The sequence below is a fragment of the Lynx rufus genome, unplaced genomic scaffold (assembly GCF_022079265.1).
Source record: "Lynx rufus isolate CCGP_SWC_20201006 ecotype Redwood Valley unplaced genomic scaffold, mLynRuf1.p SCAF_3, whole genome shotgun sequence".
NCBI lineage: Eukaryota > Metazoa > Chordata > Mammalia > Carnivora > Felidae > Lynx > Lynx rufus.
The window spans coordinates 8,507,612-8,611,268 of NW_025814845.1; the positions used below are offsets into that span (position 1 = coordinate 8,507,612).

Genomic DNA, 103,657 nt, shown 5'->3' on the forward strand with positions numbered 1-103,657 from the left:
CTGTGCGTACGAAAATCTCAATCAATGTTTTTAAGTGTAGTAAAAATAATTTATATGCCACTTGAGAAGAGCCAGAGTTTATCTGAGGAAAGCAGCACAAATTTGGATGAGATGAGACTCACTGGCCCTAAATCCACAACTACACAGAAATTCTGGCATTTCAGGAAAAAACAAAAACAAAGATCGTGGGCTCTCAGCTGAGATGCATTTGACTGTTGCCAGGACTCTGGGGACTACAGGATAAAATGCAGGGATGTTCTCCAAAGCACCCCTCCAAAGGAATCTGGGTCACAAGTGAAGTGCGCAAGACCACACGCCAAACCCTTCGGCTGAAGCAAGGGGAAGCTGATTCAGTTTTCTTGTGACCTACTGGAGACCGGATTGCAAGCGCCTATTGACACACTCTTTCTAGAAAGACCATTTATCCGGCAGTGATGACCTCCCCACGAGAACATGACCCTTGCAAAGGGTCCTCCACTCCTCCCTGGAAGAGAAGAGGAAGCACAGAAGAAGTGCCTGGGGCAGAGCCCCACCTCCTACTTCACGGGCGTGAAATGCCAAAATGACCATCATCTTTAGCCATGCACAAACAGTAGTTCTGTGTGTTGGCCACTCCACTGTCCTCTGCCAGCCTGCAGAAAGAAAAACAAGGCTTACAGAAGGATGCTCCTTCAGACGGAAGCAGCACTGAAAGCATCCCGAATCAAGATGAGTGGGAAAATATCCCAATAAGCACAATTTGGATTGGAAAAAAAAAAAAAGAGAGACCATTTAGTTATCTTGTTCATGTAATGCAAATCTTTTAGATTGACTTGACTTTTCAGATTCTAAATATATGAGGTATTTGTTGTTGGTTTTATTTTTATGAAACTGGAGCCTATTAAACATTAGGTATCAATGGAGAAAACTCACCCAAACTGCTAACTGGATCAGAGTTTTCAAACATTGGTTGTGTTTTCAGTTCACTGGTATTAATTAAGATTCATTTAAAAAGAAATTACCAGTTGTTGAATACGTTCCAGTTTAATGTGAAAAATTATAAACTGTATTATAGTACTATTACAAATTGCAACTATTAATCATGAAATTTCAAAAAAAGTCATGAAATTTTATCCCATGCTTAATGATTTGAATCATGGTAGGTGTAAAGGACACTTGAATACGTGTCACAGTACTTAGGTTCTATTCTTTGGTTCTTGCACTAAATAACCATATGCTAATGGACAAGATCTTTAACCTTTATAGCAATCCCTGAGAAAACACAGTAAAAGTGCCTAGCATAACACGACATATTCTACAGAAATTCGACATTTGGTTTTTTTTTTATTTTTATTATTTTTTAGAGAGAGAGAGAGAAAGTGTGAGCGGGAGGGGAAGGGGCAGAGAGAAAGGGTGACACAGAATCTGAAGCAGGCTCCCAGCTGTCAGCACAGAGCCCGATGTGGGCCTTGAACTTATGAACCGTGATATCATGACCTGAGCTGAAGTCGGACGCTTAACCAACAGAGCTACCCAGGTGCCCAGGAATTCAATATTTGTAAAGATGGAAGTTGTATCACATATTAAACAACTTGTATTCTTTATGAGTTACATACTAAGTAGGAATATTCTCCTATCTGACACATAAATCTGGAAAGACTCATGATTGCATTCAAATGAGACTAAGCAATGTTTCATATTGCCTCTAAATGCAAATTAAATGGCATAGTATAGTGCTTTCTTAAACAACAGGTCACAAGCTAATTGTGAATTGAAACCAGCAAACCTTTTTAACAGAAAATGCCAGAGCAACTTGCTTAAAGTCTGAGCAAGGACTATTGCCTGTTGCCACAAATACCATCATCAGTCGTAGCAACTGTCATAAGAAACAATCAGGTAGGGGCGCCTGGGTGGCTCGGTCGGTTGAGCGTCCGACTTCCGGCTCGGGTCATGATCTCATGGTCTGTGAGTTCCAGCCCCGCGTCGGGCTCTGTGCTGACAACTCAGAGCCTGGAGCCTGCTTCGGATTCTGTCTCTCTCTCTCTCTGTCCCTCCCCCACTCATGCTCTGTCTTTCTCTCTGTCAAAAATAAATAAACATAAAAAAAAAATAAGAAACAACCAATGGAAAGGATGTAATAAAACATGAGTCACTAGGATGGTTTGATTGCTGACTTCTCATTTGCTTTCCTGGTATAAGATGGTCACCTTAACTATTGCTTTACTGGGAAAGCTCATAATTGTACAAATTATGTTTGGCTAATATAATCCAATTATTTGTGGCTTAATGTGTGAAGGAATTTCATCTGCTACAAGACAGGAAGTATCAAGATTTTCAGCTACAGATGTTCAGTCCATTTGTCAGAAACTATGTAGTAGGACATTTTCAACTTTGTAAATTGTAACATTTTAATCAAACTAATACAAATTGCACATAAATACAAACTGCATATAAACTACATTTAAAAAATAATAAAAAAGTATGAAGTGAAGGAATGTCTGACTGGCTCAGTTGGTAGAGTGTGTGACTCTTGATCTTGGGGTCGTGAGTTCGAGCCCCATGTTGGATGTAGAGATTATTTTTTGTTTTTTGAGATTACTTTGTAAAAAGTTCATATTTTTTTTTTTAAGTGTGAAGTGAAAACAGTATTCGAACTCAACTTGAACGCTGAGTTGAACATTCAACTGAACATTGGCTGAACCTGGAATGTAAGGTAATGACTATATGGAGAAAAGTGTTTATTTTTTAAATTTTTTAACAGAGCTTATTTGTTTTTGAGAGAGGGTGTGTGTGCGAGTGCAAGCAGGGAAGGGCACTGAGGAAGAGAGAGAGAGAGCGATAGAGAGAGAATTTCAAGCAGGCTCTGCACTGATACACAAGACTCAAACCTACGAACTGTGAGATCATAACCTGAGCTGAAACAAAGAGTTGGATGTTCAACCGACTGAGCCACTCAGACACCACCAAAAATGTTTAAACAGCAAAGCTTTACTTCATCGAAGTTACATTCTTCTTCTTCCTTTTTTAAATTTTTTTATTTTTAAGCAGTGTTTATACCCAGTGTGGGGCTCAAACTCATAACCCTGGCATGAAGAGTAACATGCCCCACCAACTGAGCCAGCCAGGTGCCGTCATTCAAGCTGCATTCTAAAAAGAAAAAAAAGTACAGAAAATTATAATAAAGATAATTTAATTTGTGGGCTTATCAAATAATTGCTACCATAAAAATGAAAGCATAAGATCTTTACAATCAAAAAGCTACTTGGAAACAAGCTAAAATTATTGATGAAGAAAAGGAGAAAAATACATTCAAGTCCCCAGTCTAATTTCTTAGTCCACCATTGTTACTGATGTAACTTTACTATCATCATGAAAGCATATTGTGAGACAAAAGAAACTCACATGCTTTCTTTGATCATATTTGGATACAGTATGTATACCTTTAAGTCTCAGCTAATTAATTAAAATCTCTGCAGACAGTACAGCTTATTTATTTACTATCTTATGGCAATTAGAAGCAATAGTTCTTACTGTAGTCTGTAGATTTCAAAATCCAATTTGATGAGAACAAATTGCATAACACTTTGATATATGTAGCAAGATCAGTTAGTACAGATCTATGTCATTTAAATATTACATTGCACAATACCACCTCACACTTGTCAGAATGGCTAACATTAACAACTCAGGCAACAACAGATGTTGGCGAGGATGCGGAGAAAGAGGATCTCTCTTGCATTGCTGGTGGGAATGAAATCTGGTGCAGCCACTCTGGAAAACAGTATGGTGGTTCCTCAAAAAACTAAAAATAGAACTACCCTACCACCCAGCAATTGCACTACTAGGCATTTATCCAAGGGATACAGGTGTGCTGTTTTGAAGGGACATATGCACCCCCATGTTTATAGCAGCACTATCAACAATAGGCAAAGTATGGAAGGAGCCCAAATGTCCATCGATGGATGAATGGATAAAGATGTGGTATATATGTACAATGGAGTATAACTCAGCAATCAAAAAGGGTGAAATGTCGCCATTTGCAACTACGTGGATGGAGGGTATTATGCTAAGTGAAATTAGAGAAAAACAAATATCATATGACTTCACTCATATGAGGACTTTAAGACACAAAAACAAATGAACACAAGGGAAGGAAGCAAAAATAATATAAAAACAGGGAGGGGGACAAAACATAAGAGACTCTTACAGCAGAACAGAGGGTTACTGGAAGGGTTGTGGGAGAGGGAGGGGCTAAATGGGTAAGGGCCATTAAGTAATCTAGTCTTGAAAACATTGTTGTACTATATGCTAACTAACTTGGATGCAAATTAAAAAAATAAATTTTAAAAATGCCAAATAAAATAAAATAAAATAAAATGAGGAACAAAGGCACTAAATAAATAAATAAATAAAACACTGTACAAAACTGAATTGGATTTATTTACAGGAGATAATAGATTGTTGGGTAATGTAAATTAAAAAAAAACAAAAAAACTTGTGGAAAATCCAACATAAGAATAGACAATAGTATAATGAACACCCTCATGTACCTAATACCAGGCTCCAATAATTGTCACCATACTGGGGCGCTTAAAAAATGTGCAATCCATTCTAAGCTTAAAGCTTAAATAACAAGCCGCAGATCAGTTTTTTGGTCTCCAGTGTATATCCATCTGCCTGAAAGACTTGACTTCCTTTAACATTTCTTGTCTAATAGATCTGCTAGTGATGAATTCTTTCAGCTTTAGTCTGGAAAAGTATTTTGCCTTTGTTTTAAAGATATTTTATTTTTATTTTTATTTATTTATTTATTTTTAAATGTTTATTTATCTTTGAGACAGAGAGAGACAGAGCACGAGCAGGGTAGGGACAGAGAGAGAGGGAGACACAGAATCCAAAGCAGGCTCCAGGCTCTGAGTTGTCAGCACAGGGCCCAACGCAGGGCTCGAACTCATGGACCATGAGATCATGACCTGAGCCGAAGTCAGACGCTTAACCGACTCAGCCACCCAGGCGCCCCTGTTTTAAAGATATTTTAAATAAATCTTATGTTTTACCTAAACACTTAAATACTTATCTTTAAATATTCTTTCTCTGGGCATAGAATTGTAGGTTGACAGGGCTTTTTCTAATACATCATGTATACTGACTTTTACAATTTGTTTCCTGAAAGAAATCTGATTTCATCCTCGTCTTTTAACTGTTTCCAAGTTACTTGCAAATAGTGCCTTTATCCTCGTCTCTCTCTTTTTTTTTTTTAATCTCTCATTGGTATTAAACAATTATGATGTGCCTCAGTGAACATTTTTGCATACTTCTTGTCCTTGGGATTCATTGTTCTTGAATCTGTGGGTTTATAGTTTTCATCAAAATTTAAATACTTTTTAGCTATCATTTCTTCAAATAGGTTCTTCAAATTCCTTCCCCACACCTTAGTCTATTCAACATATTGGACGCTTTTAAAAATTTGTTACCTTGCATGGTTTCCATTGACAGGTCTTTAAACTCATTAATTTTTTTCTGCTGCAATATCAAATCTGCCATTTATTCCAACCGGTGTTTTATATTTCACATATTATACTTTCTTTCTAGAAGTTTGGTTGGTGTCTTCCCATCTTCCATGTCTCTACTTGATTTTTGAACAAATGGAATAGTTACAATATAATGTCTGCAAATTCTAACATACTTGTCAGTTTCAATTGATTTGACTTATCATGGGTCCTATTTTCCTACTTATTTACATCTTTGGTAGTTTTTGACTGGATGCTAAACATTAGGAATTTTATCTTTCTGGGTACTAGATATTTTTTTATTTCTACAAATCTTTGCTCTGGTACAGTTCCTTGGAAATAATTTGATGCTTTCAGGTCCTGCTTTAAACGCAAGGCAAGACAGAACAGTGCTCAGCCTAGGACTAATGACTCCCCACAACGGAGGTGAAACCTTTCTGTGTACTCTACCCAATGCCCTGAGAATGATGAGGTTTTCTTTTCCAGTCTGTCTTGTAGGAACAGACATTATTCCCAGACCTTTGAGCTGCTCTATTACTTTCGGGTGGTTTTTTCCTCAGCTGCATATGCTGATTAGTACTCACCTAAAAACTCAAGAAGAGTCCTTCCAGATTTCTAGAGCTGTTTCTGTGCAGCTCTCTTCCCTCTAATGGTCTCTGCTGCAAACTCTGCAAGGACTCTCAGCTCTGTCTCCTAAGATTTCACCAGACTGTCTCCGTTTCCCCCCTCCCTGTGCAGTGGCCTAGAAACTCTCCCAAGGCAGTAAGCTGGAGCAATCATAGAACTCACCTTGCTTCCTCTCCACGAGGGCTCACATCCTTCGTTGCCTCATATCTTGAAAAACAGCGTTTTGAATATTTTGTCTATTTTTTACTGTTAGTGTCCTGTCTCAAACTTTTAACCATCATGCCTCAGAAACAAACAAATATACACACAAACCTTTGATACATTCAAGAAAAATATCTGGATAGATTCACTCGCTTTCTAAAACTCTGAATCAGAAAATCAATTATACTCGAGAAGAACATAAAACATTAACACTTTTCATAAACACTGAACAATGATTATGAGACATTGGCTTTATCATTCTTTTGCATGAAGACTGCCCATTAAAAAAACAGAATTACTATAGCACTACTTATTAATACTTTTAAATAGTTAATCCAATTAAAAAAAGAAACAGGGTTAATAGTGTATCAGGCATGTGAGAATTACCTTTGTGTATCCGACTGGAACGAACTCCTAAAGACAGCACACTCATCACATTAAATAAAATGTCGCCCAGTTTTTATTTGCATTGTGTTTATTTGGGATTATTTCTCTGTTGTATTTACACATTAGTGAAATTGCATGGGATATTTTTTTCTTACAAAGGGATCATTGCATGAAACTTTTCAGTGATATAACCTTCTGTTCTACCTATCAGCTTACATATTTCTATTGTGTTAGGAAATAATCAAGGTAATGGTGTTTAGTGATGAATTAATTTGTCATATACCTACAACCATTGTTTTTGCAAATTCCCATCAGTTCACTGGGAGTTACTAAAAAAGAAAACAGTGAGTCTGCCACTGCAGGCTACTTTTACATATCAGACAGATGAAGCAACTCTAAGATAGTTCAGTGAAGTGTAACCAGGCTTATAGAAGATTTTTTCACATCACTGATTTCAAAGCATCTGTTCAGTTATATAAGCTGTAGAAGAATGTGACTTCCCTCTAGTTTTCTTATATTTTGTTACATAACTCATTTTCTTCAAATTAGTATTAACTACACCTAATATTTATAGGACAAAGAAAGTAAAATGGGAAACAAAACATACTAGTACAAAAAGAAATAAGAGGAGGGACGCCCGAGTGGCTCAGTCGGTTAAGGGTCCAACTCGATTTCGGCTCAGGTCATGATCTCACGGTTCTTGAGTTTGAGCCCCTCATTGGGCTCTGCGCTGACAGTGCAGAGCCTTCTTGGGATTCTCCCTCTCTCTCTCTCTCTCTCTCTCTCCCTATCTGCCTTTCCCCAACTTGTGCTCTCTCTCTCTCTCAAAATAAACAAACTTAAAAAGAAAAACAGAATTCTGACAGTAGGATTGCAAATTGGTCCAATTACTTCAGAAAAACACATGAGTACCACTGGTTAAGCTGCACACCGACATACTCCCATCTAGCAATTCTACCTGCATTTGTTTACCAGAATTGCCATAACAAAGTAGTACAGACGAGATGGCTTAAACAGAAATTTATTTTCTTGGTTTTGGAGGCTGGACTTCTGAGGATCAAACTGTCAGCAGGTCCGGGTTCTCCTGAGGGCCCTTTTCTTGGCTTGTACGTGTCTTCTTCCAGAGTCCTCACACGGCCATTCCTCTCTCCATGAGTTCTCTGTATGTTCTAACTGCCTTCTGTTATCAAAACACAAGTCAGACTGGATTAGGGCCCCCTCTCAAAGGCCTTATTTTAACTTAATTATTTCTTTAAAGACCCTGTCTCCACATACAGTCCCATTCTTAGATATCGGGAGTTAGGGCTTCAACATATGAATTTGGGAGACACACAGTTCAGTCCCTAACACTACCTCTAGGCATTATTAGCCAGAGAACTTTTAGCACATGTTTGAGCATGCTGATGGCAGTTTAGTTCATAATACTAAACAGACTGGATAATTCAAGTGTGCTGTCTTTCTAAATTTTTTTTTAATGTTTATTTTTTAGAGAGAGAGAGACAGAGTGTGAGTGGGGGAGGGGCAGAGAGAGACACACAATCTGAAGCAGGCTCCAGGCTTTGAGCTGTCAGCACAGAGCCCGATGTGGGACTTGAACCCACGAACCACGAGATCATGACCAGAGCCGAAGTCAGACACTTAACTGACTGAGCCACCCAGGCGCCCCAAGTGTGCCCTCTTTCTAAAACGAAATGCTGTACCATCTAGTAGTGAACAAGAATGAGCTATAGCTACATGCATAAATTTGCACTTCAGATTCTTACAAAGAGTATTAAGTGGAAAAAAAAGCAGTTACAAAAGTGTATATGTAATATAACTCCATTTATATTAAGGTGAAAAAAGGCAAAGATAAGTACTTATTTGGGGGATACATCTACGTAGCCTTAAAACTATAATAAAGTAAACTCTAAAGAAAAGAAAGCCAATCAACAATAGCCAAAGTATGGAAAGAGCCCAGATGTCCATCAATGGATGGATGGATGAAGATGTGGTATACATACAATGGAGTATTACTCAGCAATCAAAAAGAATGAAATCTTGCCATTTGCAACTACATGGATGGCACTAGAGGGTATTATGTTAAGCAAAATTAGTCAGAGAAAGACAAATATATGACTTCACTCATATGAGGACTTTAAGAGACAAAACAGATGACCATAAGGGAAGGGAAGCAAAAATAATATAAAAACGGGGGGGGGGGGACACATAAGAGACTCTTAAATATGGAGAACAAACAGAGGGTTACTGGAGGGGTTGTGGGAGGGGGAGGGGCTAAATGGGTAAGGAGTAGTAAGGAATCTACTCCTAAAATCATTGTTGCACTATATGCTAACTGGGATGTAAATTAAAAAAATAAATTAAATAAAAATTAAAATAAAGAGAAAGTCCCACCAAAAAAAAAAGAAAGGTAGTGAGTAACACAAAATTCACGATAGGGTTTCCCCTGGGAAGGAAAGAAGGGGGAATACATTCAGAAAAAGGCATAAGAAACTTAACAAAGGTACCTCAGCATTCCATTTAACTTAGATGTTAGGTATATGTGTTCATTTTATTATTCTTTCATGGAGTAATAAAAAATGTATCTGATCTTAATTCCTGGTTTGGAGCTCAAAAAACCTTGGCATTTCCTGAGAGATAGGAATGTCTTGTTATTCTGGAGTCCCTTTCAACTTTATGTGAGTTTATGGTAATGAGGGGACTCGAGCAGGGGTTGGGCATATGAGGACCTTAGATTCAGGATGGAAACTGGTCAGCTGAGAAACAATCAGGTGATTACAGGGCAGGAACTTTCAGGCCCATCACCCTTTTTCCAAGTAGGGGAGAGGAACTAGAGATTGAGTTCAAATAGTCAATTATTTAATCAAACATATCTACTCAATGAAATCTCATAAAAAACCCTGAAACAACTAGGCTCAAGCTTCCAGGTTGGTGGATACACAGATAGGCCGGGACAGTGGCATACCCAGACAGGTCATGGGGGCTCTGCACCCCCATGCCTCCCTTACTTTGCCCTATAGATCTCTTCCATTTGGCTGTTTCACTGCATCCTTTACAATAAAACTGTAATAGTAAGTACATCACTTTCCCAAATTCTGTCAGTCATTCTAGAGAATTTTCATACCTGGGGAAGGGGTGTGGTGGTCATGGGCATCCCCAAAATTTGCAGTTAGCTCCATAGAAGTGGAAGCAGTTTGGGGATACCAGAGACTTGTGGCTGGTGTCCTAAGTCAGGGCAGTCTTGTGGGACTGAGCCCTTGCTTGACCTGTGGCTCTGCTCTAGTTATACTTACATTATAGGATACCAAGTTGGTATCAAAGGATTGCAACTGACTTTAAAAATAAAGGAGAGGGGACGCCTTGATCTTGGGGTAGTGAGTTTGAGCCCCATGTTGGGTGTAGAGATTAAATAAATAAACGTTAAAAAAATTTTTCAATATTGCTATTGAAATAATGTATCTTTATTTTTTTTTTAATTTTTTTCAAGTTTTTTATTTATTTTTGAGAGAGAGAGCATGAGTTGGGGAGAGGCAGAGAGGGAGACACAGAATCTGAAGCAGGCTCCAGGCTCTGAGCTGTCAGCACAGAGCCTGATGCAGGGCTCGAACTCACAGACCTTGAGATCATGACCTGAGCTGAAGTCAGACACTTAACAGACTAAGCCACCCAGGTGCCCCTGTATCTTTATTTTTTTAATGCTTATTTATTTTTGAGACAGAGAGAGACAGACAGACAGTGCAAGCCAGGGTGGGGCAGAGAGAGAGAGAGAGAGAGAGAGAGAGAGAGAGAGAGAGAAGACACAGAATCCAAAACAGGCTCCAGGCTCTGAGCTGTCAGCACAGAGCCCAATGAGGGTCTCAAACTCAGGAACCATGAGATCATGACCTGAGCCGAAGTCAGATGCTTAACTGACTGAACCACCCAGGTGCCGCTGAAACAATGTATCTTTAAATGAGGTATATGCATGTATCACACACTCTCTTCTTTCACTTATATGTTATATATTTAATAAGGAAAAATTCAACTACGTGCATTTAATATCAATAAGACACCGTGAAGTAGCACATACCTTTTAACCATGGGGCAATCGTTACCCAAATGTTCTAAGTCTTGAAAGAGCTGGGATTGCCTGTATCCTCACATCTAATCTTTTAGCCTAATAAGAGCTTCATTCTTTTTATGCACAAAACATTACCAATCTGGCCTTTTTCCAGCTTATTTCCCAAAATCCCAAGAATTTACTTAGAATCTGGCACACTAAAAACCCAACTTCATTGCTATTTGCCTCAGTCCTAAAAAAAAAATACATAAATCAAATTATTCCCAGGTGGCATTATAATGACAACCATTTGATCCCCAGGTTCAGAATTCCAGAATTCAATAATTCATAAGGAAGCCATAATTCATGCAAAAAAAGTTATGTTAATTTCATGCATAGGTTTACTAAATATATATTTAATAGAGTCTCAAAATAACCTTTACCTGAAATAATATTTGCCAAATAACAAGAATGCAATAATTTTTGGATCAAAAAAAAGTCTTTGATCTTCTTAAGTACTCATTTAAATATATCTGCCTCAAACTGGTTCCTAAGTTTTTTAAATTAAAGCTAGCATTACAGGGGTGCTTGGGTGGCTCAGTCAGTTGTGCATTGAGCAGCTGACTCTTGCTGTCAGCACATGATCTCATGGTTCATGAATCAGGCTCTGTGCTCTAGGAGATTGAGCGACCCCCTACTCCTCCCACACTCACACTTTCTCTCTCTCTCAAAATAAATAAACTTAAAAAAATAAGGTAGCATTAGAAAAGTAAACAAAATAAATTAAACCTAGTATTATACAATAAATTGGCTTTTGATTATAATATTTTATCATAGAAAATATTTATAAGGTGACTTTCATAGGACATAAATATGTGTGTATATACATATACCATGAACTTACTTATCATCACATATAAATTTAGACCCCTGGGAGCTGTCTTTTCTCTAAATTATGCAAGCTCTTGGGGTGCCTGGGTGGCTCAGTTAGTTAAGTGTCCCACTTTGGCTCAGGTCATGATCTCGTGGTTTCGTAACTTTGAGCCCCACATCGGGCTTGCTGCTGTCATTGCGGAACCTGCCTTGGATCCTCTGTCTCCCTCTCTCTCTGCCCCTCCGCGGTTTGTCCTCTCTCTCAATAATAGAATAAACACCGAAAAATAAATAAATTTTATAAGCTCTTAAAGCTTTAAACCCATTAATTTTTTTAAGTTTATTTATTTTGAGAGAGAGCAATCCATGGAGGGGCAGACAGAGAGGGAGAGAAAAATCCCAGGTAGGCTCAGCGTCGTCAGGGAGGAGCCCAACACGGGGCCGAACTCATGAACCTGAGCTGAAATCAAGAGTTGGACATGGGGCACCTGGGTGGTTCAGTCGGTTAAGCAGCCGACTTCGGCTCAGGTCATGATCTCGTGGTCTGTGAGTTCTATCCCCGCGTCGGTCTCTGTGCTGACAGCTCAAAGCCTGGAGCCTGTTTCAGATTCTGTGTCTCCCTCTCTCTGACCTCCCCTGTTCATGCTCTGTCTCTCTCTGTCTCAAAAATAAATAAACGTTAAAAAAAAAAAAAATTAAAAAAAAAAGGAAAGAAAAAACCCACTGGTGTCAATTCAACACTGCCTTTTACAATTACGCCTTCCTATAATACAGCAATTTCTTTTCTTTTTGATGAATTGTTTATCATTGTAACTCATATTCCCACACTGTTCAGGATTTCACTTACAATTTTCTTTTCTATCATAAAACATCCTCTCAGTTATATTCCAGTGGTTCCCAAACCTCCTTCTCCTCCTCAAAACAAACAAACAAAAAAAAGCAATACCTCTCATCCTTGGCTGCTGGGAGTGTAGAATGGACCACTCTATGAAGGGCAGCTGTCAGTACTTATCACATTTACAAATCCCTTTCCTATAAGGGGCGCCTGGGTGGCTCAGTCAGTTAAGCTTCTGTCTCTCGATTTCAGCTCACGTCAGGATCTCAAGGTTTCCTGAGCTCCAGCCACCAGTTGGGCTCTGCACTGGCAAAGAGGAGCCTGCTTGGGATTCTCTCCTTCTTCTCTCTCTCTGCCCTTACCCCACTTATGCTGCTTCTGTCTCTTTCAAAATAAATAAACTTAAAAAAAAAATGCATTTCCTACTTGACCCAGTTCTCTTCAGACAATCTGACAGTTACCTGTGCAAATGTAGGATACGACATGTATTCATTAAAATATTGTTTCTAGGGGACCTGGCTGGCTCAGTCCGCAGAGCACGGGCTCTTGATCTCAGGGTTGTGAGTTTGAGCCCCACCTTGGGTGTAAAGGTTAAAAAAAATTGTTTTGAATATGTAAAGGCTGGAAACAAGTGTGTACATATAGTGGATTGGCTATAAATTGGAGTATGTCCACAAAATGGAATATGTCACAGCTAAAAAAAGAAAAAAAAAAACAAAAAAAAAGAGAGGAAATGTAACTAGACAGTGATAAGGAATATCCAGAATATACTATTAAGTGAAAAAAGCAAAGTGCAAAACAATGCAGAAAATATTGAAGAAAGAATGGAGGGAAATAAGCATGCATAGTCATATTTGCTTGTATTTGCATGAAGACTGGAAGGATAAACAAGAAACTGATTAAAAATGGTTACCTTTAGGGGCGCCTGGGTCGCTCAGTCGGTTGAGCCACCGACTTCCGCTCAGGTCATGATCTCACAGCTTGCGAGTTCAAGCCCTGCGTCGGGCTCTGTGCTGACAGCTCAGAGCCTGGAGCCTGCTTCTGCGTCTGTGTCTCCCTCTCTCTCTGCCCCTAACCCACTCGCATTGTCTCTGTCTCTCTCAAAAATAAAGAAACATTAAAAAAAAATTTTTTTTTCTTTTAAATGGTTACCTGTAGAAGACTATGAGGGACAGTACTGGTGGGGACTAGGAAGGAGCATTTCTTCTGTGTAGTTAGTGCTTGTAAAAAATTTACTGATTCATGTCGTGTGAAGTCTGAGTTAAAATAAAAACTCCTGCACCTAACATTTTTTTCTATTTCTTAAAATCATAATAAAAGGCAATAAATATTCGGGCGCCTGGGTGGCTCGGTTGGTTAAGCGGCAGACTCTTGATCTCAGCCCGGGTCTTGATCTCAGGGTTGTGAGTTCAAGCCCAGAGCTGAGTCATCACCACCACCACCCCCCCCCACCCAACCCCCCCCACCCTCCGCCCCCCCATCCTCCACCCCCCCATCCTCCGCCCCCCCATCCTCCGCCCCCCCATCCTCCACCCCCCCATCCCCCTAACCTCCCCACCACCCCCACCACCCGTACTGGGTATCGTTTACAAAAAAAAAAAAAGGCGATAACTATATCAACCTGAAAAGTCGCTGGTTTGTAACAAAGATGCACTTATTTGCACTGATTTTGTCAAGAATTTAAAAGTGTGTTTTGTTAAAATCATTACAGGGCAGAAACATAAATATGTACTTATATATGTATTTTAAACCTAGTTTAATGAAATGAAGATGTATGTTAAAAGTCCGTGAGCTGTTAACCTAAAGAGACACAAGACTATGATCATTAAATACAACATGGGTCTCTAAACAAGTAAACCAGGTAAAACGGTAATAAAATTCAAAATTCCCTACAATCGTCTTACGAAGACCGTCAGGGGTAGCGTGCGCTCAAGGGCCACTCGAGGGTCCCGGGAGCGCGGGGGGACGGCGGCCGAGGCTGGGGCCGCGCTGACCTTGCAGTAGGTGCGGCTCAGCGCCACCTCGAACTTCGCCTGGTTCTGGTGCGGCTGCTGCGCCAGTTGAAAGGCCTCCTTAACCGACAGCAGCTTCTACTCCGCACCCATGGCGCCGTGACTTGGCTGGGACGAGCTTCGTCCGCACAGGGGTACTGCGGCCCCGACAGACGGCGGGACCAGACAAACTGCGGGACCAGACTCCAAATCCGCCTCCGCCTCCGGTCCGCCCGCAGCGGAGCACCCAGGGCGGGGTTACCGCCAGAGCGTTCAAAAGAACTCCCGCGGGACAAGCAAATACCGCGAGACTACCGCGACACTGCCGGGAGGCGAAAATTTCGGCCCTGTCCGCCGTTTTGCGCGTGCGCAAAGCGTCGAGCCAGTGTTGTTTTTTGTTTTTTGTTTTTTTTTTCCCGGCTGGAAGTGAGACGTTTGTGAGTGGTGAGGTTAGGCCGGAAGTGGTGTTGCGTAGGGAATGGGGGGAGGGGACGAGCTGAACCGCCGCTCGTCGGGCGTAGCGGGAGGCTTGTGGCGCTGGCTGGAGGTGAGAAGAAAGACAGCCTCTGATAGGGATGGACCAGAGTCTGCTAACGGGAGATATCCCGGGTTTCATTGGGGGAGGCACCTTCTGGTTTCGCACAGGGGACGAATTGAGGCCTCCCGGGGCGAGAGGGACAGCAATCCGGGGTCTGAGCGGAGCTATTCTAGGGTCGGTTGGAAGAGGCAAGCTGAAATTCTTAGAAGGCCTAGTTGGGCCCGAGAGGACTGGAGAGAAGTCAGGAATCCGCTGGAAAGAGGAAAACATGTGAATATACCTGAAGGTGATACCTGCAAGTTCCTACCCTTAGGATCGAGTGTCCTACCTAATGAGTGCATCGAGGCAATACGGTAAACGAGAGTACAAGAGACAGAAGGTAATTTTAGGTTACGGGTTATGAGACAGATCTGCAGTGTCTTCAGGAGGGAATCAAGCCTTACATATCCTTTACAAATGTAGACTATTTTATACAGACAAAAGTATAAATCATACATTGTGTACTCGCCACCTAACTGCAGAAATAAATTACATAAATTCCTTGATAATATAAATTGAAGTCCTTTGTCTGACCCACGCAGTCTCATTCTGTTCCCTCCTGCCCAAGGTAACCACTCTCCCAAGCACTTTTATGCTTTAATTTTAACTACATATATAGTAATGTTTTGCATAATTTTAACAATCAGCAGTGTATATATCCTTTTATAGCTTGCTTGTTAACTTATGTTTTTAAGATTTACCAGTGTAACGTAACTCTGGTTCATTCATTGTAACAGCTGAACAGGTATTCCCTTATATTAATTTTTCAGTATTTATCCTTTTTTTTTCTTTTTTGCTTTGTATGCCCAGTGCCTGATACATTGTAAGTTCCTAAATATTAGTTAAGTGAATGAATGCTGTAGCATTTGAGCTAAATCATTTAAAGAATGAATAGGATCTCAAATGACTTAAGGATATTCCATACAAACAGAATACTAGTCAGAAGCAGAATCGTGGAAGTGCAGGACAAATTTCAAGAACTGTGGTAGTCTTAGAGCTTAAAATATAGAATTGTATGAAGGATAAGATGAGGCTTAGATTTAAAGAAATTGTCCTGAGGAGAATGCACTAGCTCAGAACCATTAGAGGTTTTTGAATTGTGAGAAAACTGATCAAAACTACTTTTTGTGAGTGCCTGGCAATAAAAATAAATGAAAAGCTGTACTTTTATTTTTATTATTACTTCTTTAATGTTTGTTTTTGAGAGAGATGCAGAGCACAAGTGGGGGTAGGGCAGAGAGAGAGGGAGACACAGAATCTGAATCAGGCTCCAGGCTGCACAGAGCTGGACACCGGGCTCGAACTCGCAAACTGTGAGATCATGATGTGAGCCGAAGCTGGGCACTTAACCACCTGAGCCACCCAAGTGCCCCAAAAAGCTGTATTTTTAGAGGATAATATTCATAACACCATGGAGATATGTCTAAGATGTAAGAATTAGTGTCAGGGAATTAAAGATCACCTGTTATGCTTACAGCAAGAATGATCATTGCATTGAACATATAAGACAATCATGCATACTTGCTTAAAATCCTGAAACGTTTTCCTAGACCATTCATTCATAGCACCACTTTCCTGAAGAACTGTTTTACACCTTCTGTCAAACTTGCAACATTTTCTACTTCTGTGTTCCACGTAGCTGATACCTTGCTGATACCTTGTGTCCTGTTTCAGTTAAAAAAGGACTTACCCCCCTGGAGGCCTGGCAGGCTGAGTCAGAAGAGCTGGAGACGCTTGATCTCCGAGGTCAGGAGTTTGAGCCCCACATTAGGGGTAGACATTACTTAATAAAAAAATAAACTTAAAAAAAAAAAAAGGGGGGGGCGCCTGGGTGGCGCAGTCGGTTAAGCGTCCGACTTCAGCCAGGTCACGATCTTGCGGTCCGGGAGTTCGAGCCCCGCGTCAGGCTCTGGGCTGATGGCTCAGAGCCTGGAGCCTGTTTCCGATTCTGTGTCTCCCTCTCTCTCTGCCCCTCTCCCGTTCATGCTCTGTCTCTCTCTGTCCCAAAAATAAATAAAAAACGTTGAAAAAAAAATTTAAAAAAAAAAAAAAAGGAAGGGGTTTCCCAGGCTTTCATTACCACTTCTACCAGGTCTATACCCCAATACATTCCCTCTACTATTATTGTAGGTGAATTGTCTGATTTAGGAGAGGGAGTACGCTCTTTAAGAATGCTTTTTGAGGGTGCCTGGGTGGCTTAGTCTGTTGGGCATCAGCCTCTTGATTTTGGCTCAGGTCATGATCTCACTGTGGGTCCAGCCCTGTGTTGGGCTCTGTAATGGCAGTGTGGAGCCTGGTTGGGGTTCTCTCTGCCCTTCCTCCCTCCTGTGAGCATGCTCTCTGAAAAATAAATAAACTTAAAAAAAATACTTAAAAAAATATTTTTTAATGTTTATTTTTTTGAGAGAGAGCGAGAGACAGAGCTCGAGAGGGGAAGGGCAGAGAGAGACACAGAATCCGAAGCAGGCTCCAGGCTCTGAGCTGTCAGCACAGAGCCCAGTGCGGGGCTCAAACTCACGGACTGTGAGATCATGACCTGAGCCGAAGTCGGATGCTTAACCGACTGAGCCACCCAGGCACCCCCCCCCCGCCCCCCGCAAAGAAATACTTTTTTAAATCAACAGTCTGAAGCATAGCCAATTATAAACTCCTGAGAGGGTTGGGTTGAAATAGGAGTAATAAAAATATTTTAAAAAACAATGCTTAAATGACAGTTGGTTTTGTCTAAAAGGATAGTAATTCAAACTTATAAGTGAGATACTAGTATTTTACGTGAGTTATTTTTAGGTAGATTTAGGTGCTAAGCTTTATAAACTAAATCTAAACATAGTTTACATGTATCTTTGTATAAGACCCTTCTTTCTGCTACTTAACATTATAAGCAGTTTATTGTAAAATAGGGTATCTTTGATTATCCTATTTTAAAGAATATGTTTTATTAGCCTTTGTCTTACATGTTACCAAATTGTTCAAATATAGTTTGGTAATTTATTTTTCACTGACTGGTAAAAATAGTGTCATTCATTCTCTCGTTTATTTCAAATACATTTACTGAGTACCTACCATATGACAAACACATTCTAGGAACAGGTAGATAAGATTCATTTGTGCAAAATCAGTAACCTGAAACTATATCACATAACTATGTTAGTGCATCTTGGTCTTCCCGTACAACTAGTTGGTCAACTTAATTGAAATTCTGTCGTAAAGGATGGCTACGCTATATGCACATCTGATTAAATAGCATTATTCCTCGGAAATGACAATGGTCAACTTCAATATGTCTATCTTAAGCATCAGTGCACACGTTTATGATCTTTTAAGTTTTGGCCATGAAGGGATCTGTCCCAGCAGAGCCCATTTGGGCTGTAGAATTACACTGATGTACTTGCTCATGTTATGTATGGTATGTGTATGCTCTGATGTACATTGACTCCTAATTACGAATATGTCTCTTCAAATTAAAATTCCCCAACTTATGGTTAGACCAAAAACAGGTTTGAGCCTATCCCCCAAAACTCCTATGACTTCCCATTAAGAGACGTTAAACAAAAGGAGGGCAGACAAAAGACTTTGTAGCACATTTAGCCCCTTTTTTCTTTAGCTGTGTAAGGTGAATATCTATAAAATACCTGGGGGAACATGGCATATTTTATCCTTAAAATTGTAATGGCTTGTGGAGCATCTGGCTGTCTCAGTTGGGAGAACATGCTATGCTTCATCTTGGGGTTTAAAGTTCAAGCCCCATGTTGGGTGTAGAGATTACTTAAAAATAAAATCTTGGGGCGCCTGGGTGGCTCAGTCGGTTAAGCGTCCGACTTCAGCCAGGTCACGATCTCGCGGTCCTCGAGTTCGAGCCCCGCGTCGGGCTCTGGGCTGATGGCTCAGAGCCTGGACCCTGCTTCCGATTCTGTATCTCCCTCTCTCTCTCTCTGCCCCTCCCCCATTCATGCTGTGTCTCTCTCTGTCTCAAAAATAAATAAATGTTAAAAAAAAATTTTTTTAAAAAAATAAAAATAAAATCTTTAAAAACAACAACAACAAAAACCGCTAGTGATTTGAGATTTCTTGGAGGGAAAGAAGTATTAAAAACAAGAAAGCATCCTTACTGGAACTTTTAACTGAGAGGAAGAGTCAATAATTGTTCTCTTTCACCTTTTAAGGGCAGCTATGTATCTAAGTCAGATTGCTTTTAAGGCTACTGTGATTTCCCTCCAACTCTTCTTATTCATTAAAAAGAAATCTAGATGCAGTTGAGTTTCCAACAATTTACTTCTGGTTTAAACATCAATGATATACACCGTGCTCTGACATCCAAGAGAAATAAACTCTCTAGTCCTTACCAACCTATCTTGGAAGACAGGACATAAGAAAAGCTCTGCCTTTTTCAGACCATGGTGAAATATTTGGAACATGCCATCTTTCAAGGAAACCTCTAACCAAGATTAAATCAAGGCATCTACCAGTCCCCGAATTCTCTCCCAGATGCACATCTTTTTAAGTATAGTCTGGTACTGTATACAGTAGATTTCTAGTTACTTAGGCTACTTAGCCATCGTTAAAGCATTTATAATAACTAGCCAAGTTGATATTTCCAAGCCCCTCCTAAGGCAACCAACATCTAAAATTGCCACCACTCTAATAAACCCTGACCTCTGTCCCTATCTGTAGGTCTTCCTGAGGGCACCAACCCTTTATATTACTATACACAGAAAACTATGCCAAGAGAGTGCTAGCCTAGAGACAAGGTGATGCATTTTGTGCTGTTGCGTATTACAACTTCATCCTACTCCTACAGCAACCCCCATTTCCTCAGTGGCCTCTCCTGCCACTTCCCTGGCACCTTCCTGAAGCTGCATTCCAGTATTGCTCCAGAGTGCCTATTAAAGCTTTTCGTAAAGTTTCAGCCCTTAAATTCGAGATTTAACATTTGTCCAATGCTAAACTGACCAAACAGGACAGATTTCTCTTGACCAGCTCTTCACATCCCTGTTTCTCACTGAATTATGCCACATCGTGTGACCCATCTCACAGCCATCTTTACTCCTGCCTGTACCTCCAGATCTGGACCCTTCAGTTCTAACTTGCTTCTGTTTTCTGACATTTCGTATCAGAGACCAACAAGGCACCTGAGTAGCATGCTAGGCCGTTATGACTCATGAGATCCTTGAGTAGTCCCTTTGGCATTTGAAGTCGAAGAAGAAGAATCAACAACCACACTTGGTCTATAATGTGTAATCTGTGTCCACCATTATGGTATGCTCCAGCAACAAAAAGATACACAGCCTTTGCTGATATCCTCATTTAAAATGCACCCATATGTACAGTCCAGCAGATTCCTTTGTATTTACCCACAGGAGTTGAAAAGTTACGTTCACACAAAAATCTGCAACTGATGTTTATAGCTGCTTTTTTGATAACTGCCAAAATTTGGGGATGCCTAGGTGGCTCAGGCAGGTAAGCGTCCAACTTTGGCTTGGGTCACAATCTCACCATTCATGAGTTCGAATCCCGTGTCAGGCTTCACGCAGGCAGTGCGGAGCCTGCTTGGGATTCTGGCTCTCTCCTCTCTCTCTCTGTCGGCCCCTCCCCCACTTGTACATTCTCTCTCAAAATAAACAAATAAACTTAAAAAAAATTGCCAAACCTTGGAAGCAACCAAGAAGTCTTTCAGTAGGTGCATAGATAAATAAACTTTTATATCCAGACAATGGAATATTATTCTGTGGTAAAAAGAAATGAACCATCAAGCCATGAAAAGACATTAAGGAACCTTAAATATGTATTACTAAGTGAAAAAAGCCAATGTAAAAATGCTTCATACTGTAAATTCCAGTTTATGACATTCTAGAAAAGATAAAACTGGAGACATTAAAAAAAATCAGTGATTACCAGGGATTGGAGGGAGGTAGAGATGAATAGGCAGAACATAGGATTTTTAGAGCAGTGAACATATTCTGATATCATAGCGATGGATACATGTCATACATTTGTCAATTATTGTCAAATTATTGTTAATAGTAAAGTCCATATAGGTATAATTAATGAAGTCTCACAGAAGAATATCACCAAGACTATAGCCTTTTCTTTATAGCCTTTTCTGACATCTTTTTTGCTCAAATTTACCATTCTCTGTGATGCCTCTTTCCAAGCTGGCTTTATAGTTGAAAGGGTAGGTCCCCACGTAAATATAACAGCAATAGGCTGATGAATATTGATGGCATATAAATAATGTATGGCTCATTTTTTAAAAATTTTTTTTAATGTTTATTTTTGAGAGAGACAGAGACAGAATGTGAGTGGGTTAGGGGCAGAGAGAGAGGGAGACACAGAATCCAAAACAGGCTCCAGGCTCTGAGCTGTCAGCACAGAACCCGATGCGGGCTCGAACTCGTGAGCCACGAGATCCTGACCTGAGCCAAAGTCCGACGCTTAACCGACTGAGCCACCCAGGCGCCCCTGTATGGCTCATTTTTGAGAGCTGCTTGATATTCCTTATACCCATACCTTACTTGTGTCCTAGTATACAAGTCTACTCTACTCTTTCACTCAGGTGAGGAATTGGTGGTAGTTAGAAAGGAAAATACTTAGTGTGTCCCCCTAATCAGGGGATTCTAATATTCCTCTCAGGTGAGTGGGGGAAATCTGCTCACCAGGCAAATAATAAGTAATCTTAAGATAATGTGTATTTCAGCTTTAACACTATGACTTCCTGGAAGAACTCAAGGAATGCAGGATTTATACTAAAAAATAACAGGCCTTATGGGGACAATGGGATTAGGACCAAACTATATGACTTTGTAACTAGAGCAATAACAAAAATGATTTGAAACCTCTTCAGGATTTATTTTAATCAGGCATGATAAGACACACAGACACAAAAATGTCACACAGTAGGAAGTTTTTATACTCCCAGATCCCTAGAGGCTGGACATAGAGCATGCCAAGCCATGCAAGGGGCCACAGGGGGAAACAGGAGGTTTCAGGAGGCAGAGGGAGCAGAAGGGAAACTGCAGAAAAGCCTGTATTGTGGAAAAGCCTGGGTATTTTCTAGGACAGAACCAGTGAGGCAGGATGAGCTGGCTAAGCAGGTTTAAAATTGGGTTTTTGGTTGATTTCAACAGGCTCTAGGGCATAGGGACTGTTCCTAGTTGTCAGATACCTGGCTCTGAGATGACTGGGGCCGAGGGGAATATTGCCTGAGTTTAAGAGCCTGATTGGGGTGGGGTGGGGTGTGTGTGCAGGTGGGGTGGGCTCTAGAAGGGTGAGTTTGCATATGAAAGTTGTGTTAACTGGTTGAGCTGGTTGCTATCTGTTGAGTTGTTTGCCATCTCTAGAGTAGTTTTGGGGGATGCCCAGTCCCTCTCTGATTCGTGAGAACCCGGATGCCAGAGTGCATCAAGAATACAGATAATAAGAAAATATTAATGCAAATGATTCTAATAACAGTTATTCACGCTGTAAGATGTTGAATTTTTTTTTTATTCACTTATTTTGAGAGAGAGTGTGTGAGTGGAGGAGGGCTAGAGAGGGGGAGAGAGAGAATCCCAAGCAGGCTCCACACTGTCAGCACTGAACCAGATGTGGGGTTCAAACTCACAAACCGTGAGATAATGATCTGATCCGAAAGCAAGAGTTGGACACTTAACCGACTGAGCCACCCAGGTGCCCTTAAGTTGTTGAATTTCTAGTAAACACTGCAGTAAGTATAAGGCTTTACCTCCCTCCCCCAGAAAGGCGGAACAACTTGATGGAACGCTGTGTAAGAAAGTGCTGTGTATGACACTAAGACCCAAATAACACCAAGGTCAAAGGGCAGTGCAGTGAGCACAGGTTTCCCCTTTGAAAATAGGGCATTCCTGTGAAATCCCCTGCTTTCAGAAAGTTGGTGTGAGGCCACTTTGCTTTTACCAAAGACCTACGTTAGTATGGTAATGGCTCTTTGCACAAAAGTGAAAATCCTCTTTGGATTTCTTTCTGTTAGCAAAAACAGGTATCAATGTAGGTCTGCCCTAGAAGTGAAATGGCATAACACAACCTTTTAGAAAGTGGGGGATACCTGTGCTTCTACGATGGACATACCCAAACTGAACTGGGAGGAAGTCTAAAGTGGCAGATGAACCATGGGCCTTCATGGCTCGCTGTATTCAGCTTTATTAAGTGTACTTTGCAGTTTCTGATGCCAACTTCCAGGTTTTACAGACATCATTTTTTCTTTTTTTATTAAAAAAGTTTTTTAGGGGCGCCTGGGTGGCTCAGTTGGTTAAGCGTCTGACTTCAGCTCAGGTCATGATCTTACAGTCCGTGAGTTCGAGCCCCACGTCGGGCTCTGTGCTGACAGCTCGGAGCCTGGAGCCTGCTTTGGATTCTGTCTCCCTCTCTCTCTGCCCCTCCCCTGCTCATACTCTGTCTCTCTCTGTCTCAAAAATAAATAAAAACATTAAATAAAATTTTTTTTAAATGCTTAATTTACTTTTGAGAGAAAGAGAGACAGAGACAGGCGTGAACAGGGGAGGGGCAGAGAGAGAGAGAGAGAGAGAGACAGAATCCGAAGCAGGCTCCAGGCTCTGAGCTGTCAACACAGAGCCCGACGCAGGGCTAGAACTCACGGACTGCGAGATCACGACCTGAGCTGAAGTTGGACGGTTCACTGAGCCACCCAGGCACCCCTGACATCATTGTTTCTATTTACCAATCTTGGTTTAGGTCATTTGCCTTACAGAAATAGACCTAAGCTGATATGACATAGTGATGAGAAGAGCTTTAGGCCTTTTGCTTCAGGACCCATGATCTTGGATATCCTGAAGGTTGCCATAGCTGGCAATAATAACCTCTGTATTCTAAAGTTTTAATGTCATCTCTCTGCTCTTATTCCCAGGCCAAGGATGCAGTCCAAGAAAGTTCTAAAAATATATCATCAGGTCCAACTTGGTAGTTGACCTAGCCATGGAAAGCCTCATTGGATCCTCACTGGGTCAGACCATAACTGGCATTCTTAAAAACTCTTCCCATCATAAAGTATCAAGAAGGAAAATGTAGGATATATACCTACCACTTCAAGAAAGCTCCTGTACCAGCCGACAGCCTAACAGATTAGCTAGCTGCTTTGATCGTCAAGCAGACGTACTCAAGCTCAGCACAGCGCAGGAAAAATCTCTCTATGAACATTTTTCACATTCTGTGTGTGACCTATTAGCAGGTCATGAAATCAGTTCTGTAAGTCACAGTGAAAGTTTTTTTAAAACAATAAAATATATCAAGTGTTTTGTGAGATTCCTCTGCCAGAATTGTGCTGCCAGGAATACTAAGGTCAATTTCAAGATCTGAAAAGAAAATTAACTAATGGAGGGCATATAATGAATAGAATGTATACTGGCTAAGAAATGGCTTTTCAAGCATTTGTCCACTGGTGTCTTGTTTCGTTTTCATAATAATAAAGTTGGTGAGCAGTCTAGTTTATGTTCCCGTGACTTACAACTAGATGTGAAGTCTGAGATGTTCAACTGAGATGCATTTGCAAACTATATTTTTTGAGAAAGATGTTATCTAGGCTATATATATATATGTATATTATATATATATATATATATATACACACACACAATTTTTTTAGTGGCATTTAAAACATTTTAATTAGCATTACTTTTAAAATGGATCCTATCATTTTTAAAAGAAAGAGGAAAAATGAAGTGAAATGTGCAGACACTTGTTCAAGTTCAGCTGCTGCACCTGGAAATGTGAATAGTGACCATGTTGAGAGAAATACTGACTGTAATCTGCAAACTTCAACCTCGTTTGAGCCACATTTCAAAAAGAAAAAGGTAAGTGCAAGACGTTATAATGAAGATTATTTAAAATACGGTTTTATCAAATGTGAAAAACCCTTTGAAAATGACAGACCTCAGTGTGTTATTTGTAATAATATTCTTGCAAATGAGAGCTTAAAACCTTCTAAATTAAAAAGGCATTTAGAAACTCAGCATGCTGAACTTACTGATAAGCCTCTTGAGTATTTTCAAAGAAAGAAAAAGGATGTAAAGTTGTCTACACGATTTCTTGGTTGTCCTACAGCTGTTAGCAAGAAAGCCTTATTACCGTCGCATTTGATTGTATATCGAGTGGCGAAAGAGAAAATGGCTCACACGGCTGCTGAAAAAATAATTCTTCCAGCGTGTTTGGATATGGTGCGTACAATTTTTGATGACAAATCGGCTGATAAATTAAAAACGATATCTAGTGATGACATAATATCTCTTCGAATGTGCACTATTGCGGAACACTTAGAAACAATGCTTCTTACCCGGTTGCAGACTGGTATAGACTTTGCGATCCAGCTCGATGACAGCACCGATCTGGGGAGCGGCACGACACTCAGTTTATGTCAGATACGCGTGGCAAGAAGATTTCATGGAGGATTTTTTGTGTTGCTTAAATATAACCTCACACCTAAGCGGGTTAGATATTTTTACAGAATTAGAAAAGTGCATTGTTGGCCGATATAAATTAAGCTGGAAGAACTGCAAAGGGATTACAAGTGACGGAGCAGCAAGCAAAACCGGAAGACACAGCAGAGTAATTAAAAAATTGCTAGAAGTGACTAATAATGGCGCCGTGTGGAATCACTGTTTTATACATCGTGAAGCTTTAGCATCCAGAGAAATCCCACAGAATCTCTTGGAAGTACTGAAAAACGCAGTGAAAGTTGTTAACTTCACTAAAGGAAGTCCGCTAAATAACCAGCTTCTTGAGACATTCTGTTCAGAGATTGGAGCTAATCGTACCCACTTACTATACCATACCAAAGTTCGTTGGTTGTCTCATGGCAAAATACTAAGCAGGGTTTACGAACTCAGGAACAAGATCCACCGTTTTCTTACTGAAAAAAAGTCTCGTTTGGCAAGTATTTTGGAAGATGACATTTGGGTGATGAAATTGGCATATTTAACAGATATTTTTGGCATTCTTCACGAACTGAGTTTAAAACTACAGGGGGAAAATAGCAATATATTCCAACAGGTCGAACGCATCCAGGGATTCCAAAAGACACTATCGTTATGGCAAGCGAGGCTTAAAAGCAGCCGTCCGAGCTACTACACGTTTCCAAGATTTTTGCAACATATCGAAGAGAACGTTATTAGTGAAAACCTTTTGAAAGAAATAAAATTAGAGATATTGGTGCATCTCACTTCTCTGTCTCAAACTTTTAACCATTTCTTTCCAGAAGAGAAGTTTGAAACGTTAAGAGAAAACAGCTGGGTGAAAGATCCCTTTGCTTTTCGAAACCCAGAATCGGTAATTGAGTTAAACTTGGTGCCTGAAGAAGAGAGTGAATTACTGCAGCTCAGTTCCTCATATACATTGAAGACTGACTACGAAGCATTAACATTATCGGCATTTTGGATTAAGGTAAAGGAAGACTTCCCTCTGCTAAGCAGAAAGAGCGTCCCGCTTCTGTTACCATTCACGACAACCAGTTTGTGCGAGCGTGGGTTTTCAGTCCTGACCCAGTTAAAAGCAAAGGAAAGAAACGTGTTGAAAAGTGCAACAGATATGCGGGTGGCACTGTCCTCCTGTGTTCCCGACTGGAGCGAACTTCTCAGCAGGCAAGCACACCCGTCACCTTAAGTGAATCTTCCCTGATTTGTGTTCTTGTGTTTCTTATTTTGTGACATTTTTCTAGGCTGAATTCAGATGCTAACACAGCATTGTATGTGGTAACTTGGTTTTTATTTTTGGCATATTTAAATATTAATGAAATCATAATGTAACTTTCCATTCTTTGACCAAAACTTTAATGAACTTCTGTTAGAGGCCAGGAAGTTTTCTAGAGACATTTGGGATGCAAAATGAAGAAAGCAAAGATCATTCTGTAGCGGAACTTCGTGGAACTGGCAGGGAGAGAGACAGACAGACCATAAATAACCCTTAAAATATTTTAAAGGTAATAAGTGCTATAGAAACAGCAATAAGAAAGAAGGCTCGGGAACTGTTATTTGGGCACCAAATCATGAAGGGCTCTGTAGACCATCAAAGGGCCTCTGGGTTTTTGTCTGAAATGGAGAGCAGTTGAAGGATTATGCAGAGGAAAGATGTGATGTGAATTAGGTTTTTTTTTTTTTTTTTTTTAATTAAAAAAAATTTTTTTTTCAACGTTTATTTATTTTTGGGACAGAGAGAGACAGAGCATGAACGGGGGAGGGGCAGAGAGAGAGGGAGACACAGAATCAGAAACAGGCTCCAGGCTCTGAGCCATCAGCCCAGAGCCCGACGCGGGGCTCGAACTCCCGGACCGCGAGATCGTGACCTGGCTGAAGTCGGACGCTTAACCGACTGCACCACCCAGGCGCCCCGTGAATTAGGTTTTAAAAGATTCACTTCATAGGTGCCCAGCTGGCTCAGTCAATAGAGCATGTGCCTCTTTTTTTAAATTTTATTTTATTTTTAATATTTATTTATTTTTGAGACAATGCGAGAGACAGAGTGCAATCAGCGGAGGGATGGACAGAGGGAGACACAGAATCTGAAGTGGGCTCCAGGCTCTGAGCTGTCAGCCCAGAGCCCGACGCGGGGCTCAAACTCACAAACCGTGAGATCGTGACCTGAGCTGAAGTTGGACGCGTAATCAACGGGAGCCACTCAGACGCCCCTAGAGCATGTGCCTCTTGATCTTGGGGTTGTAAGTTTGTGCCCCACATTGGGTGTAGAGATTACTTAAAAGAATAAAATAAGATGAAATAAATAGAAGACTCTGGCTGACATTTTGAGAATAAATGGAATTCAACGTTAACTTCCTTAAAGAGGATTTTCCTAACCCACCTTAGTTTTTGTTCCATTATTCCCTTTGTTTCTTTTCTTGGTAGTGTATCATTTGTAATATTTTTATTTATTTGATAACTAATTCTGTCAATCTGCTACCCTGGAATGAGTGCTTCATAGGAGCAGAATTCATGTCCATTTTGTATGATACACAGTAAGTGGGGATGTAATGTACATCTAATTAACAAATAATCTCTAACATCTGTAACTTGAGGTTGTATTCTCAGGAATAATTATTAAATGTGTGGCAAAGTCTCTTTTACATTTTTAAAAATATTTATTTATTTTTGAGGGAAAGAGACAATGTGCGAGCACGGGAGGGACAGAGAGAGGGGGACAGAAACATGCTCTACATGGACAGCAGTGAGTCCAATGTGGGGCTTGAACTCCCCAACCTTGAGATCACGACCTGAGCTGAAGTCCGATGCTTAACTGACTGAATCACCCAGGTGCCCCCCCCATTTTTTTTTTTTTTAACATTTTAAAATCTGATTTGGTCCGATAATCTGTATAAGCATTCGAAAATGGCATTGATTGATATGGCTTCCTCACATTGTTGCTGATAATTGAGCAACTTAAATTGCTTAATATGTGTTCCTCAAATTAATTTCAACTTCTGCCTTTCTATAGTCACTGATTCCAGTGGGTGGCGTTGCTCTTGGCAAGGGCTCTCTCTAAAATTGTAAAGGTGAGCAATTCCTTTCCATCAGCTACCATGCTTAGCATTCTTGTAATATTTGTGTTTTCAGATTTTGTCTTCTATCGAAGGTGATTTTTTTACTTGCCTTTTTGGGACTCGAAATAAAGTGTTGGAATACAGTTCCCCAGGAATATCTCACATGTCTGCTCAGCGTGGATTCTCTGAATGAAGGTATTTGCATCCACATTAAGAATGTTTGTCGGGGCGCCTGGGTGGCGCAGTCGGTTAAGCGTCCGACTTCAGCCAGGTCACGATCTCGCGGTCCGTGAGTTCGAGCCCCGCGTCGGGCTCTGGGCTGATGGCTCAGAGCCTGGACCCTGCTTCCGATTCTGTATCTCCCTCTCTCTCTGCCCCTCCCCCGTTCATGCTCTGTCTCTCTCTGTCCCAAAAATAAATAAAAAAACGTTGAAAAAAAATTAAAAAAAAAAAGAATGTTTGTAAAGGGAGACAGTTGAGGATCATGAAGCTAGAGACATACCAGGGAAGTAAAGATAAAACCTTCTTTCCCTCCCCTGAGTTGTTTGCTTGCATTCCAGAGTAATGGATAATCTCCCTGGAGACGAGGATGGGAAGATATACCAGCAACCCCACAAAACCCTAGAGTCTAATGTCATGCAACCCACTGCATGATGGAGAGGTGACATCTGATCCTTACCATGTCACGCTGCGGGAGTTGGGGTATGGGGAGCTAACAAACAAAACTGATGTGTCTGCTTCTTTTTTTTTGGCTGTGAGTAATAAATTGTTTCTGACTCAAAGATCGTGTGTCTTTTTGTCGGTATATGACACTCTGCCGAATCCCTTTGTGCAAGGCACACATTCAAGGTTTCGGGGATTAGGATCTGGACATCTGTTGGGTGGTGAAGGGGGGACTCAGCCTATCACAGTCCACTCTTACCAAAGACTCATACGCATCTTGCATGAGAAAGATACTCACCCATCTTGAATGTGACCAGAAGTCTCAGCCCATTACATCAACTCAAGTCCAAAACCTCGTCTAAGTCTCACTGGCTCAAAGGCTCAAGTCTTCCACCTAAATCACCTAGGTTAGGTGTGGGTACAGTATCTGGGTATAATCTATCCTGAGGCAAAATCTTGCATCGGTGACCTATCTGTGAGCTGTGAAATTAGAAACCAGTTCTGTGCTTCAAAATACCCAGACTGTTCTAGGGTAATAGTCACAACCCATTCCCATTCAAAAAGGGAGAAAAACATTAAATTCTGGTTCCTTTTTGTAACAGTTCCCTCCTTTTTATCTCTTTTACATTTTACTAAAAGCCACAAAAAAACCCAGGACATACCTCCAATACTTGGCTTGGAAATCTCACATAAAATCCAAGTTCGTTGCTCTCAAGTCCTGTTTTCTATATAATTATAGGACATAATCCATCCTAAACTTCCCCTTTCTATCATTCTATAACAGAACCCCAAAAAACCCAAAAACTGCTGGTGAGGTGCTTCTGAGCCCTCACAGCAGTGCTTTTAACATTCAATTATGCTACAGTTTGTTTACAACGACTTAGGTATTCTTTTTTTTCTTTTTCCTTTTTAAGTAGGCTTCACGTCCAGCAGGGAGCCCAACATGGGGCTTGAACTCATGACTCTGAGATCAGGACCTGAACTGAGATTCAGAGTAGGATGCTTGGGGCGCCTGGGTGGCTCAGTCGGTTGAGCATCCGACTTCAGCTCAGGTCATGATCTCAGGGTCCATGGGTGTGAGCCCCGTGCGTCAGGCTCTGTGCTGGCAGCTCAGAGCCCGGAGCCTGCTTCGGATTCTGGGTCTCCCTCTCTCTCTCTGCCCCTCCCCCACTCACGCTCTATCAAAAAATGAATAAATGTTAAAAAAAATTAAAAAAAAAAGAGTAGGATGCTTAGCCTACTGAGCCACCAAGGCACCCCAATGATACAGGTATTCTTTAAGACCATACAGGTTTGGGGTGCCTGGATGGCTCCGTTGATTTCAGCTCCCGTCATGATCTCGTGGGCCTACACGCTGACAGCATGGAGCCTGTTTGGGATCCTCTCTCCTTCTCTCTGCCTGTCTCCCAGTCACTCTCTCTCTCTTTCAAAATAAATAAATAAACTTAAAAAAAAGGATGATATAGGTTTTCTCTACCATACTCTTCATTCCTGAGACCTCAGAGACCTGAGTCTTTGACACCCGTATTTCTACTAACAATCTGTTTTAAGGCAATGTAGATTTCTTCTACTGTGTTCCCCCAAATGGTTTCAGCCTCGGTGCAGTTGCAAACCACTTCCATATTTTGAGTATTTGTTCCAGCAGACTTGCCAAAATTTGAAGCCAGAAAAATCTCATTGTTTTGATGACTGTAGCTATCTCATCTGTTCTCCAACTTCACCTCAGCTTTGGGGCACCTCCTTGCAGATTCTGGCCAAGATTAGCCAAGAGTAACTGTCCCTGGTGACATCCCAAGCTCAGTCTCGGAACTGAAGAAAACAGGGAAACAGAAAAGGGATACTTCCAGATCCTGCTCTAACAAGCTACCATAAACCTAGTGGCTTAAAACAACATGTATCTGTTTAGAAATGAGGTCAGAAGTCCAACGACAGTCTCCCAGGACTAAAGTCAAGATGTCAGCAGGGCTTGTTCCTTTTGGAGGCTCTAGGGAATAATCAATCTCTCCTTTTTTTTAAATTTTTTAATGTTTATTTTTGAGAGACAGAGACACAGACAGTGTGAGTGGGGGAGGGGCAGAGAGAGAGGGCGACACAATCTGAAGCAGGCTCCAGACCCCAAGCTGTCTGCACAGAGCCCAGTGCGGGGCTCGAACCCACAAACCGTGAGATCATGACCTGAGCCAAAGTCGGACACTCAACTGATTGAGCCAATCAGGTGCCCCCCCATTTTTTTTAAATATTTACTTTTGCAAGAGAGAGAGTGAGAGGAAAAGGGGCAGAGAGAGAGAGAGAGAGAGAGAGAGAGAGGACAGAGGATCCGAAGCAGGCTCCACACTGACAGCAGTGAGCCAGATGTGGGGCTTGAACTCACGAACCGCGAGATCATGACCTGAGCCAAAGTTGGACGCTTAACTGACTGAGCCACCCAGGCGCCCCAGGAAGAATCTTTCTTTGCATTTTCAAGCTTCAAGAGTCTGCCTACATTCCCTGTCTCATGGCCCCATCCTGCAGCATAGCACCCCCAAGTATCTCTCTGCTTCCATCATTACATTGCCTTCTCTGTGTCTCTGATCCACCTGCCTCCCTTTTATAAGGGAGACAGAGCGGGGACTGGACTCAGGCCCCCTCAACCCTAACCCAAAACCCAGCATTCCTTGGCAGCTGGAACTCTAGGCCTCTTGAGTAGCGTTATCTTGCAGGAATGCAAATACAGCATGCTTACCTAAAGGAGGGACTTCATCATGTAGACTGGCAGAGAGCTAACCAAACCAGTCTTCGCCAAGGTGGACCCCAGTGCTGACCTTTCACCGACTTTCTCCCTCATTATAATACTAAAAATCCTGCGGGGGCGGGGGAGGGAGGGAGGGTGGAGATTGATCATGCTATTGAGACATGCCATACATGCTTGCCCCACTTCCTATTATCTCTTCCCACCCATTCACGCTTAGGTCACTCCTTTCCCTCCTCAGTCTCTTTAAAAACATTCCCTGGCCTTTGTTCCTGTTGGACGCCCATCAATTTCTATTTCTTAGGGAAGCCAAGGACTGGAGCTGGTGATATAAGGACCCTTAAAAAGACATTGGACCGTCCAGACAATCCATTATAATCTTTCCATCTCAAGATCCTTAACTTAATCACTTTTGCAAAGTCCCTCCAACTGCGTAAGGTAATGTATTCACAGTTTCCTGGGGATTAGGATATTGTGGAGCCGTTACTCTGGCCTGCCACAACAGAAAATAAAAACAAGAAGCAAATAAGATGATAAGCATTCAAAACATTCATTGAGAGAACATTATGAAACACACTGTGCTAAGACCTTTAAAAGCCTCATTTCTCTTCATCCTTTAGCAACCAAGAATGCCAGCCAACAAAAGAGACATTTTTAATAAGGAAGTCCAGAATTACTGAAAACTCTTAAAGTTCAAGGAAACAAAGTACAAATTAGTACTGAGTTCGAGGTTTTTGTGTGACCCTAGCTTTCCTGTCAAGTCTCAGGCTACACTCTATTTATCAATAAAACTAGCTTTTGATCTTTTTCCAGAAAAAGTCCCATGCTTTCCCATTATTCTGCCTTTGCTTGAGCAATTGGTACCATCTGAAATCTCTTTCCTCCAACTCTGGATGTCAGCATTCTATTCCTTTTTCTAGAACTTCCTATAAGGGGCATAATAAATTATATATATATTTTTTCCTGTAGCTTCTTTCACTCAGTGTGAACACTTTTAGATGCTTCAGTGTATCAGTAGTGTATGCCTTTGCATTGCTGAGGGGTATTCCATTGTATGACTAGATCACAATTTGTTTATTCTTTTCTTGTTGGACATTTACATTGTTTAGTTTGGGGGTTTTATGGACTAAGCTCAATGAACATTTCACGTGTAAATCTTCAGATAGACATGTGTTCATCTTTTTCTTGGTAAATATCTTCTTTGGTGAGGTATCTGTTCAATTATTTTGCCGATTTAAAAATTTGTGTTGCGTTTCTTGTTGTTTCTGAGTTGTTGAGTTCCTTCTATTTTCTAGACACAAGCTTTAAATCAGTAATCAGCATTCACATTATTATGACCTGTGAATATCATTCACAGTTAAACTTACAGTATTCTATGATTGTTTCCTTTCTTGTAAACTTCTTGCTCACCCCAGAGGTAATAACTATCTCTCCTCAACCCCTAGCCAAGCTTATTTGTTTATGTACTTGGTATTCTATTTAGTTTCCATGTTTTGTGCTCTGGGAAGGATGTTTCTAAGGAAAGAAAAAGAAAAAGAAAGAAAGAAAGAAAAAGAAAGAAAGAAAGAAAGAGAAAGAAAGAAAGAAAGAAAGAAAGAGGAAGAAATAAAGGAGGAAGGGAGGGAGGGAGGAGGGAAGGAGGGAGGGAAGGAAGGAAAGAAAGGAAGGGAAAGAAAGATATCAAACACATCACCTAAAATACAGACTGATACTTAAAAAAATTTTTTTTTACTGTTTATTTTTGAGAGAGAGAGAGAGAGAGAGAGAGAGAGCACAAGCAGGGGAGGAGCAGAGAGAGAGGGAGACACAGAATCCCAAGCAGGCTTGAATTCACTCACAAGCTGTGAGATCATGACCTGAGCCAAAGTCAGAGCCTTAACCCACTGAGCCACCAAGGCGCCCCCAGACTGACACTTTTGAATGCGTTGAGAGATTCATGCGTCTTGCAGAGAATTTGACCATAATCATATGGTCCTATGTGTCACATATCCTATGTGTCCATAGGATACCAAGCACACAAACAAAGAAGTGTGGGTGGTGGGTGAAGAAAGGGGGAAGGGAGGAGGATAACAGAGATTAATTCTTTCCTCTAGGATAAGGAGAAAGTTCACAAAAAAGGAAACAGAATCATAGAATACCACAAGCTCAGCCATGAATAATACTCACAGGTCATAATAACGTAGATGCTGATTACTGATTTCAAGCTTGAGATAAAACACTTGGGATGATGAAAGGCACAGAAAGATGCCTTCTGAGGATGTGTGAGGTTAAAATTAAAATTTCCTTTTCCATCCTAGGAAGTCAAAGAATAATATCCAAGATAGAAACATCAAGAAACAGCAGATAGCCATGTTATTTGGAAACGCAGAAGTAAGTAAAAGTTTTTTTTGAAATAATTAAAAATGCTCATTTCTGGAAAGTGAACTGAGTCAGGGAGGACTGGACAGGAGAATGTGGGTTTTGGTTATAAACTTTACAAGTGAAAAAGAGAGTCAGGGCGCCTGGGTGGTTTAGTCGGTTAAGCATCTGACTTCAGCTCAGGTCATGATCTCACGGTTTTGAGTTTGAGCCCCAAATTGAGTGAGCTCGAGCCCCGTTTTGGGTGAGTCCCACTTCCCTCTCTCTCTGCCTCTGACCCACTTGTGCCCTCTCTCTCAAACAAAACAAAGCAAAAAACTTAAAAAATAATAAATAAAAAAGGTAGATGGGACACCTCGATGCCTCAGTCAGTTGAGTGTCCGACTTCAGCTCAGGTCATGATCTCCAGGTTTGTGTGTTTGGTTTGTGAGTTCTAGCCCCGCATCTGGCTCTCTGCTGTCAGCAGGGAGCCCCGCTTCTGTCCTGTCTCCCATTCTCTCTGCACCTCCCCCACTTACACTCTCTCAAAAATAAATACACGTTTAACAAAATAAATAAAAAAGAGAGAAAGAGTCACATAAAATGTTATAGAACCGCCAACCCCACCGCTCGCCAGCTCCCCATGTTTACCAGATGCTTGCTGTGGGCACTCCGTTCACAGCTATCATTACTGTGAGAATCGAGGATTAGGGCCCCCAGAATTCCAAGTGCAATTCTGGCAATCCTGGCTCTCTGAATTGCCTACCTCTGGGAGTTTGCATTTATCTGGAAGGGAGATTATAACCTCCCACAAGTTCCTTAACTTCCCGGCGTTTCCTCATCTCTAAAATGGGGATGAAAATAAATACAAAAATAAATAAATAAGTAAGTAAATAAATAAATAAATAAAATGGAGATAATAAACCCAGCTGGGAGGGATGTTGTGAAAAGTAATTGAAAACTATGCTTATAGAGTGCTTGGCACATAATAGCAGCTCAACAAACATTAGTGTTTGTGGTTATTACTTCCTGAAAACAAAACCCACTCACCACTGACCAGTGGAAAAGAGGGCTTCTATCAAAGGTGTCAGAGTTTGGGACCAGAAATATCTTTCTTTCAATGACTAAACTTCCCAGGCCTATTCCCCAACCTTGTTTCTTTGGGAGCTCTTTCTTCCTGGCCAATATTAGCCCAGAGCCTGTTTTTCTGTTTGTTTGTTGTTTGTCAGACTGGCGGTTGCCAGGACGGGGGTGGGGGCGGGATGGGCACAACAAGGTAAAAAGGATTAAGGGGCTCCTAAATTAAAGAAGTCAGGAAGATGAAAAGTATAGCCTGGGGAATGTAGTCAATAGTATTATAATAACCTGTGATGACAGATGTTGACTACATGTGTGGTGAGCATGCAGTAATGTACAGAATTGTCCTACACCTGAAACTGTATGCTAATTACACTTCAATTAAAAACAAAACAAAAGATGGGGCGCCTGGGTGGCTCAGTCGGTTGAGCTTCCGACTTCGGCTCAGGTCACGATCTCACCGCTTGTGAGTTCGAGCCCCGCGTCGGGCTCTGTGCTGACAGCTCAGAGCCTGGGGCCTGCTTCTGCTTCTGTGTCTCCCTCTCTCTCTGCCCCTAACCCACTCGCATTCTGTCTCTGTCTCTGTCAAAAATAAATAAACATTAAAAAACAAACAAACAAAAGAGCAGAAGAACAAAAGGGGCGTCTGGCTGGCTCAGTCCGTAGAGCAGAGCACGCTACTCTTGATCTCAGGGTTGGGAGCCCAAGCCCCCACCTTGAGCGTAGAGATTACTTAAAAATAAAATCTTTAAAAAGAGAAGAAGGAGAAGGGGGAGGGGGAGGGGAGGGGGAGGGGAGGGGGAGGAGATCAGCCAAGAGCCAGAGTCCTGTTCCCGGTGAAGTCCTAACTCAGTCCTGGAACTGAAGCAGCTCGCAGGGGCGGAGAGGGAGGGGGTGGGGGTGGGGTGCGCGTCTGCGGAGCGCAGCTGGAGGGAGCCGGCTTCGTGCAGGGGAGAGGAGCGAGTCCAGAAGACAGAGCCGGAGGGACAAAGTCCGGGGGATGGCAGCCCTGGGGCGCGCGTCCTCGCTGCTGTCGCTGCTGCCGCTGCTGCTGGTGCCCGCTGCGGGCGCAGGGGGCGCGCGGTGGCGCGGGGAGGGCACCAGCCCGCACCTACGGAGCATCTTTCTGGGCCGCTGCGCGGAGTACAGCTCCCTGCTGAGCCCGGAGCTGCGGTGAGCGAGGCGGGGGCGGCGGGAGGTCTGGAGGTGAGGAGGGCGTGGGGAGGCTGAAGGTCGGGGCCTGGGGGGAAGGGGAGGATCTTGACCCGAGAGGGGTGGGGGAAAGTGGGGGTTCTAGAGGTGCGGGGAGCCAAATGTGGAGAGTGGGGAGTCTAGCGGTGTGCGTGTGTGTGTGTGTGTGTGTGTGTGTGTGTGTGAAGCAGGCTGTGGGTGGTCGGCCTAGAGGTGAGGCTTAGGTAGAGGGGAGTTTGGATGACAGACAGCAAGTGCTCAGCCAGAGGGGTCAGACCCGGGAAGAGGGCCTTCCGCTGGAATTGGTGAGTCCGGGGACTTGGGCAATTCATTATCAGATCCCCTAAGGTAGAGGACTTTCTAAGTTGAGTCTCTCTTGCCCGCACGGTGCTTCGTACTAATCTTTATACCTTCTTTGGACCTACTTTTGCTGTTTTCATAATGTTCTTTTCTTGTGCCAGATTTTTTTTTTTTTTTTTTTTTTGGTGACAAGGTTCAGACAAATAAAAACAGCAGAGAATCGTGTAGGGAACCCACCCATGATAGCCACTGCCCACCACGAGACATACAAAGTTACAAATGCCTTGGGGAATGTTTTTGAAAAGCTAGAACGGACTTCAAGAGTGGTGGCTGTCGCTGGAGGGCATCCTTTCTGCTTTAGTGTCACCTAATGCAAAGGGTGACGGCTTGGGCGTGTCAGCCGATAGATCAGCCCAAATCCCTTGGCTTGAGCGAATGTTTTCTTGAGCGAATGTTTTTTATTACTTTCAGCGAGGAAGGAGACAGGGAGATAGTTCTCAAAGCACTGTCTCCTCTAACACAAACTTCAGAGCTGCTTATACTGCCAGCCGCACCATTTTGTCCAGTTATTCTTGCAAATAGGTAGCTGGTCACAGGAACTTGGTAAACTTTGTAATCTTTCCAGCGTGGCTTACAAGGGGTTAGCTTAACTACAATTTCCCAGGAACATTTATGATCTGTGTTCCCAGGCATCTACTCTCTCTCTCTCTCTCTCTTTTAAAAAATTTCTTTAAGTTTATTTATTTATTTTGAGAGAAAGGGAGAGAGAGAGTAGAGAGTAGAGGGTGCACGCGCACGCGTGCGCGCGCACACACACACACACACACACACACACACACACACGTGGGGGAGGGGCAGAGAGGAGAGAGAATCCCAAGCAGCCTCCCAACCATCAGTGCAGAGTCTGATGTGGGGCTCCAACTCACGAACCATGAGATTGAACCATGAGATCGTGACCTGAGCTGAGATCAAGAGTCAGACACTTAACCGACTGCACCACCCAGGTACCCAAGGAATCTACTCTCCCGAGTAACTTTGGAGGGTTCCCAGGAACAGTGAGGTCCTCAAGGACTTGTGAAGCTGAAAACAAATATGCTGGAGAAACAAGATAGTTATTTTCTCACTCATGAGACATTAGGTCCCTGATGTGACCTTATTCCTAAATAACGTTAGCAGTGGGTGTAACAGCTTTTCTCAACACTCAGAGCCCATGCCTGGTTTTATAAGGTCTTGTCCACCAGCCTGATCTCACCTGGCCCCTGACACAATGGACCTTAGGTCTACATGGAGAGGCACCTCAAATTGGGGGCCTGCATTGGCTTATTGGAATTGTCATCCTCCAGCACAGTGCTTTTTCTGCTGGTCTCTGGGAGCCTGAGACAAGACTTAGGTTCCTTAGCTCTGAAACATGTGTGTAGTTCCTTCTGAGACCACTTTCACGGTCAGATTCCTAAATCCGTCATGGGTTTGTCTTCTCCTCTTCTGAGCTGGGGTTAATGCATGAGACATGACAGTTTGCTGCCTTTCTTGTGCCTAGTTCTGCAGAGTTAATAAATGGCAAAATTGCTTGTAAAGCTGTTGAACTTTGAGAGAAACGACAGTATTTCACATCACTTCATGATGTCGTTGGTTTTTTTTTTTTCTTTTCTTTTCTTTTTTAACTTGTAATTCTGTACAGGGACAAGAACTGCACAGCTATCTGGGAAGCCTTTAAAGTGGTTCTGGACAAGGATCCCTGTTCTGTATTTCCCTCGGACTATGACCTTTTTATTAGCCTCTCCAGACACTCCATTCCCAGGGACAAGGTAAAATGTTCTTCTCTGTCTCTACAGAGATAGATAGTGCCTGGGCCAGTATCTGTGACCCTGTGGGACCCTGTTTCAGTATCACCAAAAAATCAAGCAACAAACTCACCTGAGCTCTCTGATGGGAAGGCATCTTCACTGGTAATCCTGGGTCTCCTGCCTGTCTGGGCAGAAGGGACTTTCCTAGGTCAACAAGTCTGTGCAGGAATCACCACATTAGGACGTTGCCACACCTTCTTCCTGGGCCTCTGCCCCGAGCCAATTCTGAATAACCTGTGTCCCAACTGGCCCCATTTGGTCTGAACTTTGAGGGACTCAGAAAGGCTTTAACCTCAATATCTTCCCAGAAGACTGATCCCTCCTTTTATTATTATTATTATCATTATCATTATCATTATTATTTTAATGTTTATTTATTTTTGAGAGAGAAGGAGAGACAGAGTGTGAGCAGGGGAGGGGCAGAAAGAGAGGGAGACACAGAATCCAAAGCAGGTTCCAGGCTCTGAGCTGTCAGCACAGAGCCTGACACAGGGCTCAAACTCACAAACTGTGAGACTGTGACCTGAGTCGAAGTCAGATGCTTCACCAACTGAGCCACCCAGGTGCCCCCTGATCCCTCATTTTAAGGAACCTTAAGATTCTATCTGTTCAGTACCATTAAGAAAACCACATGTCTATGTTCTGAGTTATTCTTTTTTTTTTATGTTTTGAGTTCTAATAAAATCAAAATAAATGAGAAAATCTACATAAAATGCTTGCTTAGAACAATACCTTGAGTTTAAAGAAAGATACCTTTATTGTTTCTCTGACAACATAATTCTTAACCTGATTTTTCATTGTAAAATCAGGTAACAATAATGTTTACCAATGAGAGAATCTTAACATCATTTCTGATAGAGCTGGAAGGTTCAGTGATATAATAGATTGAAAATAGGTTGCATTTTGCACCTTGCCAGCTCCCTGCCAGTAAAAAGAGGAACGCTGAATTTTGTTCTTTCTTTGGTGCTAGCTGATGAACTCAGGAAATAGTTCCCAACTTACTTCCACCTGCTGAACATTGTGCTAAGGCAACAAGTGGACAAAGTGCAACAGAGAACAAAACAGCCCCTCCCCCAGGAACCTTCCAGTCTGGGCATAGACCAAGTGGACTACTAAGGATCTAATGAGATTATGAGCGGGATATCGTTACTTGTATTACTGTTGTGTGAAAACACCGTAGCTTGACGGTGGAAACTGTAAAACATAATATAAAAGTCACATATTTCTGAGGCACTTTATGCTCTGGGAAGTGCTTTTTTGTGGTTACATATTATCCTGAACACAGCTGTGGTAGAAGAGAAAAGGCCCATGCTCCCCATTTTCCAGATGTTGAAACCGAGGCACAGGGAGATTACATGCTTTGCTCAAGATCACACATCTAGTGTATGAACAGACTCAGGATTCAAACCCAGGTCCTTTGATCTTTTTTTAAATCCAGAAATGTTTATATGAACGCTGCTGGGAAAGTATTTTGTTAATGTTTGCCTGATACCCTAGGAATAAGGGGAGTAAATATCGGGATACTCTCTGAATGGGTAAACAGAGACAAAAAGAAAGTTCAGTTGTCAGGCAAGCTGGAGTTGAATGAGCAATGGACTGCCTGACGTGTCTGAAAAAAATCTGCCTTGATTTTATTTTATATGGTAATCTTGTGTTTGCTTTTTCCTTAGTCCCTGTTCTGGGAAAACAACCACCTCCTTGTCACTAGCTATGCGGAGAATGCCCGTCGCTTTATGCCTCTGTGTGATGTTCTGTATGGCAGGATTGGAGATTTTCTGAGCTGGTGTCGACAGGAAAATGCCTCCGGTAAGACTCCTGCACAAACCACAAGAAAAGTATGAGCTCCGGGGGCCTGGCTGGCTCAGTTGTTGGAGCATGCAGCTCTTGATTTCGGGGTCGGGTTTGTGAGTTCGAGCCCCCGTGTTGGGTGTAGGATTACTTAAAAAAATAAAATCTGTTTTTTAAATGTTTATTTATTTTTGAGAGAGAGAGACAGAGCGTGAGTGGGAGAGGGACAGAGAGAGAGGGAGACACAGAATCCGAAGCAGGCTCTGAGCTGTCAGCACAGAGCCCGACGTGGGGCTCGAACTCACGAAGCAGCGTGAGATCATGACCTGCGCTGAAGTCGATGCCTAATTGACTGGGCCACCCAGGCGCCCCATAAAATCTTAAAAATAAAACAAAAGTAAGAGCTCTCATTTAAGTAGACATTGTGCATTTGTGCTAAATGCTTTCATATGCATTTGTCTCATTTGATTCCCCCCAAATCCTCTGAGGTAGGTGGTAATAATAATTAATAATAACAATAATAGGTAGAAAGCACTTATCTTTTGCTGGGTACTCTCTAAGTACTTTACATATACAGTATTAACTAATTTAATCTCTGCACCAGCCCCAAGAGATAGGTCTTCTCCTAATTCCTGTTTCGATAAATGAGGACCCTGAGGCCCAGCAAGGTTAAGAAACCTGCTGAGGAGTGAACAGCCAGGAAGCAGCAGAGGCAGACAGTCTGACTCCAGAACACACGCTCCCAATCCTGCACAACTTGGCCTCACCACCCTCACTTTCCAGAAAGGGAAACGGACGCTTAGGGAGGTTAAATCACTGGAAGAAGCAGCGCCAGGAGTTAATTCTCTCCTGATGGATTCTGAAGCCTGTGCTCTTAAATGCCACGCCAAGTGCCGGCAGACATTTGGAGACTGAAATCACAGTGAAAGTCACAAGGGCTGGCCTGGTGGGAATGAAAACTCTCCTCATGCATTTTATCTCCCAGATCCTTCTGGGAACTGGAGATAACAGAGCCCCCATCCTCGGGGCGCTTATAGCCTTGTGCGGGACGTTCCCTTCTGTGCTGTGCTCTGACGCAGGAAAAGCCAGGTCCTAAGCAGTAGCACAGACACCAGCCTAGACCAGGGTATCCGTGAAGCTTCCCAGCAGTTCTTGGTTCTCAGTGAGTCTCGAAGGGTGAGCAGGAAAGGTGGAGGCGGGAGGGGGGTGCTCCCTTGAGAAAACTGGAGATTCCTCCTCCCTGGGTATTGGAGTCACGTTCAAAGGTAGCCTAAGCGCAGTTCTGTGTATTCTCCTCCAGTCATCCATTCATCCAACCCAGAGCCATAGAGAGCCTACTCTGTGCCAAGCCCTCCTCTTCTAGGCACTGGGAACACAGCAGAGGATAAAACAGGCAAATCATACCCCATCCTTACACTATAGACGGGAGATAAAACAATACACAGGCAAGTAAAATAATCTGTGGAAGGGTGTCTGGCGTATTTAAGGAACAGCAAGAACGACAGTGACTAAAGAGAAAAGTACAGGCTGTGAGGCTAGAGGAATAAAGGAAGGCCAGACAGCATGGGACCTGTGAGGACTCTGGCTTTCACGGGTGGGGAGATGGAAAATTGCAGGGCTCAGATCAATGCACACGGTCATTTGTTCAATGGACAGTGACCAGGAAGTCTGTGGTTATCCTGCAGCAGGGTGGGGAGAATGGGGAAGGGGTGTGAGAGAAAGAACGTGAAGGAAAGGAGAGTACGGTATAATCACAAACAAATGTTTGGTCTTTGTCCCCATTTCCTGGCACACAGCTTCTAAAGCCCTGGGAATCCGAGGAGAGAGAAGAGTGTCTTTTGTGGGGTAATGAGATGACTGGTGGCTGGGGGCCCCTAAAGAGCTTCACATGGGGGTTGGTTACCAGGAAGACCAAGGAAAGCCTGATTAGAGCCTGTGAGCTCTCAGCCCCGTCTCTGTCCTCCAGGATGGAAAGAGGGGCTGGCGGTTGAGTTAACCGCCAAACTGGCGATTTAATCAGTTGTGTCTGCGTAATGAAATCTCATAAAACCCTTGTGTAGTGGGGTTCAGAGGGTTTCTGAGTTGGTGAACGCAGATGCTGGGGGGGTGGTGGGCCTGGAGGGGGCGTGGGAGCTCCCCATACTTCCCCTCGGAAGCACATATGTTGCCCTGTTTGGTTCTCTCTAGGACAACTTGTCAGTGAGTACCTTCTCCTTTTTCATAGAGTAAATGGTGGACATGATCCCATTATATGGCTGCTGAATTCTGTCATTAAAATTTTATTTATTTTTTTTTTTTTCCAACGTTTATTTATTTTTGGGACAGAGAGAGACAGAGCATGAACGGGGGAGGGGCAGAGAGAGAGGGAGACACAGAATCGGAAACAGGCTCCAGGCTCTGAGCCATCAGCCCAGAGCCCGACGCGGGGCTCGAACTCCCGGACCGCGAGATCGTGACCTGGCTGAAGTCGGACGCTTAACCGACTGCGCCACCCAGGCGCCCCAAAATTTTAAAGAATTAATACATTTTAACACTTTATGTATATATATATGCACAAAAATGTTTATTTGAATTTTGAAAGATTATGTAATATTATATTAGTAACATTTTAATTTTGAAGTTTATAGAATATTACTCTTTTTATGTTTTTTTAATTTTTAAAATTTTTAAAATTTACATCCAAGTTAGTTAGCATCTAGTGCAACAATGTTTTCAGGAGTAGGTTCCTTAGTGCCCCTTACCCATTTAGCCCCTCCCCCTCCCACCCCCCCTCCAGTAACCCTCTGTTTGTTCTCCATATTTAAGGGTCTCTTATGTTTTGTCCCCCTCCCTGTTTTTATATTATTTTTGCTTCCCTTCCCTTATGATCATCTGTTTTGTATCTTAAAGTCCTTATATGAGTGAAGTCATATATTTGTCTTTCTCTGACTGGCAAATTTTACTTAGCATAATACCCTCTAGTTCCATCCACGTAGTTGCAAATGGCAAGATTTCATTTCTGTTTGATTGCCGAGTAATACTCCATTGTACATATATACTACATCTTCTTTATCCATTCATCCATCCATCGATGGACATTTGGGCTCTTTCCATACTTTGGCTATTGTTGAAAGGGCTGCTATAAACATTGGGGTGCATGTGCCCCTTCAAAACAGCACACCTGTACCCCTTGGATGAATTACCTAATAGTGCAATTGCTGGGTCATAAGGAAGTTCTATTAATTTTTTGAGGAACCTCCATACTGTTTTCCAGAGTGGCTGCACCAGTTTGCATTCCCACCAGCAGTGCAAAAGAGATCCTCTCTCTCCGCATCCTTGCCAACATCTGTTGTTGCCTGAGTTGTTAATGTTTGCCATTCTGACAGGTGTAAGGTGGTATCTCATTGTGGTTTTGATTTGTACTTCCCTGATGATGAGTGATGTTGAGCATTTTTTCATGTGTTGGTTGGCCATCTGAATGTCTTCCTTGGAGAAGTGTCTATTCATGTCTTTTGCCCATTTCTTCACTGGATTCTTTGTTGTTTGGGTGTTGAGTTTGATAAGTTCTTTATAGATTTTGGATACTAACCCTTTATTTGATATATCGTTTGCAAGTATCTTCTCCCATTCCATTGGTTGCCTTTTAGTTTTGTTGATTGTTTCCTTCATTGTGCAGAAGCTTTTTATTTTGATGAGGTCCCAGTAGTTCCTTTTTGCTTTTGTTTCCTTTGCCTCTGGAGATGTGTTGAGTAAGAAGTTGCTGTGGCCAAGATCAAAGAGGTTTTTGCCTGCTTTCTCCTTGAGGATTTTGATGGCTTTCTGTCTTACATTGAAGTCTTTCATCCATTTTGAGTTTATTTTGTGTATGGTGTGAGAAAGTGGTCCAGGTTCATTCTTCTGCATGTTGCTGTCCAGTTTTCCCAGCACCACTTGCTGAAGAGACTGTCTTTATTCCATTGGATATTCTTTCCTGCTTTGTCAAAGATTAGTTGGCCATATGTTTGTGGGTCCATTTCTGGGTTCTCTGTTCTCTTCCATTGATCTGAGTGTCTGTTTTTGTGCCGACATGTTATATATTTTAAATTTTATAAAATATCTATTTTTTGGCCAAGGACTATCACTTTCTTGGTGTATTTTTGTTTTATTTATGTCCAAGACCAGGGCTAACTGGAGAAAGCACTTCTCCCAAGAAAGCCAAGTTTTTTTTTTAATTAAAAAAATTTTATTTGAGAGAGAGAAAGAGAGAGAGAGAGAGAGAGAGAGATAATCCTAAGCAGGCTCCTCACTCAGTGTAGAGCCTGATGTGGGGCTCGATCCCACAAACGTGGGATTATGACCTGATCCAAAATCAAGAGTCAGATGCTTAACGGACTGAGCCACCCAGGCACCCTGCAAAGAGTTTTTTTAAAAAATAATTTCACTCGAACTTCAGTAAAGAAATAACCCAGCTAACGTGCTGATGCTCAGTGGTCGGCAGCCTTACTCATTCACTAACTGCTTAGTTCTCTGCCTTCTTCACATTTGTGCTGAGCAAAATGACACCTGTCCTGCTGTCATGGATTGAGTGATCCCTCGCCACGTTCCTTGTGGATTGGGTGGGCAGAACTACCGTGAATGTCAAACTTGTAAACACAAGCTAAATAGATTTTGTGGAGCCAGCAAATATTTTAAATTAATTCTTCTTTGATACAATGTTTGGAATGAAACATGTTTGTCTGTTTTCCTCTTAGGGCTCGATTATCAGTCCTGCCCTATGTCAGAAGATTGTGAGAACAACCCTGTGGATTCTTACTGGAAAATGGCATCTATGCAGGTAAGCATGGGGAGGGCAGCTGAGAGGCTAAGCAGGTGTAGGCCTGCAAACATGAGACAGTGGGGTTCAGAGACTGGGCCCATCGGGTCATGACTTAACTTCTCTGAGCCTCTCTTCCCATCCATGTTTGGCCCAGTCTGATTCACTCTGCTCCGTAGAGGTGTGAGGACGTAGGAGCCCAAATACTTACTGCAACGCCTGGCACAGGGGACACATTCAGTGAGTGTTGGTATAGATGAGGATATTAACTAGTCACTATTACTACCACCACGCCGCGGCTGCCCTGGTATTTTAAATCAATGTGGTTTTGACTGCTATGTAAAATGGGGTGATCCTTGTTTTATGCGAACCCCTGGGACACCTGAGATCGAGATGTGGGGGTCAGAAATGTCCCCGAGACTGATATTAATGATAGAGGAGGTGATAGGTGACAGGTGAGCAGAGGGTAAACTGGAGACACGGAAATGGTCTTTTGTGGAAGGTCTATACAGCTACCAGTTCATGATAGTCTATTAACCGTTGGCTCTATTGACTAGGAGGCCAGTGGGCTTCAGGGTCCCATCACCTACAACCACCCACCCCCTTTCAGGGCTGTCCGTGTCCCTTTTTGTCCCATTCTGGATCCCCAGGTGTCCACTGGGTCCATTGTTAATCAGGGTGACTTTTGTTAGACCCTCTTCCACGTTGTGGTTTAGAGCAGGGCAATGGGCCTGCGCCAGGCAAAAGGCACTGTTAATGTCTGCACTCTCCTGCTGCGCCAGCGGGGGCACCCCACTTTTGCTCACTACCCATAGGCTTCGTTTCCAGTGGAGACTCCGCTCAGTGAGCATTGGGCTGCCAGCGCTCACGGAGGCTGTGGGTGCCTCATCGCCTGAATGTGGGGTTGGTTGTCACAGCAACTCAGGGGCAATGTCAACATTCTCGTAAAACAACAACAACAACAAACCATGTACTCTTTGCCGTGCACCGGCCCCACGTCAAAGAGTGTGCTCCAAACCAATCTCCTCTACCCTCTCCACCTCTGGAATGGGAGTCCAAGAATCATACCCACGTTTTAGGAGCCCTTGGAATGAGCTGGGTCGTGTATGCACAAGGAGAGGAGTTTAGCATAACGATGAGGAGAGGGTCTGAATTGTAGCAGAGAAGTATTCATTCAATAGATGTTAATAATTATTATTTAAAACTTTTTTTAATGTCTATTCAGTTTTGACCGAGAGTGAGCAGGGAGGAGCAGAGAGAAAGACACAAACTCTGAGGCAGGCTCCAGGCTCTGAGCTGTCAGCACAGAGCCCCATGTGGGACTCCAACCCATGAACCGTGAGATCATGACCTAAGGCGAAGTCAGTCAGAGGCTTAACCGATGGAGCCGTCCAGGTGCCCAATAATTATTATTTTAAATGATTTAATCTTTACAACAGTCCTATGAGGGAGGGATCCTTATGAGGCACAAAGGGATCAGGAAACTTAACCAGGCTTATTACAGAGCTCGTAAGTCGAGGAGTCATGGACTTACATCTGTTGCATCATATAGCTTCATTGTATCTGCATGCATTTTTTATTACCTTTTTTTCTTATCAATGTAGTAGCCGCTCAGGATTAAAAAATGACACATTAGGGCCGCTTGGATGGCTCAGTCGGTTAATTGTGCGACTCTTGGTTTTGGCTCAGGTCGCGATCTCCCAGCTCCTGGGTTCAAGTCCCAAGTTGGGCTCTGTGCTGACAGTGCAGAGCCTGCTTGGGATTCTCTCTCTCTGTCTCTGTCTCTCTGTCTCTCTCACACTCTCTTTTTCAAAAGTAAACAAATGAGCATGTTTTAAAAAAAGAAGAATATCTGGACGTTCTTTCTAGACTTATTCTTAAAAAGTTATTTTTAAAAATGACAAATTATAGAAAATATAGATAAGAAAAAATTCATCGTGTATAAGTAAAGGTGACCCCTTCAGCATAGTGGTCACCAGACTTTGGTATTTGTGGATTTAACCGTGACCATTAGCATTATTTTGAAGCAAGCTAAAACGTACACAGCGTGAAGTGCACTGTCGCTTTGCTGCCGCTGGCATTAGGTGTCACTTTGTCAGACAATAAGTCCAGCGTGGATATCTCATTGCCACCTGCCTTTCCGGCCCCCGCCTCACTAACGGAAACATTTTATCAGGGAAATCGCATGTTCCAGTACGATTCTTTTTCTTTCTTTCTTTCTTTCTTTCTTTCTTTCTTTCTTTCTTTCTTTCCTTCTTTCAAGATTTTATGTTTAAGTCATCTCTGTGCCCAACGTGGGGCTCGAACACACAACCCCAAGACCAACAGTTGTATTCTTTACAGACTGAGCCAGGCAGTAGTATTCTGAACTGGAGATTTGGGAACTTCTCTGGACTTATCCCTTCCTTGGGAATTTTGGGGGGCTGACTAATGTTTCCAGACTTTTGCCCGTTTATTTTGAGCATTGAGGGCTCATGCTCAGTCTACGTCATCCTGCATTTCATTTTATTTCTTTTTTTTTAATTTTTTTTTTTTCAACGTTTATTTATTTTTGGGACAGAGAGAGACAGAGCATGAACGGGGGAGGGGCAGAGAGAGAGGGAGACACAGCATCGGAAACAGGCTCCAGGCTCTGAGCCATCAGCCCAGAGCCCGACGCGGGGCTCGAACCCACGGACCGCGAGATCGTGACCTGGCTGAAGTCGGACGCTTAACCGACTGCGCCACCCAGGCGCCCCCTGCATTTCGTTTTAAATGTGAGCGCTTCTTACGCTTTTGCAAATCTCGTGTGGACTTGTAGTAACAGTTGGCTAATATTTCAGAAATGTGAGTACTTTGGGTTGCTTACCATCCTTTGTTGTTGCCTATTTTAGTTTGCTTACAGACAACACTGCCACACACACCTCTGTGCACAGTGCCTGTGGTGGCCCCTCGGGTTGTGTAGAGTTGTTTACAAAATATGTCTGGGCTCATCTTCCACACACATGGTTTGCATTTTCCTGCCTGTTCCAGTTCCTTGGGTGTGACTTGCGGTGGCCAAAGAGATGTGAGAGGGAGTGTGCGTGGTTTCCGGGCGGGCACCTTTAAGAACTGGTCTGTGATCTGCCACCGTCCCCTTCTCCCTTCCCTGACAATCAGCGACTTTACAGACACGGAGTCTTCATCGGCTTGGGTCCCAGAGCGAGGACTTATGGAGCAAAACTCCAGTCGACCTGTGATAAACGTGTAGTGTGAGCACGAAACAACTCTTTCTTGCTTAAAGCCACTGTGATTTTGACGTTGTTTGCAATGGCTGTGTAATTTAGTCTGTTTCAGCTGTTACGATGCTGGAATCACATTATTTCCTCAGTAGATTCCCAGACACGGAATCACTGAGTCTATGAGGTTTTGACATTTCAGAGCAATTTGCTTTACAAGATACACTAGTTGTATCCCTACCAGCTATATGGAATATCAAAATTGTTTTGAAATACCAAATTTGAGTAGATCCTTGCTAATACTGAGGATCGTTAGTTTTATTTTTTATCTTTTTACTTTTTTGAACGTTTATTTATTTTTGAGAGAGGGAAAGACAGAGCACGAACGGGGGAGGGCAGAGAGAGAGGGAGACACAGAATCTGAAGCAGCCTCCAGGCTCCGAGCTGTCAGCACAGAGCCCGACGAGGGCCTTGAACCCGTAAACTGCGAGATCATGACCTGAGCTGAAGTTGGACACCTAACCGACTGAGCCCCCTGGGCTTCCCGAGGATTGTCAGTTTCAAAAACTTGCTCATTTCATACCTGAAAAATGACATGTGTTAATTTACTCCAAATAGTTGTTTCTTCTTACAGTATTCGAAGGATAGTTCTGGGGTGATCCACGTCATGCTGAACGGTTCAGAGCCCAAAGGAGCCTATCCTGTTAAAGGGTAAGAATACCAGCATCAACAAATACAACAAAGAATGCCGAAATGTTCACTTTGTGTTTTCAAATGGAGGCTTAAGAAAATTGTCTTCATTCCCAGTGTAATGCTTGCTTTTGTAAATTCCAGTAAAGCAAAACAATCGAATGACCTGGAGATCGGGGCCACGTCTACACATTTCTGCCATTAATAGCGGATGAATGCATGAATGAAATAGATCACCTAAAAATAAAAGCTAAAAATACCCCCCCAAAACACCCCTCAAAACAAAAGTGATGTGTAAATCAACTAACAAAATGGGAAAAGTATCCTATTGCTTTAAGACTTTAAGAAATGCCTTTCCTGTTTCTCAGTTTTTTTGCAGATTTTGAAATTCCCTACCTCCAGAAGGATAAAATCACACGAATTGAGATCTGGGTTATGCATGAAATCGGGAGACCAAAGGTGTAAGTCATGGTGTTTCTGATGATGGTAATTGTGCAAATATGCTTTTCTTGATTTTCATATGATCAAGTCCGTTTTACATTTTCATTTTTGGGGACACAACACTCTTCTCTGTTTCTTTTTAATTAAAAAAATTTTTTTTTAATGTTTATTTACTTTTGAGAGAAAGAGAGAGAGAGAGACAGGTGTGAGTGGGGGGAGGACAGAGAGAGGGAGACACAGAATCCAAAGCAGGCTCCAGTCTCTGAGCTGGCAGCACAGAGCCCGACGTGGGGCTTGAACCCACAGACCACGAGATCATGGACTGAGCTGAAGTCGGATGCTTAACTGACTGAGCCACCCAGGCACCCCTCTTCTCTGTTTCTAATGTCATGGGTAAAGAAAGACAAAGGCTTGACTTTTTTGGAAATGCCACTAACCAGTCTTGAGTCAAGAGAGAAAACCTCCTTTATTCAGATACTATTCTCAGCTGAGGAAAATTGTCCTTTCTGAGCTACCTGGGTAGCATTGGAGAGTTCCTTATGCATTCGTGTGGGTCAAAGCCAATTTCTCCTCCTGGTTGTTTGAAGGCCCCCACCAGGAATTCTCACAATGAACCCAAAGAGTATGTAATGAAAACTATTCTCAGAAAAGACCCAGTTCTACAACTGGATCTTAGTTCACTGGCCAAGGAAATGGTTAAGGTCCATCTTTTCTGGAAAGCCACCTGAGTTTATATAAATGCAAGCCTCAACTTATCCTTCTCGTCAGTGAGGGGCATTGCTGGAAAAACTAAAGATAAGAAACATAAACTCAGAGACGTCTGGGTGGCTCAGTCGATTAAGCGTCTGGCTCTTGATTTAGGTTCAGGTGGTGATCTCACGATTTTTGAGTTCGAGCCCCATATCGGGCTGTGTGCTGAGTGCAGAGCCTGCCTGGGATTCTCTCTCTTTCCCTCTCTCTTTGCTGCTCCCCTGCTCTCTCTCTTTCTTTCTCTCTCTCTCTCAAAATAAATAAACATCAAAAAAAACCAAAAACAAAACATAAACCCAGTTGATTCAGAGACAAGCCGATCTGGCAGCCGCAGTGGAATGTCAGAAGCAAGTCGGGGCCTTGTTCTTCAGAGCACTGATGCAAAGCATTGACAACCCCAAGGACTATGTTCTGGGAGAATCTTAGCAACCTCCCCATTTCAGGCCCCTAGGACCCTCTAAGACTCACCATATAACGAGCGATTATTTTTTTCCTGTGTCTTAGGCAAGAGATTAGGTTCGCAGATGACTTACTATAGTTCTACCAGATCTGCATTTCTCTTCCCAGAAGACAAAGTATACTTATGTTGCATAGAAAACAGTGCATGTTATTTGTCTTACTTCTGTGGGAAGTTGCCTCTTGTCGGGAAATTTTGCTTCCTTGTTATTTTAACGTTTCTCTCAGAGAAAGCTTGCCCTTCGAACCTGCCTTTAGTGAGATAAGGAAATTGCAAATGATGACCTGGCCTGAAATAATCCTGTCTTTTCTTTTGCTGACAACTTCCTCGTCACACCCTCCTGCCCACACAAAAGCTTTCCACCTTGTGCAACTCCTCAGGGCGATGTCTGTTTCCTAGAAGGGTCTATTCCTGAATTGTTGAATGAAGCCAATTAGATTTTCAGATTTACTCAGTTGAATGTTTGTTCTTTAACGCTATGGAAGAGCCTTAAAATGCATTCAAAACCGTGGTGCCAGAAAACCTACTTTCAGGAATTTATGCGAAGGAAATAAGTAATTCAAGATGGGTGTGAAAAGGAAGCTTCGACAGGGCTCATTTTAGTGTGACATCAGCCTTGAGCATCAACAAGAGGGGACTGGTTTTATGAATCATGTCCTGATGATGACGGCGATCATGCTGGAATTAAAGAAGTATATATACACACTTCAACAGACACGGGCCAAGGCACACTACAAACTGCATTGGACAGCAGAAGGCTATTGTTATACTTAAAAAGTCTCTGGGGCGCCTTGGTGGCTCAGTCCGTTAAGCGTCCAACTTCGGCTCAGGTCACGATCTCACAGTCTGTGGGTTCGAGCCCCACATCGGGCTCTATGCTGACAGCTCGGAGCCTGGAGCCTGCTTTGGATTCTGTGTCTCCCCTTCTCTCTGCCCTTCCCATGCTCATGCTGTGTCTCTGTTTCTCAATAGTAAATAAACGTTAAAAAAAATTAAAAAAAAAAAGTCTCATGGGAATGAATGCATTTCAAAGATTGAGAACGGTATACACCAAAATGTTAACCGTAGTTATCTCAACGTTTATTTATTTTTGGGACAGAGAGAGACAGAGCATGAATGGGCGAGGGGCAGAGAGAGAGGGAGACACAGAATCGGAAACAGGCTCCAGGCTCTGAGCCATCAGCCCAGAGCCTGACGCGGGGCTCGAACTCCCGGACCGCGAGATCGTGACCTGGCTGAAGTCGGACGCTTAACCAACTGCGCCACCCAGGCGCCCCAGTAGTTATCTCTAGCGATGTGCGATTAGGGTGCTTTTTTTCCCCATGGGTTTATTTGCATTTTTAATAATTTTTGGTTTGTGTGTTCTTGCTTTCATTTAAAACATACTGTATGGGACACAAGTCGCCAGCATTCTGGGGACCTGGGGCTCTGCCCTAAGGTGTGTTGCTGGGGGGAGGGAGTGCCCTGTGACCACCACCATGTGCCAGGGCAGGTCCCCCCCTCACCCCCCCCCCCAGCTGGACCCGCCAAGACAGGTTCTCAGCGTTCAGCTTTCTAGGGTGCAGCGGATTTTCCCATATTCCTTCAGAGTGGAGACTAACCCAGGAAGCACGTGGTCATGGGACATTGTAATTCACCCAGAAACAACTTCCTTCTTCCTCCTTTAATTTTATTTATATTCTATGTTTTTGTATTTTAGGGAATCCTGTGGAGAAGGCAGTGTGAAAATCCTGGAAGAGAGACTGGAGAAAATGGGCTTTCAGTTCCGCTGTATTAATGATCACCTGTAGGTGGTATATCCTAATCAGTGCACAATTTCCAGGGCGGAGCGGTGATTTTGGAGGGCAAGGGGCCGTTGGAAAGGGTTCTGCTGGGATCAGCGATGAGGGCCCCTGGACTGTGCCTTCTGGGTGGTCACTGGGCACGAGGGCTGAGGGTGCCTTCTGGCCAGACCTCTGTCTGGGTCCCACCCACTTCTGGGTCCCCTTGTAAAGATGCTTCAAGGGGATACCTGGGTGGCTGAGTCAGTTGAGGGTCTGACTCTTGATTTCCGCTCAGGTTGTGATCCTGGGGTCGTGGGATTAAGCCCTGTGTTGGGCTTGGGCTCCACGATGAGTGTTGGACCTGCTTAAGGTTCTCTCTCTTCTCCTGCCTGTCTCCAGCATGTGTGCATGCTCTCTCTCTGTCTCAAAAACAAACAAAAAAAAAACTTCAAGGACAGACAGTAAAGTCCTGTTTCCTGGCTGCTTGTCCCATTTCCCCTCCCTTGCTTACAGCAATGGTGAGTCCCCCGAGGACAGGCACTGTGGTCCTGGCATTTGTGGATGCCATGGGTCCTTGCCTAAAATAGGTGCTAAGATGGGTTTGTTTGAGGTACTTACAGATAGACCTTGACAGTGGACTGATAGGAAAATAGTAACAGCTACCATTTCTGAGCACATTGTAGGCTAAGCACTTTATGTATTTACATATTGCCTGAGGGCTTTCCTGATTCTTGGTAGATAAGCTTGGCTGAAACCCTGATACCTGTTGGAAACCCTCCCCTGGACCGGGAGTTCTTGCCTTGCTGCTTCCTGCTTTTCTCTGCCTCACTGCCTAAGTCTGCAGCCCTGCTCGGTTCCTCGGGGCCGAAGTCCAACACTGCAAGGCCTTAGTGGCTTTACCCCAAATTGGCAAGGGTGGCAATTACATCTGCAGTCTTGGCCAGGCCCCACGACCATACGTCTGGCTCTACTGTACCATACCTTCTCCGTGGCTCTGGGGGCTGGGTAATCGTCCCCACCGAGCAGAGCCCACGGGAAATGTGGGCTGCCCTCCGCTTTCCCAGAGAAGGAGCCCCACAGCTTGAAGCTGTCCCAGTGTACTCATCTGTTATTGTTAATGCTCTCAGGAAACTCAAAAGTTAAGTGTTGCCATCTTCTATTAAAACAATGTCCTCTTTTTGGGGAAATATAAACTATGTATGGGAAAATGCACAAGCCCTAAGTACACGGTTGAATGAATTTTCACAAGTTCCACACGCACCTGTCTAGATCGAGAAACAATATAACCAGCACCCCAGAGTCTCCCCACCTGCCCACAATAGTAGCCTCTGTCTAGACTTGTAGTGGATTCGTTTTGTCTGTTGTTAAGCTTTATATAAACACCTGCTTTCCATGGAGGGATAAATTAAGGGTCAGAGAAATTAAATAAGTTTTGCAAGGTCACTACTCTGTGGCAGAGCTGAGTTTTGAACCTAGCATTCTATGGCTTTGAAGTATGCTCTTTTCTTTCTACGAGAGGACTTTCTTTCTTTCTTTCTTTCCTTCTTTCTTTCTTTCTTTCTTTCTTTCATTTTTTAATTTATTATTATTTATTCTTGAGAAAGAGAGTGCAAGCAGGGGAGGGGCAGAGTGAGAGGTAGAATCTCAAGGAAGCGCCACACTATCAGGGCAGAGCCCGACGTGGGGCTTAAGCCCATGAAACTGTGAGATCATGACCTGAGCTGAAATCTAGAGTTGGATGCTTAACCGACTGAGCCACCCAGGAGCCCCTCTACTATAGGACCCTTCCTTTCTTAAAGCACCAGATTTTATTTTATTTATTTTTAATGTTTTTGTTCAAATTGCAGTCAATTAACATACCATGTAATCTTAGTTTCAGGTGTACAATATAGTGATTCAACACTTCGATAGAGCGCCCAGTGCTCATCACAACAAGAAAGCACCAGATTTTTGTATATTTTTCTTGAAAGGCAGTTTTTGTTTTTTGTTTTGTTTTTGTTTTTTGTTTTTTTTTTTACTAAAACTGCTCAATGATGGAGAAAATTGTGCCAAAAAGTTCCACATGTGAGACCACTTTGCTTTGGCCCAGAACTCCCTCGAGGAAGTTGTCTTTGTAAGACGTCAGGCCACGTATGGTGACCCAGGCCAGAGCCCAAGGTCTCCTTCCCTGCGCACAGCTGTCCTCAGGGACTTAGCCTGCAGTCACTTGCCCTAGTGTTGTCCCCACTGATGCTGGCCTTCAGGGCTCTTCCCTTGCAAGCCTGGGTCAGCTCCCCTTCTCCCACTTCTTTACTGCCCACGGGCTCTTGTGTCAAGGTGGGGTTTTGTTTTGCTCCCGGGGCACAGGGGAGGTAACAGAAGGCTTACTGCAGGAGAGTCACAAAGGGTAACAAACCAAACTCCAACCCAGATGTAACTGAGAACCTGCCCCATAAAATTCAGGTGATGTTGTCCTCTGTCCTGTGGCAGACGGAAGTTCTCCCCAAGATTCTTGCCAATTCTGGCCACGTCTTCTCTTGTCATAGCCTCTCTTGCCTCCTGGTTGCTTTCTGTGAGCGCTGTCTTGGGCCAGACTCAGTGAAACTCAATGACCTTGGAGTGGGGGGCATGAAGCCACAGCAATAAACTACGGTCATAGCAAATAGCTGTGTATCGTAGACTTTACTGGAAAGTAGGCAAGCCTCGGGGAGCAGTAGAGCGCACACACATTTCCTGTTTCTCCAAAGTCCCTTCCAGCCACCTAGCCAGGGAGGGAGCCCCTGTTGGCCTGACTCCTACCTAGTGTGCCCTGTGCTCCTGTTACCCGGCTTCTCTCTTCACTACTGCTTTCCCTGCCCTCCTGGGACTCCACGTCTCCTCCCTCTACTCGCGGAGCCAGTCAGCTTTCTTTGTCGCTGGAGCCTGGGCAAAGGCCATCATCCGTGTGCTTCAAGTCCAACTTTCTGGCCAAAGAACTTATCAAGAGGATCTTCCAGGCAAGACTGTACATGCTTGCTTGGGTGGTTCCACGCTTGGGCTCTGGGGTGAGCCTGCAGGGTTCGCATTCAGCTCACATTCCGCCCCACAGCCCTTAGTGTGTGTTCTTGGGCCAGTTACTCTGATCAGCTTTCTCACCTGTAAACTGGAGATGGTATTAATACCTGCTCTGTTTGGTCTTTGTGAGGATTAAATGGCAAAGTCTATATAGAAAATCTCATCGGGGCGCCTCGGTGGCTCAGTCGGTGAAGCCTGCGACATCGGCTCAGGTCATGATCTCGCAGTTCGTGAGTTCGAGCCCTGCGTCGGGCTCTGCGCTGACAGCTCAGATCCTGGAGCCTGCTTTGGATTCCGTGTCTCCCTGTCTGTCTGTTCCTCCCCTGTTCGCACTCTGTGTGTGCTATTTCTCTGTCAGCAATAAATAAAGGGTAAAACAATTAAAAACAAAAAAATCCATCATCAAATTTCTTGGTATGTAGTAAGTGCCTAATAAATGCTAGCTAATGTTTTTAAAAACAAATAGTTTGTGTTTGGTGAGAGACTTTGTATCCCTGGTACTTTCCAGGCATACCGTATATGTTTGATGAGTGAGAGTCATTTAATCCCTTACATATTATTTCTTTTCATTCTGTAGACCAGTGAAGCTCTTAATGTGCGTGGACCACAGCACTCATCCTGACTGTGCCTTAAACTCGTAAGTAGCTGTCCTGCCCCGACCTCCTTGCCTCCCCAAGATAAGCGGGACTGTTTATAGACCACTGATGAATTGCAGTATGATTTTACACATGCGCCCTAGAACATGTGGCTGTGGAGGGAGTCCTGTGCTTCTGCACTGAGCGGCTCGGGCTCTCTGAGCGGCTAAGGTGGTGCAGGTTTGATGAACACCTGCCCAGGTGAGCTGAAGTCCATACCATCCGTTCTTCCATCTGTAAGGGGAAGAGTACTCTGGCTGCTGCACATTGTGCTGTGTGCGTCACATGGAATATTTTGTCCATTTTGGGGCGCCTGGGTGGCTCGGTCGGTTGAGCGTCCTACTTGGGCTCAGGTTGTGATCTCGCGGCCTGTGGGTTCGAGCCCCGCGTCAGGCTCTGTGCTGACAGCTCGGAGCCTGGAGCCGGCTTCGGGTTCTGTGTCTCCCTCTCTCTCTGGCCCTCCCCTGCTCGTGGTCTGTCTGTCTGTCTCTCTCTCAAAGATGAATAAACGTTAAAAAACATTAAAAAAAAAAAAGAATATTTTGTTCAGTTTCATAACTAGTCCATTAGAAAGAGAGAAACAGACAGGCAGACACAGAAAAAGAGAGAAGGACTGCTCACCATCCCCACAGAGCTCTTGTCTCCTTCATTTAGTAAGAGAACCCTCGCATTTCAGTTGGGGTCACGGCTGCCAAGAGCAGCGAGCGTGTTTCCTGGCTTCCCTTTGCGCTGCGGTGGGACGATGGGCGCGACTCCACTTGAAAGGAAGGGACCTGTCTTCCCTGTGTGCGTTCCTGCCGCCCCGTGGATGGACCTGGGCCACGCGGTGGGGACCGTCCTCGGCTGGGCGCACAGAGCCGCACAATGGGGGAGGCTGGGCGCTTCCGACCGTGGAGCTGCCGTGTCCGCCCCGGACTGTTCCTGGGAGGGAAGTAACGAGCAGACCCACCATGACAGCATGTGACCCTGGAGCTGACCCCTCAGAGGAGGCATGCAGTTTTCTCATCCTCTCATGAAAGAGCAAGAATGTTCTATGATCCTGGGCCCTCACTTGCTTCACGTGGAAAGGACACCCACCGTCCCGTCCACGCTGCTCAAAGACCTTCAAGGTTCCTGTGACCGATCCAGACTTCTAGTCTGGCCCTCCGGGTCCTTCACACTCTTTCTACACACACCACCCCCCAACTTCTCACCGGGAACTTTCCTGCCCACAGACCGCAGACAGTGAGCCTTTGGGCGGCGGTAAGAGCACTGCGCTTGGAGTCCCATAGCCTGAGGTGGGCGGTTTTCTCAGGCCCCAAATGAAAAATAATGGAAACCACCTCACAGGATTGTCGTGGAGATTGAAGAAAGCAACGGGTGTATTAGCCCCCCACCTCCTTTCTCGACAGGACACTGGAAAGACTCTTAAAGAGTCAGGCCTGGGCACCCGGCCCAGGTTCCTCAAGTTCAAGTAGGAAGGGCATCGGTCGGAATTCTTGTCTACAAGCATCACACATCAGCTCCAGGTAGTTCAGCAGAAATGGGACGTATTCAAAGATTTTAAGGCACCGCACAGAATCTTCCTGTGAGAGCCGGGGAAGCGGGACCGGAGGCCAGGCCGAAGTCCGACCCAGAACTGCCGGAGGGGAGCCTGTGTGGGTACACACAGCTCAGAGAGTACCTGTGCTCACACCTGGGTGCTTCTACAGTCTCTGCCACTGCAGCCTCAGAGCGCTGGTGCCTTAGGCATCCTCGTGGTTAGAACAGTTTACTTGTTAAGCTTATTTATTTTGAGAGAAAGAGAGAGTGTGAGTGGGGGAGGGGCAGAGAGAGAGGGAGAGGGAATCCCAGTGCACTCAGCAGAACCCAGTGTGGGGCTTGATCTCATGAACCATGAGATCACGTCCCGAGCCGAAATCAAGAGTTAGACGCTAGCCAAATGAGCCACCCAGGTGCCCCTAGACTAGACGTTGGGGGGCCCTGCTGTCTCAATCCACTGTGCTCCAATGGGGACAGCTGTTTGGCAGAGTTTGGTCATGTGTCTGTGCGCTAACTGCAGGGCAGGGTGCGAAAGTGAGTATCTGCTTTAAATCCAGCCTCGTGGCTTTAAATCTCACCTATATGCTGGTGCCTCCGGAATGAATGTCTCTAGTCTAGGTCCTGTACGGAACGCCATACTTGCATATTTAACAGTCTACTCAGTGTTTCCACTTGGATGGTCTAATAGGTATTTCAATCTCAACACATCCCAAACCGAACTGAGTTTACCTGCCCCGGTAGGCTGAATCATGGCGCCTAACGATACCCAGTTGTCATCCTTGGAATCTGTGACTGTCACCTTGTATGGCAAAGGGACTTTTCAGATGTGATTACGTCGAGGATCTTGAGATGGGGAGACTGTCCTTGGTTATCCAGGTGGACCCTAAATAGAATCACAAGTGTCCTTATGAGGGGGAGGCAGAGGGAGATTCGATGCACAACACAAGCAGGCAGTGTGATCATGGAAGCAGAGATTGGACTGGTGCACCTTATTTATTTATTTATTTATTTATTTATTTATTTATTTATTTATTATTTATTGAGAGTGCAAGTGCGCAAGGGGCAGAGAGAGAGGAGAGAGAAGCGGGGCTCACCTGAAGCGGGGCAGGGCTCCAGCTCACCCGATGCGGGGCTCGAACGCACAAACCGTGAGATCATGACCCGAGCTGAAGTCAGATGCTTAACTGACTGAGCCACCCAGGCGCCCCTGGAAGGGTGTACTTTAAAAGCAGAAAAGGGCAGGGGAACCGACTCTTCCTTCAGGAGGCTCTCCGGAACGAAGGAGCCCCACTGACACCTTGACTTTAGTGTGGTGAGACTGGTTTCTGACTTCCGGCCTTCAGAACTGTAAGAGAGTAAATGTGCGCTGTTTTAAGCCACTGATTGATTTGTTGCAGTGGCAACAGGAAACTAAGAGACCTCTAAACTTGGTCTACCCAGAGTCTTCCTGGTCTCAATTGATGGCAATGCCCAGCTTTCCCCAAATCCCCAAATGCCCGTTCCAGAAATCTTGGAGCTGTCTTTGATTCCTTCCCTTCTCTCGTGCTTTACCAGAAAATTCCACTGGTTCAACCTACAGATTGATGGAGTATGCAGTCACCTACCAGAACCAGCCTGGCCAGCAGCCAGCTAGATTACCTAGCGGGCCCTAATGAGCCTTCTTGCTTCCACCTTGTCCCGTCCTTCGTGGCCTGTTTGAGGCCCAGCTGCCATTTTAATTGTTTATTAGGGAAACTTCCAGAAGTTCACAAAGTATAGAGTGTAGTTCTGTAACTATTCAGTCATGGGACTCGTTGGCTCACAACTCTGCAGTCACTCCCATATCGCTCAGAGTAAGAGCCAAACAGCCTGCTCTGGCCCAGTTCTCTCCAGCGTCTTCCTTACTCCCTTCTCCTTTCTGTGCCTCAGAGTGGCCTCCTGGAACATCCCAGGTGCATTCCTGCCCCAGGACCTTTACCTGCACTGTTCCCTCTGCCTGGAAGTCCTTCCCCTAGCTGTCAATGGGCTAACTCACCTGCTGTATTAGCTTGTATCTCACCTCCAGGAAGTTATCCTGACCTCGGTATTTTAAATTACAGCCTGCACCATGGACTGGCTCTGTGAAACCCCTCCTGTGGCTCTATTTCTCTTTTTTATGATGTTTATCAGCTTCTGAGTTATTTGCTCATTAACTTTATTCTTTTTTTACACACTTTTTTCTTAAAGTTTACTTATTTTGAGAGGGAGAGAGGGAGCAAGAGAGAGCATGTGTGCATGCAAGTGGGGGAGAGGCAGAGAGAGAGAATCCCAGGCAGCCTCCACACTGTCAGTGCAAACTCACAAATGATGAGACCATGACCTGAGCTAAAGTTGAATGCTTAACCGTCTGAGCCACCCAGGTGCCTAAGTTTATTCTTTACTGCCTATCTCCCACCTCTTAGCACATAAGCCCCAGAAGGACAGAGACTTTTACCTGTTTTGTTCACTGATGGATGTTTCCCAAGAGATTAGCATGGAGCCTGCAACCTGGTAGGCACTTAGGAGAGAGAGAATGGGAGAGAGAAAGAGATTGGGGGGGAGAAAGAAAGAAAGAAAGAAAGAAGAGAGGGAGAAAGAAAGAAAAAAGAGAAAGGGAGAGACAAAGAGAAAGAAAGAAAAAAGAAAGAAAGAAAAGAGAGAGGGAGAAAGAAAAAAAGGGAGAGAGAAAGAAAGAAAAGAGAAAGGAAAAAGAGGTAGAAAGAAAAAGGGAGAGAGAAAGGAAGAAAAGAGAAAAGAAAGAAAGAGAAGAAAGGAGAGAAGAAAGAAAAGAAAGAAAAGAAAAAAAAAGAGAGAAAGAAAGAAAAGAAAGGAAGAAAAAAACGAAGGAAGAAAGGGAAGAAAGAAAGGAAGAAAGAAAAAGAAAGAAAGAAAGAAAGAAAGAAAGAAAGAAAGAAAAAAGAAAGAAAGGGATTGGTTTCCTCTCTGTGGAAGCACCTGTTTCAGACAATGTCTCAATCTGGCCAGGTAGCCAAAAGGAATGACAGGTGTCCTAGGAAGTTGGAGACATGCCTGGTGGTAGCAAATGTGTAAGTTCCAGATTTCGATTGCAAGAAACAGAAACCGATGGTTCACTTAGGCGGAGAAAAGGGGAATAAGGTTGTGGGAGGATTTCGTGGCCTGGGCAACCCAGTTTGCTGGGGACTTCAAAAGGCCTGGCCGCGTAGGCTCCTTAGTGTTACAGTGTAACTCGGGTCTTTACGGTTTTACTCCCTGTTTCCTTAAGCAGACTGTCAACTTTATACAGATACAGATCACGTAAAGTTTCTTTTTGTAAAACCACTGGGCCCTCCACTGCCATTCCTGAAACAGGCAAGTGGTGCCACCCTGGCACCCCGTGCCTCAGTTTACCTCCTCTGCTGCAGGATGTGCCGGGTGACTGAGGTTGGCTCTCCTTACCTCTCCCAGGCCTTTCTGAGGACTTTGGGTGTGTCGGGCTTCCAGTGCGGCAGTCTGGGGTCATCATCTTGCCTCCTGATCACGTTCCTGGAAGGTGGGCAATTTGATCCCCATCAGTGATGCTGAGGGGGCTAAGTGATCTCTTAGAGTCATTCAGGACTGGCTAGAGCCACGCCCAGAATGCAAGTTTGTGTGTCAAATCCTTGTTTTTCCCACCAAACCACACTGCCTCAAAATGTCCCTGTGGTTCACATCACAGCAGATAAGGAAGGATTTTTTAAAAAAATGTTTATTTATTTTTAAGAGAGAGAGTGAGGGGGAAGGGGCAGAGAGAGAGGGAGACAGGATCCAAAGTGAGCTCTGTGCTGAGAGCGGAGAGCCTGATGTGGGGCTTGAACTCTCAAAAGTATGAGATCATGACCTGAGCCGAAGTCAGACGCTTAACCAACTGAGCCACAGGCACGCCAGGAAGGGGCTTATAGTCCCTGATCTGTTCTTTACTTTGTTTGGGCATTCTTTCAGTGATTGTTGAATAGATTTATTTATGACAGTTCTTTCCCAGTTCCATTGAATGTCAAGAATAAAACCCTCTTGGCACTTGCACCCCCATGTTTATAGCAGCACTATCAATAATAGCCAAAGTATGGAAAGAGCCCAAATGTCCATCGGTGGGTGAATGGATAAAGAAGATGTGGTATATATGTAGAATGGAGTATTACTCGGCAATCAAAAAGAATGAAATCTTGCCATTTGCAACTACGTGGATGAAACTGGAGGGTATTATGCTAAGCGAAATTAGTCAGTCAGAGAAAGACAAATATATGACTTCACTCATATAAGGACTTTAAGGTACAAAACAGATGATCATAAGGGAAGGGAAGCAAAAATAATATAAAAACAGGGAGGGGGACAAAACATAAGAGACCCTTAAATATGGAGAACAAACAGAGGGTTACTGGAGGGGTGGGAGGGGGGAGGGGCCAAATGGGTAAGGGGCACTAAGGAATCTACTCCTGAAAACATTGTTGCACTAGATGCTAACTAACTTGGATGTAAATTAAAAAAATAAATAATAAAAAAAAAACCCAAACCCTCTTTCACTGGTTGCCAGATTTTCCTCCACTCTCATTGCCCTGGAAGGAATTTTACTGATCTCTTTTTTAAACAACTTCACTAAGAATATTGATGGATAATTTGCAAGAGATGATCCCCAAATGGCAAATACAGAGAATGAGTTCCTCCTTGTAGTAATAATGAGATATAATTTTTTAAATGTTTATTTGTTTTAAGAGAGCACAAGTCGGGGAGGGGTAGAGGGAGAAGGGCACAAAGGATCCTAAGTGGATTCTGTGCTAAGAGCAGTGAGCCCAATGTGGGGCTCCAACTCACGAACTGAATGGCAAGATTATGACCTGAGCTGAAGTTGGATGCACAACTGACTGAGCCACCCAGGTGCCCCAAATTAGATACAGATTTCATGAGGTGCAGTTTTCACCACAATGTCTTTGACATACAGTGGGAAAAATATTTTAAAGATGTTATTAAATGCTTGATGCCATTATAAGTTTGTAAATTGCTTTGGGAGAAAAATTTGACAATATGTATCAGGCATTATAAAAATATTCATAATCTTTGACCTTAAGTCAGACCTTAGGGTACTTCTGGTACCCTCTTCTAAAGAAACGATTCAGAATGTGGGCACAACCTCTATGCTCAGAGATGTTCACCAAAGCATTCTTTATAATACTGAATCAGAGGTAGATATCCAATGAGAAGTGAATGGTTACATCAAAGGGTTACATTTACTGGAATAGAATGTAGACATTGTATGTAGATTATATCTCGGTAAAGCTGGGTGGGGGAAACAGTGATAGGATAATCATACAGCAATATGGAGAAATTCTCATGAACAATTTCTCATGAAAAAATATGTAGAAAACAATCTTGTAGACTCCAGTATTGACCAAAAATTCAGCACAATGACAATACAGGATTGGTGAGGAAATGAGAAAACAGACATACTTATGTTATTGAAATAAGGACTCCTTGTATCAATCGAGGTCAAGGAGAAACATCAAAAGTCTCATCTTGGTCGGAATTCTCCAAAATGCATTGTCCCTCTTCCGCCCACACACCCTAGGACACAGAAGTGGGAAATCCAAGCTCAACTTGCTTTGGAATAGTGGAACAAAGGACTTTTAATCTACAAAGGTTTAGAACGGAATATATAGCTGTTAATATAAATCCAACTCATATTATTAATAGTTTTGTGGAAAGTTGGGGCGCCTGGGTGGCTAGGTTGGTTGAACATTCGACTACGGCTCAGGTCATGATCTCATGGTTCATGGGTTTGAGCCCCATGTCAGGGTCTGTGCTGACGGCTCAGAGCCTGGAGCTTGCTTCGGATTCTGTCTCCCTCTCTCGTTGCCCCTCCCTTCCTCGAGCTCTTTCTCTCTCCAAGATAAATCAACATTAAAAAAAATAGTTTTGTGGTAAGTTTAGGAAGAACTTGCATTTTTTGGTATTTAATTAAATTTGCAGCATTTTAGAGAATTTAGCATATAAAAATAGCCCTGTGATTCCAAATATGTATGTAACTATTAAATAACTGATTGTAGACTTGGGTTTTTTAATGTTGAAAGTTATAAGAGATTCTACTAAGTTTTTAGCCAAAATTGGAATGTTTAAGAGAATTAAGATGAAATTTTATACCTTTATTAGATTTACTAGAATCAAGTGTTTGAGAAGGTGTTGCTCATTTAAAGTCACTTGAAGTATTTAAAAAAATGTAACATTTAAAAAAGATAAGTTTAAAATAATTTAGTCTAAAATAACCTGAGTTAAAAATATTCAAGGAAATTTGATTAGGTATGAAATCCCCTTAAAACTTATTGTCAGAGGCACCTGGCTGGCTTAATCTGTAGAGCATGTGACTTTGGATGTTGGGATAGTGAGTTCAAGCCCCATGTTGGGCACAGAGATCACTTTTTATTTTTTAATTAATTAATTTATTTAAAAAATTTAATGATATTTTTGAGAGAGAGAGAGAGAGCATGAGCAAGGGAGGGGCAGAGAGAGAGGGAGACACAGAATCGGAAGCAGGCTCCAGGCTCTGAGCTGTCCACACAGGGCCTGATGCAGGGCTTGAACCCATGCACCATGAGATCGTAACCTGAGCCGAAGTCAGACGCCCAGCTGACTGAGCCACCCAGGCACCCCAAGATTACTTAAAAAAAAAGTTATTATCAGAGGTCCCTAGGTTTTTTTATTTTGTTTTAAAAGTAAGCTTTAGGCCCAATGTGAGGCTTGAACTCATGACCTCGACATCCAGAGTTGTGAACTGAGCCCACCAGGTGCCCCCCGCCTAGGTTTTTAAACAGAAAAATATGACTCGTAAGTCAACTAGAAAAATGTTTGGAGAAATAAGGTGTTTGAATTTATAAGCTTAATAGCTAGAATTAATTTTTAAAACCAAAGTAATTGCAAATAGTGTTTTTTCTTTGCATAAAAATTGCCCTCCAGCACAACCTCATGTGGACAGGAAAAGTTTAAGTTGTGACAAATCAGTGCCTAGAACATGAACCCAGTCGTGAAAAGCAAAGGAAAACTACGTGTTTCTGTGTGTGTGTGATAATGGATGTCAGTGATGAAACGGTCTAAGGAGAGGAGCTCCAAATTGCTACCAGTGGTTACTTCTAGAAAAGGCAGTGAGAACTGAAAAAGGGTGGAGACTCTTATGACTATGTTTAGTTCTGTAATACTTTATTTTCCTAAAAGAATAAAAATAAGTATACCCTTGGATTCGTTAATTATTGTAAAGAAAAAAAAATAATTTTGACTAAATCAAGTCTGAAACGTTAACTGAATCAGAAGTGCAATTATAGGAAATGTCCAGCAGGAGGAGCCCTAGTACAAACTTGTGTCTGCTTGAGGTTCCTTTATTCCATTTTTATTTGTTTTTTATTTGAGTGTAGTTGACACACAATGTTACATTAGTTTCAGGTGTACAATATAGTGGTTAGACAGGCTTATACATTATGCTATGCTCATCCCAAGTATAACTACCATCTGTTAGCATATGACACTATTACGGTATCATTAAATTCTCTATGCTTCCTTCCTTCCTTCCTTTCTGTGACTTATTCATTCCATAACTGGAAGTCTGTATCTTCCACTCCCCTTCATCCATTTTGCCCATTCTCCCACTCTCCTCCCCTCTGGCAACCATCAGTTTGTTCTCTGTATTTCCAGGTCTGATTCTACTTTTTGTTTGTTTATTCATTTGTTTTTTTTTTCTTTTAGATTTACATATAACTGAATCATATGGTATTTGTCTTTCATAGTCTGAATTATTTCACTTAGCATAATACCCTCTAGGTCCATCTGTGTTGTTGCAAATGCTAAAAATTGCATCCTTTTTTGTGGCTGTGTAATAGTCCTGTGTGTGTCTGCATGAGCACGTGTGTGTGTGTGTGTGTGTGTGTGTGTGTGTGTGAATACCACGTCTCCCTTATCCATTCATCCATCAATAGGTTGCTTCCATATTTTGCTATTATAAATAATGCTGCAATAAACATTAGTGAATGAGGGGTGACCAGCACTCAGATGGAGTCCCAAACCATGGGATAAATTTCCAAGCCAACATTCGATGGTTTCACGATTTAAACAGATGTATCTTTGAATTGGTTTTTAAAAATTCAGTAATTTCTCTTTTAAAAAATCCAGTCAGTGGTCAGACCCTATTTGCTATGACAAGTTCATGTTTATGTATTTATTTTTGAGAGAGAGAGAGAGAGAAAGAGAGCGAGCAAGGGAGGGGCAGAAAGAGAGGGATAGAGAATCCCAAGCAGGCTCTGTGTAGAGCTCGACGCAGGGCTCAAACCCACGAACTGTGACATCATGACCTGAACTGAAGACGGATTCTCAACCAGCTGAGCCACTCAGGAGCCCCGACCAGAGTCCATTTTTTTTGGCCGGGTCCTCTCTTGGTGTCTTTAAGTCAAGATAGGTTTTTCCACGCCAGTTAAACTCTGACAATGTAATGTCCATCAGTAGGGAAGTTGGCTAGGTTTATGGTATATCCATACAGTAAGAATTCATCCATGAGGAAGAATGAATTAACTCATACGTACAATATGAAAGTATGTCCAAAATATGATGTTAGGGGAAAAAAATTACAGGTTGCATTTGTACTCAGATGAAAGGGTGTGTGAAGGTGTGTGTGGGAACATGTGTAATGTATGCATACGTGTTACGTTCTTGGGAAGACAGTTCAAACCGTCAGCAATGATTCTCTGTGGAAAGCAAGAATGGGGGAGTCGAAGGCACTTTTACTCGTCACTTGTTAACTTTCTGCACTATTTCAATTTCTTTTGCAGCATGCATGTATATTTTTGACAGTAGGCGTTGCACACCAATACTGAAATTTTCTCTCTTTCCTTTTTAATTTGCAGAGCAGTAACCTCCACTCGAAGAGAAGCCCCACCCCTCTGTGCAGAACATGGTGCCAGCCTCTTCATTCCTTTCTTAGTGGTTCTGGCTTCAGTTATTCAACTGTGACTGGAAGCCCAGCTGTGCTGCCCTACCATCCCCCGCCCTGAAACCCGCCCTTGCACATTCCTCCGTCTTGTTCTGTGCATACCAGGTGGTTCCACTGTCTAAAGAAGCTTCCTTCTGGGAAAAAATGTTAATGTTTTCAATGATACACAAGCTCGGGATTTCAGAGACAAGAAATTAGTCTAGTTATACTTAGCAGGTTAAAATTGCTGCATTAGAATGAAAGCAAGTTATTAGTTTCTTGTGTCATATTGTATAAAGCATTGAGACCCAGACTATTGTTACATAATAAAATATTTTTAGAAAATTCTAGTAGAATTAGATTTTCTATTTTTTCTGAATTTTCCTATATCCCCTGTGGGGCACACTGCTTGCTTATTGATAGCTTAAGACATATATACACTCTATAAATGTATATATATTTGACGTGCAAAGATTTATGAATAAAGGTGTTCACTTAATGGTTATGTATAATGGGGGGGGAGAAACTCATAATGTCCAATAATGGGGAACTGTTTTCATATGGTTTGGTATATCTGTAGGTTAGAATCGCGTTCAACTGGTAAAAGTCATGTTTACCAATCCAAATGTCCTTCAGCTGGTGAACAGATGGGCTCACTGTGGTACATCTATACAATACTCAGCAACACTCTCTATATAGTCAGAAAGAAAATGTTACATGAGTAACACTCAGATGTGCTAATACAAGAAGCCAGACCAATAGGCGACATACTGTATTATTCTACTTATATGACATTCTGGAAAAGGCAACACTGTAGGAATGGAGAATAGATCAGTGGTAGCAAAGGGTTAGGACTAGGGGGAGGGGGTAACTACAAAGGGGTAGTGTGAGGGAATTTTGGGGGAGAAACTGTTCTGTATCTTGATTGTGGTAGTGAATCTATGTCTTTGTCAACACTTAGAACCGTATATCAAAAAGAGTAAATTTAAATTTCACTGTGTGTAACTGAAATGTTTTCAAAGAACATTTAATGATATAGAAAAATGTCAACAAGAAGTACAAGAAGTGAGATATAAAACCTTCTAAAATATAATACAAATTTAGCAAATTCTATTACGATATGCATATTGTAAACAAATGAAAGAAAAAGTAATAAACTCAAAGGCAGAGCAATTATCTCTGGGTGGTGGTCTTATCAGTGATTCCTATTTTTGACTTTGGCATTTTCGTGTTTTTCGGATGTTCTCTAATGAGTATGTGTTACTTTTATAATCAGAAAGGGAGAAGTCCACACACATATACACACACGCACATATCATACGTGTGTGGTACTTTGTCTTGACACAAAACATTTCCAGAAGACAAAAATAAAACCAAAAGCTTGTCACAGACACTTCTCTGTTCTCCTTATTCCTTTTCTTACCTAAAGCATGTGTGGGGGTTTCAGACATGAGAACTCCCTGATTCTGATGCCCCGGTTCCCAGAAACAGGCAGCGGGAGCTCTTTCACTTCCTGCAGGGCCTGTAAATCTCTGTAAGGGGGAGAAAAAGATTGTCCAAGGGCGGTAGAGCTGTTCCTCAAATGTGTAACCCTGAGCCCAGGGCTCTTTCTCTCTTACCCCGGTGCCCCTCATCTCTAGGTGAGGCCTCCCTGGCAGTGTCTCTCCTCAGTTTTTGTGGACGCTTGACCAAATAGTCCCTATACAGTTGGAAAACTGAACAGCCTCATGATCACTGTGTATAACATAGACACACGTAACAACCCCATGAATAGCTAAAGAGCATCTCAGACTCCCCTGGGCTGGTCTCATCTCTCTCCCTGGGAATGACATCAAAGCCTCGTGACTAGTTCCTTCTGTCTCCCATCTCTTTCTCTCCTGTTTCCTTCTCTTCCACCGTTACCCCTCCCTCATGGCATCCACCGGCTCATTGGCCCATTGCTGGTGATTTGGCAGGAGAGACCAGCTAACTTCCTTAACCACTGTCATCAGCTACCTTCATGATCATCACCATCATCATGACCATAGCTAGCATTTCATGAGTTCTTATCATCAGCCAGGCACTGTTGTAAATGCCTGATAAATGATTTAATCATTCACATAGTTATCATTACTATCTCATTTTGCAGACAAGAAAACTGAGGCTTGACACTTCCTCAAGGTCACAAGGCTAGTAAGTGGAAAGGAGTTTCTACAACCAGAGTTGGAGTGCTTGCCCATCTGCTGTACTAAATAAGATCCCACAAATGTTAAGGATCCCTAGATTCTGTTTCAGAACCATCTGAATGGACTCCTTTCTCAGTAGATTTCCAACCCTGCTATCCACGTATCGTCTTTGCTTTTGCTTTTCCCTTGCGCTTTGACACAAAACAGTCTCTCTTTCTCCCAAACTGGACTTCTCTCCTGTCCATACTGGCACCTCTCTTGCTTGCCTTGGCATGTTTAACGACACCTGTCAGGGTAACATAATTTCTAGCTCACTTCCAAGGGCTGATGTTGTCATATCCCTACTCAAACCGCCTGAGCATTGCAGGTGGAAATTAGACTTACAGTTACATGGAAACAAGAGTTTTCCATGCATATGAGCCTGGCTATTCCCAGTGCCCAGATTTCTATTTTAGTAGCTGAGGTCCCATGGGTTTTTTGAGAAACCTGGTGTGGGTGATTGAATTTGGGGGTGTTTTTTATTTTTATATAAAGATTAGCCACTTGTAGCCTTCGGCATACAGTATCAGACCACGGGTATCTTCCTTTAGCTTCAAAGGGGGTTGGCCAAACATTTGGCCAAGGTTTATATAAGAAGGCGGGGTGGGGGGAGAGAAAGGAAGGAAGGAAAGAAGGAAGACAAGAAGGAAGAAAGGAAATCTCTGGAGTGTTTCAAAATCCTGCCCCAGTTCCTGCGCCCTGACAACCCATATCCTATGACAGGCAGTAGGGCATTGTTACAAGATCAAGCAGGATGAACAAGCTTGCCAGAGGAACTTTTCTTCTCATTGAGGCCTTGGAGTTTCATGATTTCTTCTTCCTTGTGTAGATTCCAGCGTGACACTCCCAAAATGAACTCTAAGAGGTTTCCAGACCTTACTAGATACTGTGTTATCAAGAATATCATTTGAGTTCCCCTCTCTGCCCATTATGTCTAGCAACGCTAGATTAGACAAGGGTTCAAACAATACAATCCTACCGGCCACAGAGGAGGGAGGAAGCAGAACCGGCCTCAAAGGCATGTGATCTGTGCAGGGGCCCAGGGACTCCTCCTCAGAAGGGCCCAGCTTGGTCTAATGCTCTTCTGTTTCTGTCTTTTAAATTTTAAATTTTTGAGCAAGGAACCTAGCATTTGCGCTTTTCACTGGGCCCTGCAAATCATGTGGCCGGGCCTGAGTGGAAGTGAAGTATTGCCAGACAAAGGGGGTTTTATTTTGTCTTAGGTGGCTCTGTTTCATAGATAAGAAACAGGACAATGGAGGCTCTGGCTCTGTCCCCTCTTGGAAAACAATGCCTCCAGGCTTGACTACAGACCTCCAGCATAAAGGGTGAGGTCTAGCTCCTTTGGAGCACATTTCATACGCCTGGGGGCCTTCTCACCCTTTAAGTCCCACGTCTCCAAGAAAGAAGCTAGCAGTCTGCTTCCCCCTTTGCCCTTGAAGCCAGGATGCCGATACTTGATGTAAAGCTCACCAGTTGGGTGCATGTGCTTGAGGCTTCCTTTCAGGGGACTTGTGGCCAAGGAGTCAGACTGTCCAGAGGAAAGGACAGTAGTGGGTGGGGTCCTAATGGTGACACGGCTGTTTCCGTCTGAGGTGACTGTGCCGGTGGTGGGCTCAGGATCTCTGCTGGGCGGTCGGACATGGTTAATTGGGGCTTGGCTCCGAGTTGCACAGTCTGGAAGCTTCATCCCCTGGCTCTCCTGGAGATTCTATACTTGCTTTCTGCTTAAACTGGCCGGAGTGGATTCTGTTCCAAGTCCTGACTGATCAACTTATAATTCTAATTAAAGGTCTCCCAGCCAAGGGCGAAGGGAGGAGATGACTTGGCTCAGCCATGTCTCCACATTTTCGTAGCTTATAGGGTTTTTCATTGGTGGAGAGGGGCATCCCCCATGTGAAATGGCAGTTTTTGCCCGTGTGCACAGAGCTGGATGGACTGCTTGTTTGGGCTTGTTCTGCTGGTCGTGAAGCCCTTTGCTGTGCACATTCTTTCTAAGCCCCGTGATGCACAGCAGTACTGAGGCTTCGGCAGTTAGCGGTTTGAGCCATCACCTCTTGTTATGTGAATCGTACCAGTCCCTCCTGCCCCACAGAAGAGGTGTTGTCATAGTCTGTTTGGGCTGTTATAACAAAATACAACAGGCTTGGGTAGCTTACCACGAGCAGAAGTTTCTTTGTCATTGTTCTGGAGGCTGGGAAGTCCTTGGCAAGTCCAAGGAACCATCGTGGTCACGTTCTAGTGAGGACCCTCTTTCCAGATCCACAAGCTCAGGCCTTTCTGCTACATCTTCACATGGTGGGGCGCTAAGGAGCTTTCTGGAGCTCCTACATATGCACCAATTGCATTCACGAGGGCTCCACCTTCCTGGGGGCCTCCCAGAAGCCCCATCTACTAATGCCGTTACTTCAGGCAATAGGATTGCAACATGGGAATTTGGGGGGGACACAAACATTCAGACCATAGCAGGGGCTGATGCCCGAACAAACTCAGAAGAGGCTTCACTGCTCTCAATTCTCCACCATTTCGCCTGAGAGGAGTCAAACAAACTCTATCCACGAAATGGTCTGACTCCCTGTGGGTTCAGATGTGCTAATCTTCTGTTCCACCTTCTGTGTCCACCAAATGGCTCCAGCCCATCATCTGGATCTCAGTTCAAGGGCCTCTCCCTCAGTGATGCTTTTCCTGACCAATCCTCCCAATCGAGGTCAGGTTCAGAGTTTTTTTTTCTTACTTATTTCACTTCGTAATTACACGTGTGTTAAAAACAAAGGTGGGAATTGGAGGTGGTATTAAGAAATATTTAACCATTGTGGTACAGCCTGGTCAATCAGAGCAGACACCCAATGGTTTAAGCAGGAAAGCCACCAGCCTTAACAACTGGCCCACCATGTTGTGGGTACCAACAGCAGCCATGGCAAGGATGAACTAACTCTGCTCATGGCTGTATCTTCAGCCCCTGGCCTAGGGCTTGGCACTTAAAAGATGTTTAATAGATGTCCAGTGAATAAGTTATTGTTCTCTGTTGTTGACTTTTTTTTTTAATGTTTATTTTTGAGAGAGAGAGAGAGAGAGAGAGAGAGAGACACGCAGAGTGCCAGCAGGGGAGGGACAGAGAGAGAGGGAGATAGAATCCAAAGCAGGCTCCAGGCTCTGAGCTGTCAGCACACAGCCCAATGTGGGGCTCAAACCTATGAACTGAGATCATGACCTGAGCAGAAGTTGGACGCTTAACTGACTGAGTTACCCAGGTGCCCCTTGACCCTTTTCTTTCTTTTTTTTTCTCCTTTTTTAAGATTTTATTTTATTTTTTTAGTTTACATCCAAGATAGTTAGCATATAGTGCAACAATGATTTCAGGAGTAGATTCCTTAATGCCCCTTACCCATTTAGCCCAGCCCCCCTCCCACACCCCTTTCAGTAACCCTCTGTTTGTTCTCGATATATAAGAGTCTCTGATATTTTCCCCCCTCCCTGTTTTTATTTTATTTTTGCTTCCCTTCCCTTGTGTTCATCTGTTTTTGTGTCTTAAAGTCCTCATGAGTGAAGTCATATGATATTCGTCTTTCTCTGACTGACTAATTTCACCTAGTATAATACCCTCTAGTTTCATCCACGTAGTTGCAAATGGTAAGATTTCATTCTGTTTGATTGCCGAGTAATACTCCATTGTATGTGTGTGTGTGTGTGTGTGTGTGTGTGTGTGTGTGTGTGTATATCTTCTTTATCCATTCATCCATCCATTGATGGACATTTGGGCTCTTTTCATACTTTGGCTATTGTTGATAGTGCTGCTATAAACATTGGGGTGCATGTGCCTCTTTGAAACAGCATACCTGTATCCCTTGGATGAATTACCTAGTATTGCAATTGATGGGTCGTAGGATAGTTCTAGTTTTAGTTTTTTGAGGAACCTCCATACTGTTTTCCAGAGTGGCTGTACCAGTTTGCATTCCCACCAGCAGTGCAAAAGAGATCCTCTTTCTCTGCATCCTCGCCAACATCTGTTGTTGCCTGAGTTGTTAATGTTAGCCATTCTGGCAGATGTGAGGTGGTATCTCATTGTGGTTTTGATTTGTATTTCCCTGATGATGAGTGTTGTTGAGCATCTTTTCATGTGTTGGTTGGCCATCACATGGGGAAGTGTCTATTCATGTCTTTTGCCCATTTCTTCACTGGATTCTTTGTTGTTTGGGTGTTGAGTTTGATAAGTTCTTTATAGATTTTGGATACTAACCCTTTATCCGATATGTCATTTGCAAAGATCTTCTCCCATTCTGTCGGTTGCCTTTTAATTTTGCTGATTGTTTCCTTCACTGTGCAGAAGATTTTAGTTTGATGAGGTCCCAGTAGTTCATTTTTGCTTTTGTTTCCCTTGCCTCTGGAGACGTGTTGAGTAAGAAGTTGCTGCAGGCAAGGTCAAAGAGATTTTTTCCTCCTTTCTCCTCTAGGATTTTGATGGCTTCCTGTCTTACATTGAGGTCTTTCATCCATTTTGAGTTTGTTTTGGTGTATGGGGTAAGAAAGTGGTCCACGTTCATTTTTCTGCATGTCGCTGTCCAGTTTTCCCAGCACCACTTGCTGAAGAGACTGTCTTTTTTCCATTGGATATTCTTTTCCTGCTTTGTCAAAGATTAGTTGGCCATATGTTGGTGGGTCTGTTTCTGGGTTCTCTATCCTGTTCCATTGATCTGAGTGTCTGTTTTTGTGCCAGGCCCTTTTCTTTAAATTCCACTTTTGCTTCATGACTTTCTTGGACCTAGTATGTTGGACCTTCTGAGACTTCCTAGGGTATGGATACCAGTTAGCTTTGTTCCGTGAAGCTACTTGGCACCTCACTCAGGCACCTGATGGAACAGTAGATTCCTTCCTTCAAGCCAGGACACCCTGGGGCTCCCTGGGGGTACCACCTACACAGAGAGTGGGTGAGGTTGGAAACGAGATCAAGCTCAGAATAGGTTAAGTAAACAAACTATGGGAGAAAGAATGGAAGGGAATGAAACCCAAGAAGATCGGCATGTGGTGGAATTCATTAGTGTGGCCACTGGCATGGTTTATGAGTGGTGTCAACTTCTTGGAGAAGTTGTACCCGGCTGGGCACCATCAAACCATGTACCTTGTCATGACCCAGATGTGCCCTACTCTCTCAGCCCTAGGGGTCTTGAACATGCTGTCTCTCTGCACTGACTTTCCTTCCTGCTCTGCTTCCATTGGGCAGACTTTTTTAAAGATCTTCCTCCAGCATCATCTCCTCATTGAATCCTCTGGCACTCCCTCCTATCGGAGCCTCAGTTGTGATTTGCCTCTTTCTCCCCAGCCCCCTGCGAATTCCCCTAACATGGTCCATCCCCACTGTCTTGTCATTATTTGGGACTGTGGCTTCTTTGAAGACTCACCCATCTGTGCACCCCCAGCCCAGCCATGCCTGGATGAAGTGTACATTCCACAAGTGGGTTTCATGAGAGAATGGACATGTGGATGAACTGGGTGGGTGATTCTTTAATATTCTTTTAATGTAATTTTATTCATGTATTTATTTTAAGTCAGCTCTACGTCCAACGTGGGGCTTGAACTCATGACCCTGAGATGGAGCCTCACATGCCCTGCTGACTGAGCTGGTCAGACGCTCTTTAACTTTCTTTCAGTGTAAGTTTTGTTGGAGGAAGTCAGGGATGGTACGAGAGGAGATTGAAAGCATCATAAGAAACAAAAAGCATCATGGGTCATACTTTTCTGTATTTATGCTCTACACCCATAAGTGTATATGACATATGACTAGTGGGGGCTAGGGGAGCAGAGCAGAGGGTGACAAGAGACACAAGAACTTGGAGTACCTAGAAAGGAAGAGAAAAAGCCCCAAGTGATTTCTAGTCCACAGTTTGTGTCGGGGCCAGCAGCTTCTCAGGCTAATCCCATGGAAGCCCCAGCCAAGGCATCTCTTGGGCCAGGCTTGGAGAACACAGTGTTCACTGCCTTTCAGTTGCCTGGGTTACCGGTTGGCCTGCACAGTCACTCACAGCACACCGGCCTGTGACTTATTTAGATGCTGCCAGTGATCTAGCAAGTAAATGGGTTTCTGTGGAAAAAAAAAAATGCTTCATTTAGAAAATAATAACTTTCCTGCTTCCTGAATCTAAAGTTAATAACACCTGCTCACTTGAAAGATTTTCAACAATACCAACAAGGTGGTGTTTTGTTTGACATCAGGAATGGAATCGAGAGCAGAATCATTAAATGTCAGGTTCTAGGCTTTCTACACATTAAAATGCTGATTTCAGACATAGAGTTGCCTCTTGACTGGTCTCCTGGCTTCTGATGCATTTTCCCTCCAGCCGAACTTCTATAACACTGCTTGAGCAATCATCCTGAGCAAGGGTCAGCCCTACTTCAAAATCATCAGTGCAAAATAAAACCATTTTTATTTTTTAACCATTTTTAATGTTTATTTATATTTTGAGAGAGAAAGGGAAAAAGAGCATGAGCAGGGGGTTATAGAGAGAGATAGAGACTGAATCTGAAGCAGGCTCCAGGCTCTGAGTTGTCAGTACAGAGCCCGACATGGGACTCGAACTCACCAGCCATGAGATCATGACCTGAGCCAAAGTCAGATACTTAACGACTGAGCCACCCAGATGCCCCTCTAAAAACCCATGTTTTTAAAAGTAACATTCAAGATCTTTTCATTTGACCCCAAGCTGCCTTTCCAGCCTTGTGTCTCCAGAGACCCTTCATGTTCTCCAGGTGCCCTCTCTCAGCTCCCCATTCTACATCTGGTACCTTTGCTCACCTCCTCCTTGATGCCTCACTTGGTTCCAGTCTCAAATGCATTTGTTTTTATGTCTCTCTTGAGGACCGAGTCTTGCCCATTTGTCTTTGTGTCTGTCACAGTGCTTCACCCTGAACAACCATGACCCAGTGAGCACTTGCTATGTGAAGGATGTGAGAAATAGGTCCACCAACACAATCAAAAGAGGGACATGGAGACTCAGAGCACAGTGAAGTGAGGCTTTAATCAATGTTCTTGCATGAGTGGGTGTCTGATGGACAGGCACACCCAAGGCAGTTACAGCAGACAATTTATCTCCTAGCATGCAAGTCCCTCCCCTGGTTCCTCATTGGCTGAGCACTACAGAGGTAGTGCCTTATCAGGAAGTCGCCTCTGCCCATGTAAGGCAAAAAATAGTCTGATTGGAACAAATGTACATTCCCTGAGGTGATGCAGAGACTTTCAGTCCCTCCTACCTTAGTTCTTTGGTGCATGCTCATTACAAAGTCCAAGAAAATAAGCCCTTGAAATGGAGAGGAGAAGAACCAGGAAGTGAAGTGTCTAAAGGTTTGGGACTCCATTATGTGGGGGGAGGGGTTTGTACATATTTCCCATAGGTTGTAAACCCATTGTTAACTAGACAGCACAGTTTTTATTTGGTATTTGTGAAAATGAATCATTTCCCTTACTTCTCACAAAGGAATCAATGTTGAATCTGTATTTAAAATTTAGTAAGATTATCATGTTTGAGGAATGTAAAGAAAAAACCTCCTCTTGTGTTTCTCCTGTGTACACAGAACACTTCACTTCTGACATTCTGGTCACCAAACATGTGGGTTTTTTTCCACATCATCCAGTTTTCTGACACCAGTTGGGTGACCTTCAATTCAACTGAATTCTGCAACTATCTACCTGGAGATACCTTCAGATTCTACACGTTAAGGGTTCAGTCCTACAAGACTGTGCCCCAAACCCTCTTTACACCAATCATGAATCCAGATTGTCACCTGTGCTTCTGATTGAATTGCTGTAGATCAGCGGTTCTCATGATTTTCTCCTTGGGTTAAATTAATTTGCTAGAGTGACTCACAGAACTCAAGAAATCCATTTACTTGCTAGATCACTGATTTCATATTCAGGATAGAACTCAGGATATAACTCATACAGGATATAACTCAGGAACAGCCAGGTGAAAGAGACACATAGGTCGAGGTATGGTGAAAGGGTGGGGGGGCTCCATGCCCTCTCCAAGTGCTGTTTTCCCCCTCATCTTCATGTGTTCAGAAACCTGGAAGCTCTCTGAACCCCATCCTTTTGGGTTTTTATGGAGGCTTCATTTAATAGGCACGATTGATTAGATCATTGCCATTGGTGACTGATTCAACCTCTATCCCTTTTCCCCTTCCTTGGAGTCAAGGGATGGGACTGAAAGTTCCAACCCTTCCCACACCTATTTGGCTCACTTGGTCAACCTCTAGGTGTGGTCCAATGTCACCTATTAAAATAACAAAAGACACCTTAACCCCTCTCAGGATATAGGAAATTCCCAAGGTTTTATAGGGGCTTTTTGCCAGGAATGGGAGGGAGACCAAATATTTATTTCTTACTATAAATCATGATAGCACTGGGAACCAAGTCAGGTGGCCGCCCAATATTGTGGCTGACAGCATGTGTTCTGGGGTCTCACAATGTGGCCCAAGTCCTGCCTTTATGACTTGCTAGCTGTAAGACTTTGGGCAGATTGTGTATACCTCTGAGTCTTTCATTGTAAATAGTAATTACAAGTGCTTAGAACAAGGGGTGTCTGGCTGATTCAGTCAGTAGAGCTTCTGACTCTTGATCTTGGGGGATGCGAGTTTGAGCTCCACATTGGGTATAGAGATTACTTAAAAAATAAGTATGTAGGAGAACATAGGTGGCTCAGTAGGTTAAGCATCCACCTCTTTGTTTCAGCTCAGGTCATGATTTCATGGTTCATGAGTTCGAGCCCTTCATAGGGCATGGAGCCTGCTTGGGATTCTCTCTCTCTCCCTCTTCCTCTGACCCTCCCATGCTCTCTCTCTCTCTCTCTTTCTCTCTCTCCAAATAAATAAATAAACTGAAAATATAAGTAAATAAATTTCTGAAAACAAACAAACCAAGTGCTCAGAATGAAATGAGTTCGTGTGCATAAAGAATCCAGAATGGTGCCTGGCAGGTAAGTGAGCACTGTGTAAGCATTCGTGGCTAGTACTGTTGTTACTACTACTATGACCCTGTTTTACAGAGGAGAAAACGTGAACATAGGGAGCTTTCCTTCCTTGGCCAAGATCCCACAACTTCGGTGCCCCTGAGAGGTCCTCCTGGTCTGGATGGCAGTCAGCTTGAGCTGAAGCAGCAACGCCAGTCGGCTTCCTCATGAGCTCACACATCCACTGCCAGCACCACACCAGCACTCAGCGGGAACTTGATGCATGTCGGCTGAGTGAGTGATAAGTGATTTGACCATAGGAGAAATGCTCATGGAAGGCCCCAGAGCAGAAATAGGCAGGTCTGTGGGAGAACTGGGTTCTGATCTTCTTTGTTTTGTTCTGGGTCTCTGTGATAGCCACCCTAAAAGGTGGTCATTCCCTCTTGCACAATAGACTTGATAACAAGGGACTTTGGAACTTGAAGAGGAAATGGTAGAAACCATGATGGTCAAGATACTGCCCACTCAGCAAGTCTGAAGACATAAGTATTTTTAACCTGCACAGCCAGGCAGGGCTCTGATGGGAGCTGACTCAAAGCCTACAAGCCCGCCTGGCTTATTCAGTCCATGTCAGTGTTTCCAAAAAGCTTCATAGGTAGCAGGATAAAATAGAAACCCAATCTGAAAAGGAATTTCAGACAAATTAGGGAAAACTATCGCCATCTATGTGAGGCCTTCTTTGCTAAAACATTCAATCCGCCTGGTGCATCCATCAAGGTAGTGGAGGGACATTCACAGAGACTGGAGAATGTGGGAATGTTAATCAGGGAGGACCCAGTTTTAAAGCAAATGATGATGCTGGTCAATAAAAAGGGAGAAAAAGAATGAGAAAAAAAATCCAAAAAAAAAAAAAAATAAGCCTCCTGAATATTGGTGGATTTAAAATATATTTGGGAAAGCACAGGTCTTCAGTCAAAAAGCGTGCCAACCCTTTTCCAATGGTCTTCAAGGATATGAAATGGGAGTGATCATATCTTGGTTGCCTGATAGGTTACATGTCTGAAATTCACCCTGGACACAGTTATTATCGACTAACTTGTGTCTGCCCCAAATTCGTATTTTGTTAAGGCAGCCCCAGCAAACCATTAATGAATGTGTCAAAAGGAAGGTGTAGAAGCACACATGTGCTGAAGTGAAAACCATCATTCATGATTCCTTCTTTCATGAGATCATGAAAATCGAGGTTTGCAAAGGGTGCCAGGTAGATGTGGGTGAATACACAGTGTCACTTGGAGAAGTGATCGTGGACCCCACTCCACAGGGGACTGTCCAAAGCAGAGCTGATCCAGCTCTTAGAGCTTATTCTTCTGTTAATTCCTCAGTGCAGAAAGTGGAACTCATGGAAAGGAATCTTCATCGAAAACTTTGCAGTTGTTGGAAGCTAATTAACAGGCTTGTGAAATGCAGAACTCGGCTTCACACTACACAGGGGACTTCTGGCGCCAAGAGGAAGGGGGAACTGCAAGCCTGTGCTGGCCAGCAGAGCACCACTATTGTTGAGACTGGGAAACTGCCTTTTTGAGACCTGGTGAGGATTCTGAATATTCACGTTAATAATCAATGAAGCAAGTTGTAGAATCTGAACTTTGCTAATTTCACTACAATTATTCATTACTTATAGCATTATGTTTTTGTGTTTTCTTGGTAGAGTCGATGTTAAGATATGTCCCAATAATAAGAAATGTATATGTATTAAATTACTTTACTTAGCATTTTAGGAATACAGTTTTTTCTTTCCCCCAAACATATGGATTGCAGCAGGTTCTCTAAAGCATATTTATTCATTGTTATGATATTTTGGTACCTTGAAAGTCATATTATCACATAGCTGTTAAAGGGTAGCAGTCAAGATTACCCAAAGTCTTCATTGAAATGACCTGTTTATTTGCGAAAAATGCATAATGCTGAAAAGCCAATCCGAGTGTGTGAATTTCCACCTTGTGCAGAAGTAGAAGGGATTTAATTTGGCTTGTACCAGCTGCATCTGCAGGATTTTGCGATACAAGTGTGACATGATTAACTCTAAGATGGTTCTTGTAAAATTTTACTGTTTGGGAAGAACTTGTACATAGTTAAAAGCTCTCAGAAGAACACATTAAACTTGCTTGGATTCTGAGCGACACAGCGATCTGTACAGAATTACAATCAGAATGAAGTTCTTTACTACTGCTGCTGTTAAGAGAATTCAGGGGACAAGGTGTGGTGGTTGGGGGTGGGAAGAAAAAGAGAGACTCTCCAGACCCTCACCAACTGATCACTAAATTGGTCATGGCTCTCTATTTTTATGTGTGTGGTGGAGACACAGGGTGTTTGGGGATTGCATGGTGGAGGACCTAATCTAGTCTAGTGTCAGGGAAGGAAGACTTTCCAGAAGAAGTGACCTATAAGTTGAGATGGGAAAGATAAGGGTTCTTTAGCCAGATGAGAAGTGTGAGGGGTGAGTTGGAAGTGTTTCCAGGTAGGGAGACTTACATGTACAAAGGTTTATATCCTCAACTACTCAGTTTGTTTTAAATGTTTGCACTTTATTGATTTATAAATTTATATACTCAGCCAAAAGTTACTGATTATCTTAGGACTCTGGGAGAAGTAGTGACACGTCTTACATCCAAGGACACAAGACTGTTTTGAGACTCTGCTGGTCCTCTCTCCTCTAATGGATTTGTCAAACAAGGCTGTCTTAGATGAGCACAAGCACCAATGGAAATTAGCTATCATTATTTAACCACTGGATTGTCAGTCTTCCCACTAGCGGCCACCCCTGTGTAACCAAAGGTGGATAAGCCCCCGAGGATGTCACACACATGATGTGGTAACCTTGCCCAGGAGTAAACATGGTCCAAGAATTCCTTGCTCTTAACACTTATATTACAAAGTTCTTCCTTCCTGAAAGATGGTGATGGAGGTTGGGAGGTGGAAACAGGAGAGCCTAGGCTGATAAATAGGGAGAAATGCTGAGAAATTCTGTCCCTACCCTGGATAGCCTTCATGAAAAATCACAGTGAGAGGTTCTGGGAAGCTCTCAAGCTTCACAGGGGCTTACAATGTAGTGTGTATATGTGTTATGGTTGAAGGGGAGGCATAATCAACAGTATTTTTTTTTAAGATTTTTTTTTTTACATTTATTTATTTTCTGAGAGACATAGAGAGGCAGAGCACAAATTGGGGAAGGGCAGAGAGAGAAGGAGACACAGAATCCAAAGCAGACTCCAGGTTCCGAGTTGTCAGCACAGAGCCCAACGTGGGGCTCCAACTCACAAACCATGAGATCATGACCCGAGCCGAAGTCAGACGCTTAACCAACTGAGCCACCCAGGCACCTCATAATCAATAGTATTATTGGCAGTATGTGTCGATGGTCCACAGCAGGGGCCAAATTTGGCCCATCACTTGTTTTTGTACAAAAAATCCACGAGGTTGTTTTGCCTTTTTAAATTGTTGGAAAAAAAAGCAAAAGAAGAACAATATTTCATGATATCTGGAAATTACATGATGTTCAAGCTTCAATGGCCATAAATAAAGTTTTGTTGGAACCTAGCCATGCTCCTATCTGTGGCTGCTTTCAGGTTACAGCGGCAGAGTTGAGTAGTTGTGACAGAGATTGTGTGGCCCTCAAAGCTGGAAGTATTTATTATCAGTCCCTTTACAGAAAATGTTCCCTGACCTATGGTCTGAAAGTCCAAGAAGGTCAGCAGTCCCTGACCCAGCTGCTACTCTGGGAGAATCACGGACAATCTGATTGGTGCATGACGCCTCCACTCTCTACTTTCTTCTCTGATGCACAATACAGACAAATAATATTTTATTTTCTTATAACATCTTCAGCTCAGCTCTGTGGTCACACTGTGACAAGCCTGTGACAAGTTGTGAAAAGCAATTTCTCAGGGAAGACGAGGAGGTCCTCCCTCCCACTGGCTTTTGCTGAGCTTTTTTTTTTTTCTTGAGAACCTGAAAATCAAAGAATCCCTTTCATTACTTGAGGCAGATTTAAGTCTGTTGACTGATTTTAAGTTGTTGGATTTCCTCAAAAGTAGACCCTGTGACAGAGTAAATACTGGTGGTTGATTTGGAAGGTTGTTTCCAGAAAGCACTGGTGAAGGAGTGGGAGTGAGACTAGAAGGGCAGGAAGCCAATCCAGGGTTACCAAGGGAAGGCAACTGGAGTTTATTTCTACAGACAGCATAGGACATACTTCCGAGTGTTGCACCTGAGGCGGGAGGAGGTTGAGACGTTTATCTACCAGAGACCTGCTCCATGAGGACATCTAGCCTGCACTGTGGTTACAGCTGGCTGCCGCAGCAGAGATGCATCAGGGGAATCATCAAAAGACCGTTGCGTAACTTTACATTTAAAACCATATTTGGGGCACCTGGGTGGCTCAGTTGGTTAAGCGTCTGACTTTGGCTCAGGTCATGATCTCATGGTTTTTGAGTTCGAGCCCTACATCAGGCTCTGTGCTAAAAGCTCAGAGCCAGGAGCCTGCTTCAGATGCTGTGTCTCCTTTTCTCTCTGATCCTGTCCCACTCCTGCTCTGTGTCTCTCTGTCTCTCAAAAATAAATAAAGGTTAAAAAAATTACAAAAAAAACCCCAAATTCAGGGGAGCCTGGGTGGCTCAGTCAGTTAAGCATCCAAATCTTGGTTTCCGCTCAGGTCATGATCTCACAGCTTTGTGAGTTTGAGCCCAATGTCAGGCTCTGTGCTGGCAACATAGAGCCTGCTTGGGATTCTCTTTCTCTGTCTCTCTCTCTGCCACTCCCCCACTCTTTATCTCTCTCTCTCAAAATAAATAATTAAACTAACAAAACAAGGGGCACCTGGGTGGCTCAGTTGGTTAAGCGTCCGACTTCAGCTCAGGTCACGATCTCGCGGTCCATGAGTTCGAGCCCCGCGTCAGGCTCTGGGCTAATGGCTCAGAGCCTGGAGCCTGCTTCCGATTCTGTGTCTCCCTCTCTCTCTGCCCCTCCCCCGTTCATGCTCTGTCTCTGTCTGTCTCAAAAATAAATAAACATTAAAAAAAAAAAACTAACAAAACAAAACAAACAGGGGTGCCTGGCTGGCTTTGTTGGAAGAGCATGTGACTCTTGATCTCGGGGTCATAAGTTTGAGACCCATGTTGGATGTAGAGACTAAAACAAAAAACAAATTCAGACTTACACAGAATTGACTTGTACAAGAGTTAAATCTTTTTAGAAAACTGTTCTGCAAGTTATCTGTTCTAGGGGTACTATAATTTATGTTATGAAATAATTTTTCTTATTTAGTTTAATGCTGTCAAAGCCTCTAAAATACAGGTTACAACTCTAGTAACAGCTGTATCAGCAGAAAATCCTTCTCAAAACATAGATGATCAAAATTATTTGTGATACTGAATTTGCCAAGAGTGACTGACAAGCTTCAGTTAAATGGGTTGACAATGAAGTTGCTAAAAGTATGAACTTTGATGACCTGATAAGTCAATTTTCAGAGAGGTTGAGCCATGGCTGTGTTTTGGGTGTTGCAATTGTGCAACATCTGGTATTGATCTGAGATCTGAGTATTTCCATTCTTCCAATGTGCAGTAATTCAGATAAATGTCCAAAGGTCCCTTTGAGAAAGCATTGGGGAAATCATGATTTTACATGCTTGCTGTGGCATTATAGGCACCTTCTTCCCCCTAAAATGATTGGATGTGGGTCTGAGATTCCAGATACAAGTCTGGGAACTGGGTGGTAGGTTGTGATCTTCCACAGTAGTAGTTGACATCTGCCTTTGGCTCAGTTGATCAGTTTTGATGGTAAAGGTGGAATGCATCTTCACTGAGTGCCCATCTCTCTTGCTGTAAGGAACTATAGGATCTCATAGTCTCTCTCAGATTCCTGCCTGTCAATTCCCCATTAGCCATGTTGACTTTGTTGCCATTATGGCGGTCATGTACGCCTTGCCTCTGCTAACTGAGTGCTGCCTCCCAGGCTCTGCTATTTCTTCTTGGCTCTAGGAAGCCCTGTCTCATAACTACATCCCCACCATCATCCCTGGCCTTTAGCACACAGTCATTCCGAGCTTCTCCATGAGGCCAGTACATTCTTTCCTGCTTTAATAAATCATAATAGTCCTGTTCTTTCAAGCATGCCCATCTTTCTGAGCCTTTAACCCCACCCAACCCCTTTTTTACTGCTCTGCCAAAGTAGAGTAGTAGATACATCTTATTTACTTCAAGGCATCTTTTTTTCCTACGTTTCAATGAACCATTCCAACAGTGTTATTAAGACTGACTCTCGGTGTCCTTGCTGGGCTGTTAAACTTGAGTGGTAGGACAGTGCTCCCTTACAATACATTCTGTCTTATCCAGTTTCTATGTTCCATATCACCATGCCCGGTCCAGTACCATGCTTAGGCATGTTTTCCCAGTTCTTGGCCTACATATTAGGCAGATCCTGTAATTTTCCTGGTCAATAATTCCTTTTCTACACGAGGGCAAATTTTCCCCCCGGGTGCATGCTTGAGCCTAGTTATCAGTCTAGAAGCAACTAAGGAATGTAGATCCTGGAGAGGACAAGCATCATCTTGCAGTGTAAGGCCTGTGCTGGTCTCCAGGTAAAGGGAGCTGCTACCCCCCAGGAAGGGGGAGAGAGCTGCTCCTACCAACTCTGGGGGCTCAGAGTTTCCGGTCCTATGTACAAATATGTCCCCATCCCAAGTCTCAGGGCCCTACACCTTCCCTATCAGGGAAGGATGTCTACCAGGATGTGAATTCGGACTTCTTATCCCTCTGCTCTACTCCACAGTGAACATGCTCACTCATAGTACACCTAGATGTTCAGCACAGTTTGTCCTGGGCTACCTTCCTGTAGGGAATAAGGGTCTCCTTAAATGCACCATAGAGGTCTCCTGACTTCACACCATGCCCCGAGTCAATGGCTAGCTGACCCGATTCTGTCATTTTCTTCCCTTAGCACTTTGTGGCAGTGGAAAAACCACCAACTAACTCCACATCCCTTATAATCGCCATTTTGCTTTCATCTCTCAGTTGTTCAAACGGTGTGTAAATCAATGCACCCATTTCCCCCAGCACGTCACAGTTTGCCTCAGTGAGGGTCTTAGTGATGTAATGTGGTAGTATGCCGGGGCGGGGGGGGGGGCTGAGACTGGGGAGGGAAGAAGCCAGTGACGGATGGATTGCTAGGCAAAGTGTCACTGAGGGCAACTAGAAATGAATCCTGCAGGGAGTTTGGGTTGGCAGGGTGGAATATTCCTCAGAGTTATCGCAGTGGAGGCACACGTGAGCTGAGGCCTTTCTCCTTCATTCCTGTCAGTCATTGGTTGAGGGCTGCTCCCAGGGAGGATGTTAATCCCTGGGCGTGTTCAGGCTGCCCTGAGTGTGGGCAGAGCAGGTTTTGGAAATCAGAGAGGGCTCTGGGGCAGAGTTACAGGTGCTTGTCGGAAGTTGGGCAGGTATGCCCAGAGATGATTATTGCCAAAGGGACAAGCATGAGGCACCAGCATTTTCTGCTATAGCCAGACTTTTTGTCACTTGAGTTAATGCTTCTCAGTTGACAGTTTAGATTTTATTAATACATTTACTTTATTCAGAGCTTCTTTCTGGGATCCTTTTATTCTTCTATGCTTCTGGCTAAATTCATGGCAGACTTCCTATTCTATCACTATCTTGGTCACTTCCTTATTGTTTTATTTATTAGATTAACAAATCTAAGAGAGAGAGGGAGAGAGCAGGAGAGAGGCAGAGACAGAGACACAGAATCCAAAGCAGGCTCCACGCTCTGAGCTATCAGCACGGAGCCTGACACAGGGCTCAAACTCATGAACCGTGAGATCATGACCCAAGCCAAAGTCAGGCACTTAATCTACTGAACCACCCAGGTGCCCCTCCTTATTTTTTTAAAGCCAATAATACCTTTGGAAATACTTTCTTCAGTCAGAACTGAAGTGTTTCCTTGTTTCACAGTATAAGAAGCCCAGTAGATTATAACAAAGGCAGTAGGTGCGGAATGCACTAGCAAATGACAATAAAGGATATTTAGCAATCCACTCCTACCTCTTCAGCTGGAAGACTTTTTAAAAATTTTTAAAAAATGTTTGTTTATTTTTGAGAGAGTGAGAGAGAGAGAGGGAGACACAGAATCCAAAGCAGGCTTCAGGCTCTGAGCTGTCAGCACAGAGCCCGACGCAGGGCTCGAACTCAGAAACCGTGAGATCATGACCCGAGCCGAAGTCGGGTCAGATGCTCAACCAACTGAGCCACCCAGGTGCCCCCTCAGCTGGAAGACTTTTTTTTTGTTTTTTTAATTTTTTTTTAACGTTTATTTATTTTTGAGACAGAGAGAGACAGAGCATGAACGGGGGAGGGTCAGAGAGAGAGGGAGACACAGAATCTGAAACAGGCTCCAGGCTCTGAGCAGTCAGCACAGAGCCCGACGCGGGGCTCGAACTCACGGACAGTGAGATCGTGACCTGAGCTGAAGTCGGACGCTTAACCCACTGAGCCACCCAGGCGCCCCGTGGAAGACTTTTAATATGTGTCTCTGCTCAGAACTAGAGATATGTTTATTAATTATTTGTCAAAGAGAGCAGGATAAGTAAGATATAGATCTCAAACTCAAAGAACTGCTGCCAGGGCTGTGCTGTCCAATATGGTAGCCACTAGCCATTTGTGACTACCAAGAACCGATACACGACCAGTCCCAAGTGAAGCGGGCTGTCAGTGTAAGATAAACACTATATTCCAAACACTGAGTACAAAAGGGAGAAGAACATAAAATATCACATTCATAATTTTTTTTTAAAGAAAATTTTTTTTAACGTTTATTTATTTTTGAGACAGAGAGAGACAGAGCATGAACGGGGGAGGGTCAGAGAGAGGGAGACACAGAATCTGAAACAGGCTCCAGGCTCTGAGCTGTCAGCACAGAGCCCGACGCGGGGCTCGAACCCATGGACCGCGAGATCATGACCTGAGCCGAAGTCGGCAGCTTAACCGACTGAGCCACCCAGGCGCCCCATATTCATAATTTTTATATTGACCTCATGTTGAAGTGACAATGTTTATTTATTTTTTTCTGGGCACCCTGCATAATACATGCACACAATCCTCACTTTCCTGAATCAGGCTGTGCTTATGTCCCTGGCTCTCATTTTTAATCTCACTGCATAAGCTCCAATTTTTCTTATTTTTCACATATCGGATGCATTCCTCTTTCATAACAGTTCATGGTAATGGGGGAAGGCGGCTTGTGTCAGATAAGGAAGTAAATTGCTACCAGTTTAGAAACATGCTAAAAAGCTTTAGTTTCGTCCTCAGAGCAATGGGGAGCTACTGAAGACTAAACGACTCTGACAAGGGAGATGTGTGGTCAGATTTGTGCTTCAATCACAAATTCATTAACAAATAGCATTGTGTGTCTATGGGTTCTGGGCACTGTTCTAAGTGCTGGGATTACTTCAGTGAGTGGATGAAGTAAACCCCTGCCTTCTTGGAGTACACATTCTAGTAGGCGGTGGGCATATGCAATAAGTCAGCTCGTATCAAGTAGTAAATTGTATTTTGCAAGGTGATGCATACTATGGAGAAAACTATAGCAACGAAGGATACAGCAAGTGCTGGGCTGGCCTAGGGTTCTAAACACAGAGGTCAGGAAAGGGTTCACTTAGATGACACTCAAGCAAAGATTCAAAGTTGTGGAGGGACGAAGCTGTGTCGATATCTGTGGAGAGAACATTTTAGGTAGAAGGAAACAGCAGAAGCAAAGGCCTTGTTGCAACCCCATGTCTGAACTATTCAGCAACAGCTAGGAGGCCAGGGTGGGAGGATCACTGTGAAGGAAGGGAGGAGGCCAGATCAGGCTGGGTCCTGCAGGCCATTTCACAGACTTTTCTCTGAATGAGATGGAAAGCTGTGAGAGGGCACCGAAAGGGGCCTTGCAGGGGTGCCTAAGAGGCTCGGGTGCCTAAGCGTCCGACTCTTGGTTTCAGCTAGGGTCATGATCTCACAGTTTGTGGGATCGAGCCCCGCATGGAATTCTGCACTGACAGTGCAGAGCCTGCTTGGGATTCTCTCCCTCTCCCTCTTTCTCTGCCCCTCCCCCACTTGTGCGTGCGCTCTCTCTCTCTCTCTCTTTGTCTCTCAAAATAAATAAATAAACTTAAAAAAAAGAAAAGAAAAGAAAAGAGCCTTCTGGCTATAGTGTGTTGATGCTGAGGATGTTAACCAAAGAGAAATCACTAGGAAGGTAAAGTGTTATCCTGTTAGAGTTGTAGGTGGCAATGGATGAAACTCCTCCTTCATCATATCCTCCTCTAATATGATGTCATATCCAAAATACAGCACACTGTACTCTTCTTCCAAAAGTCAGACCGTCTCGGGGCGCCTGGGTGGCGCAGTCGGTTAAGCGTCCGACTTCAGCTAGGTCACGATCTCGCGGTCTGTGAGTTCGAGCCCCGCGTCAGGCTCTGGGCTGATGGCTCAGAGCCTGGAGCCTGTTTCCGATTCTGTGTCTCCTTCTCTCTCTGCCCCTCCCCCGTTCATGCTCTGTCTCTCTCTGTCCCAAAAATAAATAAACGTTAAAAAAAAATTAAAAAAAAAAAAAAAAAGTCAGACCGTCTCTGGGGCTCAGATAAGTCTGGGCTGATGGCATGGGGCTTCCAGAAGTCTGCTGGTCGGGGAAATTGTCAGATAATCAAGGAGTTCTGGAAAGTGGAGGAGAATTAGATGGTCGCCATGTTTGTAACGGAGACAGTCTTTGTGTGTGCGTGTGTGTGTGCAGGTGTAAAGACTAAACTTCCTGGTTGGCCCATTACCAGGCCAATTGGTGTCCTTTGTCCGGGTGTAATCATGAATAGCATCCTAATCAGCTAGGGAGAGCCCCGAGGAGAGAGAGTGTTGTGAGATACAGAGTCACGAATGGCATCGTGCGGGGACCCAGCTTTCAAAAGGTGACCTAGCCACGGCAGAGCTGAAGATTCTCAGCGAAGGTGGCCGCCAAAGACAATGGGGGGACGCAACCAAACTGCCTTGCAGAAAGGACCAGAGTCTATAACAGTCAGGGTCCCAGCAGACACAGATGATGCACTCAGATTAAGATACTGTGAGGAGAACTGAAGAAAGCACCCCTTACAGAGGCAGCGATAGTGTGCAGAACACACGGAGGCCCAAAGGGAAGAGCGGATGGGGGTGGCCACAGGGATCTGGAGGGAAAGGGTCCCCTGGAGAGGTCATCTCTAGGGGAGCAGTGCCCTTCTGTCAGTGAATCCAGAGGCATAGCCCTGCAGGGAGGGAGCCAGTTGGGGCAATGCTATGGTCTGAGTGTTTGTTTTCTGCCACTTCAAATTAATATCTTGGAATCCTAACCCCTGAAGACAGCAGTATTGGGGTGTGGGCCTGTGAGAGGTGCTTAAGTCATGAGGGTGAAGCCTGATAAATGGGATCGTATCTTGAAAAGGAGATTCCACACAGATCTCTCACTCCTTCCACCATGTAAGCACTCAGCAGGGAGGCACCAGCTATGAACCAGGAGGAGGGCCCTCGCCAGAACATCCCCAGTGCCTCGATCTCGGACTTCCCAGCCTGTAGAACTGAGGGAAAGAAATTTCTGTTGTTTATAAGCCCCCCGATCTTTCGTGCTTTGTGACAGCAGCCCTAAAGGACTCACTGTCCTTCCTCTCTCTGGGAGAGCCTGTCGGCACAGAGAGCCAAACGGAGAGAGGTGAAGCATCTAGAAGGCCAGCGGTGCCTGGCTGACTCAGTTGGTGGAGCGTGAGACTCTTTGTCTTGGGGTCATGAGTTTGAGCCCGATTTGGGGTGGAGATTACTTAAAAGAAAAAGCATCTAGAAGGCCAGATGGAAGATGTGCAGCCTGCAGCCTCTTCAGTGTAGTCACCAGTGGTGATTGAGCAGGAAAGGAAAATCTGGATAGAAGCATGGGGCTGTGTGAGCAGAGATGAACCACTTGCCATGAGGACCCGCAGAAATAATGAAGGGGGAGACTCTCTGAGAGGGGCTAATGCTCTGCAAAACAAGGAGAGGTTTCAAAAGCTGCTGAGGTAGAGCTTTTTGGGGGTCACTGTGATCCCATCGTGAAGAGGCCAAAGGGACCCAGGGAAATGGGTATGTTTAGCTTGGGAACATTTCTGGATTTCCAAATAGTCTTCTGTTAGGCATACGCATATTCGTGAGTGCTTCCTTTCTAAGGGACTTATGATAAATATTTATACTTCCTTTCTGGGGCTCTGTTCTCAGCGCCCCTGGGGTGGCTGCAGGAGGGCCAATGAGGAGAGGGAGGATATTGTCATTGGCTTTGTGTGGTTTTGAATCACATGAAGAAGGAACAAAGGATAGGCGGCTCTACACACACTGACTTTGTTGGTTTCTCAGCTGGAGGGGCTTTGATAAGCATGCCTGAGAAGAGGTGAGACCTGTGCTGTCCCCAGTGGTCCATTTTAGTAATATAAACAGCTATTTTTGTCTTAGATCATATCTGACAATGTTCACATTATTTCTGAAAAGGCAATCTATACACGTGGCTTGTAAATGGAAACAACAGCAAAAGCCTCATTCCCGCCCTGGGATCTTTCGGTTCCTCCACGTTTCACTCTGATGACCACTTTTTTCCTTGCTGGAGACACAGCACTTATGGATAAACATTAGGACTCCCTATCTTTTCTTACACAAAAGGGAGCACTCAATCCACAATACCTTGTGTCTTGCTTTTTTTCTGCGTACTAATAATGTATCCTAGGCATTATATCAACACCTAGAGAGATTCCTCACTTTTTAAAAAAAATATAGCTACATAATATTCTGTAAGGAAGTTGTTCCATAATTCACTTAACCTATTCCCTGTCTACAAATTCAATGCCTACTGCGTTCAATTTCCAAATCCGTGAAGTAAGTATGGTAGTATAACCTCCCTCAGGGGGCTATTTTTAGGATTTAATAACATGATACATGTAAGAGCCCAGTGGCTTGTTCAGCACCTGCTTAATGCTCGGTTAATGTTTCCTCTTCCTGTTTCCTTTTCTTCCTCTTTCCCCTCTCCTCTACTTCCATTTTTTCCTCTTCTCCCCCCCCCCCCCCCGGCCATTCTCTTTCCCTTCCTTTCCCTTCTCCTCCTAAGAGTGATGAAAAGCAGCATATGAACAGTTCTGCCTACGGAAACAATTTTCCCTATTTCCAGGTCCAGGAGGAGTTATGGGGAACAGTGCCAAAAAGCCACCGTGTCATTGGATAGTACCATAAACTAATACATGCTAAATATACCTCGTTTCCTTGTCTTTTTCTTCCCCTTGGTTTTTCCCCAGCAGCATCAAATACGAAATGGGCTGTCTTCACATCAGATCCAGGAAAATTGGACAGAGCTGCATTAAAGAATGTAAACTTCCACAAGGGCAGGAATTCTTTAAAAACATTTCTATTGAGATATAATTCATGTACCATAAAATTCATCCTTTAAAGTATACGATTCAATTTTTTTTTAGGTTTATTTTTGAGAAAGAGAGAGAGAGACTGAGCAAGTGGAGGAGGGACAGAGAGAGTGAGACAGAGAATCCGAAGTTGGTTGTGCATTGTCAGCACAAAGCTGCATGCTGGGCTCGAATCCACGACGTGAGATCATGACCTGAGCTGAAGTTGGACGCTCAATCAACTGAGCCACTCAGGCGCCTCTCACTGGCTTTTAGTATATTCATAGTTTGGCAACCACCACACAATCCAACTTTAGAACATTTGAATCAATCTAAAACGAAACCCCATCGTCTTCACTACTCATTCCCCTAACATACAGCTGTAGGCAACCAGGAATCTATTTCCTGTCTCTATAGATTTGTCAGTGCTGGGCATTTCATATAGATGGAACTATACGATACGTGGTCTTTTGTAACTGGCTTTTTTCACTTAGCATCATGTGTACTAATTACTAATTCAAATATTAACAATAAAGTATTAACCAACAATAAATTATTAATAAATCCAACCAGCCAAATATCAATGATACATTAACCAATTTAATTATTAACAATAGATTATCAATTAATAACCAATTATTAATTAAATAAATAATTATAAGCAGTAATATAATTAATACATTATTCATTAACTAGTATTACATTATTAATATTAATGATATTTGCTTTTTAAAATGACATTTGCTTTTGAGTGATAAAGTTATGAGTCATTTAATTTTCTTCGTACTCTTCTTAATTTTCAAAGTTACATAGGAGCATGAGATTGTTATAGCTTGAAAAAAGTAATTGTAGACCTGTTACTTTGCAAGAAGGGGTATCTTTCTAAAACATAAATTTAAATTTTATTTGACTACTAATTACTTAGTAAAATCAGCAGAATTTTAAAACTCTTTAGGTTGAAAAAAATTTAGCTTCAGAACACACTACAAAACGACCAAAATGTCCTTTAGTAAGTGAATGGATAAATAAACTTTAGTACATCCAGACAATGCAATTATTCAGTACTAAAAGGAGATGAGCCGTTAGGCACGAAAAGGCATGGTGGAACCTTAAATATCTATTACTGAGTGAAAGAGGTCGATCGGAAAGGCTCCACACTCTGTAATTCTAATTATATGACATTCTGGAAAAGGCAAAACCATGGAGACAGTAAAAAGATCAGTGGTTGCCAGAAGTTAGGGGCAAAGGAGGAACAGAGGGGCACAGAGGATTTTTAGGGCAGCGAAGCTATTCTTTGTGACACTGTAATGGTGGACATAGGTCATTTATATGTTTGTCAAAACCCTTGCTATTTCTAGGATTCAGAGCCCCGGGAGCTTTGTATTTTCTGCTCAATGTTGCTGTGAACCTAGAACTGCTCTAAGAAGTTAAGTTTATTTAAAAACAGAACAAAACAAAACAAATCAAGGGGCACCCGGGTGGCTAAGCGTCAGTTGAGCGTCTGACTCTTGGTTTTGGCTCAGGTCATGATCTCATGGTTTTGTGAGTTCAAGTCCCGCATGGGGCTCTGTGATGGAGTCTGCTTGGGATTCTCTCTCTCTCTCCCTCCCTCTCTCTGCTCTTCCCCTGCTCATTTTTTCTCTCTCTCTCAAAGTAAATAAACTTTAAAAAAAAAACCCAACACAAAAAATAAATAAAAAAATTTAAGGCAGTAAATAATATTCAGTACCCTCACTTTCAGTGAATTTTATCTGGGGCTTTGAGTTTTGCTTTGTTTTCTTTTGAGCCTGCCCTCAAGAGTACATTCCTTGCAGTTGCCTCTTAGATATTCAAGAATGTGCTCTCCTCCCAGCTGAGATATTTGACCTTTAGCCTCTCTGTGTTGGAATAGAAGAATGGAAAGCCCAAGTGTCCCAGGAAATCAAGTAAACATCTGACAAGAAAATCTGCTGAGAAAGTTTGGGCATGAATTTTGGGGTGCTCTGGGTGGCTTGAAAAGCATATGTGGGATGACCGATCTATAAACGGCCCAAGTTGTTAGGAGTGGGCTTAATCTGACATTAATCTGCGAGCTTTCCTGTTGTTTTTGAAATTTGGCCTCTATTCACCCCTCTTCTGCTGACAATATCCTGATTTTCCTCTGGGGAACTTGGTGGCTGCTGGGCTCTCAGCCCAAGTGCGGCTTCACTCCCTCAGGTCAGGCAGCTGGAGACTCAGACCCAACGTAATCACAGCACATCAGCCACAGGATGCGGGTTTTGAACTAAAGGCAAGGATTTTCTTTCTTTTTTTTCTCTTTCATCCCAAATCTCTATCATCTCTATCTCTATCATCTCTATCTCTATCTCTAGCTCTATCTCTAGCTCTAGCTCTAGATTTGTATATATGTATATATATATATATATATATATTTTAATGTTTATTTATTTGAGAGAGAGAGAGAGAGAGAGAGCACAAGCAGGGTAGGGGCAGAAAGAGAGAGGGACAGAGGATCTGAAGCGGATCTGTGCTGATAGCAGAGAGCCTGATGCGGGGCTCAGACTCACTAACCATGAGATCATGACCTGAGCCAAAGTCGGACGCTTAACCACTGAGCCACCCAGGCGCCCTTCAAGTATACATATATTTTAATTTAAATCCAAGTTAGTTAACGTATAGTGTAATATTGGTTTCAGGAGTAGAATTTAGTGATTCATCACTTGCATACGACACCCAGTGCTCATCCCAACAAGTGCCCCCCTTAGTGCCCATCACCCATTTGGCCCATCTCCCCACCCACCTCCCCTCCAGCAACCCCCGGTTTGTTCTCTGTACTTAAGAGTCTCTTATGGTTTGTCTCTTTTTCTGTTTTTATTTTCTTTTAAGGCAAGGATTTTCTTAAGTGGCTGGAACCATGTAGGGGGTGTGTGTTTGCTTGGCTACCAGACAGCCTGGTGTAGAGGAGCGTATATTCTGGAGCCCATTGGGCAGGTTTGAATCCCAGCTCCCCAATTCACCTTGGGTAAATCACTCATCCTCTCTGGGCCTCAGTCTCCTCCTGTAAAATGGGGCCAAGTGTACTCCCTCACTTGTGGGTTGTTATTGGGGTTGAGTGGTCATATTTGTAGGGCCCGGCACGGTGTTTGCCTCCCCAGCGTTTTCACTTGGGTATCTCATAGACATCTCAAATGTAACCTGCCTCTAATGAATTCTTCTATCAGAGTCTTCCTCAACTCAGTAAATGACAACTCCACCCTTCCAGTTGTCTCAAGCCCAAAGCCTTGGAGTTGTCTTTGACCTCTCTTTTGGTCTCTTTACTCTGTAAAAGATCCTCCCAATTCTACCTTCAAAAGACACCCGGAATCCAACCACATCCACAGATGCCACCCTGGTTCAAGCCACTGTTATCTCCTGTCTGGATGACGGCATCATGGCCTCCTGAGTGGTCTCCCTGCTCTGCTCTTGTCCCACTTCAATTTATTCTCAACAAGGAGTCAGTGAGTCCGATGAGATGCAAGTCCGGGAACATCTTCTGCCGTCGCTGCACACGCACCGCCCCATCTCTGTTCTCATCTTCTTTCCTCCTGCTCTCTCTGCACCTCGCTTCCCGTATTTGGCCTCTGCTCCTCCCTCAACACACCAGATGTTCAGCACTTGTACTTTGTTTCCCTCTCTGTTGGAACTCTGTGTCCTCAGATGTCCTGTGGTTACCTCACCTTCCTCAGATCCTTCCTCAGACGCCACCTTCTCAGCGAGAACATCCTGGCCTTCCACCTGACGTTGTAATCCTCTCCTGTAATCCTTATCCCATCCCCTGCCTGTTTCGTTTCTTATCCCTCATCACCACCTCACATACACTATGATTTACATTTTTATCTTGCCTATTACAGGTCTGACCCCCCCCATTACAATTTTTTTAAGTTTATTCTTTATTGTTTATTTTTTAATTTAATTTTTATTTTTAGTAATCTCTACACCAGTGTGGAACTCGAACCCATGACCTGAGATCAAAAGTCACTTTCTCTTGTGACTGAGCCAGCCAGGTGCCCTAGGAGAGAATTTCTTTCTTTCTTTCTTTTTTTCTTTCTTTCTTTCTTTCTAGATATTTTTTTAAGGTTATTTATTTATTTTGAGAAACAATATGAGCAGGGGAGGGGGGTAGGCAGAGAGAGGGAAGGAGTGAGAGAATCCCAAGCAGGCTCCATGCTGTCAGTGCAGAACCCAATGCAGGACTCGAACCCACAAACTGTGAGATCATCACCAGCCCAAATCAAGAGTCAGATGCTTTCTAAAAAAAAAAAAAATTTTTTTTTAACATTTATTTATTATTGAGAGACAGAGAGACACAGAGCATGAGCAGCGAAGGGGCAGAGAGAGAGGGAGACACAGAATCCGAAGCAGGCTCCAGGCTCCGAGCTGTCAGCACAGAGCCCAATGCAGGGCTTGAACTCAAAAACTGCGAGATCATGACCTGAGCTGAAGTCAGACGCTTAACCGACTGAGCCACCCAGGCGCCCTTACTTTTTTTTTTTTTTTAAAAAACCTTTTTATTTAAATTCTTGTTAGTTAACCTACAATGTAATATTTGTTTCAGGTGTACAATATAGTGATTCAACACTTCATACATCACTTGGTGTTCATAACAACAAGTATACTCTTTAATCCCCATCACCTATTTAACCCATCCCTGCACCCACCTCCCTTCTGGAGGTGTTATATATAACATTTTATTGATCGATTCATCATTGATGAGTAGGTTGCTTCCACAACTTGGCCATTGTGAAGAATGCTGCAGTGAACATGGGTTTGCAAATCTCTCTTTGAGATCTGGTTTTTAATTCTTTTGGATATACACCAGAAATGAACTTGCTGGATGATATGGAAGTTCTGTTTTTAATTTTTTTTTTTTAAATTTTTTTTTTTCAACGTTTATTTATTTTTGGGACAGAGAGAGACAGAGCATGAACGGGGGAGGGGCAGAGAGAGAGGGAGACACAGAATCGGAAACAGGCTCCAGGCTCTGAGCCATCAGCCCAGAGCCTGACGCGGGGCTCGAACTCCCGGACCGCGAGATCGTGACCTGGCTGAAGTCGGACGCTTAACCGACTGCGCCACCCAGGCGCCCCTAATTTTTTGAGGAAACTTCATACTTTTCTATATAGTGGCTGCACCATTTTACATGCCCACCAACTTTGTGCAAGAGTTTTTTTAAATTTTTTTTTTTTTCAACGTTTATTTATTTTTGGGACAGAGAGACAGAGCATGAACGGGGGAGGGGCAGAGAGAGAGGGAGACACAGAATCAGAAACAGGCTCCAGGCTCCGAGCCATCAGCCCAGAGCCTGACGCGGGGCTCGAACTCACGGACCGCGAGATCGTGACCTGGCTGAAGCCGGACGCCCAACCGACTGCGCCACCCAGGCGCCCCTGTGCAAGAGTTTTTAATCTCTCCACTTCCTTGCCAATACTTGTTATTTTGTGTAATTGTTGTTTTAATATTAGCCATCCTAATGGTTTTGATAATCTCATTGTGGTTTTGCTTTGCATATCCCTGATATGCCTGTTCCTCATTTGTATATCTTCTTTGGAGAAATGTCTATTCCAGTCCTTTGCCCTTTTCTTTAAAAAAAAATTTTTTTTTAATTTATATTCAAATTAGTTAGCATATACTGTAACAGTGATTTCAGGAGTAGATTTCCTTACTGCCCCTTACCTATTTAGCCCATCCCCCGTTCCATAGCCCCTCTAGTAACCCTCTGTTTGTTCTCCGTATTCAAGAATCTCTTATGTTTTGTCCGCCTCCCTGTTTTTGTATTATTTTTGCTTCCCTTCCCTTGTGTTCATCTGTTCTGTGTCTTAAAGCCCAGGACCGAATTTTCTTAAAGCACTGTATCCTCAGTCCCTAAAACAGTCCACAGAACACAGAAGGTGCTTAGTGAGTATTTAATGGATGAATGGAAGAATAAGTGAATGAAAAAAAAAGATTTGTGTTAAAGTGTGATATTCATCAACACACAGTTTTGTAGTGCCTACTAGGTACCAGGGACTTGCTATTCATTGGAATCATACTCAAGAAAAAGACTGTTTCAGAGTTCATTTGCAGTCTAGTGTGGGGAAAAAGGCGATGAGGAAACCATCCAAATCCAAAAATAGAAGCAGGAAGTATAGGATGTATGAAACCTCAGGAATGACAGCAATGAGAAAGCTCATAAAAGATGTCCAAGGCATAGGGTATCTAAGCTGTCAGCTGAAAGTTCAGGAAGAACAAGTAAATAGGTAACGAGGGTGGAGGGTGGAGAGAGTTGAGAACTTACTCGATCTGTCAGGCTGAGGTCAGCCAGAACTGAGAGAGTGGCTGAGAAGTTGCCTTCTCATGCACTCACACCTCTACCGGTTTAACTAAACAAGCAAGCCAGGGATGCCCAAGTGAATGAAAAGCATTTCAAGGCATTCTCCAAAGTTCTACTAATTCCTGTATCATTGACAATGCAGAATAAAGAGCGAATTCAGCTCTGCTCATTTGCTGGATGTGGGAGGAGAAATCATAGCTTTCCTTTTCACAAGACTACTGGAAAAAACCAGATCGCCGGCTGACATCAATGAGTGTGCTTCTCTGTTGTTTTTTGTTTTTGATATTCAGCATCTATTCACCTTTTTTTGTGTGTGTGTGACAGACCTTTAATTTGAGGAGGTGTAGAACACCTTGAGAAGATAAACACCTTCCTAGGAAAACAAGTCCACCCCAAGTTTTTCAGTGATGCTCAGAGCCTCATGGTTGCCACAGACCCGTACTCAAGAACATGTTTCCAGAAGGCCCCACTCTAGATCACAAATCCTCTGCCAGCACAGGATCAGTGTGCCAACTCTGAGCCAGCACATAGTGGGTGCCCTTTAACTATCTGTTGCCTAATGGCACAGGGGTAGTGTTAGCTGGACAGTCTTGAAATGAGATTGTCTGGGTTCACAACCCTTCTTGACTAACTTAACTTTGGCCAAAACTGCTTACCTTTCTAAGTCTCTGGTTCCTCATTTGTAATACGGAAACAATAAACTGTTTACATGACAGCAATTGCCGTAGGGCATTGTACACAAAGTATTTGACATGCGATGAGGTTAGCAATTATTGCTGAAGGAGGACAAAGAAGAATTATGTAATTAACCTTAGCCTCTCCCATCTTCTCCCTTCAACACCGCACTTCACTACTCAGCAGATGAACGACAGACGTTGATGGATGGGTTATAGCTGGGGAATCTGTTGAAGACCTTGGACCTATTAGTTTCTCTATTCCTGGTGGATGATCAGTCTGTTGTCACTGGGTTTTCTGAAAGCATTGCTTGAATGCCAATTTCATACCAGGCATTGATCTGATGTTAGGGGCTCAGTGGTGGACAAAGATGGGCATTGGTCCTGTTCTCATGGAGCCAACCTTCTAATGGGAGGTGTAAGGAGAGGAAGAAGCCCCATCTCTAAGAGGTTGTACCAGGGCTGTTCTTTACAGGGTCTTACAGACAGCCCAAGACACGGGGAGATATACAGGATCAGATACTCAGCTCAAAGCTACCAAGGGGTGCAGAACGGGGATCTGAACCTGACTCAGTGTTTTGGGAGAGGAGACAGAGGCTGGCAGGAACCACAGTGAAGTGGAAAGAGCAGAAATTTAAAAAAAAGTATATATGTATATATAAAATATCAAATAGTATATAGTATAGCTACTTTTAAAGCCATCAGAGATTAAAAGAAAGGCTAGAAGAAAAGATACCAAAATGTTAAAGGTAGTTGGGTTAGGGTTTTGAAACGGGGGTGGGGACATTTTTCTTCTTTTCTCTTTCCAATTTGTAAAATGTGATTGTATTCCTTGAATGATTTAAAAACCGCTAATGAAGGAAAGAAGAGAGCTCAAAACCCACGTGCTAGGACCCACACTTCCATATGCCAGCTATGTGGCTCACAGGTAGTCATTCCTCTCATGCCCTAGAGTTTTTCAAGATACTGGCAGTCCAAGAGGGTGTACCAAGTGGCACTCACACTAGCATTGCCCAAGAATGCAGGTTTTTCCACATTCACACAGTTACACTCTCGGACTTGGCTTTGTCTTCATTTCTGGTTTTGAATCAGCACTGATTTGGGAGCACTTCAGCTTTTAGTTTCTCCTTCTGTTAAATGTAATGAACCTTGGAAAATGGAAACTAAAAGGACCCTGCAATCCTTAACTCTTGCAAAGTCATTTCCTTTGTGAACCTTCTCATTTGGTATTTCTCTTTCTGCAAGTGAGGTGTTCAGCTACAAGTGTCAGACATTCTAGTATGCCCTTGGGGATAAAGATTACAAATGCAAAAGAAAGTGACCACCCTCCCAGTACGCCGTCTAACTGTGTTCTGATTTGGGGCAAGTTGCACTTTTGAATTTCATTTTTTTCCTCTGTAAAATGGACACAGTGTAATGCCTACTTGTCAGGTTAAAGTAGGGATTGGGGCGCCTGGGTGGCTCAGTCAGTTGAGTGTGCAACTTAGGCTCAGGTCACGATCTCATGGTTGGTGGGTTCGAACCCCACATTGGGCTCTCAGCCATCAGCACAGAGCCTGCTTTAGATCCTCTGTCTCCCTCTCGCTCTCTGCCCCTCCCCCCCTCAAAAATAAATAAGCGTTACAAGAAAACTTTTTAAAATTTTTTATGTTTATTTATTTTTGAGAGAGAGACACAGACAGACAGACAGAGAGACAGAGTATAAGTTGGGGAGGGGCAGAGAGAGAGGGAGACACAGAATCCAAAGCAGGCTCCAGGCTCCGAGCTGTCAGCACAGAGCCTGACACGGGCCTTGAACCCACAAACTGTGAGATCATGACCTGAGCCAAAGTCAGTCGCTTAACCGACTGAGCCACCCAGGTGCCCCCAGAAAAACTTTTTTTAAAAAAGTAGGGATTACCTGAGATAACAGACATACCTAAGACAGGCTGGGCACTTGACACATGGTAATGTTGTTATTGTGGACTTATTTGCACATAGTTACAATGCACTGAGGCTCCAAAAATGGTGTATTTTGACATTCATTCATTCAATCAGTATTAGGGACCTTGTGCCAGGCACCATGATAGCTTGCTGAAGGGACAGAAATAGACTGGCCTTGAGGAATCCCTGTGTAGAGCAGTAAGAACACAGCCTTTCCCGTCAGGGAGACCTGAGTGGGCCCTTCCCCTTGGGCAAGTAATCAAAGCTTCTCTGGAGGACAAGTTCCTCTTCTGTAAAATGGGTTTAAAAATATCCGTGAAGGGGCGCCTGGGTGGCGCAGTCGGTTAAGCGTCCGACTTCAGCCAGGTCGCGATCTCGCGGTCCGTGAGTTCGAGCCCCGCGTCGGGCTCTGGGCTGATGGCTCGGAGCCTGGAGCCTGTTTCCGATTCTGTGTCTCCCTCTCTCTCTGCCCCTCCCCCGTTCATGCTCTGTCTCTCTCTGTCCCAAAAATAAATAAACGTTGAAAAAAAAAATTTTTAAAAATATCCGTGGGTATCACTGAATTATTTTGAGAGTTGAATCAGGTGACATATACAGAGAACTTAGCGGAATGTCTGGCATCTAGCAAGAATCCAACAAATAAGTACAGTGGTCCCCCTTAACCACGGGGCATGTTCCAAGACCCCCAGGGGATGCCGTTAGCACTGAACCCTATATTTATTCTATGTTCGTGCCTATACATACACACCTATGAAAACGTTCAATTTGTAAATTAGGCACAGTAAGAGATTAACAACAATAATTAATGATAAAATAGAACAATTATAACAATGTACTGTAATAAAAGGCATGTGAATGTGATCTCTGTCTCAAAATGTGTTATTGTATCGTACTCACCTTTCTTCTTATGTTGATGCCTGCGAGATCAGAGATGCAGGGAGGTGAATGGTGCAGGCATGTGAATAGCGCCAGCCCGTTATTGACCTTCTGGCGATTTTTCAGAAGGAGCATCTGCCTCGGAACACGGTCGCCACTGGTAATTTAACCTGGGGAAAGTGAAGCCGTGGATAAGTTGGGGGGACGGCATGAATAGTGTTTGGATGGCTGCGTGCAGACAGGAGAGATCCCAGTGAATCAGAGTAGATTCTAGGAGGGCTTTGGAAAGAAAGCGACGCTAGATCAGGCTGTTGAAGGACAAACAGAAGGTGGGGGAAGGCATTCAAACAGATCTGTAGGGATCACTGCAGAGTGGATCCTGGGGTGTCTGGGGGCACTAGGCCCTTTGACCCCGGAAACCTACTTTTTAAATTTGCTGACACAAGAATATTTATTCCAAAATTTTATGTCATAACAAAGGAGCAGAAAATCTAAGTGCGCACTGATATGGGTCTAGTTAAACAGACTTTAGTAAGCTATACGATGGAATCCTAGAAGCCACTTAATAGAATTAGGTACAGCAATGTGTGCTGATAGAGAATGTCGTCAACATATATCACTATGTGGAGAAAGCCTGGTGCACAACAGGACATACGATACGCTATGATTTTTACGAAACTGTGACAGCTTGCTTCTCTGTATCTACATATCTGTATGAATGCTGCTTGCTCCTTACTATAGTAAGAGGCAAGTCCAGGGAAGCAGAAAGAATGATTTTCTGCACATATCACTTTGTTCTATTTGACTTGCGCTTCATGTATATTTATTATCAAAAATAAACACCCTTTCGAAAGGGGCTGTTTTGCGGCAGCTCTTCAAGATTTTACAAGCCTGAATAATAGTGTTGTTACACATGAAGTGATTTTGTTTTATTTTGTTTTTTTTTTTTTTATGAGTAGATTTATTGAAGATTGAACCTACATTGTAGAACAGGAACTATTATCCCACCAATACTTTTTTTTTCAATATATGAAGTTTATTGTCAAATTGGTTTCCATACAACACCCAGTGCTCATCACATGAAGTGATTTTGACCTTGCACCGTCTTTATATATATAAAAGGACATTTGTACTTAGGACAAGAGTGTCGAGGAAGCAAGATGATGAGCAGAGAAGAGGACGCTCAGCAAAACCAACATTTCTCATCCCATTTCCACATAATTTTGTTTAGATCTGGGATTGTGAGAACAGCTCTATGAATGCAGTTTAGAAAGGGTAGAATAGGGGCGCCTGGGTGGCGCAGTCGGTTAAGCGTCCGACTTCAGCCAGGTCACGATCTCGCGGTCCGTGAGTTCGAGCCCCGCGTCAGGCTCTGGGCTGATGGCTCGGAGCCTGGAGCCTGTTTCCGATTCTGTGTCTCCCTCTCTCTCTGCCCCTCCCCCGTTCATGCTCTGTCTCTCTCTGTCCCATAAATAAATAAAAAGCGTTGAAAAAAAATTTTAAAAAAAAAGAAAGGGTAGAATAATGGGTGCCACGAATAAAATTTTGGTTGGTCATTCATTTATTTATTCATTCAACAAGCCCTTGTGGATGCCACTTTGAGTCCTGGGACACTAAGGTAATAAGCTTCAATTCCTGCCAACCTAGCCCGGAGCAAACTCCGAGTCCCGTTGGGAGGGGACATCTAGAAAAAAATTTCAGAGGATGTGTTCCAGGGCTGGGCTGTCCAGACCAGAGCTTTGGAGAACAGTACTGGCCCAGGAGATCTATGGGTATCTGTGTTATTCTGTTAGGAAAGTGTTCCATTTGGAGATAGAACCCAGTTTGGCAGCTACATGGGATTTGGATAGGCTACCTGAGGACGTCACATGAAGGAGATCAGTAGGAGTTAGGACGGGGAGGCAATGGCAACTTTGAAGGCTCCGGGGAAGAGCTTGGGCTGGTTGGGGACAGAGAGAAGGCCAGCAGTTCTGGAGCGCCTTGGGGTTGGGGACAGACGTGCCCGTGCAGGCTGGGGGAGTAGCCAGGGGCTTATGCACTTCTTGCTAGGTTGAGAACGAGTGGAGAGGTGAGGTCATCAGGATGATGCTTCAAAAGTTACTTCTTTACAAAGGTTGGCTAAAAGGAAGCCACCCCCCTGTCTGGTGGAAAGGATAGTAGAGGAGGTGGGGAGGGCAGATTTGGGGAGATCGGCTGGGAGCTCTTCCTAGGTGAGAAAGAAGGTAGACTTTCTCTTACACTAAGCCAGTGGTAGTGGAAATAACAAAGTGGATACTTAACGAATAATGTGTAGGCAGAAGGAACCAACTTCTAGGTGGGTATGTGGGATGAGGGGAAGGAGCACAGAGGATTTGAGCCATGGAGTGGGGATGTGGATTCTTTTTGCCAGATTTCAAAAGACCAGAAAACGAAGGGCACCGGGCTGGCTCGGTCAGTAGAGCATGCAACTTTTGATCTCAGGGTCATGAGTTCAAGTCCCACATTGGACATGGAGCTTATCTAAACAACAACAGCAACAACAACAACAACAAGAAAAGGAGACGGGAAGCGGTTTGAAGGAGGAAGGTGAACAGCTCAGTTTTGGAAGGAGCGACTTGTAAGTGGAGATGTTCCCTCCTCTAGCAACATTTTGGCCTC

At 43.5% G+C, this 103,657-nt stretch overlaps 1 protein-coding gene and 2 long non-coding RNA genes across 4 annotated transcripts; 2 read left to right on the top strand and 1 right to left on the bottom strand.

The window, feature by feature from the left end:
• Window positions 1-7,709: 7,709 nt before the first annotated feature.
• Window positions 7,710-14,677, bottom strand: LOC124520904 (uncharacterized). The gene is made up of 2 exons (XR_006964419.1): window positions 14,443-14,677; window positions 7,710-7,884 (listed from the first exon to the last, which is right to left on the bottom strand). It is a non-coding gene; the product is annotated as an uncharacterized LOC124520904 (long non-coding RNA).
• Window positions 14,678-28,240: 13,563 nt separating this feature from the next.
• LOC124520523 (uncharacterized) lies at window positions 28,241-29,290 on the top strand. 2 transcript variants are annotated; one of them, XR_006964333.1, is made up of 3 exons: window positions 28,241-28,281; window positions 28,582-28,703; window positions 29,069-29,290. It is a non-coding gene; the product is annotated as an uncharacterized LOC124520523 (long non-coding RNA). The 2 variants fall into 2 exon arrangements; XR_006964332.1 differs by lacking the exon at window positions 28,241-28,281 and having other exon boundaries at window positions 28,288-28,703.
• A 7,023-nt stretch (window positions 29,291-36,313) lies between these two features.
• Window positions 36,314-66,932, top strand: BST1 (bone marrow stromal cell antigen 1). Its single transcript, XM_047092374.1, has 9 exons — window positions 36,314-36,486; window positions 38,483-38,609; window positions 40,319-40,454; window positions 45,146-45,228; window positions 49,039-49,115; window positions 49,463-49,555; window positions 52,442-52,528; window positions 56,116-56,175; window positions 66,562-66,932. Exons 1-9 carry the CDS (start codon window positions 36,314-36,316, stop codon window positions 66,665-66,667), a joined length of 942 nt encoding a protein of 313 aa, XP_046948330.1. The 3' UTR covers window positions 66,668-66,932.
• Window positions 66,933-103,657: the final 36,725 nt, after the last annotated feature.

Bases quoted from the DNA above. Each gene is read 5' to 3' on its own strand.
- BST1 (XM_047092374.1), top strand. From the start codon at position 36,314: ATGGCAGCCCTGGGGCGCGCGTCCTCGCTGCTGTCGCTGCTGCCGCTG. The intron at 36,487-38,482 runs GTGAGCGAGGCG...AATTCTGTACAG, and splicing joins CTGCTGAGCCCGGAGCTGCG to GGACAAGAACTGCACAGCTA. The intron at 52,529-56,115 runs GTAGGTGGTATA...TTCATTCTGTAG, and splicing joins CGCTGTATTAATGATCACCT to ACCAGTGAAGCTCTTAATGT.